The sequence below is a fragment of the Protopterus annectens genome, chromosome 2.part0 (assembly GCF_019279795.1).
Source record: "Protopterus annectens isolate FY-2018-M chromosome 2.part0, PAN1.0, whole genome shotgun sequence".
NCBI classification, from domain to species: domain Eukaryota; kingdom Metazoa; phylum Chordata; order Ceratodontiformes; family Protopteridae; genus Protopterus; species Protopterus annectens.
The window spans coordinates 1,998,996,508-1,999,140,686 of record NC_056728.1 but is presented as its reverse complement, the minus strand read 5'-3'; positions in this window follow the sequence as shown (position 1 = coordinate 1,999,140,686).

The window sequence follows — 144,179 nt, the reverse complement described above, 5'->3', positions numbered from 1 at the left end:
GACCTTTGACAAAATTCCCCATTCTGGTATTATAGACAAGCTCACCAGCCTGAACATAAACCCCTATGTCACAAGATGGGCTCATGGACAGAACCCACAGGGTAAGAGCTGCTGGAGCTAAGTCTGACTCTAAACTGGTTACAAGTGACATTCCCCAGGGCTCAGTCCTAGGACCCCTCCTGTTTGGCATATATTTCGCAGAGGTTCAGGCAAGCACAGGAGGTCTATGGCTGACCAAGTTTGCAGACGACTGAAAACTAGGGGCTATAATTGTCTCTCTGGCTGACACAGACATTCTCCAAAAGGGTCTCACTAAGACGGACACCTGGTGTCAAAATCATGGCCTCAAGCTAAATGCCAAAAAGTGCATAGTCATCCCCTTTGGAAAAAACAAAGTACCCACAAACTACCACATAGGTGGTAGTCCCCTAAATACAGAAGACGTAATAAGGGATCTGGGGACCCAAGTAGATAGTAAACTCTCCTTTGATAATCACATTGCCAAAGTGGTTAGAAAATCCTTCTACATGGCCCTCCTAATCACAAAAGAGTTCGCATCCAGATCAAAAGAGGTCATTGTGCCCCTCTACTCATTGCTCATCAGACCCATTTGGGATGTATCTTACAAGACACCTGCAACAGCTGGAAAGACCACAGAAGTACCTCACCAAGAGGATCACTGGCCTCCAACAGATGACCTATGCAGCTCGACTGAAGAAACTCCAGCTGTACTCGGTTGCATACCGCCTACTCATAGGTGATCTCTGAATGACATACAAGGCCATGTCCAACCCAGAACTGATCGACATGCTCCACCTAAAGAAAAGCTTATCCCCTCGAGCCACATGCTCTAGGGATCTAGACCTCACCACAAGAATAAATAGGACGTGCTGGAGGGATAGATTCCTGTCACAGAGACTTCCCATGCTTTGGAACAAGATTCCAATCTACATTAGGCAGAGCTCCTCACTAACACTCTTCAAGAGAAACCTTGACGAGTGGATGGGAAACAAAAAGTTTACCGCGGGGATCACTTCAGTGGCTCTGCTGGACAGAGGCACAGAGAAATAATTTAAAGGGGTGGAGAAAGCCAACACATTCTGGCTAGGCTTATAAATGCCTTCGGGCAGATAGCCTAGTGCCTACCTATGAACCTATGTGGGTCCCAAAACCCAATTACTTGTCTGTATTGAAGAGTCTCGGTTCCTATGTATCAGCCAGATGGGTGCAGATTGTAAGAGGAACACACAAATAATATGAATAAATCACTGGACAGGCCACAGATTCCTTACAGATGAACGGCATGCCGTATCCTAAAGGGCAGCCATTCCCGATACTGTAGGCATGTAATCTGATGTAATAGGCATCACAAGGTAATATTGTGGTCCTCGCTCCCACCCAGGGGTGTGAGTGTCAGATACAAGCACCAATGTCAGTGCATTTGCAAGTGCGGGAGCAAGCAGCTGTAAGCCTGTTTGGCTACCAGTATGCAAGTGTTGCACTGCTAAAGCAATGTAGAGGCTAACCGCATGTAAGAAGCTGTAACCAGAGGTTAGCATTACTTAACACCGAGCAAACCCACGCACACCCACTCACAACTGCTTTAATGTGCCTTACTCCATCCATATCTAATGGCCTTATTCTGCCCAGCAACAAAATAGATGGCCTCTGCAAGGCAAGCAACCAGAAACCCACACACACAGCTAATGTGATTTACCAATATGCCATGGCAGATATACAGACAATGGACAGTACCACAAACATATCATACAGCTCAGTCATTCAACAGGATAGCAATGTATCCCATCATGTAGATGTATATGTAAGTGTTTATGTCCAGCATATAGGTACATACATATATAGAGATATATCAGGAACATACCATGTGGCAACAAAGCATTACAAATGAATGAAAAGGGAAACACCAGCGATGCCTGTATTATGTAGTGGTGTTGTCTTATGTAATCTCAAGACTCCCAAAGACAGACATGCGTCATTCATGCACGTAAACAGTTGTACATTGGCCGTATACATCACTCTGTGCATGTAATGTGCATTAACACAACAGTACCTGTCCAACCATTATGCGTGAACTGTACTCTTGCAAGGTGCTGTGTGCAACATCATCATCATGATAAAGGTAAATGGGGTAACCATAGAGGGACTGGTAGTGTTGTGTATACAATGGGGTCATCCTCATCACGTGTATCTGGACCATTTAGGAGTGATGTGCATACCGAGATTGTGCGCCTGAGGGACAGGGCTGAGGATAACAGGAGTATGTTGTGATGCATATTACAAGGGTTACATGTGTCCAGTGGGCACATGTACAAAATGGACAGCTATATATAGGGCAGATATTGTCCTAGGAGCCAATTGGCCTTATGTTTCCGGAGGGTGAGGGTCAGATGTGGGGGAAGGAGAGTAGGTGTGGCTGTGGAGGATAGGTAGGGTAGGATCACAGACAAGACAGCATACAGAGTCGGTATATGACACATGTGCAGGGATACACCTCGGATGGGGATGGGTGTTCGGCATTCACAAGCCCATGGGAACAGTGGGACGGAGGTCCCCAGCCATGAGCAGCCACCACTGCACCTAAACAGCTGCAAAGGAGGCAGTGCTGGGGGCTGTCCAGGAGGGGCAGCATCACCCTGTAAATGTGACACTCCACCCTTGAGCTTGTGTATCTGGTTTTGGAACCCCTTAGTGAGCCCCCAACGCAACACGTCCAGGACCATACGACAGCAGACATGTTCCTGTCTGGTCCTGCTCCCAGGGGGGACATGCCCATCCTCAGTGGTGGTACCACCAGAAGGAGGTGCAGAGCCAAAAGAGGTTGAGGTCCAAGGCTGGGCCCCAGATGTGTTGATGCCTGGTGCCATAGTCAGGTGAAGTGGGACAGGAGGTTCTGCCGGGACCTCCCAACCCATACAGACTATGGTGCTGCAGTTTAAACCCACATATGGCTTAGTGATAGACAACAGCATTCAGGATTACCTACAACAGTATGCATAGATATCACCATCAACCCAACACAACAGATGGTATACATTTGCAGAGGGAGCACAACACATGCATATATACTGCATGACATTGTACAATGTGTAGTAGATGTGTGACCGCAGCTATGAACAGTTGCCCATTATTGGCTTGTCACTGGGAACCCCAGACAGTGTGTGTCATACCATTGTTTCATGTGGCATATGTCCAGTCTGGGATGCGATGGCAGTAACACATCCCTATCATCATGTACTGTCTGCAATCCTCACACTATGCTCCTGCTGTGCATAGATGTGTGTTCAGTGTGTAACACAGGAAACAAATGGTTCTACACACTGACCAGTTCACAGATGGCACTACAGATGTGGGTCCCACATGAACAGAGTACTGTCATGTCTGTATTAAAACATGCAGAATAGCCATTACCGCACACAATATGTTAAACAGGCAGTAGTCTCAATGCAGCATAGCTACACTTATATGCTGTAGTCATGTGTGGCACATCACCCTCCTGTCTTTAGGCTATTTCCCACTGTGTATGGTGTTTGAGGTACATCCAGATATCATCTGTGATGCCGTTCCAGAACACCACATCCAGGTACCACTCACAGCGACTGTCATGGCGAAATACCAACATGATTTTCCTAGACAGTGTACTGTGTTTATCATGCGAATGGCTATGGGAACACCATCACACCTGTTCTACATGCAATCAGCTAGAGGATGACTACAATAGGTGCACAGGCCATCACCTGATCATGTCCATCACTTACAATACACATGCTGCTGCTGAGCAGGTGTACACCTCCACATCCACCTGGGAGTGTGTGGGAGGGACAGGCAAAGTACACCAGAAAAGGGCTTGGAGACTAAACCCTAAGCATTCTCTGCAGCATGCCTAACAGTACAGGGGTCAAACCCCTGACTGACTAGTCATTACTATTACATGTGGATGAAGTTAGTACATGTGCCACAAAGCTGACATGTTGCTGTGCTGTAAGAACTTATATGTGTGTAGTTGAGAGACATCTGCAACAGAGATATAGTAGACATATATTAGGTGTAGCACACATGGCTGTCCACATGAACGGATGCCATTGTCACCACAACCACACTCTCTAATGGACTTGCATTGACAGTCTTTGCCAGGGCCACAAATATACAACCTAACTACTTAGTTTGCCACACTGCAGTAATGCACAGGACTACATGCACCACAAGGGATATCTGGAGGCTCTATCGGCTAGGGCATGTGAAAGTGTTTGACATCTGTTGGTATGCCAACAAGGGTTATACTGGGTGTGACTGTGGATGGGAGCATCATAACCCACACACAGACACAAGGTGCCAGTACTGACATGCATGTATGCATTGCTTCATGGGTGTGTAGTGGTTAGCTGTGCAAGATGGCTCTACAAGGCTGGGTGAGGGTTAATCCTTGGCATTGCGTCACCCGACAATGGTGTGTAGTGCGGTACAGGGGTGTAGGGTCTGCAATGTCCCACACAGATGGGTATTGCATGATCTGCCCTGACATCTTGGTTACCAATGTGTATGGCCATAGCTTTGCAATGCATGCCATGTCTGTCTTTGATAGTCTTTTACATGGACATTGCCTGGGATGTGCATGTCCCACAATACTGTACAGTGGCATGTACAGGTGTACCTGGTTTAGCAGGCACATGTTGTGTACACAGACTGTTATCCCCCGATATGCCAATACTGGCCTGGTGTGGCGAAACCTGCTTGTAGTCAGCAGATCGACCCTGCACCTGCATTGATAGCATGATACAGGTATTCCCTGGTGTAAGTGGCATTGGTCCATACAGGGCACATGTGTACGGCATTGTATGGCCTCTGTGGATCACATTTGATGGCACCACATATGTTGCAGGCATCCGGTGGGGAACATAGTGAAGGCACATTGTCTGCAAATATGTGCCTATTGTACCGCTGTTCAGGGTGCCATGTCCTCTGCAGCCCACTGCATTCATACCATGCCTACTATCTGTCATCAATGTGCATGGTACTAGCAACATAGAGGGATATCCTAAGCAAGTGTGTTTGTGTATGGCACGTGGGTGCAGGACATATACCGGGTACTAGTAGGGTTGCATACTTTGTTCACCAGGCCTTTTGCCAGATGTAGGGGTATGGTTTGCCAACACAGTCCCGTGGCTGACTGACAGCTGTACTCCTCATGAGGTGGCCAATGTGTCATAAGATGGACATCATATAGGAAAACTACAAAATCCACTCCCCAACATGTCTAGTGGTTAGACACTCACAGCCACCTCTACACAGGCTCTGACAGCCAAACACAAAGACTTGCCATGTCCTGTATTCAGACCCCTACCTACTGTATCCCACTGCAGCAATACGCTTTTAGGGCACGCACTATGGCGAACATTGGGTTACAGCACTCCTACAGGTGTATTCCTAGGTGGGTGACAGGAGCAGGATTGACAAAGGTGGTCATGTGATTTGTACACATAGTGCGTACTTTACAAAGCACTGTACTTGACTCACACAGGCAGACACACACACATACACACAGTTGGCAAGTCTGGAATTAGAACACCGACCTAACTACATTATCACACTACAGCATTACGCAGTTACAGAATGCGCTACTGAGATTACTGGGTCACAGCCCTCACAGAGTTGTATTTCTAGGTGGGTGACATCATCAGCCTTGCCAAAGGTGGGTATAGGAAATGTATGGAGTGTGAGCAGTCTTTATTCAGTCCTCAGGCAGATGGAGACAAACACACACACGCACACACAGTTGGCATGTCTCGGATTAGAACACCGACCTAACTTCTTTATCACACTACAGCATTACGCAGTTATAGAACTTGCTATCGAGATTACTGGATCATAGCACTCCCAGAGGTGTATTTCTAGGTGGGTGACATCATCAGCCTTGCCAAAGGAGGGTATAGGAAATGTATGGAGTGTGAGCAGTCTAAAAGCATTATTCTGTCCTCAGGCAGATGGAGACAAACACACACACACACACACACACACACACACACACACACACACACACACACACACACACACACACACACACACACAGAGTTGGCAAGTCTGGGATTAGAACACCAACCTAACAACTTTAACACACTACAGCATTACGCAGTTACAGAATGCGCTACCGAGATTACTGGGTCACAGCACTCCCAGAGGTATATTTCTAGGTGGGTGACATCATCAGCCTTGCCAAAGGTGGGTATAAAAATTGTATGGAGTGTGAGCAGTCTAAAAGCATTATTCAGTCCCCAGGCAGGCGGAGACAAACACACACCCACACACACACACAGTTGGCAAGTCTGGGATTAGAACACCTACCTAACTACTTTATCACACTACAGCATTATGCAGTTACAGAACATGCATCCAAGATTACTGGGCCACAGCTCTCCCAGAGATGTATTTCTAGGTGGGTGACATCATCAGCCTTGCCACAGGGGGGTATAGGAATTGTATGAAGTGTGAGCAGTCTAAAAGCATTATTCTGCCCTCAGACAGACGGAGACACACACACATAGTTGGCAAGTCTGGGATTTGAACAGCAGCCTAATTACTTAATCACACTACAGCCTTACGTAGTTACAGAATGCTCTACTGAGATTACTGGGTCACAGCAGTCCCAGAGGTGTATTTCTAGGTGGATGACATCATCAGCCTTGCCAAAGTTGGTTATAGGAATTGTATGGACTATGAGCAGTCTAAAACCATTATTCTGTTCTCAGGCAGATGGAGACACACACACACACACACACACACACACACACACACACACACACACACACACACACAAACACACAGACACATGCACACACACACACACACACTCACACACAGTTGGCAAGTCTGGGATTAGAACACTGACCTAACTACTTTATCACACTACAGCATTATACAGATACAGAAAGTGCTACCAAAATTACTGGGTCATAGCAGTCCCAGAGGTGTATTTCTAGGTGGGTGACATCATCAGCCTTGCCAAAGTTGAGTATAGGAATTGTATGGAGTGTGAGCAGACTAAAAGCATTATTGTGTCCTCAGGCAGATGGAGACACACACACACACACACACACACACACACACACACACACACACACACACACACACACACACACAGTTGGCAAGTCTGGGATTAGAACACCAACCTAACTACTTTATCACACTACAGTATTACGCAGTTACAGAATGTACTACCGAGATTACTGGTCACAACACTCCCAGAGGTGTATTTCTAGGTGGGTGATGTCATCAGCCTTGGCAAAGTTGGGTATAGGAATTGTATGTAGTGTGAGCAGTCTAAAAGCATTATTCTGTCCTCAGGCAGATGGAGACACACAAACACACACACATGCCATTGGTGGAAACAGAACACCTGCCTATCTACAGATCACTATTACAATGCTACATAGTTACGAGTTGCGCCACAGAGACTACACATTTCAAGGCTGTCATTATGACCTTCTAGGAATGTGGACATCAACAGGGATGCTGGCAGTTAAGATGTACATACCTGTGAACCTGTGTTTACAGTAGGAATCCATCCTGAACTGGAGTATGCCCATCTGTGGAATGGACGACTACTATCACTATACAGGGTTACAATGGCCATGCCATACACATAGAGGCACATAACCAACACAAGGTGTCACTGGGCATGCTCACACACTTAGAATGCACTATGTGTCCATCTACACAAGGTTATATTGGGCATGCTCATACACTTAGTAGCACAGGGATGTTTGGGATGCACTCTGATTCCAAACATGGAAGGCCACAGTGACCATGCTATTACAGTTAGATGTAAAGAACACATTGTAATGGACTCCGATGTTAGCAGTTGTCATTGTTAGCAGGAACGCTGCACTGCATATATCTGACACCGGTCTTATACACAATGTCTGCTCTGTCCATCACCTTAGATGTACCATTCTATACCAAGCACAATACTACCACTCACAGTGATGTCTTGCTAGGAGTGGCAATTGCTTGACCAACACATTGAGCCAATGTCCTGCTGTAATTACAAGGTTGTCCAATGCTTGTCATTCTGGGATGACATGACTGAAAGTAGATAGGATTTTGTCACATATCACATACATCCATTATTCAAGGGAGTGGGGATAATACCTAGGTTACATTTGCCCATATAGTGCCATTCCAAGACAAATGTCCTAAACACAGGATAAGGCACCGACACCTAGAAGACAACTGCATTGTATGCTTATGCTAACCAGTGCTAGGTGTGTAGCGTTCGTAATCACAGCTGCTCACTGTGATCCAACAATGGAGAATACTGACATCTGTGCAGTGAGGAACACCTGGCTGAAGGCTCTGTAGTGCACAATAGCACTACCACCATATACCTCAGAACCAGACATGTGGGCCATAACACAGGTAAGGACTGCTCCAGGTGGTGGTGTCCCCACATACATAAAGGCCACTCACATGTACTGACCAGTACTCCCACAAAAGACATCACAGATGAGTCAGGTGTAGGACACAGTGTCAAAAGCTGCATTCTAGGATGTAACCCTCAGACACCACCATGCCCTTGGACCACCAACACACATCCATACATGTGGTATGACATATAATATTACAACACCATGTGACCCTTGCCCAGTGGACTGTACCTAGCTCTACATCAACTGTGCAGAGTACCCATGTACTGACACAGTTGCATCACATGTTATGCAATGCAATGATACCACTGTTTGTAACCAGGTCAGCTGTACACATACCAGGGGCCCTCGTTTATTTACAACATTAACATGTGACTGTTGCTGTACACCAGTAAACACCCTCATGTTTGGATATGACATACATGTACCTGCCCTGGATATGTACATGCCACATACATACAAAATATATGCAAATAGCATAGCTGTTGTTGTCCTTTGTGCAGACAGGTGGCTACAGCCATTACACACATGCACATGGAATGTAGGTCCATGGCTGCTGAATGCTAACAGTACATAAGGTGTGATATCAATGTTGGCAGAGGTAACATTCCCTCTGTACTGGTCACCCATTGTACCTATCATATCATACAAAAGTCCATGTGTCATGTATGTCATTACACATGTCCACCAATTGCAATGCCTACAAACATGCCTAAATGACAGGAATGTAGGACCTACACACATGTACATGTAGTGGTGTGCATTCAGATACCATGCGTGTGCAGTTGCTGATGTATGCAGTTGATACGTGTCTTAGTACATCATGCAGTTGCAATACAGCCTCAACATTGCCAACTGTATATGGTGATATGCTGAAAGTATGGAAAGCTGTACCTCAGGTATGGACAGATGTGTGGACATAACTAAGTAGTGGGACATCTTTGCAGATGGACGTTTGCTGAGGAGAGCTCACAGGTGTGTCACAAGCGGTACTACAATAACCTGTGTAACTGCTAAGCTATGGTTTTGTTAATTGAAGGGGAACACACACAACACAGATAGCGGTCAGGGTGACACCAAAGGTAAATCACTTGACACCTGTAACAGTTAAGACCTCCCATCTGCATATATCAGCACAGTTGCAAAGGAAGCGTCAGTACACAATACTGCTGTAAGTCTGTCATACGTATCATGAGATAGGCAGGTGCTTGATTTACAGTACTGGCATGTGTGGTTGAGTGTGTGTCCATATATGTCTCATATGATGGGGAATACATCTCAATTATTACTCACTCTCCTGTACACTGTTGTAGACATCTGTACAGACTGCAATGTAGAAATCAGGACATAGGCAGGGGTGTGTATCTCACACGTGAGGTATTTGTTTGTGCTTGACATAAGTGTATTCAATAGTGAATGCCACAGTGTGTGTGTATATATGTGTGTGTGTGTGTGTGTGCATGTGTGTGTGTGTGTGTGTGTGTGTGTGTGTGTGTGTGTGTGTGTGTGTGTATGTATGTATGTATGGCTGTCTGGTCCCTGGAGTGAGGATGTATGTTACCATAGTGAACTGATAAGACACCTCCCCCCATCCAGGCGATGCAATCTACTATCTGTGTTTTTGTCCCTGTTCTTAGGCTATACTGACTACCTGTACATGTGTAATCTCTGTGGCACATCATGTAAGTGCACAGTACTGTAATGATGATTTTCACATAGGCAGGGCTCCTCACTTTAACACTAGCAACTGTGTGTGTGTGTGTGTGTGTGTGTGTGTGTGTGTGTGTGTGTGTGTGTGTGTGTGTGTGTGTGTGTGTTACTGTGTTGGTGAATCCGTGAGTGTGTGGGTGTGTTACTGTGTCTCTGAATACATGTGTGTGAATACCTGAGTGTGTGGGTGCAGGTGTGTGTTTGCATCCTGTCATGGGAATGTGTATTACTGCTTCCCAATGAGGCATCACGCTTCCCACTGGCCTCTACCCTTGTCATCAGCAAGACCGCTCTCTTACCTCCCCACTCCATGTAACTGTACCTGTGATGTCACCCAGTATTTATGTCACATCTGTAGCCACAGTAGCTTAATACACAGCTATCATGCTCTTGGATCAGTAGACGTGTTTGGAACGTGGGACTCTCTAACTGTGATGTGGAAGCTACAAAGTGCATGCTGGTATTTTCATACATACCTGTGAGTAGTCCACATTTACATATGGGACACTAACTGCAAACACTGACATCCACTGGCACATGCAATTAGACCTGAAGGAGGAAAGCAGAACATCATGACCAACATGCAGTTACTGTTGTTACACAAGACACATACTGTTAACAGTGCAAAACGCATTGTAAACCTGTACTACATGGTATGTCTGCTACCTGTCAACAGTACACAACAATTGTAATCTACACTTATCTTCCAAGTCTGTTCACCCTGTGCATCAGACCATATGAGCATGTCCCTGCACCGAAGGTGTGGATGACAGGGATGCGGCACAGGCATCATCATATGCACAGGGTGATAATGTTTGCCAGAGGCCTAGTCTGCAACATTGGATGACATCATGTGTGTGGGTTAGGGCCTTTGATCTAATTGGGCGTGTGTGGATGTTATGCATGTGTGTGTTGCAGTGTCTTACATAGTTTCTGGTGTGTGTGTGTGTGTGTATGTATGCACACAGTTCTGGCATGTGTCTGGCCTACACAGGGGAATTATTGACAGCTGCGGACTGTACAGGCCAGGTTTTACAGTTCACGGTGTCCGGCCACAACCACGTGACCTATGCCTGCCAGGGGTTGCACAGGCACTACCAGGCAGAGGTGCAGATTGGGTACTGTCTGATGACACATGTCCACTGGAACCGTGTCCCTATTGGGACCATCCAGGCCCATGTGCACATGGCCTGCTGTGTCCTGCTGTGGACAGCACAGCACCAGCTGCACTGTTGCTGCTACCGCCACTAAGAGAGCAGGCATGTGAGGTAGCTCATTCACGTAGACCTGAAACAGATGATGTAGCAGGCCTACATCCATGTGCCTGACGACCCACTCCTACCAGATGTTCCAGCACAGACAGCTCATGCTTGCAGATTGTCATGCCGCGGTCAAGGACTCCAACCATGTCAAAAATTATATAGCCAAAGCTTCAGCAATCTGCTGTTGAGCATTTACCATTGCCTGGATGCTGTTGTTTATAGAACGGACAGCAGCCCTCTGAAGCCTTTGATCTTCTCTGTTGTGCCATTCAGCATGTGCCTGTGCCTTCATTACAGCCTGAAACATGCATCTGGTGACACCAGCTGCTACGCTCTGTCTTGCAGGGGCATGTTGGCCAGAGGTCCTCCTATGAGCAGCACTGGCCACATGCCTGTATGGGGCATCATCAGTCAGTTGGCTGACACCATGGTGTGCAGGCACACCTTCCATAGCCTCCACACTTTCCTGCTCCAAGCTACCACACACCAACTGTCCTTCCTCTATGGCCACTGGTGATGGGGTATGTGTTGACATGAGAACTGTGTGTGGGGATGAGGAGGGTATAGATGGAATGGCAACCAATGGCACATATTCAACCCCTGACAACCCTGCCTGTGCCTCAATCATATGTTCATCATCACCGCTAGAGTCTATGGGGACACTAACATCAGATGGACTGCAGGAGGGGAACACACCTACATCACCTGTGAGGGGCAGACAAGAACTGCATATTACAATCTATACAATAGACACACACACAGACACACACACAGACACACGCTATGACACCCAACATGCATGTGATATGACAGAAGGCATGTAACATGCATGTGATACGGCAGACAGCATGCAGCTCAGACAATAATAGTGGTAGTTATCATACATCCCTGGGTTGCACACAACAGCATGCACGTGTCATAGCAGAAGGCATGCAAATTACAGAATCATAGTAGTAGTTAGCATACATCCCTCTGTTACACCATGTAGACCAGCACAGGTTAACAGTACACCTGCCTGATGTGTGGCATATGACCTTGACAATCACATGCAGTATGACATGTGATCTGCTGACGTGTGCAATGACATGCATACATTTTTAACACAATGGTGTCCTGTCAAATATACAGTGGGGTAATGGTGTCCCAATGCAGTGTTGTCTGTCCACCCTACAGATATACTGCACATTTAGCTGATGTGCATGGCCATTGCAGGGAATCATGAGGCATCTCTATTGCTATACAATGTGAGTTACAGACACAGTTCATAGCCATGACTGTGTAAAGATACAATATATATATATATATATATATACTGTGGAATGTGACCCACATCACTGAGGTGTATACACACTAAACCATGATGTGGAAGGTGTGACACAGGTCACAGAAGGGTATATAGATGACAACCCTGCAGATCTGCAACCATATTGCTGCTGCCTGGCATCTATGGCCAGACATGGCAAACTCGTCAGTACACCATGTCCCACATGACATCTGTGTACCACACACACACACACACACACACACACACACACACACACACACACACACACACACACACACACACACACGAGGAGCAAGGATGACAGTGATGTCTGACACCAGCAAGGGGAATGTACTGTATCTGTGGGCTGATGTGGTTGTCTGTGTATGTATGTGAATACTGTACAGGTGACTGCTGTCATGTCGTGACACACTCAAGATGTTCAACACATCTTATGTGGTAGATTGATGTCACGCCTACACAAGATGTGCACAGGCCTGTAGGATATCTAGTGTTCCACATCTGCAATGTAAGCATTACACAAAGGTCATAGTTGGACCATGTGGAGCCAATGTATGACAGGGTGTACACACAAGCACATCACATCTACTGTGTGTGTTGCTTCATGTCTCTGGCCATCCTCCATGCCTATATGTGCACATGTGTTGGCCAAATGGTTGTGATGGGTGTCTATTTCACATGTCTGTGTTGTCCCATATGACATACACCCATAGATGTCATATGCTCCACTGACAGCAGGGTTATGCAGACAAAGGGTGGTATATTTGATATGTGGGATATGTTTTTCAGGATAGTTTGGCAGTGTTGCAGCCAGCCCACTAGATGTCATGGACATGTCAGATAGCACATCACATTGTGTGACATTCATAGCAGGGGTATGATCCACACTGGTGAATCCTGTGGGCTGGCCATACTCCAGCTCACTGTGTAGTACTGTTTGTATTCCCCACATGTGTAGTTCTGATCTGTAGTACATGTCCCTACAGTGATCAGCACCTCCACCATTGTATGCACAGCTGTTCACACATCTGGCAATGACAGTTTGTGAGGTTTCATGTCAGTGCTTCACATAGTTTGAAGTATTGCACATGGGTAGCCATTGTGATGCATTGCAGGTTTGACCTGTATATTGTGACAGGACCATACATTATGTGTACATGTGGTAAATGGCCACATGACAGATAGATCTGTGCATTAACAAGCCTGATAAATAATAACATTCTCACCTGCAACAAGCTGCTGTTGCAGCGGAATGCCAGAGGTACCTAAATAGGAGTGACACAGCAGTATGATCATTATCCATGCCTGTATGATAGCTACAGGGTGCAATGAGCATGTTAACATATACGCCAGTACAATAGACTTTATTACTGAGTATGCACATGTGTGCATACACAGAGTAGCCTACTATAGCATGCGGCATGTGTGTATACATGCCTTGCATATGATGTTACATTACATATTGTACAGTGACACATGTAACTATATGGAATATAGTTGTTATATGTGCAGTAGTGACTTACCAGGCAACTCTAGACTCGTTGGTTGAGAGACACCCACCTCCACGATATCAGCTAAGGCTTGTGGATGTTCTTCTGCAGGTGTTCCCAGATTGGTCAGTAGCTCCTCGGTACGTGTGAGTGGGGGATGGTTTGGTGGCCCACCACCTGTTGCACCTTGTTCCCTGGTGATTGCATTTGCACGCTGTTTTGCCCATCTAATGAGGTCTGCACAGTGTCTGCGCACTTGCTGGTATGTGCGATTGTGACCACCCTCATCATTAACCCTCCTGCAAAGTTCCTGCCACAGGGCATCCCGCTGCTGTGCATCCTGTGGCACTTGGCTGAACAGGACATCATGATTGTCATGTAGGTATGGGATGAGGGCCTCATCCTCCAAGCAGGTATAAGGTGGTCGCCTTGCACGAGGCATACCTGGAAGACATAATGATGGAGACAGGTCACAGTAACTCACAGAGACGTACAGAGCTACAGCTGAACATACATGTGTATCACATTTATTATGATTAAATAGTTGTCTTTGCAAATCTACATGACACTGACACCACTGATATGTTTGTGTCACACACATTTTACACTCAATGGTGATTGGATATTATCACCATATATGTGTGTGTGTCACCTGATTACATTGCTCATACTCCATGTGGATGCTGTCTTGATGTGGGCATGTCTGTTTGCCTGTACTGGTGTTCTTACCTATCAGCACATGCCTGGATGTGCCCACATTAATGCAGTCGACCTTGATGCTGTGTATATGTCACATATAATAAAGACTTACACTGCCTTAACGGACATGACCTGTGACCCTGCAGACTTGCTCATGGAAGGTTTTACATGTATGTGTTTTTCCATATATATCTACACGGCACTGTACAGCACTTCAACATCCTGCCATGTATCACCTGTGTTGCACATGTGATACACATGGGACACTGGCTAGGCTGATGGTATTTGCAGGGATGGATATCAACTATAGCATGTATGGCCAAAGTCAACTAGTAGGCTATATGCCCTGGGCCATGTATGAATCTAGGATGAAAGGTTACCTAGCTTTAGCTGACAGGCAGGTTTTTGGGGCCAGGTGAAGCAGTGCCACATAACTGATCTACAGGGTTAATGATACATTTACCATGTGGTCATCACATCATGTCTGAGAGGGGGAAATGTGCAGTATGGCAGGAGTATGTAAAGTGTATGGGAGAAGGATCTATCCAGCATGTGGTGATCCTTGTACTAGGATGGTGGATGTCCATGAAGTATGTGTTTGAGATCAGGATGTGTACGTGTAGCATGTCCAACATCACTGGGTTGGACTTGGCTTTATTCAGGGTAGGCATCATGCTACATAGTGCAGATGGGGATTGGGAAGGCTGGTGTAGGCCATCTGAACATGACCAATACCCCTTAAAAGAAATATGTGATCTGATATGGGTCACTTGAGTGTTGAGTATGGCTGGACAATGATCTCTATATTCATGGATGGCACCCTGTCATGATTAGGGTTGCCACATATGACTACTTGACATGTGTGGTGACATAACCATCACAGGAAAGACAACTGCCCAGCTGCATCCCTTACACACAGTGTCCATTATGTTGCCTGCTGCCTAGGTGGTAGTTCATGGGTACAGGGTTATTAACATAGGGGTAACAATGCAATATGTAGCTGTCAGATTGTGGCCATATGTCACACACCTCACCCACAAAGCCCCTTCTGTATGTTGTCCACAATACTCTGAGTCAGCTATTGCTCCTAGGTCATAGTCATTTGCATACTTCAATAGGCAGATGTCTTGTGTTAGTCTGTGTGGTATAGACTACAATGAGAGGGAGTACAATTAATTAACCCTGTCTTACTGTAGCTGGCACTGGTGTGATGTGCATGTGTTGTTCAGACACCTTCTGTAGTGTTGGTTCTGCCAGCAGTCCTGTTGCAAAACATTCCTGTGACATAGGAATGCACATCTAGTATACTGAGTGTAGGTGAAACACAGTATGGGTGATGATGTCCTATAACTGGGCAAGGTTATGATATGCAGTGTGAAATCAACCTTACTGTCATCTACATCTGTACTGCTGACATCAAATAAGTTGATCAAGGTTCATGGCCTTTCAGACCAGACTCAGCAGGGTAGTAGTGCAGTACTTTCCATTATCAGTGGTGTCTCCCCCTTTGTGGGTTGTGATAACTGTTGGTGTGCACGATTCAGTGTGTACACATCCTGACATGAAGCTATGTTTTACATGATGTGTATGTGAAGAGCAACTTGTTTTGCCATATGTGTATGATACAACCCAGGATGTTGACAGGTCCCATGCAGCCTGAGTGCAGCTTGTACCTGCATAGTTGTGGTTACAGGGGCTCTGTAGTGTACATGGATATAGGATTGTGTACCTGTTGTGGGGGGTAGTGTGTTTATGTTATCCAAGACCCTATCTGGATTGCTTATTCATGCTCAGCACTTGTTCAAAACTTGTAAGCACTAAGTAAGCTACTAATTACTGTAGCACTCAATCTTCCTCATTACCTAGAGGTAAATAGCTTTGTACATACTTTTCTCACTTGCTTAGAGTAAAACAGCTCTTGTACTCACTTTCGTCAATTATCTAGGGGAAAATAGTTTTATATTCAGGTATGTCCAAGGGTCAGCTCCCAGTGTTCTCTCCTGTCTATCTGATGAATCTGGGCATCTTGAGGCAATGTAGAAATTGCCTAATGTACACTGACAACCCTCTCCACCTACCAACCAATGCTACAACCTATGAGAGATGCACTTATCTAGCCAAACTGGAGGTAAAGCTCTCTCCAACCAAGACTGAACTTGACAATCATGTGGAGAAGGTAAACATTTGCACCACACCACACTCATCACATAGTCTCACTAAATCTACACCACCATAATCCACACATAGTAACACAAAAACATTCGTGGAGGCTCTCACTAATAATCTGTCGAAGCAGCAGAGACCTCCAAAGTGGAAACGCAAGCAGCCTCCATCCCCCAACACAACCCCAATGACACATAGCCCACAGACTCAGTGTGCCACTCAACCACAGCCAATAAGGCAAAACAATGTACCGAACACACTAGTCATGGGTGACTTTATAGTCAGGCACACTGATGTCCCACTCACCAGGCTAAACAAGAAGAAGGTTACTGTCAGCTGCCTGTCAGGTACCAGAATCTGCCACAAAATCCACGCACTCAGGTCACTCTACAACAAGTACAAATATGACTCTGTCATTGTCCATGTTGGTGTGAATGACCTGAGATGTACCTCCCTGGACTACATGAAAAGAGATATGGAAGAGCTCTCCAATCTTGTTGCCCAGGCAGGTATGACCCTAGCCCTGAGTAGCATTCTGCCATCACACAGAATGATACCACAGTATGAGGACAAAATGATTGACTTCAACAATTGGCTAAGCTTCTGGTGTCATTCTAAGGGGATCCAGTATCTGTCTGCTTGGGACGACATGGTTGACAGACCACGATGCTTTGCCACAGTTGACCTGCACCTGTCGCCCCTGGGATTCCAGATACTGGCTAAGGCTCTTGCTGCCCCTATAGTGCCTTCTTTAGGCAAGGTTCAAATAACATATTCACCACCATAACAGGAACAGGCAGGCGCAAACTGACGTAATGCTACTCAATGCTGGAAGTCTAAATCTCAAAATGCACTCACTCGAGACACTCCTTGTAATGGTGAACATCTATATCTGTGCAGTGACTGAGACCTCGTTCAAGGCTCCAGAGAGCACCCCTGCACTACCAGGCTATAACTCATACCACACTTTTCGGCCATGTAACCTGGACCAAAACACCCAAGGCAGAGGTGTGTCCATATTCATTAAGGATATCCACCCCTCCAAGCTAGTTGCTTAGCACAATGCATCCGAGGTTATCCAAGTGCAACTACCTCTGGGCTAAACTGCAATTCAAATTGTAGCTTGCTACAGATGCCCCACCATGCCCCAAGATTCCCACTCCTCTTTTCTTGATGTACTGGAAATTATTAGGGTTCAACCAAACACCCGACTAATGGGTGACTTCAACTACCCCACCATTAACTGGGAAAACTACTTGTGTACCAACTCATTAGCTCAACGCTTTCTGGAATTCATAAACTCCAATGCCCTGGATCAACTTGTCCACACCCCTACTTGGGGCAACAATATCCTAGACCTTGGCATTACCAACATGAGTGAAAGGTGTTCCACACCTGAAGTCAACTCCTCGTTGGTCCGATCTGACCATAAGCTAAACACCCTTGATGTCCACATCCCACCCCCACCCACCATTAAGGAAACCACAGTATAATATTTCTACAAAGCCAACTTCATGCTTCTTAAGACAGAAGTGGTGAACTTCATGACACCCTTGCAGATGGACAATACAGTTACAACTGCTGAATCCTACACAAATGCACTCTATAAGCACTTACATGAGTGAATGGATCGTGCTATCCCAAACAGAACCAAGACACTATGCTCCAAAAAAAGAAAGCAAATCTGGTGGTCCCCTGCCATAAACAAACTGTACAACAGAAGGAAGAAACTGTTGCAAAAGAGAGAACAATCCCATGAGTGGAGGAGCTCCCTGGTCAGCCTCAGTAAGAGGTCCACATAGCCTACCTTTATCTCTCAAAGGCTTTCAACATCATTCCCCATTCTGGTATTATCAACATACCCATCCATCTGAACATTAATCCCTACATCAAGAGATTGTTTGCAAAGTGGCTCACAGACAGAACCCACACAGTGGGAGTTGCATACCCTAGGTCCGACTGTAAACCAATTACAAGTGGCATCCCCCAGGGCTCATTCCTAGGACCCCTCATGTTCGGTATATACTTCTCTGAGGTACAGGCAAGCACAGGAGGACTTTGGCAGAAAAGGTTTGCAGATGACTGCAAACTAGGGGCCATAATTGGTTTCCCAGCTGATACAGACACCCTCCAGAAGGGTCACACTGAGACGGATACCTGGTGTCAATATCATGGCCTCAAGCTGAATGCCAAAAAGTGCATAGTCATCCCCTTTGGATAAAATTAATTAACCACAGACTACCACATAGGTGCTAGTTCCCTACATACAGAAAAGGTAATAAGGGATATGGGAACATAAGTAGATAGCAATCTCTCATTTGATAACCATAATACCAAGGTGGTTAGAATATCCTTCTACGTGGCCCCCCTAATCTCAAATGGGTTCACATCCAGAACAAAGGAGGCCATTGTGCCTGTCTACTCATGACTTATTAGACCTATTAAAGGATACAACACCCCATTTGGGATTTACCTTTCATAGGTTCATAGGTTGGTACTAGGCTATCAGCCCTAGGGCCTATACAAGCCTAGCCATAACAATTCCCTGGCTATTTCTTCCCACATTATTTACTTTCCTGAACCCCTGTCTAGCAGGGCGACTGACTTGATCCCTGGGGTGAATTTCCTTTCTCCCATCCAATCGTCAAGGTTCCTCTTGAAGTGGTCCAAAGAGGCACTCTGCTTGACATGTATGGGCAATCTATTCCAGAGTCTGGGGAGTCTCTGGGTCAGGAACCTATCCCTCCAGCATGTTTTGTTTATTGTGATGACAAGGTTTAGATCCCTGAAGCGTGTAGCTCTGAGGGATTGGGTTTCTTTAAGTGTAGCATGTCCAACATCTCTGGGTTTGACATGGCCTTGTATGTTAAGCAGAGATCGCCTCTGAGTAGACGATATGCGACAGAGTATAGCTGGAGTTTTTTAAGGCGGTCAGCGTAGGGCATCTGCTTAAGACCTGTGATTCTTTTAGTGAGGTATTTCTGAGGCCTTTCCAGTTGTTGAAGATGTCTTGAGAGGTACATACCAAATGGGGCATTGTATTCTATAATGGGTCTAATGAGGGATGAGTACAGTGGGACAATGACCTCCTTTTTTCTGGATGAAAAGCCCTTCATGATGAGGTGTGCCACATAGAAGGATTTCCTGACTGTTGTGGCGATGTGGTTATCGAAGGTGAGACCACTGTCCACCTGTGTCCCTAAGTCTCTTATCACACTTTCTGTGTTTAGTGTACTGCCACCTATATGGTAATTCATGGATACATGTTTTTTTCCCAAAGGGGATAACAATACATTTCTTGGTATTGAGCTTGAGCCCATGGCTCTGGCACCAAGCATCTGTTTCTGTAAGGCCCTTTTGTAGAGTATCCACATCATTTGGGGATTCAATAATGGCTCCCAGTTTGCAGTCATCTGCAAACTTTGTTAGCCAGAGTCCCTTAGTGTTGACCTGTACTTCAGAGAAGTAGATGCCAAACAAGAGTGGCTCCAGGACTGAACCCTGAGGTACTCCACTTGTCACTTGTCTGGATCTGGATTTGAAGTCGGCTACTTTTACAGTGTGGGTTCTATCAGTAAGCCATTTAGCAACCCATTGGGTGACATAGGGATTAATTCCCAACCTAGTAAGTTTATCTATGATTCCAGAGTGGGGGATGGTGTCAAAGGCCTTGACAAGGTCTAGATAGGCTGTGTGGACCACCTTACCCTTGTCCATGGCTCTGGAGACTGATTCAAAGAAGTCAATCAGGTTCAGGAGACAAGATCGGCCCTTCACAAACCCAAACTGGGTGGGGTCCAGTGTTTGAAGGTTGCCAATATCTTTGTTTATAAGTTCCATGATATACGCTCCATGGCCTTGCAGATAAGGCTCGTCAGACTGATGGGACGGTAGTTTCTGGGATCCAAGGTGGATCCCCCCTTGTGGATTGGGATAACTGTAGCTCTGCGCCACTCAGTGGGCACGAAAACCTGAGGTGAGGCTATGATTAAACATGATACTTAGGTGAGGTGCCAGTTCATATTGTAGTTCATGTAGTATACAGCCCGGGATGTCATCTGGTCCCATGGATGCTGTATTCTTGGCTTTAGAGAGTGCGTTTTGTACCTGTGTGGCCATTATTACTGGAATTTGGCAATCTTCCGGAATTGAGATGGGCCATTTAGGGGGTGAGAGGGGGGCGAAGTTGGCACTGAATCGATCTGCCAGGATATTGGCAATATCCTTCGGATCAGTATATTTAATGCCATTCTGTTTTAGCTCAGAGCAGATCTGAGCATTGCCATTTAGATTCTTGACATAGTTATAGAATGCTTTGTGGTTGTCTTTGGTATCTTTGGCAATTTTATTTTCGTAACTAGCTTTGGAGGATTTTATGAGGCATCTCAGTTTCTTACTGAGGCTAGTAAGGGAGTTTTTTGCATCCAGGGATTTTCCTCTTTTCTGCAAAAATTTCTTCCTTTTGTTGTAAAGTTTGTTTATGGCAGGGGACCACCAGATTGGCTTCCTTTTTTTGGATGAGAGCATTTTGGTTCTATTTTGGATGGCACGATTCATGCATGAGTGGATGTGCTCGTACAGTGCCTTAGTGTAGGATTCAGCAGTTGAACTTTCAGTTCCCATCTGCATGGGTGTTTGTCACTTCTGACTTGAGTAGCATGAAGTTGGCTTTGGAGAAGTTTTTTATGGTGGTTTCTTTACTGGGGGGCGGGAATGGGATGTGGATGTTAAGGGTGATTAGCCTATGGTCAGACCTGACTAACGAGGGGGTGACCATAGGTATGGAGCATTGATTTCCCATGTTGGTAATGACCAGTTCTAGGATATTGGAGCCCCTGGTGGGACTATGGATTAGTTGATCCAGGGCGTTGGAATTTATGAATTCCAAGAACCGTTGCGCAAAGGTGTTGGGACATGAGTAGTTTTCCCAGTTAATGGCAGGGTAGTTAAAATCACCCAGTATTAGGGTGTTTGGTTCTATCTTAATATTTTCCAGTATGTTTAGAAAGGTGTAATGAGAATCTTGGGGTATGGTGGGGGATCTGTAGCAAGCTACAATTTGGAGTGCAGTCTTACCTAGTGTTAGTTGCAAGACAACTGCAACAGCTTGAAAGACCACAACAGTAACACACCAAGAGGATTACTGACCTTAAACAGATGACCTATGCAGCCCAGCTAAAGAAACTCCAGCTGTACTCGGTTGCATACTGCATACTCAGAGGTGATCTCTTCTTGACATACAAGGCCCATGTCCAACCCAGTATTGCTGGATATGCTCCACCTAAACAAAAGCCCCTGAAAGACACATGCTCTAGGGATATAAACCTAACCACAATGATAACTAGGACATGCTGGAGGGATAGATTCCTGACCCGGAGATTCCCCATGCTTTGGAACATGATTCCAATGTACATCAGGCAGGGCCCCTCACTAGCACTCTTCAAGAGAAACCTTGAAGGGTCGATGGGAGACAGACATGTACCCTGAGGATCAATGCAGTGGCTCTGCTGGACAGAGGCACAGGGAACTAATGGCTCTGCTGTTCAGAGGTACAGAGACCTAACCTAAGGGAGTGGCAGAAGCCAACACACTCTAGCTAGGCTTATAAATACCCTTGGGCAGGCAGCCTAGTACCTACCTATGAACACATTACATGTCTTATGTGCATGGCTACTTAACTAGCTCTTCCATTTTACTTTGCTATCATGCTGATAAACTGTCGAGTGACTACAAGTCATATGTATCCTGTTATTATGTAATATAAATGCCAATAGAAATAACTAATATTTGCCTAACATAACAGTAATGCTATGTAAAATGTAATACATATCTGCCTACAATACTGTACATTACACAGTTATTGGCACAATATCCCACAATGCAAATCATAATTGCACAGTAGGCCCACCTTCGACATGTTAGTCTCAGTAATACTCCCATACATATGCCTACTGTTACAGTATATCAACATATACTATCCCCTGTTATAGCACATACTTGTTGGACGAGCCCTGCCACTGACAGCGGCTGGAGAGGAACTGTTGGGTTCAAAGCCCTTATATAGCATCCCTTGTGGTGTATGAGGTGTTTGCCTTGTGACCTACAGCAGTACACACATAAATACTACAAGCATTACTATGCTCAACAATACATCTCTACAAGATAACTGTTTCCACTATATGCATTGTGTACACTTTAATTATTACAGTACAGGTACTACATACACAGACATACTGAGTATTCTACATACCTTATTAGTAACCTGAGGTGTCGTTGACTTCCTTTTCAGTATGTGTTTCAATCTTCTTTGTAATGCTCTGCTGGTATATACAGATGGTTTTAATGTGTGACAAGCCATCCTTTTATAGTTAAATATCGGTAACGTGCTATCCAGACCACTAATTGGTGCTCCAAAGTAGTTAATTACATGCACATCAGCTGTGCAGCTACTCCATTAGCTAATACCATGGCAACAGTGGTGTATAACTGAGTATTCCACTTGGGCGTTGTCCCTTTGCCTTACTTTCTAGGAAGATGGCCTGGATGTGTTGTTTGTGATGTATTGCAACAGCTATATGGAGACAAATAGAGATATATTAGCTTCATGACTCTCGTGGATTGTGTGTAATGGCTAGAAGATGTTGTTCTACATCTGAGTACAGCTGTTATATTTCAGAACATTGCTACTTATGCAGGGTTTGTTTGTACCTGATACTTCTGCAGATGTTTCAGTCTGGGAAGGATGTTTGAGCAGCTCAAGGCTATATGGCTATGCATGAAATGTTAGGTGGTTTACAGTGTGCTCACCAGACATCTTTGGTTTGGTGTACATGTGTATCATACTGTGCTGTTAATCAGTAATTGGTAACACTTCTTGGTGTACACACAACCCTTTGAAATGGGATTAGTGCAAACAAACCCTGTAACATCAGCAGCTGTTCCATTGTATAACAGCAACCATTTCACATAGGGCCATGATAGTGTGTCTCTGACAAGGTATGTTAAGGCTTCTGCAGTTGTCGTACAGTGAGTGAATGATTTGTGATGTTATTACAGTTTGTACTGTAATTGGTTTGGGTGTGTAGGAGATGTTGGTGGGTGTACATAACAGATGCAGGTGTGTAGGAACTGCTTTTATACATAATCGATATGCGTGTGAGGGTTCCTTCCCTATTTGAACACCTATCCTTTAGTGGACTAATACTATGGTAATTGCAGGCTGATTCATTAAGGCACTGTTAATTGGTTCCTGTATAGTATGCAGGTGATGTTAGTCCTTGAATCCTTTCGGCAATACATCAGAATGTAATAAAGCTTTGCTACATGAAAGCTGTCTGTGTATTTCTGTCATAGGTATTTGCTGTCATTGGAGTTTGTTAGTGACTGACCCTCTTTGGCTAGGGTTGCCACGTTTTCATATGGCCATAGTGGGACATTTTCGGGACACACATCAGATTTTACAGGCCGACACAAACCCACGGTCAGTACAAAGGATAGAACTTTCCTTTTTTGCCTAAATAAAAGCTTATTCTTGTAGCAGTTTAGTTGCTTATCCTGTTTTTAGTAACATGTAGGTATTTTAGATACAGAAATAACTATTTTATGCAACTATTACATTACATATGGGACATAATTATGTCCTACAATCTCAGGACATTTGCCATTTCTAATATTTTTGGTCAAGACACAACCGCCCAAAGAGGGACTGTCCCTCGCAAAGTGGGACAGGTGGTAACCCTATCTTTGGCTCATGTCAATAGCACATATTTGTAATAGTGTATAGGCATATACTCTCCATATCCTTTGTTCATAAAGTTTGGTCATGGTGGAATGTGTGATTGCTATAGTCCATGTTATACTCATATATAAACACTTAAATCACTGTATATGGGATACCTACAGAATCCTGAATGCATACAATTCCAATTACCACAGTACCATGCCCAGACTCCCAAACCCACATTACCGAACACTCAAACTCGCGACAGTCAAACTCACGAAAGTAACACAAACACGGAACACACACAAGCACACACAGACACACTGCTACCCTCCACAGTGAAACAAACCATCCTACACTACATATGAGCAGGTGTGCAAGCTCCCCTACACCCCCCATGTGGGTGGCTGCACCCCCTACACCCCCCTACTTTAATATTCTACCTCTGAGATCGCACAAACAGACGCACAAAGCAAACCCACACCCACACATTACAGTCCCCCAGGAACACACACCACACTCAGAACACGCACTTACATAGACTACGGCCCTCAGAAACACACTTACATACAGTAACCTACCTGAACCGCAACACCAGAAGCACTAACTAAATGTCCCTTAACATTGGGATTTTAAAACTTGCGCTTTTGTTGTTTCAGTACTGTGGACTTTCAGTCTTTAAGCCTCTTGATTACGGGTGTCGGTATGTCAGGCATTCGGTATTTGGTAGGTATTCCATTTATATGTGCCTCCATGGTGATTTATATATATATATATATATATATATATATATATATGTATATATATAGCATACACCTTTCATTGGGTACATGGCGGTTTATCCTATTTCCACTCATTCCTCCCTTTTGTGTTTTAACCTGTCAGAATGCACATCTGCCGTTGGTACATCTCAGGTAGCTTAATGGTAGGTTATTGTGAAGAATGAGTACATGGTTGCATGTTCTAATCCTGGCAGTGGTCATTTTACCTCTCAGAGCAGGCACTGGTAGTGCAAGGGTGATTAACACACATTTCAGCGGTTGTGGGCGGCTTTGCCCGTGATCTGCGTGATGTTCAGCAAAGGTTAAACCTGTGTGGCGCTTATCCGTGTAGTCATGTTTAAGTGCTGCTTACCGGCACTTACTGGTGCAATAACCTGCTAACATCTGCTTAAAAGTGCTTTAATAACCTGCATCCAATATCCCTTATTTGGGACCGCAAAATGACATAACAGCCCTTGCAGGTGTTGAATCCGGGACCATGAACACCACAGTCACTGGCTTTACCACTGAGGTATCTGAGATATGTAAAACCTTTATGGTGTTTAGTATGTATAGTATACCACAGCCGTTCCTCACTACTGCAAACAAATGTGTAAGTCAGTTGGTGTACATAGGTATGATCCCTGTTAGTGTTCATATGTTTGTTGAAGACAGTTTGCAATGTGACCTGACAGGGTGTATTATGGATGCAAATGGTTCTTGTTTTGTGTCCTTTTTACATTGTGCCCATACTCCATGTGTACCCCTCCAGTTCACGTACTGAACATCTGACACAGGCCCTCCTTGATGCATATTCCATTAGCCAGCGGTCCTCCCCCACATCAATCTCCACATATACAGCAACCATTGCTTCTATGGGGAATTAGGTTTATATTAATAGTTATAATAACAGAGCTGCATGTGTTTTGCATACACTTCTATCCATTTGGAATGCTTCTGTGTCACAAAGTGTGTTCACAGATGTTTATATATATATATATAGAGCTATAGATGTTACTGTATATATATATATATATATATATATATATATATATATATATATAGATATATATATATGTGTGTGTGTGTGTGTGTGTGTGTGTACATATTTATATCTATGTGCACACATCAGTGACATGTATATATACATATATATATATACTACTACTACTACTCAGGATATGTACATTTCAGTGACATAACATCTCACTATGTGCTTACATAACATTACATTGTCTGTTAACTGTACTCTCCAGCACACATGGGTTTATGTGTGTTCCAAATGTTTATTATTCTGTGGAATACTACCTATGTAGGCAAGCTGTGGTTAAGGTATACTATGTAACATGTAAATCATCTCTGACTTTATTGGGATTTGAACCATGAATGCACATATATTATGCAAATGCTGTAGCCATTACACTATTGACATTAACATTCCTTCTGCCTATTTCCTATGTCCATGAATCCTATGTGTAATCTTGGCTACACAACAGGCAGAGCCTCCCACACCCAGTGAGCTTCTCGAAATACTGACAACACATGAATTGAGAGACTATACATTAACATCCTAACTATATTTGGCATAGCCCCTCACTGACACACTTCAGGGGAAACCTTGATGTGTGACTGGGCAACAGTATATACACCCCGGGATCATGTGTCCCAGAAACATACAGCCAGGGTGTGGGAGAGCCACTCCAGTTTTACAGCTGCAAGACCAGTTGGGGAAATTGAATGCTGTTGGGTTGTTATGTCAACATGCCCTTTTGAGATCGCTATGTGCCCCTATCACCCTACAGCACCCCAGTCTTCAACAGCTTCCAGCGACTCTGCCTGGAATCACTTCATTGGCTATGCTTGTCAGAGGCTCAGTTACTTCATCAATGGTACAGATAAAGCCACCACACTGTAGCTATGCTTCTAAATGCCCCTGGGCAGATAGCCTACTATCTGTGAACCTCTACAGTGCAGGCCATCTCCAACATCATATGGGATTATACAGAGTTTTCTGATCATAATATACAGTGTAAAATCATCATGTAGTCAGACAACAGTTAAGTACAACAATAGCATACAGACTACTGATAAATAGTCATTCCAAAAGCCTATCTTGGAAGCTAGTGGACTTGTATAGGTTTCAGGCTTTGTATTGCTTACCAGTAGGTTACCTACAGGAAAGATGGGACACAAGCACAGATGGGAAACATGCCTGCAACAATGCCATACCAACTTACATGTGTCAGCCTAAGGCTTTGGAATGCTGGGCAAGGCTATTGGCACCCCCCCATGGTGCCATTTTTAGGCAGCTCTCAGAGGTGAATCTCACCTCCATGAACTGCAGAATAGCAGAATCAATGAGGGTTAAGCTACTCAACACCAGAGGTAGTACTCACAACATGCACGCACTCACAGCACCACTCAGTATGGACAACATCTACATCTGTTATGTGACTGGGACCTCTATAAGGCTCCTGTGAGTACACTGGCACTACCAGACTACAACACAAATGCCAAGAGGTCCAGCAAGACAAACAACGTTCTCAGTAGAAAAAACACTTTAATGTGAGGAGCAAAGCTTTCGGATAAAATCCTTTATCAATACTGAAAATACAAATGCAAATGCAGAGTATATATAGGTCTAAAAAGTCATATGACCGGCAGCCAAGAAGTCACATGACCCAATCATTAAAACAAAACATGTAGAAATAAATAAATATGCAAAGCTAAAAAATGCAACAGCATAGTGCATACATGAAAACAAAAAACATTTAAAAAAGGAAGAATGTATATTTTTAAAAAAAGGAAGAATGTATATTTTTTAAAAAAGCAAAGTTTTAAACTAAAAATCACATGTACAATCATATACATAAAGAGAAAATCTCATAATCTAGATCTACTCATTCTAACCAAAATAGGTTTAAGGCTGACAGTACTATTCAAACCAGGGGGTGAGTCACCCATCAATCTAATTATCCAGTTGTATTCTTTAATTTCTAATTTGTTATTGATATCACCACCTCTGGTTGAGGGTGAAACATGGTCTATAGCTTTAAATTTAAATACATGCTGTTCACCAAAACATAGCCTGTGTTTATATAAAGAATTAGTGTCCACACATCTTCGGATTTCAGACTTGTGTTCTGTGATCCTATCGTTAAGTTTACGCGTGGTTTTACCCACATAGAAAGAGTTGCATAATACACAGGTAGCGAGGTAAACCACGTGGGTGGTAACACAACTAGCAGTTACATTGAACCTAAACAGCCTCTTACTGACTGGGTGTTCAAAGATACCTAAATGTTCATCATCAATGTCATCACAGCACGAGCAATTATAACATTTTCGTGTGCCCATAGTGCTGGATGGATGTGTTGTGATATTTGTAGGAAAATCTTTGTAACAGAGGACACTCTTGAGGGTTCTCATGTTATGATATGCAAAAAATGGGACATTGCCCAGCATTGCTTTTAACTCTTCAGATGCCATCAAGATTAGCCAATTCTTATGGATAATACGTTTAATACATGTTTTTTTTGTACTAAACAAAGTAACGTATCTTACTTTCATCTCATTCTGGATGGACACATTGGGCAAGCCAACAGCTTGTTTTTCTATGGCGTCATTTAACATAACAGGGGCCACCCTCGACTTTCTTTCCTCTAGCACATTGAGTTTCTCATTATTTAAGATGGTAGCATCATAACCACTGTTAATGAAATCAGCTATCATCTCATTCAACTGTTCGGAGAAGCTAGGATCTTCCGTGTTAAACCTACTGGCTCTATAAAATTGAGACCTGACAGTACCTCTAAAAACATGTGGCACATGCATACTACTTGCCTGAGTGTACCTTCCTGCACAGACTTCCTTTCTATGGAGGCTTGTTCTAAGTGTACCACCGTCAAGACTCAAGTTGATATCTAAAAAATTAATAGTAATTTCAGATGAACACATTTTGAACTTCAAAAAAGATGAGATTGAATTGATGTACAGCATAAAATCATTCAAATCCTGTAACGTGCCCCCCCCAAATAAAAAAACAGTCGTCCACAAATCGTTGTAAGAACTTTACATTATCTTTATATGGATTCAAACCACTAAATAAATGTTTCCTTTCCCACTGGTATAAAAAGAGGTTGGCATAAGTATTGGCTACCGAAGTACCCATAGCCACACCTGTGAGCTGAAGATACAAGGATTCATTAAAAAGGAAAACATTATTTCTCAACATCACATCCATGAGAGTACATATTTTTTCAATTTTGTGGAAGTTGGGATCAGGACATGAGAGTAAGAATTCCCTCAACAAATCCAGGCCAATATCAGTTGGAATGACAGTAAACAAAGATACTATGTCTAGGGTTACCAAAAGGTACCTTCTTAGATGTAGAGACGCCTTCTCTATGTTATACCATTGCTTAAGCTTCTGAACAAAATCAATGGTGTCACGTAAGATAGAGTCACATTGACTAAGATATGGTTGAAGTTGATCATGCAAATAAACTGAAAGCGGCTCTGTTACCCAACCAGCACCTGAAACAATTGGCCTCATTGGTGGATCAGTGAGGGATTTGTGGATCTTAGGGATGCCATATAACTGTGGGGTAATTGGGCACGATACGGTCAAATAATTAAATAGATCTAAGTCTATGTCACCTTGGATCTGTAGGTCATAAATTACCATATTCACATATGAGATACATTTCTTAACATCCAAAGGGGTGATTTCCTTAAATGCAGTGTCATCACTAAGTAAACTAGACATAGCCAAAAAATATTTATCTCTATTCATAAGCACAACTGCACCCCCCTTATCAGCTTGCTTAATGACAATATTTATATTAGATTGCAAGTCTCTGTATGCTTGAAACTCTTCATAGCTAAGGTTAAAACATTTTCTATCATTATATTTCTTAATATTTATATCAAACATTTGTCTCATTTCTGCTTCACATACGTCATGGAACGCTTTAACAACAGGTACATTGACAGGGATGTATGTACTAAGGCGTTTGCAGCCTTGAGTCAACATCTGTGTATTGCCAAATAACAGTTTTAGATTTAACAGTCTCATGAACCTTTTCAGATCTGTCAGTGTCAAAACTAAATCATCTGCACATGTGGGGATGAAGTTCAAGCCCTTAGAGAGAACAGAATAGTGTGTCTCGTGTAAAATGAAATCTGACAAGTTTAACGTACCTCTGTAAACTTGCGGCTCATCTTGCCTGAGCCTAAAGGGCTATCCAGTTTTCTTTTGTTCATTCTATTTGGTGTTTCATTCCGTGTATTCGATGAATCTCTCGTGTTAATTACACGCTCTCTAACCGCTTCTGGATGGTCTAGACTGAAGCGTTTATTGAAAAAGTTTATTTTAGTCTGCTGCATCTGCGGCGTTTTTTTGTATGCATATGTATTCCCAGTAGTAGCACTAGCATGTCTGCCATCTGTGAGGCTCTCAGAGGAGCCGGCAATGCCTCCTGTTGACGTTGAGGATGTAGTGCGGACAGAACCATCAGCTCCGTGTACCAAGGGGGTAGTTGACTTTAATTCCGAGTCATTCTGAGTTAACTGAACACTACTCGAACCAAAATCATCAAGAGAGTCCAAGCCATCATCACGAACATGCACAGGGACAGTTACATCAGTTTTTCTGTATTTATGACTGTTGTCTCTAGGCCAAGAGAAAATGTTACTTCTTGTGAAATCATTTACATCTCGGAGAAGCTTACGCTTTTTGGTAGCTTCCATCCTTGAATAAAGTAACTGCATTTTTTCCACCATGCGCTCATAATTACTAGATAGGCTCGTAAATGCAGGCATATTAACTAAGTCATTCTCCATTGACATAATCTCCTTCTTGAGATCATCTTCAATAGTCTGGAAGAAATCATTCATCAAATGCATGTAGTTTATTCCTAGTTTAATGTTTAGCTGTTGCCGTTTCTTAAGTAACTCAGGGTAAGTGCTCCCATAGGAGGGCATTTTCAGGATTCTCAGCCCTCTGGGAACAATACCTTTGTTAATATAGGCAATGAAACTAAAGTGCTGCCATTGCAGCCGCTTAAACAAACTTGTTTTCCTCTCCAAAAATTGCAAGGATTTATTAAAATCGAAAATTACATCCTGGGCAGGTGCAGGTACATCCATGGATAAGCTACTGGTATTTTCAACAACAGTTAGCAGAGGATTAACCTCAATGTTAATCAGAGATTTAATGGAAGTCATTGAGTTTGCCATAGAGAAGCAAAAAGGCTGCCAACAAAAAGACCTTGAAAGTAGCAAATCTTCTGAAAAGGCAGAAGAAAATGTCCAAACACAAATGCCAAGAGGTCCAGCAAGACAAACAACGTTCTCAGTAGAAAAAACACTTTAATGTGAGGAGCAAAGCTTTCAGATAAAATCCTTTATCAATACTGAAAATACAAATGCAAATGCAGAGTATATATAGGTCTAAAAAAGTCATATGACCGGCAGCCAAGACGTCACATGACCCAATCATTAAAACAAAACATGTAGAAATAAATAAATATGCAAAGCTAAAAAATGCAACACCATAGTGCATACATGAAAACAAAAAACATTTAAAAAAGGAAGAATGTATATTTTTAAAAAAAGGAAGAATGTATATTTAAAAAAAAAAGCAAAGTTTTAAACTAAAAATCACATGTACAATCATATACATAAAGAGAAAATCTCATAATCTAGATCTACTCATTCTAACCAAAATAGGTTTAAGGCTGACAGTACTATTCAAACCAGGGGGTGAGTCACCCATCAATCTAATTATCCAGTTGTATTCTTTAATTTCTAATTTGTTATTGATATCACCACCTCTGGGTGAGGGTGAAACATGGTCTATAGCTTTAAATTTAAATACATGCTGTTCACCAAAACATAGCCTGTGTTTATATAAAGCATTAGTGTCCACACATCTTCGGATTTCAGACTTGTGTTCTGTGATCCTATCTTTAAGTTTACGCGTGGTTTTACCCACATAGAAAGAGTTGCATAATACACAGGTAGCGAGGTAAACCACGTGGGTGGTAACACAAGTAGCAGTTACATTGAACCTAAACAGCCTCTTACTGACTGGGTGTTCAAAGATACCTAAATGTTCATCATCAATGTCATCACAGCACGAGCAATTATAACATTTTCGTGCCCATAGTGCTGGATGGATGTGTTGTGATATTTGTAGGAAAATCTTTGTAACAGAGGACACTCTTGAGGGTTCTCATGTTACGATATGCAAAAAATGGGACATTGCACAGCATTGCTTTTAACTCTTCAGATGCCATCAAGATTAGCCAATTCTTATGGATAATACGTTTAATACATGGTGTTTTTGTACTAAACAAAGTAACGTATCTTACCTTCATCTCATTCTGGATGGACACATTGGGCAAGCCAACAGCTTGTGTTTCTATGGCGTCATTTAACATAACAGGGGCCACCCTCGACTTTCTTTCCTATAGCACATTTAGTTTATCATTATTTAAGATGGTAGCATCATAACCACTGTTAGTGAAATCAGCTATCATCTCATTCAACTGTTCGGAGAAGCTAGGATCTTCCGTGTTAAACCTACTGGCTCTATAAAATTGAGACCTGACAGTACCTCTAAAAACATGTGGCGCATGCATACTACTTGCATGAGTGTACCTTCCTGCACAGACTTCCTTTCTATGGAGGCTTGTTCTAAGTGTACCACCGTCAAGACTCAAGTTGATATCTAAAAAATTAATAGTAATTTCAGATGAACACATTTTGAACTTCAAAAAAGATGAGATTGAATTGATGTACAGCATAAAATCATTCAAATCCTGTAACGTGCCCCCCCAAATCAAAAAACAGTCATCCACAAATCATTGAAAGAACTTTACATTATCTTTATATGGATTCAAACCACTAAATAAATGTTTCCTTTCCCACTGGTATAAAACTAGGTTGGCATAAGTATTGGCTACTGAAGTACCCATAGCCACACCTGTGAGCTGAAGATACAAGGATTCATTAAAAAGGAAAACATTATTTCTCAACACCACATCCATGAGAGTACATATTTTTTCAATTTTGTGGAAGTTGGGATCAGGACATGAGAGTAAGAATTCCCTCAACAAATCCAGGCCAATATCAGTTGGAATGACAGTAAACAAAGATACTATGTCTAGGGTTACCAAAAGGTACCTTCTTAGATGTAGAGACGCCTTCTCTATGTTATACCACTGCTTAAGCTTCTGAACAAAATCAATGGTGTCACGTAAGATAGAGTCACATTGACTAAGATATGGTTGACGTTGATCATGCAAATAAACTGAAAGCGTCTCTTTTACCCAACCAGCACCTGAAACAGGTTTTGTACAAAAACACCATGTATTAAACATATTATCCATAAGACAATAATCACAGCACCGTACCGAACCACAAAAAACACCGTGGCAATAAACAAATGGTAAAAGTCAAACCTAGGTGTCGCCACAGTAGTTACCAAGCTGTTAATGTCCAACTCTTCAACAATATGAAAAACAAAAGTCAATGATACTGCAGTTGTACAATAATGCTACTGGCTATTCAAACCACGATCCACAAATCCAAGGAATATTTTATTGTTGTAAGCGCTTTCACCTTTCGGCTTCTTCAGACAAGACAACAACTACAGTTCATTCAAATTATCATGGTTTGAATAGCCAGTAGCATTATTGTACAGCTGCAGTATCATTGACTTTTGTTTTTCATATTGTTGAAGAGTTGGACATTAACAGCTTGGTAACTACTGTGGCGACACCTAGGTTTGACTTATATTATCCATAAGACTTGGCTAATCTTGATGGCATCTGAAGAGTTAAAAGCAATGCTGGGCAATGTCCCATTTTTTGCATATCGTAACATGAGAACCCTCAAGAGTGTCCTCTGTTACAAAGATTTTCCTACAAATATCACAACACATCCATCCAGCACTATGGGCACACGAAAATGTTATAATTGCTCGTGCTGTGATGACATTGATGATGAACATTTAGGTATCTTTGAACACCCAGTCAGTAAGAGGCTGTTTAGGTTCAATGTAACTGCTACTTGTGTTACCACCCACGTGGTTTACCTCGCTACCTGTGTATTATGCAACTCTTTCTATGTGGGTAAAACCACGCCAGAACTTAAAGATAGGATCACAGAACACAAGTCTGAAATCCGAAGATGTGTGGATACTAATGCTTTATATAAACACAGGCTATGTTTTGGTGAACAGCATGTATTTAAATTTAAAGCTATAGACCATGTTTCACCCTCACCCAGAGGTGGTGATATCAATAACAAATTAGAAATTAAAGAATACAACTGGATAATTAGATTGATGGGTGACTCACCCCCTGGTTTGAATAGTACTGTCAGCCTTAAACCTATTTTGGTTAGAATGAGTAGATCTAGATTATGAGATTTTCTCTTTATGTATATGATTGTGCATGTGATTTTTAGTTTAAAACTTTGCTTTTTTTAAAAATATACATTCTTCCTTTTTTAAAAAATATACATTCTTCCTTTTTTAAATGTTTTTTGTTTTCATGTATGCACTATGCTGTTGCATTTTTAGCTTTGCATATTTATTTATTTCTACATGTTTTGTTTTAATGATTGGGTCATGTGACTTCTTGGCTGCCGGTCATATGACTTTTTAGACCTATATATACTCTGCATTTGCATTTGTATTTTCAGTATTGATAAAGGATTTTATCCGAAAGCTTTGCTCCTCACATTAAAGTGTTTTTTCTACTGAGAACGTTGTTTGTCTTGCTGGACCTCTTGGCATTTGTGTTTGGACATTTTCTTCTGCCTTTTCAGAAGATTTGCTACTTTCAAGGTCTTTTTGTTGGCAGCCTTTTTGCTTCTCTATGGCAAACTCAATGACTTCCATTAAATCTCTGATTAACATTGAGGTTAATCCTCTGCTAACTGTTGTTGAAAATACCAGTAGCTTATCCATGGATGTACCTGCACCTGCCCAGGATGTAATTTTCGATTTTAATAAATCCTTGCAATTATTGGAGAGGAAAATAAGTTTGTTTAAGCGGCTGCAATGGCAGCGCTTTAGTTTCCTTGCCTATATTAACAAAGGTATTGTTCCCAGAGGGCTGAGAATCCTGAAAATGCCCTCCTATGGGAACACTTACCCTGAGTTACTTAAGAAATGGCAACAGCTAAACATTAAACTAGGAATAGACTACATGCATTTGATGAATGATTTCTTCCAGACTATTGAAGATGATCTCAAGAAGGAGATTATGTCAATGGAGAATGACTTAGTTAATATGCCTGCATTTACGAGCCTATCTAGTAATTATGAGCGCATGGTGGAAAAAATGCAGTTACTTGATTCAAGGATGGAAGCTACCAAAAAGCGTAAGCTTCTCCGAGATGTAAATGATTTCACAAGAAGTAACATTTTCTCTTGGCCTAGAGACAACAGTCATAAATACAGAAAAACTGATGTAACTGTCCCTGTGCATGTTCGTGATGATGGCTTGGACTCTCTTGATGATTTTGGTTCGAGTAGTGTTCAGTTAACTCAGAATGACTCGGAATTAAAGTCAACTACCCCCTTGGTACACGGAGCTGATGGTTCTGTCCGCACTACGTCCTCAACGTCAACAGGAGGCGTTGCCGGCTCCTCTGAGAGCCTCACAGATGGCAGACATGCTAGTGCTACTACTGGGAATACATATGCATACAAAAAAACGCCGCAGATGCAGCAGACTAAAATAAACTTTTCCAATAAACGCTTCAGTCTAGACCATCCAGAAGCGGTTAGAGAGCGTGTAATTAACACGAGAGATTCATCGAATACACGGAATGAAACAGCAAATAGAATGAACAAAAGAAAACTGGATAGCCCTTTAGGCTCAGGCAAGATGAGCCGCAAGTTTACAGAGGTACGTTAAACTTGTCAGATTTCATTTTACATGAGACACACTATTCTGTTCTCTCTAAGGGCTTGAACTTCATCCCCACATGTGCAGATGATTTAGTTTCGACACTGACAGATCTGAAAAGGTTCACGAGACTGTTAAATCTAAAACTGTTATTTGGCAATACACAGATGTTGACAAGGCTGCAAACGCCTTAGTACATACATCCCTGTCAATGTACCTGTTGTTAAAGCGTTCCATGACGTATGTGAAGCAGAAATGAGACAAATGTTTGATATAAATATTAAGAAATATAATGATAGAAAATGTTTTAACCTTAGCTATGAAGAGTTTCAAGCATACAGAGACTTGCAATCTAATATAAATATTGTCATTAAGCAAGCTGATAAGGGGGGTGCAGTTGTGCTTATGAATAGAGACAAATATTTTTTGGCTATGTCTTGTTTACTTAGTGATGACACTGCATTTAAGGAAATCACCCCTTTGGGTGTTAAGAAATGTATCTCATATGTGAATATGGTAATTTATGACCTACAGATCCAAGGTGACATAGACTTAGATCTATTTAATTATTTGACCGTACCGTGCCCAATTACCCCACAGTTATATGGCATCCCTAAGATCCACAAATCCCTCACTGATCCACCAATGAGGCCAATTGTTTCAGGTGCTGGTTTGGTAACAGAGCCGCTTTCAGTTTATTTGCATGATCAACTTCAACCATATCTTAGTCAATGTGACTCTATCTTACGTGACACCATTGATTTTGTTAAGAAGCTTAAGCAATGGTATAACATAGAGAAGGTGTCTCTACATCTAAGAAGGTACCTTTTGGTAACCCTAGACATAGTATCTTTGTTTACTGTCATTCCAACTGATATTGGCCTGGATTTATTGAGGGAATTCTTACTCTCATGTCCTGATCCCAACTTCCACAAAATTGAAAAAATATGTACTCTCATGGATGTGGTGTTGAGAAATAATGTTTTCCTTTTTAATGAATCCTTGTATCTTCAGCTCACAGGTGTGGCTATGGGTACTTCGGTAGCCAATACTTATGCCAACCTAGTTTTATACCAGTGGGAAAGGAAACATTTATTTAGTGGTTTGAATCCATGTAAAGATAATGTAAAGTTCTTTCAATGATTTGTGGACGACTGTTTTTTGATTTGGGGGGGCACGTTACAGGATTTGAATGATTTTATGCTGTACATCAATTCAATCTCATCTTTTTTGAAGTTCAAAATGTGTTCATCTGAAATTACTATTACTTTTTTAGATATCAACTTGAGTCTTGAAGGTGGTACACTTAGAACAAGCCTCCATAGAAAGGAAGTCTGTGCAGGAAGGTACACTCATGCAGGTAGTATGCATGCGCCACATGTTTTTAGAGGTACTGTCATGTCTCAATTTTATAGAGCCAGTAGGTTTAACATGGAAGATCCTAGCTTCTCCGAACAGTTGAATGAGATGATAGCTGATTTCACTAACAGTGGTTATGATGCTACCATCTTAAATAATGAGAAACTAAATGTGCTAGAGGAAAGAAAGTCGAGGGTGGACCCTGTTATGTTAAATGACGCCATAGAAACACAAGCTGTTGGCTTGCCCAATGTGTCCATCCAGAATGAGATGAAAGTAAGATACGTTACTGCTTCGCATAAAAACACCATGTATTAAACGTATTATCCATAAGAATTGGCTAATCTTGATGGCATCTGAAGAGTTAAAAGCAATGCTGGGCAATGTCCCATTTTTTGCATATCGTAACATGAGAACCCTCAAGAGTGTCCTCTGTTACAAAGATTTTCCTACAAATATCACAGCACATCCATCCAGCACTATGGGCACACGGAAATGTTATAATTGCTCGTGCTGTGATGACATTGATGATGAACATTTAGGTATCTTTGAACACCCAGTCAATAAGAGGCTGTTTAGGTTCAATGTAACTGCTACTTGTGTTACCACCCATGTGGTTTACCTCGCTACCTGTGTATTATGCAACTCTTTCTATGTGGGTAAAACCACGCATAAACTTAAAGATAGGATCACAGAACACAAGTCTGAAATCTGAAGATGTGTGGACACTAATGCTTTATATAAACACAGGCTATGTTTTGGTGAACAGCATGTATTTAAATTTAAAGCTATAGACCATGTTTCACCCTCACCCAGAGGTGGTGATATCAATAACAAATTAGAAATTAAAGAATACAACTGGATAATTAGATTGATGGGTGACTCACCCCCTGGTTTGAATAGTACTGTCAGCCTTAAACCTATTTTGGTTAGAATGAGTAGATCTAGATTATGAGATTTTCTCTTTATGTATATGATTGTACATGTGATTTTTAGGTTAAAACTTTGCTTTTTTAAAAATATACATTCTTCCTTTTTTTAAAAATATACATTCTTCCTTTTTTAAATGTTTTTTGTTTTCATGTATGCACTATGCTGTTGCATTTTTTAGCTTTGCATATTTATTTATTTCTACATGTTTTGTTTTAATGATTGGGTCATGTGACTTCTTGGCTGCCGGTCATATGACTTTTTTAGACCTATATATATACTCTGCATTTGCATTTGTATTTTCAGTATTGATAAAGGATTTTATCCGAAAGCTTTGCTCCTCACATTAAAGTGTTTTTTCTACTGAGAACGTTGTTTGTCTTACTACCAGACTACAACCCATAACACACATTTCAGCCACTGAACATGGACTGGCACAGACATGGAGTGAGCGTATCCATATTCATCGGGGATACCTACACCTCCAAGTTAGTGGGGCAGCATGATACCTCTGTGATCATCCATGTACAGCTAACATCAGCCACGACTGCTATGCAAACTGTGAGCTGCTACAGATAACCCTCCATGACCCAGGAGCACCACTACAACTGTCTGGAGACAGTGGTAAACATGACAGTCCTACCAGACACTCTGTTATTGATCAATGTCGACTACCCTACACTTAACTGGATAACCTACTCGAGTATTCACTTCCAGGCCCAGCACTTCCTGGGATTTACCTCCTCATATGGCCTGTATCAGGTGGTAGATGGACTAACGAGAGGTAAAAACAAGCTAGAAGTGGTAATCACTGACATGTGCAACAGGTGCACTACAGCAGAGGTAAACCAGTCACTGCTTAGATCTGACCATGAACTATTCACTGATGATTTCCACTCCCAACCATCTCCCCCACCCAAGGAACACACAGTGAATACCTTTCATACAGCTAAATTCACAGTACTAATGACAGAGGTGGGAGGGTTCACAGCCTCTATGCTCAGGGATGACACTGCTCAAGATACAGACAGAATTACAAATGCACTCTATAAGCACCTACAAAGATGTATGGGTCGTGCCATCAATAGTAAACCAGGACTCGCTACTCCTACACAAGGACACCAGTCTGCCAAACCCCTGCATTATACAGGCTATACAACAGAAGAAGGATAGTAGTCCAGAACAACAGCAAATCCCAAGACATGCAGAAGTACGTGACCAGTATTAGCAAAATAATTATGTTACTCATGTAATCATCCAAAGCTGACATCCACAGGTAAATAGGCATGGATTTGGAATATGACCACAAAGGCTTCTTTGGCTATGTCAAGGATGTAAGCAGCAACACACAGATTTGCACTGTGCTGGTGCAATATTGCACTGAATATACTGACCCTACTGATATCACCAGCACACTTGATGATACATTCAGAGCAAGCTTCAGCTCCTACAGGGCCCACAAAAATACCCAAAATGTACAGTATCCCAAACATCTGAGACATACAGGTGGTAATGGCCCTTTCAAATGGCATGACAGATCGTCAATGGAGGTAGATGGTGTCCCAGACTGCATCCTGCAGACACTACAAGACAAAGTGACCCCCCCCCCCGCCTAAAATAGCAATTCAACATCAGCTTCTACACAGGCTACATGGCCATTCACTCACACATGGCAACAGCTATTCCACTCCACCAAGGTGGTGACACAACTGACCATGGTAACTACCACACCATAAGCCTGAGTAGCCTGATCTGCATGGCTATGGAGCGCATCCTCATGGCACTCATTAACATAGACAATGGTAACTTCCAGGCACTTGACCCGACTCAGGTCAGCTTGACTGAGTGCAAATCATGCCTACTGGACCTGTTTGACATCTTACAGTCACCTAGACTTTAGGTGTGGGGTGTGGTAGTTCACATATACTACCTGGACCTTGCCAAGGGTTTTGCACCATTCCCCACTCAGGTATTATTTCTACACTCACCAACCAGTACATACACCCATACATCACAGGTTGTTTTGCCAACAGGTCACACACAGAACCCACATGGTAAGCTTAGCAGCCTCCAGGTCCAACTCTTGAGCAGTCACAACTGGTATCCTACAGGACTCAGTCCTGGGACCCATACTGTTTGCCATATACTTCTCAGAGGAAAGGGCTAACACAGGTGGACTACAACAGGCCGTGTTTGGTGATTACTGCAGACTGGGAGCCATAACTGACAGTCCAGCTATCACAGACGTCCTTCAAGGGGCCTCACATAGACCAATACAGGGTGTCAGAGTCATGGCCTCAAGCTAAAGGCCACATACTGCATGGTCACTCCATTTTGGGAAACTACACACACACATATTAACACATGAGTGGCAGACACTATAATTCAGTCTACGTAATGGGTATGTGGGGACTACATTACATAGTGATCTCTCCTTTGATAATCATATCTGCGAAGTAGTTAGGATATCCATCTGTGTAGGCCATCTGATTACTTAAGAGTTCGCATCTAAACAAACTGAGGTTATTGTGCCCCTTTACTCATCACTCATCAATCCCATCATCGAGTATGATAACCCATTTTGGATGTACCTCAGAAGACACATCTGACAGCTGGAAGGGCCACGAACGTACCTCACAAAGAGGGATAATGCCCTCAGATATGTGTCCTATGCTGCCAGACTGCATAAACTCTTGCATTACTCAGTGGCATCTCGTTTACTCAGAGATGATATTTGCTGGCCAACAAAGTCGTGAAGAAGTCATGCTTAATGGATATGCTCCACCTATGGGAATCCATGTCACAGTGAGCCACACACTGTAATGAGCTACACCTTGCCACAACCATAACTGGAAGATGCTGGAGTGACAGATTCCTGTTACGGGTACTCCCCATGATTTGGAACTACATCCCTGATTACATTATATGGAGCCCCTCACTAACACTCCAGGGAATACTTGCAGAGTGGGTGGGGAACAGTAGATACACCCCAGGGATCCTGCCATTAGCTCTGCTCCACAGAGGGACAGTTAGTTAATCAATGGGGTGGTGACAGCAGACACATTTTGGCTAGGCTTATGAATGGCCTCAGGCAGTTAGGCATGTACCTACCTATGTACCTATGAACCTATACATACAGTATGGACACATGCTGATAGCTTAATTTACTGTTCAGGTATTGACTTACCTTGTGCCAGTGGCAGTTGTGTGTACAATAGTTGAGGGCTGCCTATGTAGAATGCACACAGTAGACCACCTATACATGACAATTTACAGGTGGTTGTGTGTGTGCGCCATCCATGTTTGCTGTGTGTGCAGGTGGAGTAGGGTGTCAGTCCATAGGTGCCTACACTGTCAGTGTGTGTGCTATATGCTCCTTCTTTGCCAAGGCATGGGCATACTGGACATATCTTCATCTGCCTACTGTGTCTGGCACAGGGTGCTCATGGTCTGAGTCCCTCTGTGCCTGTGGGGCCCTTGGCAATTGTGGTGGGCTGTGAGGGCCTTCACCATTCTGTCCCTGCTGCAGCTGTTCCACAGGATCATATTGTGTAGCATGGCACACACTATGAAGATGTGGGCACACATGCCTGGAGAGTACTGCAAGGCTCCACCATATATATCCAAGCAATGGAACCATGGTTTCAGCATCCCAAACACATGCTCTATGATGATTCTGGTTTCTGCGTGTGCCTCATTATGGCATTCTTCCATGGGTGTGTGTGCATTTCTGATGGGAGACATCATCCACGGTTCCAGTGCATAGCCAGCATCCCCTACCAGGTGGCCATATGGGATGTCCCCCCTGGCAAATACCTGATACAGCTGTGAGGCATGTCAGATGTGGGAGTCGTGATAGCTTCCAGGGCTGCCAGCACACACATCCATGATAATGCCCTGGGCATTGCACATGACCTGGCAGTTGATGGAGGGGTATCCCTTATGGTTTATGTAGCTCCTACCCTGCTCACCAGGTGGTGTCTTGATGTGTATGTGCGTGCAGTCTATTGCACCCAGTAACTCCGGGTAGTCTGCCACATGGTGAAAGGGATGCATATTGCTGGCCAACTCCTCCTGTGTTCGGGGGAAGTATATGTGCGCATTGGCTTGTGGTAACATGGCATCCAGGAACTGGTGGAGTACCCCGGATGCTGATGCCAGTGAGATCCCCATGATATCCCCAGTTGGCCTTTGAAAGGTACCTGTGGCTAGTATTCTCAAGCTTACACATACCTTCATGTCCACTGGGATGGATTCCCCTCTGTTATTTCTGGCTCTGAGGCATGGCCACACAGCTCAACAAGTTGCTGTATGGTGTCCCTGCCACCCTGTAATGCTCTACTATCTCCAGATCATGTAGCCCCTGGCAGGTTACCCTGGGTCTGAACACTCTTCTCCTCCTCCGGTGCCTGAGATGGTTGTCAGCATCATCCTCCACACCACCATCAGTCTCCAACACATGCGGGTGAATCAAAGCTATGGCAGCCCCTAACATGTACATATTAAAAGTTCCCTGTCTGTATACACCAATGGTGCAGAGTGTTTGGGAATACACAAGTGTGTGGGAGGTGCTTTCACACTTTATACTATTGTGCAATGGATGCTGCTGGTGTAATTGGGTGTGTATATGCAATTCCATCTGCAGGGTATCTTAATTATGGGTTTTGCAGTAGGTACTGCTATTGTGGGGCCTTTGGTGTTGAATAACGCTTGGCTACCATGATTCATCTATTGCCCTTTACTACACATTTCAACCTGATTCCCCTCCCATTGTCAGGCATGCATCCAGCTGCTGGCTTTCTTGTTTTGTACTTTCCCAACCCAGGATTGTGTACCGAAATGTGTTATGTAGCTGATCTACTGCAAGTATGCTTTGTTCTGCTGTGACAGTTCTCTTTTCTTTGCAGTATGGCACCTCCCCTTTCCTCTTCTGCAGGTAGCTGCTAGCAGCCTTGTTAGCTGTTGTCAGTGGCCCACTGTGGGTTCCTAGGTGTTAATTACTCATTTGTACTCCAATTACCATGCTGCAGCATTTCCTTATTGCCTTCTCATATCCTTCCTGTTTCAGCTGTGGTGCGTGCCGCGCACAACCATTTACCGGGTTTGAGTGCAATTTCATCCACATTTACATGCACTTTCGGTTACCTTGTGTACATCCTTACGCCGGCGGGGATTTTGCGATTCAGTATTACTTGTCTCATTTGCATGGCATTGACTATTAATTCCTAGTTACCATGCAGAAAAATGTCACAGACCCTTAGCAACCCTTATGCCATGGCTGTGGTGTAGCACGTGTGCCATTGACTATTATAGGGAATTCATGAAATGTGTTACATTGCAGTTTTATTACATATAAATGTATTTCATTGTGATCCCATTTGCACGCCGATGTACTGCGATTTTACTTTGTGTTAGTGTGGCCATGATGTTAAATGTTCTTTTTTATGTGTTATGCATGTTTTTTTTATGCCAATGGCTATATATTTAACCATTGGCATATATTAACAGTATAATACATGAGGTTGGTCTGCTGTCATGGCTCCGATTTTATGTTTGAAAAAAAATGTAAACCGTTTTTTTTCGGTTTACATTTCTGCATGCTTACGCTACGCCTACACCACTTCATGAATTGCTATATACCTTCATTTGCATGCTACACTGCTGCGCATGGGGTAATCAGCATACATGCACCGGAAGCTGCACAGCTGTGGCGTACGCTGGTAGTGCACATGGAAACAACTTGTACCTGAATCGCTCAGTGGTCATATTTGGTGTTAGATCGCCGATGCTACGCCTGCACCTGGCACAAGCTTCATGAATCCCAGGGATTGTTTTTTACAGGATAGGCTAAGGAACTTGACGTGTTATGTATTAATTATTAATGATATGCAAATGATAATGTTACAATTGGCTGTTTCATTGTATATAATCAGCTGATATCTGATTTTAAATATACTCTGATGAAGATTGTTTTTAATGTTATATAGGGTGAAAGTACTCAGTATATATTTTAATATAAATAAATGTCTAAACTATTTGCCATGTCTAATTCTTCACCTTTATATAGTGGTTCTCAGTGATTAGCTGTTGTTATCTCCAAGACACAAGCTCAATAGTGTCATAGTCTGACATTTTCTCCTCACAAAATGGAAAGATATCAATTATATGACTTAAAACATACATTTATAGTTACATTATTGGGGTCAAAAAGTGAAATGATAGAACTGTTAGCTATTAATAAGTTTAAAGGGGTTTTGCCTGCTATTTTATGAAAGTGGGTGCTTCCCATGGATGTTGAAAATGTTGTTGTACTAGTGGAGACATTATTATGAAGTAAACTATGTTTAACACTTAAAAAATCTTAATGTATGATAAAGCCTTTGTCAAAGCCTGATAACATGCAATCACCAAACTGTAAGAATGCTCTAGTTTAAATATTGGAAACTAGGTAACATAGCTAGATTTTGTATTAATGTCATTGTTCTACATGCGAAAAATGAAACCGGTGAAATTATATTACTGATTATACTGATCTTAAGGGTTGCAATAAATTGTTTTCCAGAACAAATGGCTCAATATCCTGCTAGTGTGTTGTAGTAAATGAATTAAGTGTACTGTTTTGATTGATTTTATTTACTCGTTTGACCTTTGTTAACCATGAAAGCCAGACTGAGATAATGCCCCTTTTAGTGGAGGCCTGGGGAGAAAAGCTTTGCAACAGAATCAAAAGCATTTAAACAGTACTTGATGAGTACTTATACACAAGAGGAGAAAAATCCTGTAGCAGATTAAATATTTTACAATGAGTTGGGGAGAAAATCCCCACAAAAGATGAACCACAAAATATTGAAATATATTTACAGAATATTACTAGGATAAATTATGATCAAGAATATAATATGAACTGCACATAGCAAGACACTTTGCAGAAGTGGATAGCCTATGTCAAGTAAACTGTCAGTGAAAATACTGCCTACGTTTCTAATAATATAGGGAGATGAGAAAATAATAAGAGGATTCTGTTGCCAAAATAAACAGAGTAATAGAATGAGATGAGGAGAAGTAATGAGCAGGAGGGAAAGTTAAGGACATAGAGATAGAATTTATTATTACAGAGATGAAAATGATATGGAAAGACAATACTGAGGAAAATAAATAGTAGAAAGTGTCAGCTGAAGAGGTAGAACAACATACATTAGTTGTGAAGTATCACTAAAGTGAGAGATTCTTTTGATGTTAGGCCATTACTTCCTGCTAAGATATGGAGGTGGTATTGATTAAGAGTTAGAAAGGCATAGTTAGTTAGTTGGTGGTCATGCATCTGTTATGAGGGTTGCGCAGGTCCAGGTGTCAGATATATTTTTTTAGATTGGTCTTGAAATTGGAAAGGTTGCTAGTACGTTTAAGGGATAGCAGAATTTCCAATGAACATATGTGGTTTGCAGGTATTGAACAGCAGTTTGTTTTTAGTTAAAAGTGGTCTAATGTGTACATATGTAATAAGTCTGGTAGGGCTTTTCTTTGTCTGATTTCATTTGTGGACTGGGAGTAGTTGGGTATATGTAAGTTGCATGGGTAATTCAAGCCAATTGAACTGATTTAGGTCTGGAAAGTGATGGGTTTTCTTTGATGAGTTAGTGACAAATTTTGTTATATTGTTGTAGCACTAGTTTAGTTTAGTTTGAATGGAAGCTTGAAGACTAAGCAGTACTGATGAGCTATATAGTAAAGTAGAGAGTAGGGGTGCAGAGGACAGATGTTTCCTGAATGAATCAGTTAAGTAGTTTTTTTTGTTTTATGGTGTGACCCTAATTTTTTTTTATAACTGATATTTGGCAACAGGTTATCATCAATTGTTATGCCTAGAAGCTTTGTATGGGGGGGGGTGACATCAATAGGGGTATTATCATAGGCTATAATTGAGAAATTTTTATTTATTTATTTAATATTTGTTTACTGGGAAAGCCTGACTTGGAACTAAGCCAATTTTCAGTGGAGGCCTGGGGAAAAATGCTCCAGATACATGTCTTTGAAATGTGGGAGGAAACCCAAATGCACACAGGGAGGACATGCAGACTCCACACAGAAGGCACCCCAGCCAAGAATCAAGCCAAAGAACCTCTTGCTGTGAGGTGACACTGCTACCACTGCACCACTGCACCATTTGCTTTGTTTAAGTTGTGTGAGGGCTTTTGTGAGGAATGATAGCTTTTTTTCAGAAGATGTAAGCTGTTGAGCCAGCTTTCAACTGATGAAAATGACTCTTGGGTGATGTGTTGTAGAGTAATTGGGCTACTGCAGAACAGATTAATGTGGAGTCATCAGCATATTTTATTTGGGATACTTGATGTTTGTTGGAGTGTACGTTGTTGGTAAATATGTTGAAAGCAGTTGTGCCAGTATGGAACCTTGGGCACACCTGTTTTGATGGGTAGGAAGGCTGTGTATGAATTAATTCATTTAACATATTGAAGTCTATTGGAAAGGTATCTGTAGAACCAGTTGGTGGAGTTGTTTGATAGGCCAACTGAATAGAGTTATTTTATGAGTAGAGTATGGTAAATGGCACGAAAATCTTTAGATAGATCCAGAAACATGTCAGAAACCAGTTGTCTTTTCTCTCTGGTTAGATTAATAGTGCTGCTGAGGTTTAGGATAGTGTGGTGGTACTATACCCTGGATTGTAATCATGTTGTGTGGGGTAGGAAGGTTGCTCACTTGTAAATGAGTCATTAATTGATTATGAATGCATTTTTCAATGATTTTGAAAATGGGAAGAGAACAGCGATGGGTATAAAGTTTGCTATATCAATGGAGTTACATCCCTTGTAAAAATGGGATGATGTGAGATTTTTTTTTCATAAGACTGGGATGTGTGATTCTTGAAAATACCTATTTATGAGAATGGATACTAGAAAGGAAATTGATCTGGATGCTACATTTTAGGAAAAGACCAGGAATTCCATCTGAAGCTAGTGTACTTGGTTTCATTTGTTTGAGACATTTCTTGATTGTTGTGATGGATACTAGTTAAAAGCAAGAACGAGTGAATATTAGTGGACTTGGGAAGTGAGAAGAATGAGATGTGGTCAGGTTATTCGAGGAGGTTGAGTTGTTTTGAGTTTGGTTGTGAAGTAGTTTAGTGATGCTAGAGATAAAGTAATTATTGAAAGAGTTCACTGTTTCCTCAAGTGGGTAATGGGGGTCAGGGCTTGGCTGTACATTTGAGCAAGTGTATAGTATTTTAGACCTAGAAGTATTGTAGTTTGGACAACAAAACATTCTGATAAGATTTTCTGACTGCGGACAATCTTTTTCAGTTTAACTTTTATTAGTGATGTTTGAATAACTAAAAAAATCAAGGTTACCTTCATTATTATTAGAGGAGGTTTCTGTCTATGAAGTAAGGAAAATATATAAGTTATAGTTGCAGAACTAGGAAAACTAGAGACATAGTGTGTGTGTGTTGAGGGTGGACTGATGCACTCTTAAAGGGAGTGTAACTAGAAGACAGATTATATGTGAAAAAGGTGTTATTAAACTATGATCTCAGTTAAGGGCTACTGCTAACTATGTCTAAAGTCTTGTGTGCATACCTATAGCCATCAGTACAACAACAGGTCAAAAGACAATCAAATAATTTGAGAGGACTTAACATGATTTGATGACTTAAAAACTCAGGAATCCCTACCAATAACCTGAAAACTTAATTTTTCTAATATTTTTGACTTTTCATTTCCTACTTTTTTGTATAAAATTGTTTATGACTGATATTTCCTATATGTAACTTGCACTACATGTTTGATTATTATTTGTAACTTGTATGGAGCTTTTCTCCCCGGGCCTCTGCTGTAAATGGACCTGTCCCCAGTTTGACTATCCCGGTAAACAAATGTAAAATAAATTAAAATAAATAAATACATTTGTAGCAGTTATTTGAAAAGAATAATATACATGGCTGTTAATACAGGCTGAAAATCTTGTTTAGCTTTAGTGCAGGTACCCTTTTGTTTGGATTGCTTACAAACTGCCCTCACAGTTGGAGATAATGCACATTAGGATGGAGATGTGTGGTTGTTTGATAGCTCGGGGCTGACACAGAACTTTGTTTTGGGTAGGCACATTGGTCCCAGGCCATGTCTTGGGAATCCCTAACAGTACTAACCTTGAAAATGATGTATGAGTCCCTACAGAATGCAATGGCAGGGAGATGCAGGGATAACTAGCTTTGTACTATGTGATTAAGCTTATAAAGAATGGATTTGCTTGGAGTATGTTTGCAAAAGGAAGACTCTTACTTAAAGAGATAAGAAGCAGTATCCAAATACTCAAACAGAAATATAAAATCTGATTGGGACAGTAGGTAATTCCATTGTTGTAGGCCCCAACTTAAACCATGATATGATAACAGGGAAAGATTATCCCATCTTTAAGGTTTCCTTATCAGTATGGAGAAGTGAATCAGCAAGTGTATTTAAGTCCATGTCTACTTCGTTGTCTAACCTGGAAAACGGGAGTGGTGAGGTCAACCAGCAAAAACATTCATAGGAATGTATGAATCCAAGAATCACCAAGTTATAGTGTTAGAAACCCTTAAATGTGTACAATTTGGCCAGGGATATCAACAAAGGAAGAACTTGCATCATTTAAAGAAATATGTTATCATAACCTATTGCAGATGCCCAAAACAGCAAAACTAGAAGAAGGAGTGTTGTTATGCAGTAAAACATTACAATCTAGAAGTATTAAAAAAACAAGGAGTAGAAGTATCACTGCAGCCTAAAAGTGTTGCAGAGCAGGGGGTAAGAATGTCAATCTGAACTGAAGATAATGAATTACTAAGAGGTTGTATATACACACACATATCTAGACAGAGAGAGAGAGAGAGAGAATGTGCACCATCAGCAGAATGTTAAACTTTCAGTCAAGCTAAAATCAAAAGCCCAAAAAGTGCAGAATGTTAAGCAGCAAGGAAGTGCTGAGAAAAATAGGTGCAGGAAAAAGAATGACTATGGCAGTGTAGTTAAACAGAAAGAAACAGTTTATATCAGTATAAGCTGGGGATCTCAAAATAAGGAAGGCACTAGACAACAAGTATCTGAAAGTAAGAGAAAAGTAAAAGTGAGAATAATACAGAGGGAGAACAGTTTAGAAAAGAAAAAAAGAAATCGAGAGGGCAATGAATATTGGAAGACATGATGTCCTTCAACAGATCCCCAGTGATACTTTTGTAGAGATAAAATACAAGAACCCTAAGCAGGGGAAGGAGAAGGGTCCTATGCATTAGGTTCTTAAGGGAGAAAGGAACTAGAAAAAGATGAATAAGGTAGAAATTCAAAGTGACGTGAAAAAGTAGAAGTGTTTTTCTTAAGGGAAAATGTAGACATTAAGATGGCAGTGTCTCTGCTTGAAAGAGAGCAAGCAATTAATTCTGCTTCATAATAGGAGAAAGTGTCTTGAAGCTCATAAATTACTGAGCTTGAATAAACTCCAGAGATTTCTGACCTCTAAGTGAGAGAAATAAATGTTTAAAATGCACACTGGAAGGATGGTAGTTTATGCAGAGCAAGAGAAAAATATATAACTCGAGATGCGTAAGAAATTAAACAAGATTTTACCACCTGACCTATTCTTTGAATTAAAAAATGATTAACAGAACTGGGTAAGTAAGGATAGAGAAGAACTAGTATGTCAAATATTACTAGCTTAACATTTCAGAAACTTGGCATTGAGAAAAGAAGACTGTCATGTGCTAGGTGAGGATTTAGGAAGAGACAAGATTATAGCATCAATCCTTGCAAGGTTTTATTGGCTAATAATAATGAAAGAGACGGAATACCCTGAATGCTAGAGCATAGCCTCCAGCATGGTCTTTAAAAATCCTTTGCTTCCATGGCTTGTCATAGAACTGGGATTTGAATGTATTGCTATGGAATTGTTAGGCCATTGTTAACTAACAATGGATTTTAATACATCTTGGTTGCTTTGGACTATTCCGCAAAGTACCCTGAGACTCCCACCCCCCATTTATGGCGGATGTTAACTCAATAGGTAGGGCGTTAGTCTTATTGTTTTCCAGAGCTGAGAAAACCTAAGGAAGTTCCCACTAGGAAACAAAATTCTTGCCTAGAATAAAGCATCAGATGTGTCAATACTTTAAGGTCAAGTAAATAAAAACTTCAAAGTACCATCCCTAGACAGACTGCCTAGTGGAACATTTTAACTGAATATTAAAATCCACACAGAGGAAACTTACTCAGGAAGATAATGAAACCTGTGATCAGTTTATATTATAGCTCCTGTTTCTCATTTGATGAGTAAGACAAGCCTCATCAGGACTTTCTCCTTTGCAGTTATTATAAGACACACAGCATGTAAGTTGTAGTTTTTTTTTCAGAGTTCTTGAAGAAGAGACAATGCCATTTAAAAGTGGCATAAAACTCTATAGCAACTGCATTTACTTTAATTTGGCTTACTGGAGTAAATCACTGATCAAAGACTAACCATTAGTAGGCTCTGTCCGGATTACATTAAAAGTAGTGACAACTAACAAGATTGGCTAAATGTGGCAAAGTCTATCAATAAGGAACAAATGGAAGACCCTAGCTACACCAAAATGAGGCATACAATAGAACATCAAGGACAAGAGAATTCAGAATTGAGGATTAGTTGTTCCTTTACAGAAAATAAGTTTATGTCTAAGTATTAGAGCTCACTTGAAATAGTAGAAAAATTAAATAATGTAAACTACAGTATCAGACAGACTGGAAAGAGAAGGTCAGAAGAGATACAACTTACCAACTCCCTAAAACTGTGGAATAAAAGTGCAGACACTTGTAGTTATGTTAATGGTAGAAACTGAAGTAACTGCTGAAGAATCAAAACTGACTTCAGAGCATGCAGTGCTGGAAAATGGCACAATGCTTAAACCACAGAAACAAAAGATAAAGAAGTTTTATTAAGACACTAGGAAGTGTTTTCAAAACTACCTTGTAGAACTAAACTGATTCAACACCTTAATTATGCCTCTCAGTAGAAAAGGTTAACTTAAAACCTTACAAAATTCCAGAATCACATTGAAAGGATATGCAAGAGGAAATACAACAAATGCTTAAGATGGAGGCAATAACTATGCAGTAGTGCCTATACCACTAATGTATATGAAGTTAGGTCAGCTGGTTGATTAAACTTCACACAGCGCATGCTAGACTCAAACTAAAGTGCAATTTTCCACATAAACAGAATCTATTAATATAACCCTTTTAAAGTTTTTTTTAGCAGATAGACTTCAGCTTCTGCAATACCTGTTATAAGGATTTGCATGCTGTACCCCTGCTTCTGATTCGGTTACCTACACATTGCCAAATGGCAACTTGTTGAACCCAAAAAAATAACAGCACAGCAGGCAAAAAATCAGCAGAACAAATGTGCCAGCAGTTTTTTATGCAAGATCACAATACAGGTTTGATTGGGAAATTTGCCCTTTTTCCACTGTAGTATGATCTCAGACTTGGTATATATAATTAGAAGGGGGTGTTGGGGTGCAAGGGGACTTGCCCCTATGCAAAAAGAAAGATTGTGTTTGTCTTTTGACTTTTTTCAGTTGGCTACTGATCGACACATTGTGTTCAATCACTTGCTGTTCAATGGGTTAAAGTCTTGATGAATCATTGGGCATATATAGTGTGCCGAACAATCACAGCCCTTAAGACTAAACAACACACCTGATACACTTGTAATAGGTGACTCTATCGTTAGGCACACTGACGTCCCACTCATCAGGCTGAACAAGGAGAGGGTCATGGTGAGCAGCCTGTCGGGTGCTAGGATCTGCCACATAACACAAGCACTCAGGTCACTCCAAGGCAAGTACAAATATGATTCAGTCATTGTCCATGCTGGTGTGAATGACCTGAGACGTACCTCCCTGGACTACATGAAAAAAGACATAGAGGAGCTCTCTGAGCATGTAGCCCAGGCCGGTATGACCCTGACGTTGAGTAGCATCTTACCCTCACCAAGAATGATGCCACAATATGAAGACAAGATGATCAATTTCAACAATTGGCTTAAGTACTGGTGTCATTCAAAGGGGAACCAATGCCTGTCAGCTTGGGATGATATGCTCGACAAGCCACGATGCTTCGCTAGGGACGGCTTGCTCCTGTCACCCCTGGGCTTTCGGATATTGACAAAGGCTCTTGCTACCCCCATAGTGCCTTTTTTAGGCAAGGCTCAAAAGACAAACCCACCTCCATAGGTATCACAAGGGATAAGAAACTAAGAGTAATGCTACTCAATGCCAGAAGTCTAAACCTCAAGATGCACACACTCGAAACTCTCCTTAGCATGGAGAACATCAATATCTGTGCAGTAAGAGAAACCTGGTTCAGGGCTCCCGAGAGCACCCCAGCACTACCAGGTTATACCTCATACCATGCTTTTCTGCCCCAAAACTTAGACCAAACCACAAAAAGAGGGGGAGTATCGATATTCATCAAAGATACCCACACCTCCAGGTTGGTGGCAAAGCACGAAGCATCAGAGACTATCCATGTGCAACTAACAGTGGGTAAAACTGCCTTCCAGTTTATAGCCTGCTACAGACCACCCTCCCAAACCCAGGAACCCCACTCGGCCTTCCTGAGAACACTGGAAAATATGAAGGTCTCTCCAAACACCATTATATTGGGCGACTTCAACTACCCAAACATAGACTGGGAGCATTACTCTAGCTCCAACACCCTAGCCCAAAGGTTCCTAGAATTTATAAACTCAAATGCTATGGAACAACTTGTTACCACTCCCACAAGAGGGGAAAACATACTGGACCTGATCATCACCAACATGGGGACTCTATGCTCCAGACCAGAGGTGTATCCCTCACTGGTAAGATCAGACCATAAACTAATCTCACTGGATATTCACATCCCGACCCCAACCCCTGCCCAGAAAACCACAGTGAAAAACTTCTCTAAAGCAAATTTCACACTCCTCAAAACCGAGGTGGAATCCTTCAAAGCCCCCGGGCCTGTGGAAAATACGGCCCAGACCGCAGAATCCTTTATAAACGCATTCTATGAACACCTTCAGGAATGCATGGATCATGCGATCCCAAATAAAACCAAGACCCAATCCTCCAAAGGCAGACGTCCTGTGTGGTGGACCCCAGCCATAAACAAACTATACAATAGAAGGAGGAAGCTACTAAATGATAGAGCAAAATCCCAAAAAGGGAAGGCATCATTGATCAGTATTAGCAAAAAACTATGGGCACTCATAAAATTGTCTAAGGCCAGCATCGAGAAAAAAAGTGCACAGGACACTAAGGATAATCACAAGGCTTTCTTTAGTTATGTTAGGAACCTGGGTGGTAATTCCCAGATATGCTCAGAATTAGTCCAAAATGACAAAAAATACACCGAACCCACAGACATTGCCAACATCCTAGCTGACAGGTTCAGCGCAAACTTCTCCCCCCCTCCCCACCAAAAGGGCAAATATCTATCCCAGCAGAGTGCTGCCCCCCTGACATCTCAGATGCTCAGGTAAGAGCCGCCTCTCCAAAGCAAAAACACAGCATCAATGGGACCAGACGGTGTCCCGGCTGCGCCTACATGAACTCCAAGAAGAGCTAAACCCAAACATAAAACTACTGTTCAATCTCAGCCTTACTACAGGATATGTGCCCAAAGAGTGGCATACAGCAACAGTGGTCCCTCTCCATAAAGGTGATGCCTCAACGGATCCTGGAAACTATCGCCCCATAAGCCTGACTAGCTTGGTCTGCAAAGCTATGGAAAGGATCATCATGGACCTCATAAATAAAGATATTGGGGACCTACAGACACTGGATCCTACCTAGTTTGGCTTTGTTAAGGGCAGATCCTGCCTCTTAAACCTGGTTGATTTCTTTGAAACAGTCACCAAGGCCATTGACGAGGGGAAGGTGGTCCACACAGCCTACCTGGACCTTGCAAAAGCCTTCAATACAATACCCCACTCGGGCATTATAGATAAGCTCACCAGCTTAAATATAAACCCCTATGTCACTAGATGGATTGCAAACTGGGTCAAGGACAGAACCCACATGGTTAGAATTGCTGGAGCCATGTCAGACTCCAATCCAGTTACAAGTGGTGTCCCACAAGGCTCAGTCCTGGGACCTCTCTTGTTCGGTATATATTTCTCGGAGGTACAGGCCAACACGGAAGGACTGTGGCTGACCAAGTTCGCAGATGACTGCAAACTGGGCGCCATAATCGACTCTCCAGCCATCACAAGCATCCTCCAAAATGGCCTCATAGAAACAGACAACTGGTGCCAGTGCCATGGCCTCAAGCTAAAATGCCAAAAAGTGTACAGTCATCCCCTTTGGCAAAAACAAAGTACCCACAAATTACCACATAGGTGGTAATCCATTAAGTACAGAAGAAGTAATTAGTGACCTGGGGACCCAAGTTGATAGCAATCTCTCATCTGACAACCACGTGGCCAAAGTGGTTAGAAAAACATTTTATATAGCCCACCTAATCATGAAGGGATTCACATCCAGATCAGGGGAGGTCATCATGCCTCTTTACTCATCCCTCATCAGGCCCATAATTGAGTACAATGCCCCTTTTGGGATGTACCTTACCAGACACCTGCAGCAACTGGAAAGACCCCAAAAGTACCTTACCAAGAGGATCAAAGGGCTCAAACAGATGCCATATGCTGCCCGTTTAAAGAAACTCCAGCTCTACTCAGTGGCATACCGCCTGTTCAGTGGCGATCTGTGCCTGACGTATAAAGCCATGTCCAACCCGGAATTAATGGACATGCTGCACCTCAGAAAATCCAAATCCCATCAAGCTACACGCTCGAGAGACTTGAACCTCAGCACTGAAATAAATAGGACATGCTGGAGGGACAGATTCATAACCCAGAGGCTCCCTTCACTCTGAAATAAAATCCCAGTCCAGGTTAGGCAGAGTCCCTCATTGACTCTTTTCAAGAGGAATCTTGATGAGTGGATGGGAGATCGTAGGTTTACCCCAGGTATCACTTCTGTGTCACTGTTAGACAGAGGCACAGTATACTAACCTCAAAAAAGGGCATAGCAAAATAAATTTAAAATGGGTGGCGAAAGCCAAACACATTCTGGCTAGGCTTATAAATGCCCTAGGGCAGATAGCCTAGTATGAACCTATGAACCTATGAACCTATATATATATATATATATATATATATATATATATATAAATAGATTATATATATATATATATATATATATATATATATATATATATATATACACACACACACACACACACACACACACACACACACACACACACACACACACACACACACACATACATATACATATAAACACACATGCTAACTAACTAACTAATGAACTAACTAACTGACTGACTAACTAACTAACTAACTACATAACTAACTCCAGGATCTCTGTACCCTAATGTTAGGGGATTTCTAAAAGGTACAACAATCTTGAATTAGAATACAAGGAAAACTACCAGTGCTTTACTGTTGACAGTTTTCAGTGTTGAGGAGATGTGCATTAAATAACTGTGTGGGTCCAACTTGGTTAACCATTGGTTACATACATTTTTACAGAGAATGTGTCAGTAGTCGTTTACCTTTTTAAAGTAAAAGAAGCAAAGCTTCTTGATGAATAGGTACTTCAATCTCCTGCTTTTTGGACTGACTCTCTGCAGTGGTCATTGCCTCTCCTTCTAATTCCTGACCACCTGTTCATCACACTGAGCAGCTTTGCCCCTTCTGGGCCAATCACAAATGATGGTAAGTAGCAGTAACATGTTCAGGGTAGGAGGAGAGGAGGAGATTAAAGCTTTCTGGTATAGTGTCAGATGATCCTAACAGCAGAGATTTAGTAGTTCTTCATTATTCCCAAAGTGGGAGGTCTGCATTTGTATAGGGCAGTGTATTGTTTCCTAGACTCCACTCGATAGAGAGATACAGTATTGGGAAATCTTATACCCTCTCTGCAGAATAGATAAGCTAGTCATTTACAGTCAGACTTACTTCATCATGCAGTCAGCCATCTTCCCAGATCAACCACAGATCCCTGATCATCAGTCATGAAATTGTTCAGCCTTTTATTAACAGAAAACATATCTTGAGAAGATTAGTCAATCTGTTACAATACAGGACAAAGGTGTTCTATGCTTTTTTTTTTTTTTTTTTTTTTTTTTTTTTTTACAGAAAATTGCTATTTTTGCCATCGCAAAGTTGCTGAAGTCATTTCTATAGTATTACTGGAAGTCTTAACACCCATATATTACTGTCTATACAAACTCAGCACTCATCCACACAATGAAATGTTCATCTTGTCACAATTTACCCTGCTCCACCTTCTTCTTGCCTCTTCACCTCCTCCATACTCTACAACCAGTATCAAACATCCCCAAAACATACTTACCCAACCCATCATCACATTACCATGTTTTGCCCCTACTTCTATAACTTAGACACCAACAAACCACCATTACGACCTTCAAGTAATCAGGCTAAACTAACTCTCCTGACTTCCATTCTCAGGATCACTTTGCTATATAATTACAAAAACTCAAAAACATATGTCTCCCCGTACAAATGCCAAAGATGTCCTAAAAACTATCCTTCTTAGTTGTTGTTCTCCTACTAAACTGTAACATTGAACCCAATCCAGGCCCAACAACTCCCCTTCTTCAACAAGAGAGCCGCTGCCACCCTACACTGACCTACACTCTCCTCAATAGCCATAATTTTACTTTACAAAATGTACATTAATTCATATTATCTGATTCTGTGTGTTTGTCTCAAGTTAATAGTACTAACATTTTAAAAGTGTCCCTGATTTTTTCTGGCTTTGTCCCTGAGTCTGTTGAAATTTGTCCCTGATTGGTTGAGAGCTATGTTTTTCACATGGCTCATTCTGTGTCTAAGACCACAACTACTACATTTCTGAGCATTGCATTAGCACATGGCATTAACTACCCAGAAGTTGTGCGGCACCAGTCTGGAGAAGCAGGGATTTAGTTTCCTCATCTCTGTCTTCCTAGCACCTACTAAAATATAACTGCAGATCAGTGGCAGCTGGTGACTTAAAAGCAAGGGGGAGGGGCTGCATGAAGCGAATGTATGGGTGGGGCTTACTGGAATGGGGTGGAACTCCTTTTTTATTTATTTATTTATTTTTTTTTTGCACTTTGTCTTACTTATTATCTTCCCTTGCCAAAACTCCACTGGAATAACTTTGGAGGAAGGCCTGAATTAAACCAGGGTCAGGGAAGTCAAAGGCTTCTAGATACTCTGAGATACATCTTACAGCTTTTTTAAAATCCCTTTGTTCTGATTTATTTATTTTATTTTTAATTTGTTAACTGAGGTATAGCACTGATCCTATTTTATCTATTTCAGTCTCAGCCTGAGGAATGATGGCCTGAACAAAAAAAAAAATCACAAGTAAGGAAATAAATTCATGTTTTTCTTATAAATAAGAATAAGTTGAGTCTAAAGCTTAAAGCATAAAGCAAACAATAGCAGTTTCCCAATAAGCTGAGAAGATGATTTTTTTGTAAGGATATATAAATCCTGTCTGAGAACTGCTGCCGCCCTAGCCCTCAAAAAAGATGGATAGCTTTTGTTTACCCCTCTGGTGTTAGACTGGGATGAAAGTACTACTGTCTTTTAGCGGTCACCACAGTGGAACTCCGGTCTACTAATGACTGGCAGTGAATTTTTACAGTGTGGAGTTGCCAGTCCAGCACCCAGTCTTCAATGAAGGCACACCCACGCACGCACGTACCTACCTGAATGTCTTTAAATTTACTCAACTGCGGAGAGGACATGCAGACTCCACACAGAAGGCACTACAGCCAAGAATCGAACCTGAGAAACTCTTGCTGTGAGGTGACAATGCTAACCACCACAAATGGCCAGAGGCATATATTATACAGATGAGGGTCTGACAGAAGAAACCATAGCACATGGAGAAAATCTACACAGAAAGAGGTAATACATGCACACTCTACACAGAAAACATTGCAGCCAAAAACTCAACCAGAAAACTAAACAATGTTAGATGGCAACACTACCCACTGGAACAATCTGCTATCAGTTGCTGCACTCACAACCTGCTCAGGCTGTCACAGACAGCCACTTATTGAGTACAATGCTGATGCTTGACTGACAGAAAATGAAAAAAGTTATGTCCAACTTAGTTTTAGATACACTGCAACCCTTCCACCCCACCACACATACACAATCAATTTCATCATAGACAATAAAAGTACTCATCAATTACAGCCACTTTATTGACTCTGCACCTCAGATATCTAACTGTGTTACAAATAGACCTCGTAAGGTATACCATCTGGCTTCACACAAATGCACATTATGACTGCAAAGCCAGAATAATGACTGCTTATCTTCAACAAATGACAACGTCAATCATATTCATTCGCAGACAGCCTCTGTACTCAGCAATTAAAGTTGACATTAGTATACAACTCAGATAAAATATAATAAAATAAAAACTAATTCACCACTGTAATTTTAATCTTCAGTGTTTATACACACACACACAAACACACACACACACACACACACACACACACACCCATCGATTATAGCCACTTGTATGATTGTGACTGTAGACCTCAGATGTTTAGTTGTGACCAAATGAATGAATACATGCATAAATCGCTGCCACACAGGAATTTATGTTCTTAGCTCACTACTTTGAGAATATAATGTGCAGCACACTGCATCCAAATACGTCTCAACATCTTACCTCAAGAATCAAGGAGAGAAAGCTAAAAAATAATGAGGGACAAGTGACAAATATCATGGACAGATATTGCACTATATTAAGAATGTTGCAAGACTATCAGGTGTTGCATTAACGTGTTTTTCTGAAGGATATAGCACCTGAAATTGAAATGAATGTCATTACTTAGTAACTGCAATCTGTACAGATGTTACACACATTTTTTACAGGAAAACAGACCACAATATGAGGTGTAAATCAGAGATAGTTTAGACCTTCTATGCCCCCCCCCCCCCCCATACCTCTAAACTTCTTTGCTCAAGACGTCTGGAAAAAACTACAAAAATTAAGGAACAAAAACTCAAAAATCAGAGATGTTTTTTATATATAACCATAATTCTCTTAAAAAGATAAACGAACAATAGATTTTCCATCAACATGAATTTTCTGAACAATAAGATGTATGAAATTATAGTGTTCTATCTTAATGAGTTACTGCAGTTCTTAGTGATTTACCAGCAAATAAAAAATGAGGCAAAACCAAGGACTGTTGAGAGCATCTATGCCTCCACCAATACATATATCAATTATATAAATGATTCATACATGCATGCACAGACAGATAGATGTGACTATCAATCGGTTATAACCATTTTTTAACTGTACTGTGATCAAAAGAGAAGAAATCTTCTTCACAGCTTGCTACTGTAAGAATACAGTGGGGGGGGGGGCACTGCACTCCCCTCCAAATACTTGTCACATTGTCCAGTTTACTGCAAATCCCCCACATAAGAATCAAGAAGGAAGCAAAAACAATTATGGGGGACAATGGACGAAGATCAGGGACAGATATTGCATTTATATAAAGTTGCCTGAATAACAGGCTTTGCATGAGCATGCGTTTTCTGAAGACTGTTATGTCTGCAACTCAGAAATGTCTGTCACGATTTAGTGACTGCATGCCTTACTGAATTGCTATAAAAAAACACAAACTTTGCAAAGGACAGTCCGCATGTGATTCCAAAGCAGAATATTCTGTGAGAACAAACACGTACACTTCAGAGCATACACAGACCTAAAGGTACATATATACAAACACACACATAGATCTACCTACTTCTTACACACAAACACACAGACAGACCTACCTACTCCTTATACATACACACACACACACACACACACACACACACACACACACACACACACACACACACACACACACGCCTACCCATCTCTTTCCCACACACACACACACACACACACACACACACACACACACACACACACACACACACACACACACAAAAACACACACGCACTCCTCTTAAAACACACACACACACACACACACACACACACACACACACACACACACACACACACACACACACACACACACACACAGACCTCCCACTCACTTGTCCGGGCGCGGTCCACAGTCCAAACATCTTCTGGAATTCAAATTCCAGGTGCACGGAACAGGAAGATGTAAATGATCTCACATTGCACAGAATCAGAAGGTCTTCTGTGTCTGTGTGACCCATTGCAAAGGGCATTCTTAAAGAAGAACACCCTTAAACAGAAAGTTTTTTTTTTAAAGAAACAGGGAAGCAGAGGTGCCGGTATGCCATACTGGTGTGTACCAGCCCAATAAAAGCCCTGCCCATAACACCAATAATACATTGGACCACAAAAGTGGTTTTATCTTCCAGCACAATGCAGACATTCCAGAAATCATAGACTCCTGGGTCAAACAAGACTGCCCCAACTTCTAACACTCTGTGCTAAATCAGGTAAACAATATGATGATGGTTCTGTATTAAAATTAATAACCTAAACCAAAAGTCATTGCCCAGGAAAACTCTTCAGATTCCAGTCTTAACTGGATTCTACTGAAATTTCCAACTTGCAAAAGCTAATGACTATTGATCACTACAGCCTATGCACCACCTCCTTCTTCCCTGAATAAATTCAAATCTCTTATCATTTGCATTCTTAATAGCTGTTACAAAAGCAATAACATAACTATTCTTGGTGACTTCAACCTTAATTATCCTAGCCCTCATCCATCTGGCATGGGCACCTTCCTAGCAGATGCAGGCCTTCTTCAACTAATGAAAGAACGAAGACCTAACCTTAGATCCTACAAACACTCCACACTTGACCTGAGTATCACAAACATACCAAACACCATCTGCAACATAGACATTCTGCCACCACCACTAAGTGGCCATTGCCCAGTTACTTTTACAATTATTAATTATTTGACTAAACTAGTAACATTATTAATAGCCTTCAGAAAACACTTTAGCACCAGTTATGACAAACTCAAAAAGTTTCTCACAGTCCACAGTTAGAATCATATACTCTTCTTAGATGACCCAACGCCAGCAGTAAGCCTGATCAACATTCTACTCCAGCTGCAAAACAAATTCTACTCATTTATCCACAGGCTTTATCAAACCACAAAATCTGAATGGCTATTCACCAAAATGTAAAAAACACCTCCTTTATAGACTTATGTAACCAAGCTAAGAAGTCCATCTGAAGGCACAAAAGAAATCTCCAAATGAATAACAAATGAATCTCTCACATTCTACCAAAGACTATTAGAAAGAAGCTAACTGCCTTCCAATGTGACACAGCAAAACATTCTCTAGAAGCTTTTCTTAACAAGTTTAGCAATCTCACATCAATAAACTCTACAGCCCTTAGACTATGCAGTTCCTACCCACATTGCCATTCATTCCTGTTTCACTTCAAATGCATATGTACTGAATAAGTCTCTATTGTACTTGAAAATATTTCCACTGACATCCCTCCTGCATCTGACAGCATAAACCCTTGGTTCATTTATCACTGCAGAGATCATCTATATTTTCCTCACACACGCGCGTACACACACACACACACACACACACACACACACACACACACACACACACACACACACACACACACAATATATATATAAATTTGTAAAACTGCTCTAATTAAAACCCTTCCAAAGCAAAACAACCCAAAACATACCTCTCACTTACTTCCAATATCCATTGTCCCAGCTCTTGGCAAACTTCTAAAAAAGACAGTCTAAGGTTGAATACTTATTTACCAAAAACTTTTCAAACTAACTTGTATTATTTTGCCATGTATCTCATCTGATAATCTCAAGTGCCCATACTGCATTATTCCTTCTACCCAAATATCACATGGCCTCACTATCAGCCATCAAGATATTTTGTTTTTATGGAGTAATTCTTTCCAGTCTGGTTGTTAAAGTCCACTTATTGTGGTCCTGCATCTGCAAACCCCTATTCTACCTTACTGCTGCTGTGAGCCACATGTTGTAAAATAAATGCTGATGCTAGTAGATTCATAGATAAGTACTAGCAATCAATCTGCAGACTGTTAAAGTATAGATAAAAAGATCTGAGCAGAAGTTCCCTCCATCCCAAGAAGCACAATGAATAACAGAAGAGGAGAGAATTTGAGTCAGCCTATCCAATTATCTAGATTTGCCTTGAAGGAAGCAAGTGCGCTGCTCTGCTCAACATCTAGTTAAAATTTGTTCCAGAGGAAAGGGATACATTATGATATTAATCCATCATCCCAACATATCTTCTTTATCTGCTGTTGAAAGTTGAGTTCTTTTAACTGGGTATTCCAGATACCATTTGCTCTATGATGGAAAAAAACTTCAAAAACAGCTGGATCTTTCATGGTTCAAAAGTCTAGTTATGGGTCTCCATTTCAGAGCATTTATAAGATTCAGTACAAGGATAGGGCTGACAGTTTGTCCTGATACTCAGATTTTTGATGCCACTGTTCTTCCTAGTTAAGAATCTCTGAAGTGTCTCCTGTTGAATGATGTATATAGAAAAATACATACCAAAAGGTACATTATATCCAATAATGAGTTTGCTGAGATAGTTGTAAAGGGGAATTAAAACTTCTCTGCATCTAGAGTGGATGTGTTCATAAATTTGATGAACCAGACAGAAAGCTTTTTGATGAATACGATTTATTAGTTATACTGGTGACAATATAGATAAAATTAATTCTGATATTTCCAAATCTTATACATGTCCAGCTCACACACATGATAAGTGTAAAGGGGAATTAAGAATCCTTTGGATCTAGTAAAGATGCACTTGGAAATTAAATGAGCCAGATAGAAGGCTTTCTGAACTAATAGGTTCATAGGTTCATAGGTTCATACTAGACTATCTGCCCTAGGGCATTTATAAGCCTAGCCAGAGTGTGTGTGGCTTTCACCACCCCTTAGGATGAGAATACTATACCCATTAGTTTGCTTAAATTAATTTTGCTATGCCTTTTTTTGAGGTTAGTATACTGTGCCTCTGTCTAACAGTGACACAGAAGTGATACCTGGGGTAAACCTACGATCTCCCATCCAATCATCAAGATTCCTCTTGAAGAGAGTCAATGAGGGACTCTGCCTAACCTGGACAGGGATTTTATTCCAGAGTGAAGGGAGCCTCTGGGTTATGAATTTGTCCCACCAGCATCTCCTATTTATTTCAGTGCTGAGGTTCAAGTCTCTCGAGTGTGTAGCTCGATGGGATTTGGATTTTTTGAGGTGCAGCATGTCCATTAATTCCGGGTTGGACATGGCTTTATACGTCAGGCAGTGATCGCCTCTGAGCAGGCAGTATGCCACTGAGTAGAGCTGGAGTTTCTTTAACGGGGAAGCATATGGCATCTGTTTGAGCCCTTTGATCCTCTTGGTGAGGTACTTTTGGGGTCTTTCCAGTTGCTGCAGGTGTCTGGTAAGGTACATCCCAAAAGGGGCATTGCACTCAATTATGGGCATGATGAGGGATGAGTAAAGAGGCATGATGACCTCCCCTGATCTAGATGTGAATCCCTTCATGATTAGGTGGGCTATATAAAATGTTTTTCTAACCACTTTGGCCACGTGGTTGTCAAATGAGAGATTGCTATCAACTTGGGTCCCCAGGTCCCTAATTACTTCTTCTGTACTTAATGGATTACCACCTATGTGGTAATTTGTGGGCACTTTGTTTTTGCCAAAGGGGATGACTATACACTTTTTGGCATTTAGCTTGAGGCCATGGCTCTGGCACCAGTTGTCTGTTTCTATGAGGCCCTTTTGGAGGATGCTTGTGTCAGCTGGAGAGTTGATTATGGCCCCCAGTTTGCAGTCATCTGCGAATTTGGTCAGCCACAGTCCTTCCGTGTTGGCCTGCACCTCTGAGAAATATATACCGAACAAGAGAGGTCCCAGGACTGAGCCTTGTGGGATGCCACTTGTAACTGGTTTGGAGTCTGACATGGCTCCAGCAATTCTAACCATGTGGGTTATGTCCTTGAGCCAGTTTGCAACCCATCAAGTGACACAGGGTTTATATTTAAGCTGGTGAGCTTATCTATAATGCCCGAGTGGGGTATTGTATCGAAGGCTTTTGCGAGGTCCAGGTAGGCTGTGTGGACCACCTTCCCCTCATCAATGGCCTTGGTGACTGTTTCAAAGATATTGACCAGGTTTAAGAGGCAGGATCTGCCCTTAACAAAGCCGAACTGGGTAGGATCCAGTGTCTGCAGGTCCCCAATATCTTTATTTATGAGGTCCATGATGATCCTTTCCATAGCTTTGTAGAACAAGCTAGTCAGGCTTATGGGGCAATAGTTTCCAGGATCCGTTGAGGCACCACATTTGTGGAGAAGGACCACTGTTGCTGTACGCCACTCTTTGGGTACATATCCTGTAGTAAGGCTGAGATTGAACAGTAGTTTTATGTTTGGGTTTAGCTCTTCTTGGAGTTCATGTAGGACATAGCCCAGGACACCATTTGGTCCCATTGATGCTGTGTTTTTTGCTTTGGAGCGGGCGGCTCTTACCTGAGCATCTGAGATGTCAGGGGGGCAGCACTCTGCTGGGATAGATATTTGCCCTTTTGGTGGGGAGGGGGGGGAGAAGTTTGCGCTGAACCAGTCAGCTAGGATGTTGGCCATGTCTGTGGGTTCGGTGTATTTTTTGTCATTTTGGACTAATTCTGAGCATATCTGGGAAATCCCACCCATGTTCCTAACATAACTAAAGAAAGCCTTGTGATTATCCTTAGTTTCCTTGCAATTTTTCGCTCGAAGCTGGCCTTAGACGATTTTATGAGTGCCCATAGTTTTTTGCTAATACTGATCAGAGATGCCTTCCCTTTTTGGGATTTTGCTCTGTCATGTAGTAGCTTCCTCCTTCTATTGTATAGTTTGTTTATGGCTGGGGTCCACCAGACAGGACATCTGCCTTTGGAGGATTGGGTCTTGGTTTTATTTGGGATTGCATGATCCATGCATTCCTGAAGGTGTCCATAGAATGCATTTATAAAGGATTCTGCGGTCTGGGCTGTATTTTCCACAGGCCCGGGGGCTTTAAAGGATTCCACCTTGGTTTTGAGGAGTGTGAAATTTGCTTTAGAGAAGTTTTTCACTGTGGTTTTCTGGGCAGGGGGTGGGGTCGGGATGTGAATATCCAGTGAGATTAGTTTATGTTCTGATCTTACCAGTGAGGGATACACTTCTGGTCTGGAGCATAGAGTCCCCATGTTGGTGATGATAAGGTCCAGTATGTTTTCCCCTCTTGTGGGAGTGGTATCAAGTTCCATAGCATTTGAGTTTATAAATTCTAGGAACCTTTGGGCTAGGGTGTTGGAGCTAGAGTAATGCTCCCATTCTATGTTTGGGCAGTTGAAGTCGCCCAATATAATGGTGTTTGGAGAGACCTTCATATTTTCCAGTGTTCTCAGGAAGACCGAGTGGGGTTCCTGGGTTTGGGAGGGTGGTCTGTAGCAGGCTATAAACTGGAAGGCAGTTTTACCCACTGTTAGTTGCACATGGATAGTCTCTGATGCTTCGTGCTGTGCCACCAACCTGGAGGTATGGGTATCTTTGACGAATATTGATACTCCCCCTCCTTTTGTGGTTCGGTCCAAGTTTTGGGGCCGAAAAGCATGGTATGAGGTATAACCTGGTAGTGCTGGGGTGCTCTTGGGAGCCTTGAACCAGGTTTCTGCTACTGCACAGATATCGATGTTCTCCATGCTAAGAAGAGTTTTGAGTGCGTGCATCTTGAGGTTTAGACTTCTGGTGTTGAGTAGCATTACTCTTAGTTTCTTATTCCTTGTGATACCTATGGAGATGGGTTTGTCTTTTGAGCCTTGCCTAAAAAAGGCACTATGGGGGTAGCAAGAGCCTTTGCCAATATCCGAAAGCCCAGGGGTGACAGGTGCAAGCCGTCCCTAGCGAAGCATCATGGCTTATCAAGCATGTCATCCCAGGCTGACAGGCATTGGATCCCCTTTGAATGAAACCAATATTTAAGCCAATTGTTGAAATTGATCATCTTGTCTTCATATTGTGGCACCATTCTTGGTGAGGGTAAGATGCTACTCAAGGTCAGGGTCATACCAGCCTGGGCTACATGCTCAGAGAGCTCCTCTATGTCTCTTTTCATGTAGTCCAGGGAGATATGTCTCAGGTCATTCACACCAGCATGGACAATGACTGAGTCATATTTGTACTTGCCTTGGAGTGACCTGAGTGCTTGTGTTATGTGGCGGATCCTAGCGCGTGACAGGCAGCTCACCGTGACCTTCTCCTTGTTCAGCCTGGTGAGCGGGATGTCAGTGTGCCTGATGATAGAGTCACCTATTACAAGTGTATCAGGTGTGTTGTTTAGCCTTAAGGGCTGTGACTGTTTGGCACACTGGCTTTGTGAGCTATTTGTTGCACGTGTTTTGTTTTGGGGTAGCGGTTGCTTGGGTGTCTGCTTTGGAGGTCTCTGCTGCTTAGGCAGATTTTTATTTAGAGTCTCCGGGTATGTTTTTGTGTGTTTATGTGTTTGGTTTGCTGTCTTGGTAGGTCTATGTGAGACTGGAATTGTAGTGAGTGTGGTTTCCTTCTCCTCCTGACTGGTTACGCCAGTACTGAGTTGAGAGAGCTTAGCCTCCAGTTTGGCTATATGGTTGCATCTCTCACATGTGTTGGAATTTGTTGGGAGGAGGAGAGGGTTGCCTGTGTACATGAGGCAATTGTAACATTGCCTCAAGATTCCCAGATTCACCAGCTGGACCGGAGAGGAGATTGACAACTGACCTTTGGACATGCTAGAATAGTATTGGGAATTCCTTTATAATTGAAAGAAAGGGCCAATGGGGAACAAGGTACTCAAGGGGAGTTTGTGAGGGTGTAGTGCTTTTAATTTTTTAGTGCTGACTTACATAATTGCTTTAGTGAGCAAGTGCCAGGTAACTTAAATGCAATATGTTACAGGTAACTTAAATGCAAAAATGACAAACAGTAACTTTCTTTCAAGTGAAACAAGGAAATAAGTACAGTAAGCAATGCAGATATCACTAGGGATCCATAGAAGCACTGAAAAGCCGCGTTTTAGGTGAAATTAGCGTTTCAGGGAAATAACAAGAAAACAAACAACAAGCATACAAATAAAGCTAGATTCAGCAGGCCTGGATCTAGTCTATACTACAGCAAACAAGGTGTACCAATTTCAGTAAGAAACAGTTCAAATATGCAGGCACTATAAGCCTTTAACCAGAAATTCCCAGCTCAGAAGGGCAGAGTCCAGCCTTTCCTCCCACAAGAGTGCAGACCACGAATCTTCTTTATGTAAAATAACTGGCCTAAAGCTCAAGTGCTTAAACCAGAACTAATACACTTTTAGAATAACAGACACTGAGCCCTCAATCAGCAGTTCCCAACTTAGAAGGATGTAAGCTACCTGTCCTGCCACCACAGTGCAGGCCACAAACCTTCCTAATGTAAAACAACTGGTCTGAAGCCCAAGTGCTTAATCCAAAAGACTTAGAATGATAGCTACACTGTAATCAAGTTACTACCAAGCAGTAATAAATACAATTGAATACTTAAAAGAATGCCTGGATTAGTGCTCAAGTTATACAAACAAAGCTAGATTCAGCAGGCCTGGATCTAGTCTATGCTACAGCAAACAAGGTGTACCAGTTTCAGTAAGAAGCAGTTCAAATATGCAGGCACTATAAGCCTTTAACTAAAAATTCTCAGCTCAGAAGGGCAGAGTCCAGCCTCTCCTCCCACAAGAGTGCAGACCACAAACCCTCTTAATGTAAAATAACTGGCCTGAAGTCCAAGTGCTTAAACCAGAATTAATACACTTTTAGAATAACAGACACTGAGCCCTCAATCAGCAGTTCCCAACTTAGAAGGATGTAAGCTACCTATTCTGCCACTACAGTGCAGACCACAAACCTTCTTAATGTAAAACAACTGGTCTGAAGCCAAAGTGCTTAAACTAAAAGGGTTAGAATGAGTTACACCAAGCAGTAATAAATACAATTGAGTAGTTTTAAGATGACACAAAAGCAAAATAAAGTAGAAAGAAAAAACAAATACAGTAAAAGCAGATTTTTTTTTTTTTTTTTTTTTTTTTTTTAGTGGAAAGAGAGAAAGGAGTAGCAGACACTGAGCTGAATGGCCTTCTCAAATGTTCTCGCTGTACTGGGTAGAATGAGGTAATGACACTAGACTGGGAGGAGGGTCCCAGATCAAATGTTCACTAGGGGTGGGCAACTGCAAAGCCACCAACTATAAAAACACTATACCAACACGGAGTGAGGGTGGGAAAGAAACTGAAGAAATGTTTCTCACAGATGAAAGGCAGCAGTGAGCCTTTAAATGAAAATTTTAAACAGCTAAAGGAGCCTCTAGAAAAAAGAGTTTAACTGCAACAAGTTTTCAGAAACAACCAAACAAATGCTTAATAAAAGTGGACAATTTCCAGTTAATATCTCACACACAGTGAAACTAGCTAGAAAACTACACAGTACACAAAGTGCTATAAATAACAAAGAAATGAAGAACAAAATAAAGAAAAAACAGGATACTTAATGTTATATATTATAGCTCCGAGTTTCCTCAATGTCCTTCCTTCGATCAGTTCAGTGTGAAATGGCAGAACACTCACAACTGAATTTCTTAGGTAACAGAAAGTTGAAACTTGAGACAGCTTTTAAGAAAGAAATCTCAAAAGAACCAATGAAATGATTAGTCTAAGCTGTAGTCCAGCTGACCTCAGTCAGTCAATAACCTCAAACAATTCTCTCTCACTGAAATGCCTGATGGCTTTAGCTAAACCAAGATGTCCCTGAATATGTGCTCAGACACACAGCCTCCACAAACACTAGGCCCAAATACAAGCCTGAATATGGAAATGCTACAAATATCCCCACTACTTAGAACAAACTGCAGAAATGTTTCTCACAGCTGAAAGGCAGCAGTGAGCCTTTAAATGAAAGTTTTAAAGAGCTAAAGGAGCCTCTAGAAAAAAGAGTTTAACTGCAACAAGTTTTCAGAAACAACCCAACAGATGCTTAATAAAAGTGGACAATTTCCAGTTAATACCTCCCACACAGTGAAACTAGCTAGAAAAATACACAGTACACAAAGTGCTATAAATAACAAAGAAATAAAAAATAAAGTAAACAAAAAACAGGATACTTAATGTTATATATTATAGCTCCGAGTTTCCTCAATGTCCTTCCTTCGATCAGTTCAGTGTGAAATGGCAGAACACACAACTGAATTTCTTAGGTAACAGAAAGTTGAAACCTGAGACAGCTTTTAAGAAAGAAATCTCAAAAGAACCAATGCGGTGCTTAGTCTAAGCTGTAGTCCAGGTGACCTCAGTCAGCCAATGACCTCAAACAATTCTATCTCACTGAAATGCCTGATGGCTTTAGCTAAACCAAGATGTCCCTGAATATGTGCTCAGACACACAGCTTCCACAAACACTAGGCCCAAATACAAGCCTGAATATGGAAATGCTACAAATATCCCCACTACTTAGAACAAATTGCAGAAATGTTTCTCACAGCTGAAAGGCAGCAGTGAGCCTTTAAATGAAAGTTTTAAACAGCTAAAGGAGCCTCTAGAAAAAAGAGTTTAAGTGCAACAAGTTTTCAGAAACAACCCAACAGATGCTTAATAAAAGTGGACAATTTCCAGTTAATACCTCACAAACAGTGAAACTAGCTATAAAAATACACAGTACACAAAGTGCTATAAATAACAAAGAAATAAAGAACAAAATAAAGAAAAAACAGGATACTTAATGTTATATATTATAGCTGCGAGTTTCCTCAATGTCCTTTCTTCGATAAGTTCAGTGTGAAATGGCAGAACACACACAGCTGAATTTCTTAGGTAACAGAAAGTTGAAACCTGAGACAGCTTTTAAGAAAGAAATCTCAAAAGAACCAATGAGGTGCTTAGTTTAAGCTGTAGTCCATGTGACCTCAGTCAGCCAATGACCTCAAACAATTCTCTCTCACTGAAATCCCTGATGGCTTTAGCTAAACCAAGATGTCCCTGAATATGTGCTCAGACACACAGCCTCGACAAACACTAGGTCCAAATACAAGCCTGAATATGGAAATGCTACAAATATCCCCACTACTTAGAACAAACTGCAGAAATGTTTCTCACAGCTGAAAGGCAGCAGTGAGCCTTTAAATGAAAGTTTTAAACAGCTAAAGGAGCCTCTAGAAAAAAGAGTTTAACTGCAACAAGTTTTCAGAAACAACCCAACAGATGCTTAATAAAAGTTGACAATTTCCAGTTAATACCTCACACACAGTGAAACTAGCTAGAAAAATACACAGTTCACAAAGTGCTATAAATAAAGAAATAAAGAACAAAATAAACAAAAAATAGGATACTTAATGTTATATATTATAGCTCCGAGTTTCCTCAATGTCCTTCCTTCGATCAGTTCAGTGTGAAATGGCAGAACACTCACAACTGAATTTCTTAGGTAACAGAAAGTTGAAACCTGAGACAGCTTTTAAGAAAGAAATCTCAAAAGAACCAATGAGGTGCTTAGTCTAAGCTGTAGTCCAGATGACCTCAGTCAGCCAATGACCCCAAACAATTCTCTCACACTGAAATGCCTGATGGCTTTAGCTAAACCAAGATGTCCCTGAATATGTGCTCAGACACACAGACTCCACAAACACTAGGCCCAAATACAAGCCTGACTATGGAAATGCTACAAATATCCCCACTATTTAGAACAAACTTCAGAAATGTTTCTCACAGCTGAAAGGCAGCAGTGAGCCTTTAAATGAAAGTTTTAAACAGCTAAAGGAGCCTCTAGAAAAAAGAGTTTAACTGCAACAAGTTTTCAGAAACAACCCAACAGATGCTTAATAAAAGTGGACTATTTCCAGTTAATACCTCACAGACAGTGAAACTAGCTAGAAAAATACACAGTACACAAAGTGCTATAAATAACAAAGAAATAAAGAACAAAATAAACAAAAAACAGGATACTTAATGTTATATATTATAGCTCCGAGTTTCCTCAATGTCCTTACTTTGATCAGTTCAGTGTGAAATGGCAGAACACTCACAACTGAATTTCTTAGGTAACAGAAAGTTGAAACCTGAGACAGCTTTTAAGAAAGAAATCTCAAAAGAACCAGTGAGGTTGTTAGTCTAAGGTGTAGTCCAGGTGACCTCAGTCAGCCAATGACCTCAAACAATTCTCTCTCACTGAAATGCCCGATGGCTTTAGCTAAACCAAGATGTCCCTGAATATGTGCTCAGACACACAGCTTCCACAAACACTAGGCCCAAATACAAGCCTGAATATGGAAATGCTACAAATATCCCCACTACTTAGAACAAACTTCAGAAATGTTTCTCACAGCTGAAAGGTAGCAGTGAGCCTTTAAATGAAAGTTTTAAACAGCTAAAGGAGCCTCTAGAAAAAAAGAGTTTAACTGCAACAAGTTTTCAGAAACAACCCAACAGATGCTTAATAAAAGTGGACTATTTCCAGTTAATACCTCACACACAGTGAAACTAGCTAGAAAAATACACAGTACACAAAGTGCTATAAATAACAAAGAAACAAAGAACAAAATAAACAAAAAACAGGATACTTAATGTTATATATTATATCTCCGAGTTTCCTCAATGTCCTTCCTTCGATCAGTTCAGTATGGAATGGCAGAACACACACAACTGAATTTCTTAGGTAACAGAAAGTTGAAACTTGAGACAGCTTTTAAGAAAGAAATCTCAAAAGAACCAATGAGGTGCTTAGTCTAAGCTGTAGTCCATGTGACCTCAGTCAGCCAATGACCTCAAACAATTCTCTCTCACTGAAATCCCTGATGGCTTTAGCTAAACCAAGATGTCCCTGAATATGTGCTCAGACACACAGCTTCCACAAACACTAGGCCCAAATACAAGCCTGAATATGGAAATGCTACAAATATCCCCACTACTTAGAACAAACTTCCGAAATGTTTCTCACAGCTGAAAGGCAGCAGTGAGCCTTTAAATGAAAGTTTTAAACAGCTAAAGGAGCCTCTAGAAAAAAGAGTTTAACTGCAACAAGTTTTCAGAAACAACCCAACAGATGCTTAATAAAAGTGGACAATTTCCAGTTAATACCTCACACAGTGAAACTAGCTAGAAAAATACACAGTACACAAAGTGCTATAAATAACAAAGAAATAAAGAACAAAATAAACAAAAAACAGGATACTTAATTTTATATATTATAACCAAACATATAGTCAAACAATAAGGAATTATCAGAAATAGTGCCTATGTCTCTTACAACATGGCAGAATGAAAGGGTTTGTCACCTATGTAGTATACGAAAATGAATGCTTTGTTTACCAAACTGAACTATGCTATTTTTATTTGCATTTCATTTGAGGCCATTATCCTTGGCTTGTATGAATTAACATGGTTCAACCCATGATGGATTAACTGTGTCTCATTATAAGATCGAATAACAACACTCACATTGCAGTTATCAGCAAACTTACATAACAATAGTCCACAAGTTTTGGCCTGAAGGTCTGAGAAATAAATGCCAAATAGGAGAGGGGCCAAAACTTACCCCTGCAGTACACCATTAGTATATTTTTTGTTTTGCCAAGTGGCACCTGCAACTCTAACCATATTGGTTCTGTCAGATAACCAGTTAGCTATCAATCAGACAACATAAGGATTTATATTCAGATGTACTAGTCTTGTCAGTAATGCCTGCATGACAAATAGTATCAAATGCCTTTCCCAGGTCTATATATGCTGTATGCATTGCTCTCAACTGCTTTGCTTACTTTTTCAAATAAATTAATGAGACTGAAGAGGCAAGACTTTTCTTTGTTAAAAACAAATTGATTAGAGTTCAGAGTTAAGAGATTCTCAATGTCCAGATTAATGAGACCAGAGATAATATACTCCATAACTTTACATATAAGGCTAGTGAGACTAATAGGTCTAGAATTACCAGGATTTGTGTTTGGCCCAACCTTCTGTAACATCATTATATTGGCTGTTTTCCCATGTTTCATGAATCTAATCAGTTCAGAGGCTTACACTAAAGAAGTGAATTGGGGGTTTAGATAGGCCACATATGGCACTGATAATCAAGTAACCTGGTATATTATTAGAGTTCACAGCTTTTGAGAAAGCTGAAAGGACTTCTTGCACAGTAATTATAAGGTGAGGCTGGGATTGTGGAATTTGATGAATCATTATAATACTTATTGGAACAACATTTGCAGTAAAATTGACAGCTAAAATATTAGCTATTTCCTTTGGGTCAGAGTACACGCTATTATTGTGGACTAACTTTGAACATTGTTGGTTGTTAGTGCTTAACTGCCTGAAAAGTGGGGTTGGGAGGGTGGCCTAATGGTTAAGGTGTTTGCCTTACAAGCAAAAGATGCAGGGTTTGAGTCTCACAAGGGATAATTGGCTAAGCTTAAAATGGTTTGCAAGGGCAGTTAGCTTAGTACTAATCTGTGAACCTATAAGTAAGGAAAGATTTGCATTTTACATGGTTTTATTGGCTATTTTAAGTTCATAGTCAGCATTGCACTTCCTAATGATTCCCTTAAAATCTTCACTAGTTTGTTTAAACATAGATACATATAATATATCATCTTTTAAGCATTAAGCAATGTCCTTCTCTTGTTGTATAATATTTCTATAATAGTCATTTGTTTTCAAATTTATCATTATATTTGGTCCAGACAGGTTCCCTTAAGATCTTCACTAATTTGCTTAAACACAGGTAAATATAATACATCATCTTTTACATATTAAGCAATGTCTTTCTCTTGTTGTATAATATTTCTATAATAGTCATTTGTTTTCAAATTCATCATTATATTTGGTACAGACAGGGCTGCCTTATCGATACAACTATTTAAATGTGAGTAGACGTCAAAAGCATAGGCAGCAGTTTTAACAGTGGGATCCATTGGATAAGGATTACAGCAAAGTTTATTTATGACATCTTGTAAATGAAGAAGTGTTACTTTCAGTTGTCCATAAACACAGAGGTATACCCTGTGGAAGTATTACCAGTTTTAAAGGAAAATGTCACTGATTCATTGTTTGATTTTACAAGGCAGGAGGATGCATATGGAAATGTGCAAACAGTGGGAATATTTATGAGGACTATGCAAAGGATATTTGGGGCACTGATTAGGATGGTTAATTATTTGTGAGAAAGGACCTCATATTGCAGTGCCAATGAAGCACTGGGCATGCTGACCATTGGAAGTGTAGCTCAGTCATTTTTTTTTTTTTATGGATAGTTGAAGTCCTTTAAAAAGGTGTTGCGATTAATGGGAATTTTAGTTAATGTGTTAAATTATCCATTGTTTTTTGAGGAGGACATTGATGGTGTTCTGTAGCTAACTATGAAGTGATCATTTGTCTTATCTATATTGATTTAGATGTCTAAGAGTTCAACAATATAATGATTCATTTTATATTTTCCTGTTGGACAATGTCTCACTAGTAGGTCAAATTCAAACAGTCAGACTATTTTTTTTTAATGTGATAGCGATACATTCCAAGATCCATTACAATAACATCATACATTTAAGGTATGAACAGTGTAATTAAAACTGGCTGAAAAGTAGATAGAATATTTGTAGATATCATCAAATGCTTGCTTAAATAAGTTTGAAGCTGCTTACAAAATGATAAGTCAGTGATACAATATGCCAGCAATCATTGAACAGAATTCCATAAAATAGGGGCCATGACAGAAAATGGTCCAAGGATGATCATTATTAATTGGGCCATAGGTGTCTCAAATACTCCCACAGTGATGATACAGACATTTGCAACACAATTAATAGGCTCTAACCAGAGCTTTCAGATGATTATGGCCTAGGTAATCTAAGTGACTTTAAAAGTGATTCAGAAATGAATTGTAAGCCAGTACAGAGAATGCAGAGCAGATTTTATATGCAAAATTTGAACTACTTTTAGTTAGTGCAGATCACTCACAAGCAGCACCAGTTACATACAGAACAGTGCAGTTATTGAATAGGTGGTGAAAAACACATTAAAATGATGCTAGGATCATCCTTGGATACAATTTCCTGCTCCTCTGGATGCTCACCAAATAAAAAAAATGAAATGCCCACATTAACATCTAGTTTTAAGTGGAAAACTCATGTTCTAATATAACTCGAATGGTTATTAACCTCATCTACAAAAGCAGGGTCTTTCCAGTGAGCAAACTAAACAGCTAAATGTGAGAAATGCTAGGGTACATAAGATGCATGAACAGTGGGAAAGTTTGTCTTCAGAAAGTATATTCTTACCCAACTTGCCAACAGTCAAAGTCATGATGTCATTTAGGCTGCTGCAGCACTGACAGCAGCATTGATACAAGGATCAAATAAAACAGAGCCCTGTGCATCATCAGCATAACAATGATAACCCAGGACATGTCTTTGTATAATGTCTCCTAAATGCAGCCTAGAAATCTTGAAGCATATACTCATGAGGGACATCAAATACCATTGTTACAGCATCCAGAGAATTAGGTCTAAAAAACTATCATCTAAGATCTGGAAAATGGAAAGGAAGAAGGATAGAATAAAATCAGGCCATCAAGTCTGCACCGAGAATGCAAAGAATGGGGTAGCACCTGTGCTCTATAGAATCAATGAAGATATTGACTAGGACCACGAGTGAATGAAACTTTTACCTCTTGATCTAAACTAGTCATCAGAAACCCTAAAGAAGAGAATATCAGTGCTGTGCCACCGTCAAACCTCATACGAAAATAATTCAGCAAACCACGGTTGCTGATATGATCCTCTAAATGCAAAGCCATGAACTCTCAAAAATCTTTGGAATGTTAGGAAGATTGAGCTGAACGTATAATTACTTCAGTTTATAGCACCAAGTCCTGCTGCCTTCTACTGCTCTCTGTTGAAATGTCAGTACTCAAAATGCCAAGTGCCAACAAGCAAAAAAAAAAAAAAAACAGACCAAAAACAAAGGAGACGAGCAAATCTTGAAAATCACTTTTCTCCTTTAAACTCTTTTTTTACAGAAGGGTGCTCTGCACACCCCACACCCACTGAACTTATATATACCAACTCTGAGATTGCCATGCCATACCTCAGAGAAAAGGAAATATTCCAAGAAACGGCATCTTAGACTTACCCCAGGATTCATGAAGCCTCCGTGTAAGAGTTATAACTCTTACACGGAGGCTGCAGTTAAACGGAGTGATGTCAGCATTATTTGCATATTCATGAGAGCATGCTGAATCACACCTAAGTCTAACACGGTCCGTGTAAGACAGTAGGGGGCGTGTCCGTAGGCCGAGCCCTGCAAGCGGTCACGCCCCCAGAAGTGTAAAAGTGCCCAAAGTAAACACCCACAACAGAGTCCACGGAAATGTGAATAAACACAACACAACACATGCCCCCACAGACTATAAACATAAAAGATATATAAATGAATATGTTATATATTTTTTTTAAATTGTAAAGATGTTTAACCGTGAGTGCGCTCGTTTGTGCGGGTGTGCCCGTAGCGCAGCTACAGTTAGCAGTCAGTGGGAAAGCATATAAGAACTAAATATGTAAAATAAGCGAGGAAGCAATAGCGTAGCGGTAGAGATGTTGGCTAACGAGCAGGCATTCATGGTTCAAGCCCCCACAACACCAATTTTTTTTTTTCAAAATAAGTAGGAAACAAGTCCCTGACAAATATGTACACATAAAACCCCAATATATGTAAAATGTAATGAAATTGCCCATTTATATTGAAGAAATGTGAGATAACAAAAAAATAAAAAATGCCAGATGTGCCCATAGATGAGCTACAGTTTAACAGGGTGAGTGCATCTGCCTGTAGATGAGCAATGGTTTAACTGGTGCAAAATGAGTGCCCATAGCTGAGCAGTGGTTTAACACGCTAAATCTATGTGCCCCTAACTGAGCTGAGCGTAATATGCATGCCGATAGCCAAATGAGGCATAAACCAGTGTACCCCGAGCTAACCGACGGGCAACGTTGAGCAAGCCGTATCAAAACTGCCTTTACACAGACACACCCCTCAGCATGTCTAGACAGTCATGAAAAATAAAAAGCAGTGGCCAGATTCAAACTCAGGATACTATACACTATAGTCAAGGTACAGAACCACTAAGCCACAACAGCAGTACCTGTAAATGCAATAATAGCTAATATATAGGAATGAATACAAACTACAGCATGACAATGCAGGTTTACTGAAGTTGATACAATTCCAAAATGGCCAATCACAGATATGTGCGGGAAAAACGGACTATATAAGCCCCATAGGTGGGAATACACAGCATAAACGATTGTAGAACAGACCTGCAGGCAGAATGTCAGGAGTAGGAGAGGGTAGTCGCTTTCGAGCACAGAGGTGGGGTGTTGAGGAGTCCAGGTACATGGCCTGGCTCCTAGTCCACAATCATGAGGCCCAACTCATGCAGGGCCAGGTCCTCTGGGGAGCATACAGGGCTGAGGCGTGGGACCGGTTGGCTCATGATCTCACCAGTGCCACAGGGATTCCAAGGACTGGTGAGCAGGTCCGCCACCACCATGCGGACCTGAAGAGACGCAAGCAGGACCAACTGAACCTTTGGATCCAGGAGGCCCGGCAAACACCCAATGCCTCTACTGAGTAAGTAACATTTAATTATGTATGTAAAAATTAAACTAGCTGATATTATGGAGATGTGTATTCCAATATTACTTCATTTATATTACAGCTGCAGGTGTCCGTTCTGCGAACCGCAGAGCCTATGGCGATAGGCTGGTGCGGTTGCACCACCAGGCAGGTCAGTAATCCACTACCAGTAACTGTAAAGAAATATAAAAGTATGACAGTCAGCAAAAGAGTGCAGTGTAGTCAGTAAGGAATAAAATCTGCAAGTAACAGTGTGAAAGTGTATGCAAGTATTGCTTGATTACAAGAGTTTTCAGCCTGTAAGTTTAACCTAAACATGAAACTGTCTGACATATATTCTGAAATAAAAATGCCCTGCCTGTAAGAAAATAGTACACAACCTGCAGCAGGCTGAAACGTATAGCTGCAGTAGATGAAGAAATCACATGTGTGAAATATATCCCTGTGGAAATACTGAAACATGACATAAGTGAGACTGCTGGAAAGGATTGTAATAACTACTGTTAAAACATGTCAATAAAGCCTAGAAGTACCATCCTGAATAGTAAAATGAAAACAAGTGAGAGAGTGTGAGAAAGTGCCATGAATCCAGCAATACAGTAGTAATAACCCCTGAATAAAGTATACTGCAGTCAAGACAGAATGAAATGCATGTGAGATTCAAAACCTATCAGCAAAATCTGTTCAAAGTGTTGCTGCATCTGGAATGTGTATCCCAAAATCAGGATATGTTGCTCTCAGTCTGCAATATGCAGCTAGGATGTTTGTCTGATATACCAAACATCCACACTTGTCTACAGCTATATAAAGCAAATGTAGCCCTGATGTAGCTGAACAAAGCTAGATATGAAAGTGTATGAAGAACCATAAAATGTATATTGATGTTGCATTAACAGTCCTATCACCAAGTTGAAATAGTTATCATATAGGAAACTGTAGTTAGAACAGTAGTGTGTATATAACTGTAGCTATTAGAAATGTACAGCATATGTATTGTTATTCGAAGGTGTTTATATTACTTTCTTCACCCCACTCTATAACCACATATAACCCATTCCACGTGAAAACGGTATATGCAATCACAATTAACACCCCTGGACGTTTGTCCTGTTGGGTCATATATATTTGCATGTCTGTTGATGCATCTGCCCTTTTCATACATCCACACCTGATGGCCTGTTGCCATCAATTAACCCTGCATGTTGTTGGACTGTGTATTTCTGTTCAAATTATGCATGTGTTATGCACGCTGTTCAATGGTGTGAATATCTGGGTGTTTGGTTAATGGGAATACTAATGCATGCTGTTACAACTAATTGTGAATGGTATTATATGTCACTAACCCAAACTGTCATGACATAATGCAAAACATAGTACGACAGGGAAGGCGGGTACCAGCGGACCCACCTCTCCCACCTCAGCTGGCGAGTGCACCTGGCACTAGTGCCGAGTCTGGACTTTCCTCCTGTGGCCCTGTGCCACCTGCGGGTGGAACCGCTGCAGGGGATGGGGCTCGCCCCCCCCTCTGCAAGTGTGGCCGGAGGAGATCCACCACTCACCCTCTGTAGCATCCGGACTGTGGTGCGTAGGGAGATTCGGGACTCTGTTCTCGAGCCCCTATGCCAGCTCGAGGCATGGGTGGTGCAACTAACAGGCATGCCTGTTGCCCCGCCTACACAGCCCCCAGCACAGCCCCATCCTGGGCAGTGAAGGAACAGTGGCAACTGCCTATTGGTGGGGATATCAGTTCCACTGTTGCCATCTGTGGGCTCATGGGCTCTGGATATCCAAACCTCCATTCCCGACAATTGTGTAACCCCCCACACGTGTCATACACCGCCCCTGTATGCGTCTTGTTTGTCTTGTCTGTTTACCTACCCAACCTACCTCCCCAGCTGTACCGACTACCTTCACCTGACATACCACTCTCACTTGAAAAAATTAAAAAAAAAAAGGGCACTCTGTACCCACAAAAAAATTATGCCCCATACATAGCTGCCCATTCCACACATGTCTACTGGACATGGAACCTATCAATTCCAATTGGCTGTACAACACGTATTATTGTTGTCCTGACACCTCTCTCAGGGGTGGAAGGTTTCAAATGTCACACCAAATTCCATACATATGCACAGCTGTTGCTGATGAAGAAATGGGCAGCTATGGGCCTTACCTACATCCCTCCTGCACATCCCAAGCTTGTTTCCCTACTGTCCTACCCTCTTTGTGACCCCTTTTTCACCACTTTCCTGTCTCCCCATTTTTCTTTTCTTTCAAAGAAAATAGCTGGTGTGCAAGAGTAAGCACTTAAGCAGTTGTAAGCGGTGTGCAGAGCTAACCACCAGTGCGCATCGTGAGTTCGCACAGCAAACCAGCGCTAGCCTGGTTACAACTGCTTAAAAGTGCCTTAGTCACTTTGATTGACAGGTCCTGTACTCAGTTCAAAAGGTTACAACTGCTTAAAAGTGCCTTAGTCACTTTGATTGACAGGTCCTGTACTCAGTTCAAAAGCAAAATAAAATCCTACTGTGAGTCCCGAACCCAGGACCTTGGCAACTGTAGTCTGCATGACTTACCACTAAGCCATGACTCTTATACAAGAACATTGTGCTAAAGTAAATATATCATGTAATAGTAGGAATGAATGTAAAGGAAATATAGATGTGTAGTACACAAAGCATGACATTTAGAATTACTATCAAAACTAGTGGATTTCCATAATAGTAGTGTGTGAACAGAAACAGCCATGCTAGTTGGAAGATATAGCAAGCATTCCAATGTGTGAATGTACATGGAAAATAGGAAAGCTACAGCAGCACACTACAGTCAAGACACCTAGCAGGCATACAAGTAGTGACTGTAAAGGGCAACTATTGAAGCCTTAGCAACAAAGTGCAAGCAAAAGTGAAAGGAAAGCACACACACACACACACACACACACACACACACACACACACACACACACACACACACACACACACACATTAACAGTAGTAGTAGTTGTAGGTGTCAGTGTACATACACAGTTAGTACAGGAAACTGGAGAAATGAATGGAGGAATGTTAATCTACAACACACCTGGAAATATGAGAGAGATACCAACCTTTACACTCACAGAACATTGTCCACAGCATAACAGCATGGTCCCTGCCCTTAAAATCAGAAAGGGCTACGCCTATCTCACATACCTTTTTATAGCACTGTTCTGAAATCACAGTGAGAACTGCAATCAGTACACAACTGGCTGCATGCAATTAGCAAATGCTGGCTAACAATTGGTGCAGAGGCCATCACATGGGCATATGCAGATACCTACAAAAGTATACTGTACTCCATGTCCACACATGCAATACTTTCATTGCACCCTGAGAAGGACGTGAGAGACAGACAGAGAGAGAGAGAGAGAGAGAGAGAGAGAAAGAGACAGAGACAGAGAGAGAGACAGAGACAGAGACAGAGAAAACTGCAGTTAAGCAGACAGAAACAAATTGTTCAGCAACAGCTACCTGGAAGCTGACAACTGGGAAGTGGAGCAGCAGGACAGAGAACCAGACAGCAACACAAGCAGCTGTGACAAACACAGGTAATGTAAAGTAATACTATAAAGGTCTACATACTGTGAACCCTCCATATGTGTCATTGGTCTGTATCCATATGTATATGAAGATGTGTAAAGGGCAGGGGACATACAGCAACTATCAGTGAAGGCTGTACATACATTTGTATGTGAGAGCATCTATGTGCACATATCAATGTTGTTTGATTGTAGGTTGTAGTGCCATGTACAAAGTAGGTTTCACAGTTATGTATGTTTAGCAGTATGTTAGTGTGTGTATACAGTATGGTAGACAAATATGTTGATATACCTGTCTAACATATGGATACGTATGTATGTCAACATATGTATGTGTATATATATATATATATATATATATATATATATATATATATATATATGATATGCATATATGTATACATACATAGAGAGAGAGATGTAGGAATACATAGACAGATGTAGATAGAATATTGTACAAACATATCTATGTAATGCACACATACAGATATAGATATATGTAGATACATATACATAGACAGACTGATCTGACTACCTACAGGTATGACTGTATATGACGACCTGCAACACAGCCTGTCCCACCCCCTCTGTCACTCACACCCCCTCTGTGTCCTCCCCCCTCCACATCTATAGCAATATATGTACATCAATATATATATATATATATATGTATATGTATGCAGACATATATATATATATATATATATATATATATATATATATATATATATATAGATATATCTATATACATATATATATATATATATATATATATATATAGAGAGAGAGAGAGAGAGATGTATATAACTTCTGAGTGAGGCACATGTGTACAGATGTATTGCAACAGGTGCCTGGTGACAAAGGCATGGAGTGAACACCAGTGTCAAAACCGGAGTACCATACCACATTCCAGATCACCTACACCAGTAACCACCAGAAATGTGATTGGCTGCCCACCACTGCATGTGTCAGGGGTGAACAGGGTCATAAATGTGTACAATAGTGGCCCCAATGATATTCACAGTGGCACACTATCCCTGGAATACCTGCACATGGTATGTGTCAGCGGACATGGTGAGTCAGCTATGGACATGTAGGTCGGTGTACCCCTCCACACCACATAATGGCTGCCATGGTATGGACCTCACATGACAGTTACAGATATGGAGAAGGACACAGTGACATGTACAACACTGTGACAATGCACTCAAACACATTACCAATGCACAGTGACTGACAACACCACAGAGTACACATATGCTACCCACATAGAGGTTACCACTCCCGGATTTACATATGTAAGTCACACCCATGACAGATGTCCAGCAACCATAGTAACACCTCACACCATCCACAACCTAAATGTCTGCTGTGTGTCGTCTGTGCCACTGCAATAGAGTGCACATGTGGAGGTTTGAGTTCCTACCCACAGATAAGACATACCCTGCAATAAACCACACAGTGTTAAGAAGCAAGACTCCCCATGAGTACATGTCACACATACCCCTGCTGAATTTTAGTCAGATAGGTAATATGCCATATGAGTCACCCTGTGTAACTGTGTGACAGCAGCAGGTACCATCACACCACATGTGTCACAATGGTCAGGGTAGCAGAACAGTACACTGCTGTAGTCCCAGGGGCAATAGCATATTGTATAGTATTGTATTGTAATGTAATGTATTGTGTTGTATTGTATTGGTATGTTGAGGTGCCTCCTTCGTGAAGTGGAACCACTGCTGCTGTGCGCCAGTGTACAGGTACATATCCTGTAGTCAGGCTACTGTTACATAGCACTTCTATATGTGTGTTTAGCTCCTGTCAGAGTTTATGTAGCATGCAACTGGGGATCCCATCCATGTTGTGTATTCTGCTGTCCTGCGGGTGTCTCTCACCTGGACATCTGTGATGACAGGGAGGTTACAGTCAGCTGGGATAACTATGCCTTATTTCGGGGGAGAGGGCGGGGTGACACCTGCACTGAACCTGTCTGCCACAATGTTGTCGATATCTGTGGTGTCAGTGAAATATTTGTTGTTGTGTACTACCTATGGGCATAGAGGATGGCTCCTGACCAGGTTGCTAACATAACTGAAGAAGGCCTTCTGGTTATCTGTAGTGTCACTCTTGATTTCCCTCTCAAAGTTGCCCATGTACTTTGTATGATGGAAAATAGATCCTTACTAGTGCTGCTCAGACATGCCCTCCCTTTATGGAATTATGCTCTGTCTTGCAGTAGCTTCCATCTTCTGTAATACAATCTGTCTATGGCTGGGGTCCACCAGACAGGATGCTGTCCCTTTGTGGAGAGTGTCTTGGTCATATATGGGATTGCATGATCCATGCATTCTCGGAGATGTCTGTAGAAAGCAATTGTGTAGGGGTCAGCATTGTGGGTTGTATCTGCCACTGGCCCAGTGGGCTGAAAGGACAACATATCACTGTTACAAAGTGTAAAGTTTGTATCTGTAATGTTATGCACTATAGTCGTTTGTGCTGGTGGTGGAGGTGGGATATGTATATCCAGGGCAATCAGTGTGTGGTCAGCTCACAGTAGTTGACGATGTAGGCCATACAGTACCTAGAAACAAACCCCCAGAGTGAGGAGGTGCTCTTGACCTGAATCAGTGTTCTGACTGCTGGGGTTTGGTAGTATGTCGTATGGAGTCTGCCAGGTACTGTTGCACAGTTGCTGGCTGAGCACTGATACCTGGCCATCTACATGTGTATCCACCAATAGACAGACAGATGCTACATATGTGAGATATGTTGTATTATAACAGTCGAGTAGCATGTGTGCCAAATTCTGCTGACATATATTGTTGATACCAGGTTATTTTCTTTCTCAGGTACATGGCCCACCCGCGGAATCCCACCTACTCCACAGCTGAGGATGAGGAGATACACCAGAGCCTGGTGCAGGATTAGGCAATACTCTTTTCCCGCACCAGCCAGAATCAGCAGGAGAGGGCTGCACTGTGGCAAGACCTTGTCCATCGGGTAAATGACATAGGCATGCATAATAGGACATATGAGCAGGTACGACATCACTGGAGTGATTTAATCAGACATGTCCATTAGCGTGCATCGGATATCCACAGGCAACAGGTTGCCACAGGTGGTGGGGTGGCTACACATCCCCCACTCACCAGACTGGAGGGACTACTCATGAGTGTAGTGGCTCCAGTCCGCCAGCAACAACAACAGCAGCAGACATGCATTATGATGGAGGCTGGAGCCACACAGCAGCAAGACAGTGAACGTGCAGGTAATATGCCATATGTATAGTTGACTGTTGTGTACACTGGTAGTTAATGCATGTGTGAGGTGTGTCCTTGGTTTGTAGCTGTCACCATAGTATTTAATGTGCAAGTGTGATATCCTCAATATTAGCTGCTGACCTGTGAAAGGCGACTGTTGTACTACTGACCTGTATCATACTCAGTAACAATGGCACAGCTGTGCCCACTGACATTAGTTTTTCATGTCTGCAGGACCCTCTGGTATAACAGCAATGCAGCCTATCCATGCTGGTGAGTGTGTATTAACAATTCCTGTAATAGTGTTGATAGTAATAGTACTATTTGGCTCACTTAGTAGTGCTCTTTGTATGCATGTAAGTGTGTCTGTGTCTGTGTGTTGATATCACGCATACTGAGTACTGTACAATTGTGTGAAACTGTGTGCATGTGTGCATGTGTGCACCTGTGCATGTGTGCATGTGTGCATGTGTGCACCTGTGCATGTGTGCATGTGTGCACCTGTGCATGTGTGCATGTGTGCATGTGTTCACCAGTGCATGTGTGCACGTGTGCACCTGTGCATGTGTGCACCTGTGCATGTGTGCATCTGTGCATGTGTGCATCGCTGGTAATGTGTAGACATTGTAAACTGTGTTTCCTGTTTCCCTCCCACAGGTTCTGTTGCTGCTCTGGTGTCATGTAGCAGGGAACCTGAGTCAGGTGCCGTGGGTACTGATAATGATGACATCTGTGTAATGGCACAGGAAGGTATGCCAGGGTCTGCCATTGGTCAGCCGATTGACAGTACAGAGCTGTCGACCCCATCAATGCGCGCAGTTATCCTGCCAATACACCCTTTGTCACCAATGTCCCTAGGTGATGGACAGCATACAGTGGGCATTGACCAGGGTAATGTGGTATCTGTGGCACATGCTTCCCCACACAGCAGCCATGAGCATGGCCCAGAGATGGTACCACACAGACAGATGTCCAGGGGTTCTCGTGGGAGCATCCATGGGAGTACTGCCCCTGTCAGACGTGCCCACAGAGGTCTTACAACCTCAGCTATGTTTTGGACTGTCATGCAGGCACAGTCACGTATGGAATGGTACACCAGACAGGGTCTGAGGGAGCTGACAGCATGTTGCACAGCCATGACTGACAGTATGCATGACATTGCTGCTGCCATCCGTGATTTCACCGATGTCATAGACAGACGTTGTGGGGACATATTAGACCGGTTCCACAACTACATGTCCATGAGCCAGGGCGATGGTGGGTGGTTGAGGCGTCGACGTGGCTGTATGCCAGCAACAGCAGCAGCTGGCAGTTGTCGCGGATGACAACAGGGCCGCGGCCGCCCCCGTAGTGCCAGCAGCAGCCCCAGCAATGCTGGGTCTGTGCTGTCATCAGACCGCCCCAGGAGACCGTGTGCACGTGGCTCTGGCCAGGCCCGACAGGGATCTGTGTCCAGTCAATGAACACCTGCTTCTGATGACAGTACCCAGTCTGGGTTGGTACTGGATATGGTCCGTAGCACCCCTGCAAGGCACAGGTACTGTGTCCGTGGCCAGAGACACTGATCTGTATGACCTGGCAGGTACAGTCTGTGGCTGTCCACAAACACCAGTATATGGCAGCCATGAGGTGGAACTGTGTGCATCCATACACACATGCAAATTGACAACACCTAGGGCTACCGCATACACGCACACACTGCATCAACATTGCCCCACCTTCTACTGCTGTCCCTCACCAACACACATACACATACATGTCAATTGGTGGTATCGGTGGCTGACTCAGGCATACCAAGTTCACACCCTGTGCATATGATGAAACTGTGCCACCTCCTGCAATCTGTAACAACTGTGCAGGTACAGGTTAACATGTTGCTGATGCACAGGGTGACCACATAGATGTGTAGTAATAGTATCATGTTGTTAACAGTACTGTGTGCTGAATTAATTGTGGGTATATCACAGCATGCCTGATGCAATAAGTGTGTGATTGACATGTCCTGTTGTCTACACCCATGGTAAGTACCATAGTGTATCATCTGCACATGTTGGCATACTGGTGGTAATGATGTCAACAGAAGGCTACATACATAGGTAGCACAGGGGATAGGGTAATGAATGTAGTAATACACAATGATGGACATGTAAATTGCAAGTGGCATGTTGCCCACACTAGACTCTGCAATGCAGATGTTTGAGGATGTTGATATGTGTGCAGTACTACACGACTAGTACAGGACACACAGGAGCACCCTAGCACTGCATGCTCACATCTCATACCATGCTAGACAGCCCCAACACACATAACTAACTGTCACAGGAGGGAGAGTCCCCATATATGTCAGGGATACTGTGGTGGCAGGCCAGGGAGCATACATCCTACTAAGTATGGAACCACTGAGTGAAGGCTCAGTGTCTGTTATTTGACATGTGTATTACTGCAGGTATGAGCACATGGGTTTCTATCCAGTTATTGTACATCCTGACAGTACATGGTCTGTACACTTGTGTGCACTGAGACTGGACCCTAGCCATCTGACCCGTGTATTTCCATGTACATGTGCATAGTGCCTGCATATTTGCAGTGTTACCTACTGGAACTGGTACAGCTTGTTTGTTGTACAATGGACTACATGCAGCCCTGTTTACTGTAGCTTTGTTTGCATGCATGTTTGCTTGCAATTACCCTGGAATACTGATCACACCTGCAATGCATAGTTATAGAGCTTCTGTGGACTCCTAGTGCCATCTGCATAGCCTACTATATGTATGTCCATATCCCACTTGACAGGATGTCACTGTTTGTCCTGTTCACATGTACATTGCCTGTGACACAGTGCATATGACTTACCTGGCATGTGTCCACGTGAGCAGTCATATATGCTACTGCTAACTAATCACAGGCACTACACCTTCACACATTCATTTTCTGTCGAACTACCTGCTTTTCTAGGGACGGCCTGCACCTGTCACCCCTGGGCTTTCAGATATTGGCAAAGGCTCTTGCTACCCCCATAGTGCCTATGTTAGGCAGGGCTCAAATGACAAACCCACCTTCATAGGTATCACAAGGGATAAGAAACTAAGAGCAATGCTACCCAACGCCAGAAGTCTAAACCTCCAGATGCATGTACCCAAGACACTCCTTGGCATGGAAAACATCGATATCTGTGCAGTAACAGATGCCTGGTTCAGGGCTACTGAGAGCACACCAGCACTACCAGGTTTAACCCGGTTGATTTCTTTGAAACAGCCACCAAGGCCATTGACGAGGGGAAGGTGGTTCACACAGCCTACCTGGACCTTGCAAAAGCCTTCACAACAATACCCCACTTGGGCGTTCTAGAGAAGCTCACCAGCTTAAATATAAGCCCCTATGTCACTAGATGGATTGCACAGTGGCTCAAGGACAGAACCCACATGGTTAGCATTGCTGGAGCCATGCCAGACCCCACACCAGTTACGAGTTGAGTCCCACAAGGCTCAGTCCTGGGACCTCTCTTGTTTGGCATATATTTATTGGAGTTACAGGCCAACACGGACGGACTGTGGCTGTCCAAATATGCAGATGACTGCAAAATGGCCACCATAATTGACTCTCCAGCGGACACAAGCATCTTCCAAAGGGGCATCATAGCAACAGACAAGTTGTGCCAGAGCCATGGCCTTCAGCTGAACAGTGTTTAGAAAGGGGAATGTGCATCCTGTAGTCTGTTCACCTAGTTGCCAAAAGGGACATTGTCCTCACACACACTAACCCCCCTCAGCCAAAAACACACACTTGCCAATTGCAGGATTCAAACCCCTAGCTGACTATGTTATGACACTTGAGACAGACACATTAGCAGAGCACGCTATTCGCATTACTGGGAGTTTTTCTTCTCCTGCTTTACTTATAGAGTGCTGACATCATCAGTGTTTAGAAAGGGGAATGTGCATCCTGTAGTCTGTTCACCTAGTTGCCAAAAGGAACACTTCCCTCACACACACTAACCCCCTTCAGACAAACACACACACTTGCCATTCGCAGAATTCAAACCCCTACCTAACTATATTATGACACTTGAGACGCACGCATTAGCGGAGAGTACTATTCGCATTACTAGGAGGCTTCTTTTCTCCTGCTGTACTTATAGGGTGCTGACATCATCACTGTTTAGAAAAGGAATGTGCATCCTGTAGTCTGTTCACCTAGTTGCCAAAAGGGACATTTCTCTCACACACACTAAGGCCCCTCAGACAAACACACACACTTGCCATTCACAGGATTCAAACCCATACCTAACTATGTTATGACACTTGAGACGGACGCATTAGCAGAGCACGCTATTCGCATTACTGGGAGGTTTCTTTTCTCCTGCTTTACTTATAGGGTGCTGACATCATCATTTAGAAAGGGAATGTGCATCCTGTAGTCTGTTCACCTAGTTGCCAAAAGGGACATTTCCCTCACACACACTAACCCCCCTCAGACAAACACACACACTTACTATTCGTAGGATTCAAACACCTACCTAACTATGTTATAACACTTGAGACGGACGCATTAGCAGAGCGCGCTATTTATGTTACTGGGAGGTTTCTTTTCTCCTGCTGTACTTATAGGGTGCTGACATCATCAGTGTTTAGAAAGGGAATGTGCATCCTGTAGTCTGTTCACCTAGTTGCCAAAAGGGACATTTCCCTCATACACACTAACCCCCCTCAGACAAACACACACACTTGCAAGATTCAAACCCCTACCTAACTATGTTATGACACTTGAGACTGACGCATTAGCAGAGCGCGCTATTCGCATTACTACGAGGTTTCTTTTCTCCTGCTGTACTTATAGGGTGCTGACATCATCATTGTTTAGAAAGGGAATGTGCATCCTGTAGTCTGTTCACCTAGTTGCCAAAAGGGACATTTCTCTCACACACACTAACTCCCCTCAGACAAACACACACACACTTGCCAGTCACAGGATTCAAACCCCTACCTAACTATGGTTATGACACTTGAGACGGACACATTCGTGGAGCTCGCTATTCACATTACTGGGAAGTTTTTTTTCTCCTGCTGTACTTATAGGGTGCTGACATCATCTGTGTTTAGAAAGGGGAATGTGCATCCTGTGGGGAGGCAGACACCAAGCACACTCTGGGTAAGCTGTAATTCCCTAGGGCAAACAGCCTAATGTTGACCTCTACACCCATATGTTTAATTGTCAAATGCACATTATTTGTTGCTGATAGACTGTTTGCAAATCTTTATTGCCATAGCATTCCCTGTTTGTATGAACAACTTGTGCATCTGTGGAAGATGTTTGCATATGGGAGGGATCCACTATATCACGTATGTCTCTGTAGTTATTTAACTGTGTGCACTGGGCAGACTGCTGTACTGTGGTTGGTTCCTGGAATAACACATAAAAATAACAGATATGTGTGTCCAACTGCTAAACCGAGATTTGGCCTACGTGTGTGAGCATGCCCAGTTCAGCCTTCCCATGGCATGTTGTCTGACATATGTCTCATTTATCAAAGTGTGTGAGCATGCCCAGTGTGAGCATTCCATATGTTGGACTCTGCAGCCCACCACATTTGTGGATGAGTGTGAACTTCAACAAATATCACCCGTTTATGGTTGTGTGTTGTGTGTCATGTTGTGTAGTTACTGTACAACTGCTTTGTGTGTGAACACAACAGGATTATACTGTGCCTGCAGTGTTTGCATGGGATACTTTGCATACAGTTGTCAACATCCTTTCACACTGACCTAACACTGTAGTACTGTATAGTGTACTGGTAGTACTTTGACTGTGGTGGACAGTATCCTGGGCTTTAGTGCTATCACTGCTTTACATTTCGATAGTGGGCACAACAGCCTGGTTAGGGGCCAGTTGTGTACATCTGACCATGTTGCATTCTGTTCAGATATGAACTACTTAAACCAGGTTTGTCCAACATTGGTAGTGTATTCCACAACATAGGTGTACATTTGCAAACACTAGCGATGTGCCCTAGTCCATGTCTAATGCTAGTTGGAGAGTGTGTTTGTCCTTCAACACACATTGTAAGTGGAGTTTGCCATGACATATGTCATGGTTAGTATACTGTGCCTCTGTCTACCTGTGACATGACAGTGATACCCAGGATAAATCTACCATCTCCCATCCACTCATCAAGATTCCTATTGAGGAAGATTGATAAGTGACTCTATGGGTAGCCTGTACTGGGGGTTCACTCATGGGTGGGGGTGGCTTCTGTGTTATGGATCATGCAGTACAGCTTGTCCTATGTAAGTCAGTGCTGGGGTTCAGGTCTCTCATGTGCATAGCTCACTGCCATTCAGATTGTACAAGGTGCAGCATGTTTATTGATGCCAGCAACACAGGCAACACATGGCATCTGTGCAAGCTCTTTGATACTCCTGATGAGGTACTGTTGGGGACTTTACAGTTGATGGAGGTGTCTGCTGAGGTACATCCCACAGGGGCTATTGTAGTCAATTGTACCGCTGATGAAGGATGACTGCAGAGCCACAATGACCTCCCCTTATCTAGATCTGACAACCTTCATGATTAGGTGTGTATATGGTATGTTTCTGTAAACACTACAGCACATGTTTGTCCAATGCAGGATATCTATCACCTTGTGTCCCCAGGTCTCTCATTACATGTTAACTACATAATGGGTTAACACCTATGTGGTAATTGGTGGGCACTTACTGTATATCCACGGGGTTGACTATACACGTTTCTGCAATTAGCTTGCTGACATGGCTATGGCACCAGTTGTCTGTTTCTATGTGGCCCTTTTGTGGGATGCTTGTGTCAGCTGGTGGATCATATGTGGTGAGCAGTTTGTAGTCCTCTGCAAACATGTTCGGACACAGTCCTTCCATGTTTGCCTGTACCTACGGGACATATATACCAGACGAGGGAGATCCCAGGACAAAGCCTTGTGGGATGCCAGTTATATCTGGTTTGTAGTCTGACATGGCTGCAGCATGTCTGACCATGTCTGTTCTCTCCTTGGTCTGGTTTGCAACCCCTCTACTGACATGTGGGTTTATATTTAAGCTGGTGAGCTTATCTATAATGAACACGTAGGGTATTGTATAGAAGCCTTTGCAAGGTCCAGCTACGCTGTGTGGACCACATTGCCCTCATCAATGACCTTAATGACTGTTTCAATTGAGTCAAACATGTTTAGGGGCAGGATCTGCACTTGAGAAAGCCACACTGGGTTGGGTCCGGTGTCAGTAGGTCCCCAATATCTTTATGTCTGTGGTACATGCTGATCCTTTCCATAGCTGTGCAAACTGAGCTTCTCAAGATTCTGGGGTAGTAGTTTTCAGTATCCATTCAGGCAACACCTTTGTTGAGAAGGACCACTGTTGTTGTACACTGCTCTTTGGGTACATATTCTGTGGTAAGGCTGACATTGAGCAGTAGTGTGGTTTGGCATTCCATTCATCTTGGAGTCCATGTTGCACTAAGCCCAGGACACCATCTCATACCATTGCTGCTGTGTGTTTTGCTTTGTAGATGTTGGCTGTTACCTCAGCATCTGCAATATCAGGGGGCCAGCAGTCTGCTGGGATAGATATTCTGCATTGGGGGGGGGGTTTGCACTGCACCTGTCAGGATGTATGTTGGCAATATGTGTGTCTGTTTGTGATATTTGTGTGATTCAGGGCATATCTGTGAATTCCCAACATGGTTCCTACCATCAGTTGTGAAAGCCATGTGATTATCCTTAGTGTCCTGTACAATTTGTATCTTCATAGGTTCATAGGTTCATACTAGGCTATCCACCCTAGGGCATTTGTTAGCCTAGCCAGAGTGTGTGTGGCTTTTGCCACCCCTTGCTATGTGAATATTATGGCCATTTATGATTTACTTTGCTGTGCCTCTGTCTGGACATGACACAGTGAAGACCCCCAGTGTAACCCTACAATCATCCATCCACTTGGCAAGATTCCTGTTGAAGAGTGTCAGTGAGGGGCTCTGCCTAACATGGAGTGGGATTCTGGTCCAGGGTGTGGGGAGCCTCTGGATTATGTATCTGTCACACCAGCACATCCTATTTCATTATTTGTTGAGGTTGACATCTCTCACTCTCACAGCTCCGATGGATTTGAGTTTTCTGGGGTGGAGCATGTCCATTACTCCTGTGTTGGGCATGGCCTCCTACAACAGGCATGCAATGCCTCTGTGTAGGCAGTATGTGACTGCATTCAGCTGGGGTGTCTACAGCCAGGCAGCATATGACATATATTTGAGACCCTTTATCCTCTTGGTGAGGTACCTTTGAGGTCTTTCTAACTGCTGCAGGTGTCAGGTAAGGTACATCCCATAAGAGGCATTGTACTAGATTATGGGTGTGATTAGAGAACAGTATAGGGGCACAATGACCTCTGTTGACGTAGATGTGAATCCTTTCCTGATACGGTGTCAAATGTAGACAGTCTTCCTAGCCACATTGGCAATGTGGGTGTCACATAACAGGTTACTGTCCACTTGTGTCCCTAGGTCCCTGGTTACTCCTTCCATACATAATGGTTTACCACCTATGTGGTAATTTGTGGTACCTTGTTTGGTATTTGGTGGGACATTCATACTGTCCAGTGTCTTCAGGACGGCTGGGTGGGGTTACTGTGTGTTAGAGTGCAGTCTGTAGCATGCTACAGACTGTACAGCAGTCTTGCCTACAGTTAGTTGCACATGGGTGGACTCCAATGCCTTGTGCATTGTCAGTTACCTGGACGTATGGGTGTCTGTGCTGACTATGGATACTCATCCTCCTTTTATGTTTTGTTCCAGGTTTTGGGGCCATGACACATGATACGTGGTATAACCTGGTAGTGCTGGTGTGCTGTCAGGAGGCTTGCAGCAGGTTTCTGTCACTGCACAGACATTGATGTTCTCCATACTGGGGATGGCCTTGGGAGCATGCATATTGGGGTGTACACATCTGGCATTGGTCAGCATTTACCTTATGTTTCTTCCCACTTATGTTTTCTAGGGTGGTGGGTCAGTCTTTTCAGCCTTGCCTACAAAAGGCTCGATGGAGGTGGCAAAGGCCTTATCCAATATTCATACGCCCAGGGGTAACAGGTGCAGGCCATCCCAAGAACAGCTGCGTGGCTTGTCAAGCATGACATCCCAAGCAGACAGACATTGGATCCCCTTGGAATGACACCAGTAAGTGTGCCACTTGCTATGACTGATCATTCCGTGTTTGTACTGTGGCATTATTCTTGGTAAGGGTAGGATGCTGCAAACAGTGAGTGTCATACCGGCCTGGACTACATAATCAGATAGCTCATCTATGTCTCTTTTCATGTAGTCTAGGGCGGTACATCTCAGGTCATTCACACCAGCATGGACTATGACTGCATCATATTTCTACTTGCTTTGGAGTGACCTGCATACTTCTGTTATGTGGCATATTGTGGCAGCCTACAGGCAGCTTACTGTACCCTTTCCCTTGTTCAGTCTGGTGTGCGGGACAGCAGTGTGTCTGACTATGGGGTCACCTATTACAACTGTATCAGGCATGTTGTTTCTCCTTCTGGCCTGTGACTGTTTGGCACACCAGCTTTGTGTACTATGTGTTGCATGTGCTATGTTTAGAGGTTGTTTGATTGGGTGTCTGCTTTAGAGGCCTCTGTTGGTGTGCTGTGTTTGTAGTTTGTGCCTCCGGGAATGTTTTTCTGTGTTTATGTGTTTGGTTTGCAGTTGTGATAGGTCTATGTGGGACTGTGTTTGTGGTGTGTGTGGCTACCTTCTCCTCCTGACTTGTTTTGGGAGTACTGAGTTGAGGGAGCTCAGCCTCCAGTTTGGATAGATGGTTGCATCTCTCACATATATTTGTATTTCTTGGGTGGAGTTGGGGTTGGCTGTGTACTTGGGGCAGGTGTAACATTGCCTCAGGATTCACAGATTCCACTTGTTGTGGCTGGCCTTAGTGGATTGTATGTGTGGACAGATTTTATTGCCATACTACTGATCAGTGATTACTTCATTGTTTATGTTTGCTCTATCATGTAGTAGCTTCCTCATTCTCTTGCATGGTTTGGTTATGGCTGGTGTCCACCATGCCAGATTTCTGCGTGTATGGCATTGTGTCTTGTTTTAATTTAGGACTGCATAATCCAAGCATTCCTGGCAGTGTTCATGGAATGGCTGTATTACAGGTTCTGAGGTGTGGCCCATATTTTGCACCTGCACGGGACCTTTAATGGATTCCACATCAGTTTGGAGGACTGCAACTATTGCTTAACACATGTTTTCCACTGTGGTTTTCTGGCCAGGGACTGTGGTCAGGATTTGTATAGTCAGTCTGATTACTCTATGTTCTGGTTTTACCAGTGAGCAATACACTTCTGATCTTGCCATCCAGTACGCATTTTGCTGATTATCACATCCAGTATGCTTACCCATCTTGTGGGAGTGGTGCGTTGTTCCTGGGCCTTTTGGTTTATGGATTCTATGAACTTTTGTCCTACACTGTTGGAGCTAGTATAATGCTCCCAGTCTATGTCTGGGTATTTGCAGTCACCCAATATAATGTGGTTTGGAGGACTTGATATATTCATGTATTCCAGCATAGGCCAGGTGCAGTTCCTGGTGTTGGGACAGTAGTCTGTAGCAGGCTATAAACTGGGGGGCAGTTTTAGCCACTGTTACTTGAGCATGGCTAGTCCATGCTGCTTTTTGTTGTGGTACCAACATGGGGTGTGGTTATCCTTGACAATTCTTGCTAGTCACCCTCCTTTTGTAGCTTGTTCCAAGTTTTGAGGCTGTACAGCACAGTATGAGGTGTAACCTGGTAGTGTTAGGGTGCTGTTGTGGGCCTTGGCTCAGTTTTCTGTTACAGCGCAGATATCAACATTCTCCATACTGGGTGAGTTTAGACTGCATGCATCTTGCTGTTTCAACTTATCCCTTATCTTATTCTTATCCCTTCTGATACCTATGGAGATAGGTTTGTGTTTTGAGCCTTACCTATTCAGGGCACACTGTGGGTGACAACAGCCTTTGCCAGTATCCATATGGCCTGCACTGATAGGTGCACGCCAGTCCTAGCAGGTGGTGCATCATGTCATGCTCAGCATGTCATCCCAGACTGGCACACATTGGATCCCCTTTGACTAACTGCGATACTTCAGTCAATTGTTGCACTTGATCATCTCATTGTCATGTTGTGGCATGATGCTTGGTGAGGGTAGGATGTTAGTCAGGGTCCTCAGGTGTGCATATAGTACATGGTGTTACATTACTTAACACATAGCATTCATGCCTCAGGTGGTGCTGCAGGGCTGTCTCTGTCGGATGTGCATATTACACTTCCCTGTATATGTTTGAGAGCAGGTTGTGTCATGTTAGGCATCCCTGTTACTATATGAGTGAGTCAGAGAGGGGTATCATTCCCAAGGTTTCCTACTTAGCCAGTGTATGTGCTATGCGTTGCCTCTTTGCCAAGGCCAGGGCATACTGGGCACGCCTCCTTCTGCCTACTGGGGCAGGCTCAGGTTGTTCCTCCTCCGAGTCACGCTCTGCCTATGATGGCCTTGGCAATGGTGGGGGGCTGTTTGGCCCGGCTCTATGCTGGTCCTGCTGCAGCTGTTTTTGCAAGATCATATTATGTAGCATAGCACATACCATGACAATTTGGGTACATGTAGTTGGTGTGTACTGCAAGGCTCCACCAGATGTGTCCAGACACCGGAACCATGACTTGAGCAGCCCAAACACATGCTCTATTACATTACGTGTTTGTGCATGTGCCTCATTATGGCGTTCCTGTTCAGGTGTGTGTGCGTTTCTGATGGGTGTCATCAGCCACGGCTCCAGTGCATAACCTGCATCCCCACTAGGTGTCCATGCGGGATGTCCCCATTGGCAAATGTCTGGTACAGCTGCATCAAATGCCAGATGTGGGAATCGTGGTAGCTCCCAGGACAGCCAGCACACACATTCATTATTATGCCCTGGGCATTACACATGACCTGGCAGTTGATGGAGGGGAAGCCCTTGTGGTTGATGTATGCCCTACCCCGCTCACCGGCTGGTGCTTTGATGCATATGTGCGTGCAGTCTATTGCACCCAGTACCTCAGGGTATTCCGCTATTTGCTGGAAGAGACGCATATTGCTGGCCAATACCTCACGGGCATTGGGGAAATATACATGATCACCGACATGTGCTGACATGGCATCCAGGAACTGGTGCAGTACCCTGGAGGCTGATGCCTGTGATATCCCCATCATATCACCAGTTGGTCTCTGGAAGGTACCTGTTGCTAGTATTCTTAGGCCAACACATACCTTGGTTTCCACTGGGATGGGTTCCCCTCTGTTGGTTCTGTGTGTGAGGCGTGGCCTGCACAGCTCCACTATTTGCTGCAGGAGGTCTCTGTCCACTCTATAGCGCTTTACTATCTCCAGCTCATGTAACCCGTGGTAGGTGACCCTGGGCCTGTACACTCTTCTCCGTCTCCTCACTGTGGGTTGTCTGGCACCATCTGCATTGTCACCACCCTCAGCAAGTCGCCTATGTCTCATTATGACCGCTATGGCAGCCCCTAACATTTCTGCTCTGAGTTCAGCTTTTTCAGTTTTCACTTCTGATAACTTAACTCCTGTCTTGCAGTGTCTATTGAGAGAAACATTCTGCACTGCTGTTTGCAGAGTTTTAAGTGCTGGGCTGGGCTACTATTCTGCCTGTGTAATTGCCTGCATCTAATTGTTTTCAACTGCTAGCTCCAGCAGTATTCCCTGCTAACTTCCTACTAAATCTGTTGCTTCCTTTTTCCTTTCTGTTTCCTCAGGGAGGAGCCGTGTGCAAACCAGCAGAAACACGCTCACAGTGGCTTACAGGCACGCACACATACTTACACAGTTCAGAATCTGCTTATTCGGTTTAAAACGCGTGCACGCCCACGCAAACAGTGTTAAACATCTCCCAACACGCTCCCACATGCTCAGTCTGCCTTACACGCGTGCACACTATCTTACACGCGCGCACACTGCCTTACCCGTGCTACATGGCGTGCACACGTACGCATACACATCCAGCAAGAAACTTTGGTGTAGGCAACAGTGTACACCTTCCATTTCTTGACTTTCTCATGCTTACTTAGTGGCACACCTCTTTCCATGATATCTGTCTGACATCTGTCATGTAACTCTAACCTCCAATGAACTGCATTTCTTTCTACCATTCCCCCCTGTGATGTCACCTATCTCCTACTCTGTTCCTCCCCCTTATGTAACTCTTACACTACTCAGAATGTGCTCATTTGCTATGTGACAGTGGAATTCAGTATCCTTACACTCAGATTGCCTACTAATGCTTAGTTACATCTCTTAGACTCAGCTTCCCCCCTTAGCAACCACTACACGGTGGCCATGTTGGTTTTGGTCTGCTGGTCCCTGCATTGACATTCCATGTATTGCATAAAACCTACATTTGTAGGTTTAAAACCTTCGTTTTTATGTTCTATACAGCGCAGCCCGTTTGCGCGGGGCTGCGCTGGGTTTAAACATCGGCAATTGCCGAAAAAAAAAAATTATATTTTTAATATATTTGCATCAGGTTACTTTGCCAATGGCCACATATTTGGCCATTGGCATGCTGCCTGACACATATGCACCCTTTATTTGGAGCTGACATGGCTCCATTGCAGTTTTTGCAGAAACGTACTCAGTTGTCAACTGAGTACATTTCTGCAGCTAAAACGGCTCTTACACGGGCTGTTCTGGGCTTCCTGGATCGCTAATCACACTCATTTGCATGCTGTTTGGCTGCAAGTGAGGTGATTAGCTTATCCACGCCCACTCCGTGTAAGAGCCATTTTAGCTTGGCTCTTACACGGACTTTGGGCTGTTCTTGGATCGCGAAGGCTGCATGGAGTCTTACACTACTCTTAGACTCCATGCAAGCCTTCGTGAATCCGGCCCTTAGTATATGTAAATGTATAGCAATGTTTGTTCTCACAAATTATATCATCCTGACATTTGCTTGATGGAAGTATGGCTACTTTCTATCCACAGGCTGCATATAAAGCAACTTCTTGTTATGAGTAAATATACATTATTGTTTTATTTTTGCTGATTGTGAATCAGATTGTTTGCTTATGTATCAAAGTCATGTCTAAAAATAGATCCAGTCGGTGGAGACAACTTATCTATTCAAGATAAATAAAAATAAAATAATAAATGTAATGTTTTTCAGAAAACTCCCTTTGCAGAGTTATGAATGAAAGATTTTGATATCTTTCTACCAGTAAATGTTTACTGGCCCCACAGCACATGTCAAAAATGTTAATATTAAATATTATTCACAAAAAGTATCTCAAACACCTCTTCTTAAAGGTATATACAATAATATCCAGAAGTGTTTATTATAATGCATGAAGTTAAAATAAAATCAACCTAATAGCTGGCAAAATAAAAACAATGTCTGTTTTTACAGAATATTGCCTACATACATTTACTTTTTTAAGTCAAGGTTGCATCGTCTTGATCTTCAATATGCATTAGATTTAGATGTTCACTTATTATGGCTAATTTATGGTCCTCCATGTAAAACCAGGCCTTTTCTTGATATTAAGACCATGGACAAACCAAAATACTACTTCATGATAGTTTGTTTTCTGAAATAACATTAGTAGGAAGACAGTTAATCTACAGGATTAAGGCTCTGAACTATTAAAAAGCTTTGTCCTGTAGCCCAGGGTACTGAGTGTGATTCCTTTCATCCATTGTCTGACACTCGGTCAATTAATCACACAGTGACCATAGGTCACCATGAAAATGGACTGTTGTGTCCAACTGGATTTCTCAGTTAAGAAATATATAAAATAGAAAAAATGCAATAAAATATAATAAAAGCCATTTTCAGCTAGCTAACGACTAACATCAGGACATCATATATTAACATTTGTAATCTCTGCAGTTTATAATAGCTCAGCATATGTGGTGGAACATACCTCAACAATAAGTGAATCCTTTTACCATGCAAGACTAACCAGTCCCATGTAATTAAATCTGCATTGCTAGAAATTGCTAAAGTGTTCACATGTAAGAAGTGCTAAGATTATGTACCCCAACTGCTATACAAAAACACAGTCTGGCTTTTGTAGGCATTGCAAGACTCTTAGTTATCATTTCTAGTCTCTGTAGTTTATAATGGCTTCCAAGTACCTCACAAAGATTTCCAAGTCATTGCAGTCATTCCACCCTGCTAGAAATTTGAGAATTAATACTGTCAGTCCCAGGGCACTGAAAAATTAAGTGTGATCCTTAAAAAATAACAGCAAAATGTGAAATGCATTGTTATACCTTAAAAGTATTTTTTGCAGGGACATGATCCCCTGTATTCTGCAATGCTGGGATCTGTTCTCCAATACTTCTGTTAATTTTATATACCAACCCAGGGACAGCTATACTTTGGGTAATAGGGAATACTACAAGATAAAGCAATTTTAAAGTTAATATATATTTACTTGTAGCTGCATTAAAATCCTTAGAGTTCCAGTGTTGCACGTATAGTCCTCATAAACATATAATGGGAACTTCCTCTATCCCAAAAAAAATATATAATTCATTTGCTCCATTGACCACCAAAATGTAGTAAGAGTATGTTCCTTTTGGGAAGCATTATAAAAAGTTGTATAATCATTATTAACATAACAGTAAAATCATTGTTTAGTGTAGCAGTAAATCCATTATTCTTTGCTTCTTAATTTCAACTCTTCCTAGAACCATTTTGCTTTTTTCATAGGCTAGAAGTTTTTTGGGTGTTAGGGACTTCTACTTTATTTCAAAAATTGTAGGTGATGCCTGGCTTATGCTGATAGCATTACTATGAGTATTGTCTGGCTTCACACTTATGCTGATAGCATTACTGTGAGTATTGTCTGGCTTTACAGTTATGCTGATAGCATTACTGTGAGTATTGTCTGGCTTCACACTTATGCTGATAGCATTACTGTGAGTATTGTCTGGCTTCACACTTATGCTGATAGCATTACTGTGAGTATTGTCTGGCTTCACACTTATGCTGATAGCATTATCATCAACATCAAACAAATAAAAGCAAATTTATGCCTCACACATATCCATAGCAGTTGCTTAGTGCCTTTGACATGATTATTCATTATTACAGCATATTTCTCTCTCCGTCTCCCTGTCTTTTATGTCTTTTTATTTGGACAACATCGTATACTTTTTATTGTCTCCAGCTATGAATGCTTATTTGTCCTTCCTATACATAATTTGTTGCTAAGGGATTAGTCAAGGCCTTCAGTAAACATTGTGTGAAAAGTCAAATAGATGGTCATACTTTTTATCATCAGTTGGAGTCAGTTGAGGACACAGTTAAAGAAGTAATGATTCAACAAGCAGTGCCAGCATGAACACATCAGATGCATTTTTTCCCTTTTTCTCAGAATTTCAGCTTATCAACTTGCATGCACACTGACTAGCTTAAGTAGTTCTTAGATACAAATTATTCAATCAGTCAAATAAACAGCATTCTGCACAGTAATAAAAGTCCTGTAAATATAACAAAGCAGGTGCTCAATGCTTATTCAATCATTTTGTCTTCACCCTTGGTTCCTGTGAGAAGCAATAATTTAGTACTTTGCCTGAATGCACATTCAGCAAGCATTTCTGATCTTGTTTGTTTAAAGATAATCTGTTTGCAGCACATCACCTTTCTGTAAGAAAAAAATATAACATCTAGAAAATAAGAAATCAACTCATTTACACCTGAGGTCATAAAATATTCAGCTAAATCATTATGAACATAATCTTGCCTGATGTGGCATGCTGTGTTCTTTCCTTCTTTGTTTCAGCTTCCTTAATTATCTTTGTTTCTTATAGTGATACTGTGCCCTCCATATCAAACTTTTATGTATTCCTGGGTGATCAAAATACACAGTATTACAGCATGCTAGGCAGAATCTTCCAAGTTCTTTATCAGTGGTAATCCATTCACAGACATGTGAATCATTAGGAGATCTACTCAGACTTTTTAGTCCTACAGGGTACATACAATGTGTGGTCAAAAAGAAGCTATTATTAAGATGATGTTCTGTTCTCTGTCATAGTTTTTCTAACAATCTTATCACTGCTCTCACCCACACAACTTAAAATAAAGAAAATTCATTCTTCAGGCTGAAACTGCTGAGATTTTTTAATTGTGTCCACTCTTATGATTTAGTAATGAACTGTAACCATTTTTGCAACACTTTGCAATCTGCATGTGAAGATGGGTAGTGAAACTAGTCTGGCAAATAATGTAGAGAGCTAAAGGTATGAGATATTAACAACCTGCTTCCTCTAGTTCCAGGGTTTGATTCCATGTCACTTATTTGCCTAGTGTGCAACTCCAAGCAAGTCAATTTACAAGACAGGAAATTATCAGTGATTATATAGGAAACCTCCAAACACTGGACCCGATGCAATTCAGTTTTGTCAAGGGAAGATCATGCCTACTCAACCCGCTGGACTTCTTTGAAAAGCTCACCAAAGCAATGGATGAAGGCAAAACAGTTCACACTGCCTACATTGACCAGTCAAAGACATTTTACACATTACCCCACTTAGGCATTTTTGATAAACTCAGGAGGTTAGTTATAAACCCTTATGTAACCTGGTGGATAGTCAGGAATAAAAACCCACTAAGTGGTAAACAGCAGAGTACACAAAAACTTTTAATAAACATAACAATCTCAGAACTTCTTTGAACATAGGCAAACTGTGCTTGCTGTGTAAAGAATATAGAGGTCTATATTAGAACAGCAAACGTTCAAAATTTCGAGTGTTTTAATATTGACACGTTTTCAGCGAATGCTGAAAATATCGAACAAACAGAAAATCAAATTTTTTTTCTAGGGAAAGAATTTGGTTGTCTGTTTCTGATGCTTCGGTATTTTCAGTGCTGTGGTGGAAAGTTATGGGTCGGGTTCAGGTAAGTGTGCGACTGTGTGGACATGAGGGTTAGGGTGCGTTAGGTGAGTTAGGGTTAGGGCACATGTCAGGTAAGTGTGAGATTGTGTGGATGTAAGGGTTAGGGCGGGGTTGGTGAGTCAGGGTTAGGGCGCGGGTGAGGTGACAGTGTGATAGTGATGGACCTTAGGGTTAGGGTTTGGGTTAAGGTAATTGGATAGTTAGTGGTGTATGTATAGTTAAGTGTAGGATTAGGTGTACGAGTTTTGGTGCATGTGTGTGGATTTCTGTTTGTTTGGTGTGCTTGTGTTGTGTGTATGTGTTTTGGAACAGCAATTTTTTTCCCTAGGAAAACATTTGCTGTTCTGAATTTTCGATGTTTTAAATTTTCGATTCATAGGGTTTGATATTAGAAAACTCAAAATTTTGAATGTTCGGTGTTCTAATATAGACCCGAATATAGCAGTGTGTAGTGATGCTCTGGAACAAAAATTTTCATTGTACTGCAGATTAGAGAAATGTTGTTGAGTGCAGGCCCAGTACAGAACAATATTCTGCAGTTCACCACTTGATGGATTTTTATTCCATGGGCACAGAAAGCCTACACAAAAGGTCCTGAGGTCTCAAATGTTACTTACTGTTTACTTGTTTCCTCCTATTTGTGCACTTCCATGACCTCTGTAACAAACGAGCACCGTGAATTGTTCTCCACTACATGTTATTTTTCTGGATGCATGTATTGTTCAAAAATGGGAATCGCCTAGGGTAGCTTTAAGTGACTACCTTCCCTGCATATAAAAAGGGCTGTCTTCATCATGAGGAGGAAGAAGAATTGGGACTGGTCACATTAATTATGTATATGAGCCTCTTATAAGCAGGCACTGTAAAACTTTGTTGTTACACAAGAGAATATTAGCCTTTCATATTACATGTCAGGAGATAATAAGCCCCATAAAAGTGGGCACAGCCTCTCATTTTACATGTGATAGACCAGAAAAAGTTATGTAATAAAGCTTTCATATTTTGCTACAAGGAATATGAGCCCCACTGATGCAGACACAGCCTCGCATTTTACATGTGTTACAAAACAGACTAATAACGTCTGGTGACAGCCACGTAAAAGCAGGTATTTTCAATGTTCAAAGTGTCAACCATTCTATTAGATGGACCTAATGAAGCTCAGGCAAAAGTGTTTTCTTAAATATAGTTCAAAAAATAAAAATGAAAAATTTTAAGTAAGAATGAGATTCCACAGGCTGCTGAGCTGGAAACTCTCACGGGTGTTACAGGAATATTCAAATAATGAGCTAACCTCTAAGCTTTGGGATTGGCTCCTTGTTTTTCCATGTCCCACATTTTCCTCCAATCAGCTGTCATGGACAGCCACCATTGTCTGTAACTGTCTTTAAATAACTTAACTGTTGAATGTAATGCATTAGAATAAGAACACTCATCCATCTACCTACTTAACTGAACAAACTACTGGAAACTTCAACAAGGTGTTTTTATTCTTCCCAAAAGGGAGGGTATCAGAGACAGAGTTTCCTAGATCTGCAAACTAAAATGACTTTATCTGGACTTATCCTTTATACTCTGTTTCTTGTTAGTCCTGTCATCCTCTGGGTCACAGGTGGGATACCAGACTTCACTCGAGCCATTTGGATTACCTCTGTATTTTGTTTCTAAAGTGGGCATGAACTAGTCCTTTTTAGCTAGAAATAAAAGTAGTAAGTCATACTGGAGTCAAACTTATGGAACACTTTAATACAGATAATTTAATTATTTGTATTTGTTTACCAATCATATACTGATCAATATTGATCAATTTCAGGCTCATCCTGGGTAAAATACAAGACATTTCATAAACAAAAAACAGAGGAATGTAAGCAGTAACAAAGTACTTCAGATTATTTACTCTGCCTATACATTATGGCAAGCAAACAGAGTGCAATGCAGAACATATACTTAGTTACTAAAATAGGTCAACCTATGGTAAATCTGAGAGAAGAGGAGATTTGTAAAGGAGATACAGATAATGTGTTAGCAGATATGTCCTACATTGAAACAGGAGCATTTGGTTTGGATGAAAAGTGTTTTCTGAGTTACATTTTGAATGTAGCATCAGAAATGATTTTATTTAGTTTTCTTTCAAGAACATTATAGCAGTGAACATCCTTTGTTTTCCTGTTTCTTGATAGGTTAGTTAAATAAACCTCTTCTGGTAGTCATTGACAACCATTTTTGTACATCTGCAAGATAAACGCAAAGCTGCCAGAAAATGAAAACAATTGGGAATTCAGATCCCAAATCTATTTAAGGCCAAAATTTGTAATGGACTTGTTCTATTTCATCAAATACCATTGAAAATAACTGACAGTTTTGACTTATGATATTCACAGTGACTTAATAACTCATTGATAAAATCACGGTATTATAAAAATAAGAGTGCTATAGTGGACTCTGTGGTCTTTTATTGTGTTTTAAAATGTCATGAATTAACCTCACAGAGAGAGATCAGGGTATGGGGCCACAGCCTCCGCACCAGTTGTGGGAGAAATTATAGTGCAAAATGTCTGTTTTATTCTGTTCAGCAATGTTTTTATTTTAGATGTTTGTTACAATTTTTAACATATTGATTAGCCATGATGCAATTATTCAGAGTAAATGCATACAAAAGTGATTCTTCCCAAAGAGAACAAATGGGGGAGCATTGAACATAGACAAAAGTATTTCTATGGTCAGGCAGGCAGATACTAACTGCTTTGCTCTGACCAATGATGCCTTTACCTATTGTTATTTTTTCTTTTAGTGTACTCTTATTGTTACCTGCACCAAAAACTGAATTAAATATAGATTCCCTTATTCAAGCAAAGTGTGGGCATGACAGATATATTGGGATAAACATGACTATTTAGTGTTTTCTGACAATATTAGCTATCCTAATATTGCATTTAATATGCAATCAGCAGAATGTGGTCCTTAAAGAAGCCTAGTATGTGTATGTATAATAAAACTACATATATGTTTAATAGCAGTATACATACAGACAACTGACAATTCTGTGCTGTGTCTGATACTATGTGTGTTATACTGGTGAACATTTTTACTTATTTATTTTTTGCATGTTCATTTATGTATTTTGATTAACTAGGGTAGTGCACTGATCCCAAAGTACTCATTTCAGCCACACCTTGGGGTATTACAGAATCTATAGAATAACTATGGAATTCACAGAATAGCAGAACATAGTCTACATACATTATACCAGCAATAAATAAGTCAGTCTACATGTTAGCAAAAAAGGACTTTGGGTAGCATACAAATTAAACTTATGTGCACTAATTAGTGAACTAATTACAAATATTAAGTCAAAATCAAATAGAAATATATTTGGAGTACATGAAGGCTTAACTTACTACAACAGGAATCTGTGTTGCTAGGGTATTATTTTTCATATTTACTGCTGTGATAGTGGACTGATCACTAAGGGCCAAATACAATTATAGCTGAGTAGGACCATATAAAGCAGGATGATAGAATGAAGTATCAGACAGCATAGGTAGAGAGCTACCACTATGTAAAATTATTTTCAGCTTTAGATATTGCAAATATTGAAAAGCTAATGTGCAAGTACAGCAGTACTAAATGGCCTATAGAAACCAATGACAGTACTAATGATCTGATAAACATGCCAGAAACGTTTACACAGAACAAAACTAATAAAGCAGGCTTTACTCTACAATGGTAGGTTGTATAGAAGCAGTGCACATTTTCTTTTCTTGTTTATAAAAGTGAAGATTGGTTCTAAATTCCGAAAATGAGGGACTGGTCTAAAAGTCTGGAAGTAAGTTCTCCTTCATTTTGGTATCCAAAAATGAAAATGCATGGCCAAATGGATAAAGTTAAGCCTTAGTGTAATATGCGATTGGTGCGCTGTTTGAGCAGGACAAGGAAGTAAGTGTTATTAATGGGCATGGTAGTTTTTAACAGAGTTGCAATCTAGAGTTTTTCAGCAGTTTGCTGAGTAGGGTAAGAAATATGAGATCACAGTCTTCTCAAACTGTAAGCAAACTGAAAAGTGATAGGGATGAGTGGTTATGGTAGAAAGTAGATGGTATTTTACAGAGGTGAATGCAAAGCATTTGTAAATTGAAGAGATCATTAACTATATTCAGGTTGAAGCTGGAGAGTGCCCTTGATGATGGTGTTCATGCTTCAGGGGTTAAAAATCTTGATTGTTTTATCATTATTATTATTATTATTATTATTATTATTATTGTTGTTGTTGTTGTTGTTGTTGTTTTTTTGTTATTTTAATAGGCTGATTTGAGTAATCATAATTGGTGAGGGATGCAAAGTGATAAATATTCAAGTAGTGTGATCGGCTCAGTGATAGACATATTAAGAAAAAGGAAAGGGAAAGTGCTAGGAATACATTTAAATCTGGGGAAGAGACAAACCCCATAAGTTTTATCTTTGTGTAATTAAACATGATTTTTTTCCTAGAGTAGATGTGATAGTGTAATATCAGACTGACAATGAGGGTGGTTGGTGTTATGCGATGGAAAACCTGAATAAAACAATATCATCAATACAGTGGTCACTGATGTGTTGTAGTGAAGTAAGATTATTTATTAAGAAGGTGAAACAGGGGTGTCCAGGTACAGATTCTTGAAAGATACACAGAGATATAGGAAGGGTTGAAAAACAGTGGTGTCCAATTAAATAACTCTTAACCATGAAAAGATGGATTGGCGAAATATATGCACTGGAATGAGTTATGGATCAAAGAGTGGCTCGCACTGCCAAAGACTTCTGACAAGTAAAGGAACAGAGCATTAGTAAGATGATTTTGGCAAGAGAAAGTAAGAATTTAGATACTGAGAGAGGAAAGACAGTAAAAGTGCCTCTTTATTTTGTGAAGCCATGTTGATGAGAGGGCAGGAAACCATATTTGAACAGGACATGTATGTTTTGGTAATATATTTATTTTTTCTACTGCTGAACATATGTCAAAGTGACTACTGGTTCTAATGTAGATGAGCACTGTTTAGCTGAAAGTAGATTTTGATGAATTCTATATGACTTTTATTTTTGCATTTTTTAGTTACGACTTCATGTGGACACTGCTAATCTCATTCTCAGACTCCCCAGTGTGGAAGAGCAGTTTATGCCATAGAATTATTTGTTCTGAGTCAAACACTGTCTTAACATGCACTATAAATTTGTTTGCATTAATGGGAACCTTTAAAGCCACAGTAACACATTGAAATATATGCATTTTTGTCAATATCTTTCCCTTAGTATTTGTTCTGATTATTCCCTGATTTTTTTGTTAACAGACTGCTCTTAACAGCCATGGTAAAGTTTTGAGGTTATTGAAGTTATACATATTTTGCTTAATATGCTTGCCATGATATATATTCTTCCTTAGTTGTTTTAATGGTCTAGCCAAAATTGCTTTGGATAAGTGTTGTTTAAAGTTTTGATACACACACACACACACACACACACACACACACACACACACACACGCGCGCACACACACACACACACACACACTATATATATATATATATATATATATATATATATATATATATATATATATATATATATGTATATAGTCCCCATCAGAAGCTCATGTTTTCAGAAACTCGAAATTCATATTGTTGAGATGATGTGATTGAGTTTCCGAAAACAGGATACTTTTGAATGGAGACTGTGGTACAGCGAGGATCAAAAAATGTATCCTTTTCCCCACAGTAGTGCAATCTCGGAGATAGTATATATAATATACAGGGGTGGGGGTTCAGGGGGACTTACCCCACCCTGCAAAGATGTACAAAAAAGGTAGATTTTTAGTGTTTTTTTGAAGTTCAATTTTTCAGAAACTCAGTCATATCATCTCAACAATATGAATTTAGAGTTTCTGAAAACTCGAGTTTCTGGCATACAACCATATATTCATGTATATATATATATATATATATATATATATATATATATATATATATATTTATCTAGAATTGTTTATATGGAATAGCACAATAAGTAATGAAGCAGAGGAACAGAGGCATTGAGAGATCTGTGCTGCATGTTCACACTGAGAGAACTAGTACAACATTCATATTATGCAGATGACATGGTACTGGCTTGGAAACTAGAGCCATCTTTCTGAGACTTGCCACATATGCAAATGATGAAATCAAACATGGTAGTGTGGCTCAGAGGCTTAAATCTCACTTTTAACAACTCTGATGCTCATGTATTCCAAAACCAGGATTTTTTGATGTACATTAAAAGCAGCAGCATTAGCTGAATAGCACATCTGTACTTGCTCACTCTTGCAGTCAGTGGTTGTGATGTTGCATGTTGAAACAGCAGGGCTGAGGGGTGGAATAATGATTAAAGTGTTTACCTCAGAGACAGAAGTTACAAGGTTTGATTTGCACTCTTGAAGGGAATTTGGCTAGGCTTAAAATGGCCTGTTAGTACTTGTCTGTGAACCTATGAACCTATGAGCTTTTAAAGTCAAATACAGTTTTTCAGGTTTTCTGGTCGATAGCATTACCTTCATGGCAAGAACATTGATAAGTCATATCATGTGGAGAGAGATACCATATTAGAATTAGAATTCATGTGCAGCACACATGCAGAATCAAGTGGAATGCATGAGCTGCCTAACCTAGTGGGCACGAAGGATTTACAGTATTAAACAAAACATCCTTAGTACACAGACCTTTCAGTGTCTGACAGGGTACATGTAAAGAATTGTACAGGCATCAACACTGTAGATTCTACACCGGATGTCTAACAAGATATCATAGCGTGTGTAGTTACATATATGGCTTTTACGGACAGCAGAGGAGAAACTCAACACTATCTTATCATTTTGTAAAATAGCTTATTGCCATGAGGTACTGGTTGTCATTGAGTTTACCCTCATTGTCTTGGGTGTCATCGATTGCACTCATATTGACTTGAGTATCATCAATTGTACATACATTGTCCTTGGTGCCATAGATTGTACTCACATTGTCCTGGTTGCCATTGATTGTACTCACATTGTGCTGGGTGCCATAGATTGTATCCACATTGTCCTGGGTGCCATCAACTGCACCCACATTGCCATCAAAGGCTCTATCTGCTCCACATGGCCTCCAGTAAATTAGCTGAATGAGTATATATTGCATTTTTTGCCAAGTGGTGTAGAATCCCTGGGGTAATATCTATAATATGTCTGTCATCAAGGCAGCTCAGATAAATCTTGCATCTGCCACACATGCAACCTTTTTTGCAGGGTGACTTACAGCAGGGTTTCCTACTTTTTACATGTAAAAAATGCAGACAAATAGAACGTGATACAGAGTTTCCATTTAAGCAGGTAGTAGGCCACGTACAATAATGTCCACTGTTGTGTGTTGCAGATGATTCCCTCAAACCACTGCATTTGTTTGTTTACTGATTTATTTGTCTGTTTATTTATTTGCATTTGATAACTGGCTAGACCAGTTGGGCTGATAGACCCCATTCGGATGAGTCTAGTGGAGAAATGATGTAAGGTACTCTGTTATATAGATATTTAAGACAAAAATACACATAGTTAAAGTAACAAATATATATTGAATATAGATATTCCAATTGCTTGAAAACATTGATATTATTGTACAATATATGATAGAAGTGAGCAGGAAGAAGGTGAAAGTTAAGGCTAAAGGGCAAGGATAGGGTAGCACAAAAGGCATTAATTCAATCTGAAAAGTGACTTTCTCAAAGGTGTACAGGATGAAAAGTGGATGAGAACATTGGAAGTATATTATTGTAATAAAACAGGAAGAGGAAAAAAGAGTTTAGCTTGAAGATATAGATCTGAAATACCAGAAACATTCAGATTTTTTGTTATTATCTGCTAGTGATTTTAGGAAGTGATTTTTCTTCAAATTTTATAGTGTTTTTTATTGCGTTTTGTAGGGCTCTGTGGTTTTGATATATGTGTGCACACACGTGTGCACTTTTGTGTGTGTGGGGGGGGGGGCTTCCATTTTCCATGCTTTAACTCTCTATGACATCATCTATTTCACTTGCAGTAAAACAGAGAGCTGGTTAGCTTAAATTCTTTTCATACACAATTACTCACCTGAATTTAAAATGCTAATGAAGATTTGATTGAAGTGTGAGTTGGCATTATCAAAGTATAGGTATTTGCTGTGGTTCGTGGCATGACTGCACCTGTGAATTGACTACAGAGTTGTTAGCATCTTTAGTAAATTTTTACTAACTGACTTGCATATTTTTCTGAATTTTAGGTTACCCATGATAGGGACCACTTGAGACATAAATAGCTTTGGTCTAACCTAGCTAATAATTAAATCATGTTACTTTAGAGGGATTTTATCACTAATGGAATCTGGAAAAGTACCTGAAGATTTTTTGTTCCACCCACTGGAGGAAAGAAACCATTCTGATGAAATCCCCCTTTTTCTGCCTCTACTTTCTTTCCATTAATATTATGAGCTGAGTTGTCAGTTTGCTGTGCTGCCCATCTGTGACCTGCATGGTATGGCTGACTTGCTGCCATGAGGCATTTCATTGCACATATGAATGTTCATATACTCACGCGTAACTCCTTACTGGTCATATGATTTCTCCTGTCATGGCCACATCAGTACAGTACAGCAGTGTGACTGCTGCCATTAATGCAGCTGCACTAATTTGCTATGCAGCCTTTGTTTTAGGATGTCTGTGTTACGCTGTTCCTACTACATAACTAAGCGTCATCAGAGTCTATCACACTACAGGATCTGTGATATTTACCCTTGTGTTATTATGTTGTAAATGTTGGTGAATGCCCCTCAACTTCTACATAATCTAATGTTATTTGCAGATATGTCAGGGTTCTTAATAATCTTATTTAAGCAGGTATTTACAATTCATTAAATCAAACAATACAAAGTGAATATTTAGGGAAGGGGACTATCAAGTGACTGAGACAGCAGCCTAATTGTTGCATTATTTTATTAATTATCAACAATAGGCAGCTGTGAGGTGCAAAGGCATAAGCTATCTCTTATTATTTTGCATTAGTTGTTTCTTTTGTATCTTGTGTTAGAGTTTTTCAGATTTGAATTCCTGTGTGGCAGCATGCATTGAAATGTGTAGGTCAAAAGAAGTGCATAGCACAGAGACTGACTGCAAGGAAGAATTACTGGCAGAAAAAATCACATGCTAACAGTGTTGGTTTCAAAAATGACACAACTAAGATTTAAGCCGTGATAGCCAACAGCCAGATGTGAGTCGAAAAGGAAGCAGCAACCATGATATTTTTTGAAAGTTGTGTTTTTACAGACCACTCAAGTCTAGGACTTAAAAGCTGCCCTTCATTCCTTTCAGATGCATATCAAATTATTGTTGTGCAGGAAAAGGAATTACAGGAATGACAAACAGGAAACATTCTAGTACTTATAGTGTTAAAGGAGGGTGAGTGAGGTACGAATCTCATAATCTCATTTCAAGGCACTTACCAAGGTATTTTGCTCTCTAATTTTGAGAATATGGAGAGTAACTGAGCATGCCATATCTTAAAACACTCTCCCCGCCTGAGAAATAAAGCCATGTTAGATGGTTTTCATGGACCTGCTTTTCAGAGATAGAGAAACTCTCCTTCAAGGAATAAAGTAATGGAAACAGATTCGATAAAAAAGGATCCCTTATGTAGCTCTTTGTAATCTCTACAAAAACCCACTACAGAATATTGACCAGGATATAGGAGACCATTCTGTGAAATACTCAACAGATGTTAGTCATAAGATTTCTTCTTCTTCTTTCAGCTTTTTCCAAGTTAGGGGTTGCCACAGCGGATCACCTGTCCGCTCATGATTGGCAGTAGAGTTTTACGGTTTTGAGTTGCCAGCCCGGCACCAACCTTCCACAGAAGGCACACACATGCACACACCCACACCTAGGGCCAATTTACAGTGTCCAATCCACCTATAGCATGTCTTTGGGATGTGGGAGGAAACCAGAGCACCGGGAAGAAACCCATGCAACCACAGGGAGGACATGAAAACTCCGCACAGAAGGCACCCCAGCATGTTAGTCATGAGACTAATACAGAGAAATCTGAGAGAATAGAATTTGCAATAGAATCTGCTGATCATGTTAACCAGGAAGCTTGTCATGTTCCAGCTGCTTGAATTCAGGGTGGACAAGTGTAGCAAAGCCATCTAAGCATCACAAATATAACAGGAGCCCAGCCTTACAAAAAACAATTCTGTGGTTCTGCGTGTGATTCACAAATTCTCAGCATAATCTCCCTCACTCAGTGCCATCAGCACTGACTTTGGCAATTACTAATATATATATTAATATCGCACTCACAAATACGAAGGCACCCTGGACACCAAGAATGTTGCACACTTCTTTATTCACAATTCACATTCCACAGGTTATGCTCTTTCATCCAGTTCTGTTGGACTTCTTCAGAACAATGGGCATTACTAACTCAACCTTTTTATATCCCTCCCCATGAACCAATTAAACAATTAAAAGTAATCGGCAGGTTAAAATACCATTCCAAATCATGGAATTGCTTCAACAAATTAATCAACAACTGGCGGAGCATATGGCTCAAATTAAGGCTCTAACTGCCAAACAAAATGAAAGGACTGGTAACCTGTTTGGCAGTTTGGGTATACCTTTAACTCTATCTACTCAATCTACTCAACAGTCTCCAAGTAATTCAAAAGTACAGTTGTGTACCTACCATAAATGTAGATGTTTGAGTGTATTCACTGTTGCAGTCATTACTGTTGGGTTATCCTGCTGGCAGGCTACCTGTAGTCGGCCCGATTCAAAAGGCTAGGTCCGGCGTCGGTTGCTGTCACCTCTTCCCTGACATCAGTGCACCAGGGGTATAAAAGAAGCAGCCAACACCATTTTCCTCAGTTTTTCTTGCCCCAGATGTCATGTGCCCTTAAATTTGAAGGCTGAAAGAATATGCCAATAAGAATACATGCACAAAAATAACATGTCTTTCATCTACAAGCAAATACACCAAAAAGGTAGTATAGGATAGAGAAGTGTAGATAAGTTCCACAAAGGAAAGGGGGGATGGTGGGTGGGTAACCTGGACTGCAACAGTGAATACACTCGAACATCTACATTTATGGTAGGTACACAACTGTACTATGTTCATCGTGTTTCACTGTTGCAGTCATTACTGTTGGGTTGAATCCCAAAGCTGAGGTAGGGTGGCTGGTCTAAATAGGATTTGGAGAGGCTATGAGGCCCTGCAGAACTGCAGTGGCAAAGCCTGCCCTGGACTTAAAATAGAGAGGTAAATGGTAGTGCTTTGTGAAAGTGTGCACTGAACTCCAAGATGCAGCCTCTAAGATATCTTTGGTTGGTACTTCTCTGAGGAAGGCTGCTGAAGTGGCTGCTGCTCTTGTGGAATGAGGACTAATGTCCTTAGGCACTGATTTGCCATGTTGTACATAGCAGAAATGGATGCAATGGCCTATCCATTTAGAAATAGTCTCTTTTGAGATAGCCTTTCCCTGTGAACTTGCAGCATATGACACCAAAAGCTGCTCAGTTTTTCAGAAAACTTTAGTTCTGTCCAAGTAGAATCTCAGCTGCCTGTGTATGTCCAAAGAATGCAGAATTTTCTCACCCTTGTTTTGTTGATTAGGATAAAAAGTTGGCAAGTGAATGGTTTGGTTAAGGGCCACACTGGACACCACCTTAGGCATAAATGTAGGGTTTGTCCTCAGGGAAACCCTGTCTGGATGGAAAATGATAAAAGGTTCCACAGCCATGAGTGCTTGTAGCTCTGAGACTCGTCTTGCAGAGGTTATTGCCAGGAGCAGAGCTGTTTTCCAAGATAAGAATTTTATATTTGCTGTTGATGCTGGCTCGAAGGGAGGCAGTGCAAGTTTTTCCAAAATATAATTGAGGTCCCAGGCCGGAATTGGTGCTCTCCTAGGAGGCCTAATGTTTTTGGCTCCTCTGAGGTACTGTTTTAGTAAAGGATGAGAAAATATAGGTGGTTCCGTATTGTAATGGGCTGAAATGGCAGAGGCATGAATCTTAATGGATGAGAAGGAAAGGCCTTTGTTTATCATCTCACTTAGGTATTGTAAAATCTGAGGGATATTTGGCACACTCATGTCTATGCCTTGTTCCTGGTTCCAAGCAGAGAATCTCTTCCATTTTTCTGCATAAGATTTTCTGGTACTGGGCCTTCTGGCCTCCAAGATAACGTCCATAACAGCTTTTGTAGGTGGAGTATTCTGAATGGTTACTTTATCCACCATGCTGCCAGATTTAAGGTCCTGAGTTGGCTGTGCAGGAACTGACTGTTTTGTTGGGTCAGCAATTGAGAGATTTGAGGCAATATCCATGCTGGACCTTGAGACAAGCTCTTCAGAATTGGGTACCAGTGCTGGCGTGGCCAGTCTGGTGCAATTAGTATCATGTTTGGCTTCACTTGTCTAACCTTTAGGAGTACCCTGGGAAGAAGAGGCAAGGGGGGAAAGCATATACTGTTAGATTTTTCCAGCTGAAGGATAGGGCATCCACTTTCCATGCTTGTTTGTGATATATCCTTGTGCAATATTTTTGCAATTGGCAGTTGTGAGGGGAGGCAAATAGATCTATGTCTGGGCATCCCCATTTCTTTGTTATCATGTTGAAGACTTGTGGATCCAGCTTCCATTCATGGGGATCCATGAGGTTTCTGCTTAGTTCGTCTGCCAGAGTATTTGTTTTTCTGGCAGGAATTGTGCTTACAGGTGAACTTGAAAAGCCAAAGCCGTGTCCCATAAGGTCATTGCTTGTCTGCGAGGGGGGTAGGAATGTATACCTCCCTGCTTGTTTATGTACCACATGACTGTAGTGTTGTCTGTCTTTATCAGTAGTTTTCCTGGATGAAGCAGGTCCTTGAAAGCTGTCAGGGCATTTTGAACAGCTAGCATCTCTTTTTGATTGATGTGAAGAAGCATTTGGTTTGCAGGCCATGTGCCCTGAATGCATTTTCCTGCCATATGTGCCCTCCAGGCATAGTCGGATGCATCTGTTGTCAGTGTCTGTCTGGCTGTGGGTAACCTGAATGGCAGACCCTTGTTGTGGTGAGAGGCTTTTGCCCACCATCGAAACTCCTGTTGCAGGCAAGGAATGAGTGCAATTACTGTCTCCAGGCTGTGGCAATGTTGAGTCCAAACACTTTTTAGATACCATTGTAGTTTCCTCATATGCAGTTTGGCATATGGAATTAGAAGGATGCAGGATGCCATGAAACCCAAGACCTGCAGGATTTTCCTTGCAGATAAGTGGGTTTTTGTTGCCAATGTCTTGAAGTAAGTAGTCAGATGCGTTTGTTTGTCTGGCATGAGATAAGCCATCTGGGTAGTTGTGTTTAAGCATGCACCAAGGAATATTATCTCTTGAAAGGGCACTAGTTTTGATTTCTTTTCATTTACTGTGTACCCTAGGCCAATTAATAATCTCTATACAAATGCCAGATGCTTTAGAGGAATGTCTTTGTTCTCTGCTTGAATTAGGCAGTCATCCAAGTAGGGATATATTTGAATTCCTCTTTGTCTGCAAAACGCAATTACTGGTGCCAGGCATTTTGTGAAGACCCTGGGCAAAGTAGGTAAGCCAAAGGGCAGTGCAGAGAATTGGTAATGCATTGAGCCAGCTATGAATCTGAGGTGTCTTCTGCAAGATTGTCTGATTGGGACATGCAGGTATGCTTCTTTTAGATCCAAGGTTACGAGCCAAGCCTTCTTGCCCAGCATGGGCAGTAGCTGCTGTAGAGTCAACATCTTGAATTTTGGGACTTCCAGAAATGTGTTTAGTATAGCCAGGTCCAGTATTGGTCTCCAGGTTTTGTCCTTTCTGGGTACTAGAAAGAGTCTGGAGTAAAATCCTTGCCCCTGTTCTTGTTGCAGTACTTGCTGATTGGCCCTCCTGTCCATGAGGGCTGTAATTTGTTTTTTTGTCTCTGCCCATTGATTGTGTGGCAGGTCTGGCATACATTTTGACCTTGGTAGAGTGTGGAAATGGAACCTGTAGCATTGGGACACTATGTTCAGTACCCATTTGTCTTGGGTAATCCTTTGCCAATTTGGAGAAAAAAGTGCTAGTTTTCCCCCTAAGGGGGCTGCCAATAGAGAAGTGCTTGGATTTGGTAAAGGAAAGTCATTGGGACTGTTTCCTGTAAGGTTGTGATTTGTCTTCTCCGCTCTTGGAGGTAGTAGCACCCCATTGTTTAGGTCTGTATGAACCTTGGGGCTGACCTCTGTGGTCTGTCTGACACTGGAAAGGACCAATTTTTTGAAGGCCAGTTTCTGCTAAATCTGGGTGGTTGTACCTGTAAGAAAATCTTGACTGTCTGCATGGATTTTGCTTTATCCTCCATTTTTTTCAATACTTCTTCTGCTTTAGTACCAAAGTATCATGCTGCAATGGTGCATCTAATAATTTTGCTTTAACATGATCAGGCAGATTTTGTTCCTTTAACCAAGCATGCCTTCTAACAACAGAACCTGAAACAACAGCCTTGCAGGAGGCCTCCAGTGAATCAGAACCACATTGCAAAGTGTGCTTTCCCACTTGTTCAGCTGCATGCAATAAATCCTGTAATTCTTTGTTTTCTGAACATTCAGTATTTGTCAACATTTTCTGTTTAAGCTGTGACATTAAATATTGCTGATATTTAAGCATATCAAACTGACAATTTAAGGCCCTTATAGCCAGGGTAGCAGAAGTGTAGACTTTCTTCCCTCATCTGTCTAGAGCCCTTGAATCCCTATCAGAGGGGACAGGGTTTTTTGCAGTGGAAGCTTTAACCCCTTGGGGCCTTGACCCCAAAAGAATAATCCTCAGGAGTAGAGGCTGAAGAAATGGATTCTTCAGCATCAGAATCCTCATAGGGGAGCATGGAGTAATCTTGTTCAGAATAGGAATCAGAAGAAATGGAAACCTGATCAGAAGAATCATACTCTGTCTCTTACCTAGGCCTCTTATCAGCAGGGGGATGGGTACCCCTGATCAAAGTAATTAGGTCTTCGGCCATTTTGAGCATTTGTTTCTTGGGCATGGTGGTCTGAGTAGGAGAATGCTGTACTTGTTTCTTTGTCTTTAATGATGCTTTAGCCTTTGTCTTTGAAGCTGAGGATGGCTTAATATATAGCTGTGTAGGTCTGAAAACACCCTCAGAAGCCGATGCCTGCTCAGCGGCTCTGGACCCATCTGAGGGATTGATTTCCGAGGATCCAATACCTTGAGTATCCAGAGGTCCAGTCGGCTCCACGCGGGAGTTGGAAGCGGCCTGTAGCTCTGAGGTAGCAGGTGCCAGGGGCTGCGAAAGCACCTCACTGAGAACCGGCGAACTGGCGACTGGACTAGAAGAGGCTTTGTTGTCGGTTTTGGACCTTGGATGCCTATCCTTTTCCTTGTCCTTGCGTTTTTTGTAAACTGCAGTTGTCGGCTGATCCGATGGCATTATATTGTTAAATCTTTGGCCAAAGTAATGGAAAGCAAAATCAAACCGACTCTTGATAGTGTGTTGGTTAAATCTAGCACAAAACTGACAAGTAGCAACGTTGTGATCAGGGCCAAGGCAAGGAATACTGTAAGAGTGAAAATCCTTATGAGGTATTTTCTTTCCACAAGAAATACAATTGTTAACTTTTTCTGACATCGGTCTGGGGCAAGAAAAATGTTTCCCCAATGGGGTACTTAGCTTTAATGAAGACTTCGGATCTGAAATTCTGATTTGAAAATCTCAGGAGTCGGCCGACCGGCACTTGCGAACTGCTTATGCTTTGGGCACCGCGCGGCAAGAAAGACTGAGGAAAATGGTGTCGGCTGCTTCTTTTATACCCTTGGCGCACTGACGTCAGGGAAGAGGTGACAGCAACCGACGCCGGACCTAGACTTTGGAATCGGGCCAACTACGGGTAGCCTGCCAGCAGGATAACCAAACAGTAATGACTGCAACAGTGAAACACGATGAACATCCAATGTTCTCAAGTACAGGCCATTGGTACTTTAAATGCTTCAGCTAATCACATAGGAAATGGGCCCCATGAAGTGGTTGGGGGCCAGGGGACTGTAGCAATAAACACAGCAGGAGACTGGAGAGGTAACAAATTTGACTTTCGTATGAGTTCTGGAAATGGGGCTATCCAGCAGACTGGTGGGCAGCAGTGCCTAATGGACAGAATAAAGTCATTTGAAAAAAGGCTTTTCAGTTTGAAAAAAACTGCAGATTGAGAATGGGTATTTGGAAAGAAACATTGAGTTGGGACAAGTGCCAAGGGGCCTGCATTTTTGGAAGTATCGTAATGGCTCAGAGAGCAATGAGGAGATGCTGGATGAAGTCCACCAACTGTTCAACAGAACTGGTATAGATTTGATCAAAATGATAAAATATAACAATTGCAAAATTAACCAGCTTTTGGATGAAACAGAAAAGGAAAATTATATTATTACAAAGGACTTGTTGTTTGATCATTATCAAACAAATTTTCACAAGTTAACCAGCATAGAGACTAGTTGCAATAATATATTTCAAAGTAAAATCAATAAATTGAGGAGGGATACCACTGAGTACACCAAGCACAAGGTTTACCCACTATTGGTTGGTAACCATAATAACCAAGAACCCTCTACCAATCAGGAGGCCAGTAACAACCAGGAAGTGATGTACCAATTAAGAGCTTATCAGTGGAGTCAATCAAAGTTCCCTTTAGAGGAGGGCCAGAGGCGGTTGGAGCAACTAAAAAACAGGGAGGAAAAGGACATGAGCAGTGGCAGCATGGAGCAGAGGTACAACGAGCAAGGAGCCAAGCCGAAAAATTGGAAAAACCAGAGGTATTATCGGACTAGTATCAGGAATTTCCATTGCAGGGGTGCAAACCAAGTAAGTGAAAACATTGATTTAAATGTAAATGTCGAGTTAAATGGAATATATATATATATATATATATATATATATATATATATATATATATATATATATATATATGGAATTAATCAGAGTAACCTTAATGGTTGGGAAGAAACTACTGAACTAATTAATGGAGAGTGGGCTCGTTCGCAACTATTTACCACAAACAATACGACAGGCTCTGATGAGTCTGGAGTTGCAAAGGACTGTAGGAGTAACATTAACAACATGGGAAACAAGTTAATTCAAACAGCAGTTGAAAGAAATGAACAAATGCAGGAATTAAGCAATATAGGAGATGACTTAAGTTGTTTTTTAAGCTCGTGTTTCATTTGCGACACCCCTGATGGATTTAATGTCAATGCGATGCAGTTTATGGGTCAAACTGAACTTGTTAGTTTTGAAAATGGCGCTCTTTTTGCAGTTAATACAACTGACTATAACAGCGGTTTGAATATGTGCAGTATTGAGGTGGGAAATAATGTTGGGCAAGTCTGTGAGAGCAATGAGCCAAATATCCTCAGTCAGTATGCTGTTAATAACTGCAAAAGTGACTTTAATCATGTTGATGCACTCTTAGAGAGTGAAGTGAATCTTTTTCTGTCTGGAGGTGTTGTTTATAAGCAGGATATTACTGAATCCACAATCAACAATGGACTTTCTCACTTGAATGATCCTCTTTATGTTTTTGCTATACACAATGTTACTGAACTACATGTTTGTAGTCAAGTTAATGTTGGACAAACTGATGATATGTATGATGAGCAAAATGCTTATACTTGTAGTAAGTGTAGTGCTCATATTGGCCAAATGTTAAATAACAACAGGGGAGTTTGGGGCAGTAATGAGCAGGCTGAATTTATTTCCAATGTTTTTAATGTTGAAAGTGGTTTGGATGGTGATGATGTTATTTTTGACAGTAATTTGAGTCTACATACGGTTCAAGATTTAAATATTAATACTGAAGACATTGTTGATACTACTACTGATATTGGGTCTGCCATTTTGAATGATTTTGCTTACAAAATGACCATGGATTCATTTAGTGACAGTGGACAGGTAGACATTAGTGTGTTGGTTAATATTACGGCTGAAGTAAATAGTGTAAGCGACAATGGTCCAAATATTATGGTCAATTTGGTGGGTGACTATAAAGTATGCAATTATTCTAAGAATTCTATTAATACAGTATATGTTTACAGTAAAACTGTATATGTTTATGTTGAATTGTGTTAGACATCTAATATGTTTTATGCTTTAATATTGATGTTACTATGGCATGCACCAAGTTGTTTCTAGTATAATAGTATGTATGGTCTATTTGCATAGCTGCACCTTGTTCACTAATGTTATTCATGTAATTGTGTTGTGTGTAGACAGCTCATACTAGTGTCTAAATTATTTCTATAAGTTTGTGCTGTTACTGGTGGATAGAATCACATTGGAGAACCATGACAGATTGCTGCTCGCTATATTTTTATCTGTGGCTGCATAACTGTCTGGGTTTTTTTTCTAATGTTCTTCCAATTGGCTCAGTATCTGCATATACTAAGTAGTGGTTCAGGACATTGTCCTGCATGTGGTAGCTATTTGCTCAGTGTGTTTTTTATAATCTTTATAATATATATTTACCATCTCAAAAGTGCTTACTCCTCTCTGTACTCTTCTTTTCTAGACCTAACACCACTCTTAAGTATTCAACTGCAGTACCACCTTTAACATTCCTATAAGAAAAGCGCAGTCCGGGTCTGAGCTGTCTGCTAAAAGCTACAGTTAACTTTGAGTATGTGTCTACCTGTTTGAACCAATCTTCATTTTCCCCTGGAGAGCACTGTGCTTTGGCTGTAAGCAGCCCCAGCCCCACCACACACATCTTCCACTTTCTCTTATTCCCTTCTGTTAGCAAATAGTATCCATAACTGATCAATACTGTGTGTTTGTTAATTTAAACTATGACCACAGTAGCCTACTGATACAAGGTTATCCCGGTTTTCCACCTGAGAAATTAAGAAAAGACTTACAGTTTCATAGCAGTCCTTGGTCAATTGTGATTGTTTCTTAACACATACTTGTCTTGCTTTGTGATTGTTTCCAGCCCCTCATACAAGACCCTAACAGGGTCTCTACCCGCTTCGCTCCCCACCTGGCCCCCTATTACCTCCCGCCCCCAGTAGTCCCACCTTTATTGCACTCAAACCCCTCCCATCTTTCCAATAGCCAACCACAGCGCTAACCCAACACTACCTCCTCCATATTCCCTCTACTATCACACCTCCTCAACCGACATGTACAAGCATACCTTTCCTTTGCTCACTGCATGCACTCTCCTTGCATATCTTACATCCTATCAAAGCTCCATCATTCCCCCACTCAACCACTACCACTGTACTACTACTCACACCACCACCCATGTCTCACCCATACTCAGCTCCCCTCCCACCAGCTCAAGAACCATCCCTATGCACCCACCACATATTCTACCAACTATATTACTCAAACGTAAAGCATCCCTACAACTTAACATAGTAACCCTCCCACCATACCTATTACCCACAGAGCACAATCACAAAGTTTCCCTTATAAACAAACACATTCAAAAACTGAGAAAACTAATAATCTCATGCATATCAAAACTAGCCCTAAGTGGAGACATCCACCCCAATCCTGGCCCTACCATCTCCAACCCCAATCCTCATAATCAGACTAGAAACCACAACTTCTCCCATATTACAGACAATAGAAAGCCAAGTGACTTCCTTCTACTAAGCCTAAATATTAGAAGTATATCCAACAAAGTCCATGAACTCCATGCCACCATAGACTTATACTCCCCAGATATAGTCATCCTGACAGAAACCTGGCTAAAACCTCACATTACCAGTGAGCAAATACTCCCTACAGGTTACGGCATACTAAGAGTAGACCGGCTAAACAAAAAAGGAGGTGGTGTAGCTATAATATTTAAACAGCATCTAAACATCCAGATCTTAAAATCATCAGCTCCACAAATAGGCAATGAAGAAATAATATATACAAACCTCAAAATTAACCAAAAGAAAACCATCAACATAATTGGATGCTACTTCCCACCTGGCCAAAACATCCCTCCACTAGAAAACCTCTTCAGCTGGTCTACCCACCATTTCCCCCAAGAAACTATCATCTTAGGTGATTTCAATATTGACTGGCAATCCTGTTCTGGCAACAATCCAACCCATCATGTACACCTTCATGGCTTCACCCAACTAGTCCAGTCACCAACAAGGATAAATAAAAACTCCAGCAAGCACACTACCTTGGATTGGATACTAGTCAGTAAGAACCCCCAGTCATATATAACAGGCTGCTTATCAGATAGCCTCAGTGATCACTCCCCAACATTCCTACTCAAAAAATACCTCTACCAAGCTAAACCTGTCATCTATCGTCAAATACGTAAAAAAATAAACTTTAACCCACTCACATTCATCTCATCCCTCAAAGAATGTAACTGGCATGCTCTAAAGTACCTCAGTCTACATGACGCAGTTGAATTTTTTAATACTACCTTCCTGAACATCCTTAATTACCATGCCCCCATAAGATTTTCCAGAACCAAAGCACAACCCTCCCCATGGCTACAGAAAACCACTAAGTCAGAAATGAAAAACAGGGATAAAGCCTGGGAGCACTGGTGCAAAACAAAACCCCCCGCAGCTAGACAGAAATTCCTAGAACTACACAATAGAGTCAAAAAGCTAATAAAGCGGGACAAATTCCAATACTACCAGTCTGCCCTAGACTCCTCACAACACAGCCCCAAACAATTCTGGTCCTCCATAAACTCCATCCTCCACCCAGGTAAAGTCAGTACCCCTCCTCCTAACATCCCTCACTCCTCAGAAAATATTGCTTCCTCATTCAACACACACTTCACCCAAACCATACTATCACTAGCTAAACAACACAACCCCTCCTCCAACCCACACCTTCAACTAGTAATCTCCCCACTGCCTTCTCTTTTTCTCCTGTACCTACCTCCAACATAAAAAAAACTCTTAACTAAACTTAAACCCACCAGATTAGCAGTAGACAACCTCCCAAGTGAATACCTACAAATCGCAGCTGATGCTCTGGCCTACCCAGTATCCATCTTGATTAACTGATCTCTGTCAGAAAGTTATGTTCCCACATTGTGGAAAGTCTCACATATAATTCCCCTCCACAAAGGTGGACCCTCTGCAGAACTAACCAATTACCGCCCCATAGCTATTCTCTCTCCACTCTCCAAAATACTAGAGAGATGCATACACTCTCAGGTCTCACACTACCTCCTTACTAACAACCTCCTTTCCAGTACTCAGCATGGTTTCCGACCAAACCATAGCACCACCACTGCCTTATTCTCCTTTACTAACACTATACTTCAGCATAAAAACAATGGCTATCTCTCCTCTGCTACTTTCCTAGACCTATCTAAAGCATTTGACATGGTCCCACACAAACAACTTATCTCTGTCCTCAATAACCTATCCTTCTCACAATCAGTCACCAACTGGTTTCAGAGTTACCTGTCTGACCGCCAACAATCCGTTGTATGGCAGAATGACATATCTCCCCAACTACCTGTCTCCATAGGGGTTCCCCAAGGATCCATCCTTGGACCCCTACGTTTACACCAATAATCTAGCCTCTGCCACCAAACATGGCACACTCATCCAATACGCAGATGACTCAACCATCATCTGCTCAGCCCAGTCCCTACCCAAACTGCAAAAAGTCACACAGGAAGCCTTTTCCTCTGTTGAAACATGGTTATCCGATGCCCAATTAATACTCAACCCAAACAAAACTAAACTACTCATCTTCCAACCCACCAAACATACTCAAAACAACTCTCACTTTAATATCACAGCAAAAGACAACACCGCTATATACCCAACTGAACACACCAAATTGCTAGGAGTGGAAATAGACAATAAACTAAAATTTGACATTCACATATCCATGACCATAAAAAAAGTCCACAAAAAACTAGGAGCATTTTACAGAAATAAACAATTTCTCACCAAAGCAGCAAAAATTTCAATAACAAATTCCCACCTTATCTCCACCCTAATTTATGCATCTCCAGTATATACCAATCTAAGGCAATGTAATCTAAACAAGCTAGAGACCTGCTACAACAAAATCGCCAAATTCGCCACAGGGACATCCTACTGTAGTCACCACTGTCTCTCACTTGCTGAACTGGGCTGACTTGAACTCCCTCACCTCCTTCAGTGGCATCAACTCTCACTCACCCACAAACTAGTAAACCATCCACTAAATGTCCCATCCCTCCAGAATCTACTCAAACCCTATCGCACCACCAGACCACTAAGATCCAGCAACAAAAATCACTTGCAGATCACTAAAGCCAATAACTCTGCTGGTGAAGCACTATTCTCTTGTGCCATAGCCAAATTATGGAACTCACTCCCACCCACAATTACCTCCTTACCATCATGCACCAACTTCAAAACTTTATTAAAAGCGCACCTAAAACATGCTGGCTATGCCCTTGCAACTCCCACTCTAATATCATCCACCCCATCCAACTACTACCTTTCTTTCACCTCCACTAACTACCTTGATGATAGCAAGCTCAGATGCTCATAAGCCTAGTACTTATTATACAGCAGGAACTTCTCATTGTTACATTTGTTAATGCCTGTTATGTACTTCACAGATAAAGATTCTAGTTGTCTACTGATGTACTATGTTCTTCATCTGTAAATATGTTGTAAGTAATTTCTATGTTAAATTGTTAATCGCTATGTAATCCAATGTAACTACTGTCTGTTTATTTTACTGTGGAGCTTTTCTCCCCGGGCCTCCACTGAAAATGGACCCATGTCCAGTCAGACACTCCCGGTCAACAAATTTAAATAAATAAAATAAAAATAAATAAATACAACATATGCTGATTTATTAGCAAAGGGATTCACCTTTGTGCCAAGCAGGTGGGGGGATTTGGGTAATACCCTAATAGATTTGAAGTTATTCACACAAAAAATTAACCTAAAGCATGGTTTAATGGGGTAAGGCATGAAAAGCCAGAAGAGGTGTTGAAGAAACCTAATGTTTTTAATCCCCCCTTGAATGGAACTATAGGTACATATGAAAAGGTCTGTGAAACAGATATAAGGGACATTTACAGACAGAAGCCACTCAAGCTACACAGCAATCTGTCACATGAGGAAAGGGATTTATTGTCACAACTGGACAGGGATACCAGTATCCAGATAATGAAACCAGACAAGGGTAGTGGGGTTGTGATTCTTGATAGTAATGATTATGCCGATAAGATGAACATATTGTTATCTGAAGACACATATTGCGAAAGCAATCTCAATGAGCTACACATAGCCTACAGAAAATTAGATTTGCTGATAGAAGACATGTTATATCAGGGGCAAATAAATGAGAGGGACTATCATTATCTTAAAAACGATAACCCGGTTATACCAAATATTTTTGGTTTCCCAAAAATCCACAAGAGCCTTGAATTTTTGCAATTCAGGCCCATTGTGGACGCAAAAAGAGCAGAGACTTGTTTCATTAGCAAATACCTGGACCATCACTTGCAAAAGGGGTTGGGGCCTTCCCTTACATAACAAAGGATTCTTGGCAATTCTTAGAACATTTGAATTGAGTTATTGTTATTGAGAATATATATTTAGTTACTATAGATGTATGTAACTTATTCTCAGTAATACCCCATGACATTGGGATAGAATGGTTGGGGACGCAGTTGGGGAGGACCAACATTTTTGATCAGGATGAAGTTAATGTCCTTACTACACTAATGGAGGTGGTGTTAAACAATAATTTTTGTCATTTCGAGGGACAGTATTTTAAACAAGTGACTGATGTAGCAATGGGGGTGGCTTAAGCCCTCTATGTGCAAATTTGTCCCATTGGGAGCAAGAACGTATTTTCCCCAGTGAATTTTGGGCTTACATCAGACATTACACCAGATTCTTGGATGATATTTTTATTGTGTGGGAAGGAAATTAAGAGGTATTAAACCACTTTTTGCAGTACATTAACCACACGGTTGACTTCTTTAAATTCACCCATGAATATAGTAGGGTCAGCATCTTGTACCCGGATGTTAGCTTAACCATTGACAATAAGAGTAACACCTTGAAATCTAATATCTTCAGGAAACCCACGTTTTCCAATTCTTACTTAGAATTTGGTAGTTGGCACTCCTTTCATCAGAAAAAATCTATTGTCAAAGGATAATATGTAAGGACTGCCAGAATGATATCAGTTGACCAAGATTTCTTATTGAAATTTGAGTATATGATAAGGTTATTTACCAAAAGGGGTTACCCTGAGGCTCTTTGCAAAATTCTGGCAGAGGAGGTTAGACGTGAAAGAACTGAGGGTGTGGATAGGGCTATTTTGAGTGGGAATGTAGTCCTTGACAATGACAATGGTTGTAGCTTGTTACGGAACAACCATGCAGAGACAAGACGGAAAATAAGGAATGATTTGTTGTTCATCACCACCTTTAACTAAGATGCCAAGTGGGTTGTTCGTATCATCCTGAATAATTGGAGGATGTTGGTGGCTGATGGTTCCTTAGTAGACAAGGTAGGAGGATCCCCCAGAATTGTATATAGAAGAGACAGATGTTTCAAAGATAGTTTGGAAATGGGGGCCTATATTGACTTGCATCCCAGCAGTAGAATGCCTGGTAATTTCAAATGTAGTAAATGTAATGCATGTGCATATATTGGTGAGACAGTTGGCACTGCATTCATTAATGGCAGAAAGTGTTACTTCCATGGTCATTTCAATTGTAATTGCAGAAATTTAATTTATATGGCTAAGTGTCAACATCGTCCTGCCTTTTATGTTGGCAAGACCAGCAGGTAATTTAAGGACAGAATTAGGGAGCACAATGCTGACATAAAAAATATTAAGTCAATGAATGCCCTAGCCAGACATATAATGCAAAATCCAAGCCACAAGTTCAAATTTGTGGTATTACAACAGTTGATGAAGGATAGGCAAGGCAGGGTGATTGACTTGAATTTAGATGTATATGAATTAAGGTGGCTATTGAGATTGGATGCCACCATTTTTCCTGGCATTAACGACAGTGTCAGTATTGCAGCCATATTAAAAATTAAACACATTTTAAGTTAGTATGTATAATACTAGAGTATGTAGCATTCATTATTTAACTTGGACAATTAGGCAGCCTAAAGTTTTTGGATATTGTCAAGTATTTTATTTTATTTTATATCATTTTCAGAATGAGGTTGTGTTCTGAATTTTAAACAGGCATTTAATGTGTCTTAACAAATAGGTGGGGTTGTTGTAATACTATGCAATTTGAGTTGATGTTTAATCGAATTTTAACCTGCCAATTACTTTTAATTGTTTAATTGGTTCATGGGGAGGGATATAAAATGTTGAGTTAGTAATGTCCATTGTTCTGAAGAAGTCCAACAGAATGGGATGAAAGCGCTTAACCTGTGGATTATGAATTGTGAATAAAGAAGTGTGCAACATTCTTGTTGTCCAGGGTTCCTTTGTATTTGTGAGTGCACATATATTAATATAACAGATACTTTCCTCTGAGCTGCTGCTTGGGTCTACTCAGCCTGACAGCATCTAATGTTTTTTTCCTAGTGTTTGAAATAACTGTGCAATTTTCTTGTGTGCTTTATTTTCCCTTATTGGCAATTGATGTTGTTGAATTTTAAATTGCATTAATCTCTTGAATATTCAAGCTGCTGTTTTCATCAAATTTTGTTTCTGAGGTAATGGTGCCATATTTCCAACTACACTTCACTAATGTCCCTCTGTCTTGTTATAACGGTTCAACAGTGCTAAAAACTCTGTTAATTGTCACAATTTACTGCTGTCATCATCCAACTCAAAATCTTTGGTGGGAGAGTCTTAAAGTAACATGAAAAGCAGGCTGTACTATTTTTAAGGCCAATATATTAAGTGCCAGAGAGAGAAGAGAAAGAACTTTAGAGGGAATTAGCACTGACATTTAATAATGAATGCATTGTATTGAATTGCAGGGACCTTAACATTTTAACAAAATGTAGGTGGTCAAAAACTAGCTGGTTAAGTTGCAAAAAAGAAAGCAGCCTTCTAACTATTACGTTCAGCCATCAAACTCACGCAGAAGATAACCTAGTATGGGCATTTATACCTTTCTGTGGCATGCAATGAAATCCCTGAGGGGAATTGTGATGACTGTTGTCCTTTTGCACCCATCAAGGGCCCTCGAAGAATTTATGATACATTTACTCATTTTTATAAGAAACTGTATGCACTTCCCTCTGCACACAATGCTCAGGGCAGCATCAGCCCTAACACCTCCCCTTCCTTTCTAACCTGTCACACAGCTTTTGAAGTAGGATGCAGATATCTAAGAGAAAAGTGAAATGTTTATACTGTCCCATATCCCCATCTATACAGCCATCACTTTCAAGTTGCATAAATATTGAAACTCATAAGAAATTACAAGCAATCTTGTTCACGGGCTTGGTGGAAATATTAAGAGTGATATAGTCTAAATGTAAACTCCACTTCACATTAATGTTTTATGAATATCAAAACAAAGGGGAAAAAGTTGAGACTAGACAGCAAACTTTAAAAAAACTCATTTAAAGATCAGATGAAAAGGTATAAACTAAAATGCAGCCTTTGCATTCTGTTTCTGCCATTGTTACTCAAGGAAATATTTTGATTTCAAACTGTAATGTAATGTCTGCTTAAAAAAACTGAACGTTCAAAACAACTAGTAGTTTTATTAAATTACTGCATTACCAGTAATGTCTATTCCCTTCCTACTGTGCCTTTCAGCAGGGGTATTTTTGTTGATGTTGGGGAGATGTAATTTTGAAATCAGCCTTTGGTGTTTTTGTCAAAGCAAAATAGTGGCAGTATATATCAATAGCAACAATGTAGTCTCTCCATGCTTTACAAATGCTTTGCAATAACTTTATGGCTTCACTTATCAATGATTGCTTACAATGTATGAGTAATCAGCAGCTTGGTTTTCTTCATAGTTTCAAAGGTTTATAGGTGATTGCTAGTCTAATGGCCCTAGGAGGCCTTTTTAAGCCTAACCATGTCTTCCCATTTTTAAGTAATTTGATACATTACTCAGAAGCATATAGTTGTGTTTAGGTAGCGGAGAATTTACAATCAACTTTTGTCCAGTAGGGGAAAGGATGCCCATACAGGGGTAAATCCATTGGTTCAGATTGCATTTGAATAGGGTTGGGGAAAAAATCTGCTTCACATGGATGGGAAGCCTGTTCTAGGGTTAGGGTAGTCTTAGAAACACATACAAGTCTCTCCAGCCTGTTCTATTTATGTTACAAACAAGGCTTAGGTTCTTCAGTCAGGTAATTTCTAATGCTGTTCAACTTGTCAATGCACAGCAAGTCCATTAGTACTGGATCAGATGACACCTTGTAAGCCAAGCATAGTTCACCTCTCATCTGTCAGAGACTGAGTATAAAGGTAAGTGTTTAAGGCGGACTGCATATGCCATGTCATTTACACCTTATATTCTTTTTGGAAGAATCCTCTGTGGGTGTTCCATTTGTTTCATAAGTCTGGTAAGGTACATGCAAAAGGGGGGTTGTACTCAATGATTGCTCTAATTAGGGATGACTATAATAGGATAATGACATATTTAGAGCAAGCTTCCATACCCTTTGTGAAGGCTGCCAGCCCAGTTAGCTAGAAGTTTGTAACTTTATGTCATTTTTTTTTCAAAAACATTTTTATTTTGTTTTCATTATAAACATATGCAAATGTACATATAGAAATACAATAAAACGTTAACAAAACTATTTACAATATTTGCATTCATCCATGATAAACAATCATTTTATCCATGATAAGTTATCAGTATTTGTTCAAAAGGTTTTCCAATTTTTGCCATGCTATTTTTTATGAGTAATGTTATGAGTTCTATAACAAAAGGTTTGCAGGTCTTATTTTACAAACAACTTTTGATAACCTAATAAAATCTTTAAACATCAAATTTTGTTTACTTTTCCAGTTCAAAATAATAACTTTTCTGGCAATTGCAAGAATTGGCCAGAGTAACTGAATATGAGTTTTAGGTATTACATCAGGTATAGGAACATTGAATAACATTAGTGAGTTAGAAATATGAGAGTTATCAGACTATAAAGCATTTATAAAATATCTGAAGTCTTTCCAGTATTGAAGAACATTTCTGTATTAAATGAACATGTGAACCCAGTTGGGCTCTAGTAATTCATCACATTTCCAACATTTACTTTCACTGTTTTTGAGTACAATATTTATTTTATGTGGAGTATAGAAACTCCTATTCATAAAATTCCACGTATACAATCTCCAATATAATGAAGAAGAGGTACCATACATAGAATTCAATAACAATTTTTGGCTTCATCAGATATTTGTTTTCCATTAATCTATACATAGTAATTCCAAAAATTTGAGTCAAACTTTAGAGTGTCTTCTTTTAGTATCTTATTTAGGTTCATAGGTTAGTACTAGGCTAACTGCCTTTGTGGGCCATTTTACACCTAGCCAATTACCCCATGTGAGAATCAAACCCTGCACCTTGTGTTTGTAAGGTGAGCACCTTAACCATTATGCCAACCTCCTAACCCTTATAGATAGATAGGCAAGATACTTACTTTCTGATTATCTCTCTTTTCAAGACAACTAATAAAAAGCTGAATCAAACTAGATATAGATTCAGTATATAGGTTGATTAATAATCTCATTTTGTTTTCTATAAACTGCAGTAATGAGTAAACAACCATCTTGACTATTATCAAAACTACATAAAAAGAGTTTAGCGGTGTAATACTCTAATTTTCAAAAAAATGATCCCAGAATATCAAGTTATTTTCCTTTAATTTTTGCATCACATTGATGTTGAAAGAATCTGGGCAATCAGGGGAGTATGCTATAGGGAATATAAGAAATAAAAATTGTTTAATGTTGTAATTATAATCAATTATATTTTTAAAGTTATTAAATATTTGATTAATGCCATAAGAAAAATGATCAAATGTTTTATTAAATAAACAAAATTTACATAAAAGCCAACGAATTCTACTTATTCCATATTGTTCTTTAAATCGATTTTCTATAGTTCTGACATCACTTATATGAATCTCATGTATTGTTTTCCAGCCAGATATATAGGTAAGTGTGATGCAATGTAATATTACATTAATTATAACTGATTTGGAATAACGATCTAAGCTAGGGAATGCTGTCCCATTACATTTATAAGCCATTGACTATAATGTGTGTGTTATTACTAACTGAAAGACCTTTCTTCCATGTTGACGTGAAATCTACTGAAAACTTACTTATCATGGATGCATAACATGTATTAAGTACTACTTTCAAAAACCCAAAACTATTTACAAACACATACATGAAACATAAAGTTTCTGGTTTAGTTAAAAATGTAACTATACCATCCATCCACCACCTCTCCAATACCAAAAGACACAAATTATCCATCTCTGCTTAGAATATAGTTTGTTTGTCTTTTTCAGCTTTTCCCAGTTAGGGGGTCGCCACAGTGGAACTCCAGTCCACTAATGATTGGCAGTCATAGTATAAAAATAAAAAAGAAAAGCATTATGAAAGCAACTAAAAGAAATCTGAATCCATGAAATAGACATTAGAATGAGAGTGACTAATATATCTGAAGCTATATGAATATGCCACATATGATAATAGTACCTCTAATACATAGATATGCCAGACATACACATCAGATCAAAGCATGTATAAACATTAGAAGCTGAAAGTTAAAAAGATTGTCAATATTTCCAAGACTTTTCAAGAAACATCAAATGATTTAACCATTTTATCAGTCATCTATCTAACATTTTTCATGTAAGGATCTGTTCTATAAAAACACTTATTACAACATAACTATTATATTTTGCAATTATACACATATTACTCATATGTTTTAACAATATCTATGTTGACGTCTTTCATCAGGAAAGGAGGAGAGAGAGAGAGGGAAAAAAAGGGGGCATCACAACCATCAGTTAAGTTACTAAAGGTTTAGTTATATAACATGTCTGATGTTAATATGCATAATACATTTTCTAATGCAGCCCCTAGTTCACTTGATGTCATTTTAGTTACTAATAGTGTCATTAAATCTGCAGAATGTATGCCTCTATAAGAGAACATAGGCATTTTCAAAGGAGTCAAACACTTTTATCAGAACTAATTATTATAGCAATAACCCACGCCTGGGTGTGGGTAATGCGAGATTTACCCACGGTTGGCGTGGCTTCGCCCTCAGGACCAAACAAAGACAACCGTGGGTAAATCCCACATTACTCACACCCAGAAGTGGGTTATTGCTATTATACTATGACATTATTAAAGAAAATAAATAATTACTTTTCTTAAATAATGGCATTGTATAATGCCTCTTTGCTGCCCTTCCGCAGCTGGCTGGTATCCATGGCAGTTCTGATGTACTGCACATGCCTACGCAGTACACCAGAGCTGTGGCCAAAAGCAACGGAGAAAGCAAGATCTCCGTTGCTTTTTACTGTTTCGCTGTGTTAAATGGGTTAACATAGCGAGACAGCTTTAAAATAAGCAACGGAGATATCCGTTGCTTATTTTAAAGCTGTCTCGCTATGTTAAACCCATTTAACATAGAACAGTTTAAAAAGCAATGGAGAAAGCAAGATCTCCGTTGCTTTTTTTAAACCTGTCTTGCTATGTTAAATGGATTTAACATAGCGAGACAGCTTTAAAATAAGTAACGGAGCTCTCCATTGCTTTTTTTAAACCTGTGTCGCTATGTTAAACTCTTTTAACATAGCGAGACAGTGTGTTTTAAAAGAGACTTATACTAATGGAAAAAGTCCGGGCGACCTGACCTTTTTCCATTAGTATAAGTCGATTTACAACATGCACATTGGTCAATCAGCGTGCACGTTTTGAAATATTAATGGGTGGTCATGGTATAATTGCCATTTAAAGTGTCTAGTGAAGGATAACAGAATTTCAAAAGAAAATAATTCTAAGTACAACCATTTAACAAGTTCAAAAGGTCAAATGATTTCATCACTTTTGTTTCCTCAAGCTACAGCTTCATAAACTTGTTAAAAAGTATCTAAATATGCTCATGCACAACAGAAGTTGTCTCTGGTGAAGAAAGAAGCATTTTGGCACGAAATTCAGATCTTAAAGCTTTTAGTGTTTACAGAAAACAAAAAAAAAAGAAAAAGAAAATGCCTAAGCTGCCTTGAGAGTGCATGTCATGAATCTCCACAATGAGAACAGTTACACAGACCACAAGTTTCCTCGCAAAACTTCAAAATCATGAAAAAATTTATCCTTTCATATAAAAAAGCTATTTAGAAGTAACAACAGCTGCCTCAAATCAGAAATCATATTATAACATTTCAGTCATTTACCCACCAGTTAACCAGGCCAGAGACAGAGAGAGAGAGATAGAGAGAAAGAAAAAAGGAAACCTAGTGTGTGTGTGTGTGTGTGTGTGTGTGTGTGTGTGTGTGTGTGTGTATATATATATATATATATATATATATATATATATATATATATGGGTCTACTTCAGATAATTGACAGACCATTTGATCAACATTCAATTGGTTGACAGCTCATTTGGTCGACAACCAGTATTCAAGGCACTTGAGGGATTTGCCCCCCTCCCCAATGTTGTGTGACCCTAGAGTTGGTATATATAGTTAGGGGGGTTGTGATGGGTACAGCTCCCCACATTGGGGGTGTGGGGGGGTGTAGCCCCTCACCTATTTTCATTTAAAAACATGAAAATCCAACAAAAGGTACACATTATAAATGAAAAAAGGTGGGGGGCTTGGCCCTCCACACCACGAATGTGTGAGGGGCTGTGTTCCTCACACCCCCCTAACTATATCTACCATCTCCAGGGTCGCACAACATTGGGGAGGGGGGCAAATCCCTGTTAAGTGTCTTGAATACTGGTTGTCAACCAAATGAGCTGTCGACCAAATGAATGTCGATCAAATGGTCTGTCGATCTTCTGAAGTAGACCCATATATATACATATATATAAAACTTATACTTAGCTATCTATAAAATACCATTAATGTACTGTATTACTGTTTAAATGTATCTAAAAAAAGAGTCTAAAACATCTGGTTAGAAACACTAATCAGAAACACCTTGTTATCCCACCACTGACCCACTAGAAAAAAATGCACTTTGGTAGTAAGTCAAATTATACTATTACTGAAGAATTAGAAGACATACATCATTTGTAGTTATTTAAAAGGAAAAAGTATGTAAAGTACTTATAATGGGGAAAAGAGAGAAAAGGAGCATTGGTAACAAAAAAGAGTAGGAAGAAAGAAGAGCGAGAGAGAGAAAGCGAGAGAATGTTATGTAAATACTTAGTACTATATGTAATTAGAAGAAGTAGATATAGAAAGGAAAAGCGAAAGTTAATGATAAAAATGATTCATATTACCTTACAGCATAGTGACTTTCCAGAATCAAATATATTATGATTCATAAAACAAAGCATTTAAAATTAGAAGGAATTTATTCATTTGTCCTTTAGTTTCTTAGTTTTGTTTGCTCCTTCCTTAACAGACAATCCATTTTTTGTTGCCTGTTTCTTCAGACTCTGGGATGACCATTCCATTTCTTTTATGTCTGGCAGTATTTTCTTCTTTTGGATGCATTCTACTGCTTCTTGTAGGGAATTAAAGATCTACACTCCTTCTGGCAAGGTGATTTTTATTCTTGCAGGAAAAAGAATTTGAGCGTTAATATTGGCTTTTTTCAAGGACTTAATTAGAGGGACACACTTCTTTCTTGTGGATATAACTGCAGAGGTGTAGTCATTGTCAAAATAAATAACTTTTTCACCCATCTTGATAGGGTAATTAGTCCAAGCTGATTTTAGCACTAAGTCCTTGTCTTGCGAGGAAAGAAATCTTACTATTATAGACCTAGGGTTAGATGAACTTAGAGATGAAGCTGGATTTGCCAGGGACCAATGAGCCCTCTCAATTCCAAAAGAGAGGGATTTGGGCATGTTTAGTGCTAATGGAAACAACTTATTGAGGAATTGAATCATGTTAACACCCTCTTCTTTCCCAAGAATTCCATATATTCTTATGTTATTTCTCCTTGAGCTACTTTCAAGGTCTTCCAGTTTCTCAATCAGCCTGGTGTTTTGTTTAAGAAGAAATTCATTTTTATGTTCATTTTCTGTCACTCAAGTATCTAGGACAGTTACTGTTTCCTCTAAGGTAGGATTCTGTTCAGATTGTTTTTGTACTATTCCATTTAGAAGTTCCAGTTGTTTACTGCATTCTTGTTTGATAATATCCATTTTGTTTTAGAATTTGTCCGTTTTTAGTGACAGTTCTTGGATGTTTGTTATTATAAGATGTAGTTCTTTCTTCACTGCAATCTCCTGGTGTGGGTTCTTCAAGTTGCTTATTTTGAGATCTCCAGTAGAAAACTTCTTGTCAGGAATAATTAAAAAATTCTCCTGACTATGTATTCATTTTTAAAAAATAATAAAGAGTCTATGTTAATCTAACTTTTAGTATACTTTTAGTTACATTTTTCTAAAAATTAAAGTACATTTCCTTTCAGGATATTAAAATCTAAACAGAGCTATGGATCTCTGCTGCTAATAGACTGCCATCTTGGCCACACCCCTCCCCCGCTATGTCATTTGTGAATAGTAATATGATTTGCATGATTCCTCCGGTTTCCTCCCACATCCCAAAGACATCCTGTAGGTGGATTTACACTCTAAATTGGCCCTAGGTGTGAGTGTGTGTGTGTGTGTGTGTGTGTGTGTGTGTGTGTGTGTGTGTGTGTGTGTGTGTGTGTGTGTGTGTGTGTGTGTGACTTCTGTGGAAGGTTGGGCACCGGGCTGGCAACTCGACACCATAAAAACTCCACTGCCAATCATGAGCAGACAGGTGATCCACTGTGGTGACCCCTAACCGTGAAAAGCCGAAAGAAAAACAAGAAGAATATGATTTGCATGATTGCCTTAGAAATGTAAGAAAACTATATGTTCTGTACTGAGCTTCATGATTATAACCACACTGCACCCTGCTGGAAAAGAGCAGAAATGTGGATAAACTATATGCCTATGCAAATCTATGTTTTGATGGTAAAGGCTGGAATATACAGAATTAACTTGCATACTCTAAGAAAATAAGTAAAGAGTTTTACGATATGCTATAAAGTTAGTTTATCTCAGCTAAGAGGCAAAATGTCTGCAGCTGGAAATTCTTTCTATTGTCTGAAAATAGAAATATCACAGGTTTCCAAGGTAAAAGTTTTACGATTTCCCGTTCCAGGCAAGTTTCTAAGAAATAAGTCTCAGCTTCTAAGAGATAAGTACTCTTGACACTGAGGTGTTATATTTTAAGTCCCTGTTGTCATGGAAACTAAGGGCAGAGGTGACATGAATGATGTAATCTGAGATGGCCCAGCAGAAATATTTGTTAGTAACTTAAGAACTATCTCAGAGAGAAAGTCAGTGCATTTTTTATCTTGTTCTGGACCTGTAAGCATCCACTCTGCACTTATATTTGCCTGGCTCTGTATGTAAGACTTAGAGCATAGTATTTCTCTTAGAGATAGATAGGAATATAGTAAGATCAGTCTAGATGTTTTCTGTATTTATGTGAGACTGTCCTGAAATGTTGTTTTGATTCTGAACTCTGTCACTGTGTTGAGTTAATGAGTATTGTCTTGTGCTTTTATTATTTATTATTACATATATATATTTAAACCTTTTAATTGTGGCTGGTTTAAAGCATGTGTCTTGGGCAGGTAGGTGGCAGGATGGTTGGTTTGGACAGAGAGGAGGATTTTGAATTTTGGCTTGACCACTCGGCTGAGTTCTGAACCCTATAGCTGAGCCAGTGGGGAGTCTTGTGGGGATCTGGAGAGGAGAGAGAGGGAGATGAGAGAGAGGGAGAGAGGAGAGAGACCAGCCTAGGCTGACTGTGATCTGTGTGTGTGTTAGGGAAATTGTACTTTCACATCCCCACTGGTGTGGGTTGGAGGGATTTGTTTACTCAACCCGGGTGACTTACTGGCATCAACAGGGTTTGTCAGAGGTGGGATTTGTCCATCACATATCACATACATCACATGATAAATGAGTGATAGCAGACCAATCACATATTAATTTACTGTGGTGTGGTGGATATTGAATTTAGCTTGTGTGTGGCTTGTTGACTAAAGTCACTTTGTGTAATGTACCTGTCTCAGCAAACATTCAGAGTACATATCACAATTGTTGTATTTCTTTTGTTAGCTTAGTTAGTCAGGGAAAGTAGGCAAGCATGTCAGCAGAGGAGAATGAACTGACAAGGAGCCAGTTGGCTGGGATTTGCCAGGTTAAGGGACTGGTGCAAGCCAACCTGACTAAGGCAGCCATGATTGCAGATTTTAGCAATATCAACCAAACAGGAGGATGATCACTGGCCACACTAAGAAAGATAATGAGAGAGAAGGAGAACTGGGACAACTCACAGAGGACACAGAAATCTTAAAAATCCATCTGAGTAAAGAGTTGGAGAGTTGGAGGCCAGGGAAAGAAGCAAGCAGCAGAGAGACTGAGGCATCTGCAGGCTGAGGAAGATGAGAAACTGCTACCCCTTGATGCTGAGAAGAAGAGAATGCAGGGCAAACATGAAAGAAGAGATTACTCTTCACCAGAGTCATGCAGGTAATGAGGAAGGGTAACTGAACCTCAACAAAGGTCACAGTTCTTCCACAATTTACAGGGGGTACACATTTAGTTTTCATTAATATGTTTGAGACAGTATGTAAACAGTATGATGTTGACCAAGGGCTGTGGGTATGGTTCATGATCCAATCAATTAATTAATCACACATTCATTGCACCATTACATTTAAAACACACTTTTATATAAAAATATAAAAAAAAAAAATGCTATGTAGTGTTTGTTTAAAAATACAAATATATAAATATGTAAATAAATTAATTTATTATAATAATATATTTCATATTTATAAAAAAACAACTGTGCCTTTTCATTTTTAATATACTCAGTGTACTAGTGCATTCATTTAAACCTGGAGAAACAGTGGCATTTAGCCTCAACTGCCAACATAACTCATAGAGGTTGTACTATTATAATCATCCACACTTTTGTCCTTGTTTAATTTTGTAATTTTTAAGATTAAATTTCTTTTTTTGTTTTTTTTTTTTCATTTTCATTTTTTTTTTTTTTTCATAGCAATTTAAAAACATACCCACTATAAAAACAAATTCACTATAAATTCAGAGTCAATTGCAGAGTCTATTAATATCATCTACCATTCTAGTCAACAAATTGTCCTTTGACTGCGTGTTAGATGGCAGCTAGAATAGTCAGCTAAAAGTAGAATAATTAAATATGGATCTGATTTGTTTTTTTTCTAAGATTTTTGAGCAACTTGTTAGAGATTCATTGCCAGTGAATCCAATGTATCCTAATATGTATGACCTCTAATGTGTGAAATTCAAAGAATCAAAAGAAACAGGAGTGTAGTGTAGTGAAAACAAATCTTCTAATTGAGATAAATTACCCCACCAAATAAAAAAGATGTCATCCAAAAATCTTGTATATTGGATATATACTGGCATATACACTTCCAAAGACCATGTTGGAGTCCCAATAGGACATTGAAGGTGAGCTACAGCTGTTTGTGGGTACTAATGTTCCCTTGGACAGATTGACTGCAAGGGCAGAGGTGAGTAGTAGTACCCAAGCTGACAGTGAGGCACCACTGTCAGAGGATACCAGACCCTACATTACAAGGCCTGAGAGGGGGAGCAAGGGAGGCACCTGATTCTAAAGGGAAGGGGACATCTTTATACTGGGACAAAGGATTACTGTACAGAGAATGGACCCCTGATGGAGGGCTAGAGGGTGAGACAATACAGCAGTTGAAAGTTCCCAGAGCCTACTGTCTGGCACTATTAGCCATAGCCCATGATATTCCCTTTGATGGTGATATGGACATAAAACATATAAAGAGATGTATTATGCAGAACTTTCATTGGCCTGGGATTTACAGAGATGTAACAGAGTACTGCAGGATATATAAACAGTGCCAAAAGGTAGGCATGGCAGGAGACAAGGTGAAAGCTCCTTCACTGCCTTTGCCTGTGATTGAGGAGACATTTCAGAGGGTAGTTGTGGATATTGTGGGGCCTCTGAGTACCCCAAGTTCCACAAGGAAAAAGTATATTCTAGTGGTATTAGATTCTGCTACCAGATATCCTGAGGCAGTGGCTCTGTCCTCCATTCAGGCAAAAAAGATGTCAAATGCTTTGTTACAGATTTTCAGCAGGGTAGGTTTTCCAAAAGAAATACTGACTGACAGAGGTGTCAATTTCATGTCAGACATGCTGACTTGTCTGTGGAAGTACTGTCTTGTGAAGCACCTAAATACCACCCTATACCATTCTCAGAGTAATGGTCTTGTTGTGAGGTTAAACTCTACACTCAAGTCCATGCTACAAGCATTTGCAACTAGTTAAAGAGGGACTGGACAAATATTTTCCCCATCTGTAGTTTGTTTAAAGAGAAGTGCTCCAGGAATCCACAGTTTTTTTACTTTTTGAGTTGTTGTATGGTCATAGGGTGTGGGGACCTCAAGATTTAATTTGAGATGAGTGGGAGGGTGAGTGTGAATCCCACAAGGCATCTGCTGTGGCATATGTCCTAAACCTCAGGACAAGGCTCAGGCAACTCATGGGTTTGGCCCAGGAGAACCTGGCAGAAGCCCAACATCAAAAAAATGTCTGGTATGACAGGAATGCTTGAGCTAGAGAGTATTCTGTAGGGCAGCAGGTAATGATTCTCATTCCTGTCAGACACAAGTTGCAGGCAGCTTGGGGGACCTTACACGGTGGTAAGGACAGTCAGTGATGTTAACTATATGGTAGAACTGCTAGGCAGGAAGCAGGAGCACAAAGTGTACCATGTTAACATGATGAAACCTTACTATAATAGGGAGGCCCTTGTGCTGAGTATTTGCAGTGAATTGCAAGAGGAGTCTGAGGGAGATCTGGTGACTAGTTTCCTCAGTGATGTTCGGACTGACACCTGAGTGGAAGGGCTAGCAATGTTCCAGGAGCTATCTCCTTCCCAGGTTCAAGAAATCCGAGCAGTGTTACAGAAATTTGGGGATATGTTCACTGTGAAACCAGGGTGCACCCACTTGGTGCAGCACCATGTGGATACAGGACCCCAGAAGCTTATTAGACAGACCCCTTATAGGGTGCCTGAGAGAATAAAACAGACTCTGAGAGAGGAGATACAGGAAATGTTGGAACTAGGGGTAATTCAGGACTCCAGCAGTCCCTGGGCCCCCATAGTGGTGCTGGTACCAAAGATGGATGGCAGCACCAGGTTCTGTGTGGACTACAGGTAATTAAATAGTCACACAGACTCAGATGCTTACCCCATGCCTAGGATAGATGAAGCTCTAGAGCAGCTAGGTGGGGCTAAGTATCTTACCACCATTGATCTTACCAAGGGTTACTGGCAGGTGCCCTTGACACCCAGTGCTAGAGAGAGGTCAGACTTTGTGACTCCTTTTGGCTTGAATTAATTCACAAAGATGCCCTTTGGGATGAAAAATGTCCCAGTGACTTTCCAGAGGCTGGAAAATCATGTCCTAGCATTAGCAGGAGATTTTACCCTTGCTTTCCTAGATGATATTGCCATCTACAGCCATTCCTGGCAAGAGCACCTTCATAATGTCAGGGAGGTGCTTGGCAGACTACAGAGGGCAAAGTTGACCATTTAACCCAGGAAATGTCAGGTGGGTATGGCAGAGGTCTCCTACTTAGGACATAGAGTGGGGAGTGGTAAGATCAGGCCAGAACCTGCCAAAGTGGAAGCCATTCAGGCATGGCCTACACCTGATACCAAAAAGCAGGTAATGACATTTTTATGGACAGCAGGGTAATACAGAAAGTTTGTCCCCAATTATAGTAGCATAGCTGCTCCCCTCAAAGACCTGACAAGGTAAAACAGGCCAGAAAATATAGTGTGGTCCCCAGCATGTGAGCAGGCATTATAGAAGCTTAAAGGAGCTTTTGGTAGACCCCCTGTTTTAGCCAGTCAAGATAACAGCAAAGAATTTGTTGTGCAGGTAGATGCTTCAAATCATGGGGTGGGGGCTGTACTTAGTGGGTTATCTCAGTCATAGGCTCCAACCCAGGGATGAATGCAATGCAGCTGTAGAAAAGGAATTTCTAGCCATAGTGTGGGCACTGCAGAAACTTCAGCCTTATCTGTATGAAAGGAAATTCACTGTAGTTACAGACCACAATACTTTAACATGGCTACATTGAGCCAGCCAGAAAAATGCCAAGTTACTAAGGTGGAGCCTGGGACTGCACGCAGATGATATGTCAGTACAGTATCACAGTGGGGTTAGCAATGCCAACACAGATGGGATCTCGAGATATGGAATGGGGTAAGGTATTTTCAGATCGCATCTACCATCTTAAGCAACATTTCTCAAGAGTCACTTGAAAAACTAGTTTAAGTTCTCAGGGAGTGGGGGGAATTTTGAAGGCTGCCAGCCCAGCTAGCTAGAGTTTTGTAAATAATTCTATGTCATTTGTGAATAGTAATATGACTTGTATGCTTGTCTTAGAAATGTAAGAAAACTATATGCTCTGTACTGAGCTTCAAAATTGTAACCACAGTGCGCCCTGCTGGAAAAGAGCAGAAATGTGGAAAAACTACATGCCTATGCAAATGTATGTGTTGATGGTAAAGGCTGGAATATACAGAGTTAACTTGCAACCTCTAAGAGAATAAGTAAAGAGTTTTACGATATGCTATAAAGTTAATCTCAGTGAAGAGATAGAATGTCTGCAGCTGGAAATTCTTTCTATTGTCTGAAAACAGAAATGATTACAGGTTTCCAAGGTAAAAGTTTTATGATTTCCAGTTCCAGGCAAGTTTCTAAGAGATAAGTGTCAGCTTCTAAGAGATACGTATTCTTGACACTGAGGCATTATAATGACAAGGATGATTTAATCTCAGATGACCCAGCAGAAATGTTTGTTAGTAACTTAAGAACTATCTCAGAGAGAAAGTCAGTGCATTTTGCATCTTGTTCTGGACCTGTAAATATCCACTCAGCACTTGTATTTGTCTGGATCTGTATGTAAGACTTAGATCATAGTATTTCTCTTAGAGATAGATAGGAAAATAATAAGATCAGCCTAGATATTTTCTGTATTTATATGAGACTGTCCTGCAATGTTGTTTTAAAATATTTCCTGTGATTCTGAACTCTGTTGTCATTGTGTTGAGTTAATGAGTATTGTCTTGTGCTTTTATTTATTATTAAATATATTTAAACCTTTCAATTGTGACTGGTTTTGTATAGAGATATTTAAGCTCTATGAGTACTTGCATATGTATTAGTAACACTGTACTGGCCACTCCTAAATAGCCTTCAAGTCTTGGACACACTTACCATTTTGATAATAGCAACATTGTACAGTAGAATTGTTACCTTTTGTTAGGGCCTTATGGTAGCTGATAAGTAGTGGTTGTGGCAGGTGGGACTACCATTTAGTCTGAGCAGAAAGAGGCATAGCTAGTGATTCTGTGCCAGCCTTCCCAGGTGTGTCTGTGTGTTTGCATATAAATCAAATCTTAAAGTGTGCGTGTGTGTGTTAGCTACCTGAGCAGGGACATGAAGCACTGGTTGGACAGATAGGGTGCTGGAGATTTTGTCTTAACTTCTTGA